The sequence below is a fragment of the Lynx canadensis genome, chromosome E3, assembly GCF_007474595.2.
Source record: "Lynx canadensis isolate LIC74 chromosome E3, mLynCan4.pri.v2, whole genome shotgun sequence".
In the NCBI taxonomy this organism is placed as follows: Eukaryota; Metazoa; Chordata; class Mammalia; order Carnivora; family Felidae; genus Lynx; species Lynx canadensis.
The window spans coordinates 8,928,872-9,073,050 of NC_044318.1; the positions used below are offsets into that span (position 1 = coordinate 8,928,872).

The 144,179-nt window shown below is 45.7% G+C and overlaps 2 protein-coding genes across 3 annotated transcripts; one reads left to right on the forward strand and one right to left on the reverse strand.

Moving 5' to 3' along the window:
• The first annotated feature begins 25,503 nt into the window (after positions 1 to 25,503).
• On the forward strand, positions 25,504 to 87,110 carry ATF7IP2 (activating transcription factor 7 interacting protein 2). The gene is made up of 12 exons (XM_030301378.1): positions 25,504 to 25,564; positions 38,293 to 38,358; positions 39,231 to 40,078; positions 41,327 to 41,451; positions 46,187 to 46,321; positions 46,922 to 47,020; positions 48,876 to 49,030; positions 65,217 to 65,290; positions 66,676 to 66,737; positions 67,417 to 67,486; positions 84,913 to 84,998; positions 85,603 to 87,110. Exons 3-12 carry the CDS (start codon positions 39,241 to 39,243, stop codon positions 86,014 to 86,016), a joined length of 2,058 nt encoding a protein of 685 aa, XP_030157238.1. The 5' UTR covers positions 25,504 to 25,564; positions 38,293 to 38,358; positions 39,231 to 39,240; the 3' UTR covers positions 86,017 to 87,110.
• A 20,113-nt stretch (positions 87,111 to 107,223) lies between these two features.
• On the reverse strand, positions 107,224 to 139,916 carry EMP2 (epithelial membrane protein 2). 2 transcript variants are annotated; one of them, XM_030301290.1, is made up of 5 exons: positions 139,822 to 139,916; positions 116,545 to 116,683; positions 114,125 to 114,215; positions 111,892 to 112,038; positions 107,224 to 110,188 (listed from the first exon to the last, which is right to left on the reverse strand). In XM_030301290.1, exons 2-5 carry the CDS (start codon positions 116,620 to 116,622, stop codon positions 110,001 to 110,003), a joined length of 504 nt encoding a protein of 167 aa, XP_030157150.1. In that variant the 5' UTR covers positions 116,623 to 116,683; positions 139,822 to 139,916; the 3' UTR covers positions 107,224 to 110,000. The 2 variants fall into 2 exon arrangements, with proteins under 2 accessions (XP_030157150.1, XP_030157151.1); XM_030301291.1 differs by lacking the exon at positions 139,822 to 139,916 and adding an exon at positions 130,933 to 130,979.
• Positions 139,917 to 144,179: the final 4,263 nt, after the last annotated feature.

Consider the following 144,179-nt stretch of genomic DNA (forward strand, 5'->3'; position numbering starts at 1 on the left):
TCTGTCCCAAAAATAAAAATAACGTTGAAAAAAAAAATTAAAAAAAATAAAATAAAATAAAAAATAAAAACAATTTTTTTAATGTTTATTTATTTTTGAGGGGGAGAGGCAGAGAGAAAGGGAGACACAGAATCTGAAGCGGGCTCCAGGCTCTGAGCTGTCAGCACAGCTGACAGGGCTTGAACCCACTAACCATGAGATCATGACCGAAGCTGAAGTCAGACACTTAACTGAGCCACCTAGGCGCCCCAGTGGGATTTATCATTGTAATGCCCGATGTTCCGAAACCTCCCACAAAAGACCACCAGAGCCCTAAGTCAAAGCCAAGCGGCAAGGGTCGTTTATTGCAGGTTCGAACCTGGACCTCCGCTCACTCGTTGCCGGTGACGCTAAGAGGCCCCAAGTGAGGTTTTTACAGCCTTTTTATAGACAGGTACAAACAAGTTATGGGGAAGTTAGGGATTCTTTGCGGTTACAGAGCGGTTATTGGTTGATATCTTAATTTAAACACTTAGCAGAATTTAATTGGTCCCCGCCTTTAGGTCAAACCACAACTGGGGTGTGGGTGTCTTAATGATTGGTCAAGAATACGCGGTTACGCCAAGCAGTTGTACAGAAGCGGAACAAGCTGGTTAAGCAAGCGGATTGAAGCTAAGTTTGTTTTTCACAGACCAGGATGACTAGGCAAACAGTTTGCCCAGGTCTCTCATTTCTCCCCTTTCTCAAGTACCTGAGGAACCAAGGGGAAGGGGAAAATATGTTAAGCAAGCAGGTTTACAGAAGCGAGAAATGCTGGTTAGTTCATGTACAGTCACTTATTCTATTACATACCAGACTACATTTAGGAAGTTTCACAACTTCCTCTATTACATAGCGGGTTACATTCAGGAAAGGTTTTGAAAGGCCTGAGAAAATTAAAACTTAAAAGCTTCAGTTACGGGAAACTGAAACCTAACCAAGCTTAACCAGCTTGTTCCGCTTCTGTACAATTGCTTGGCGCGCCCGTGTATTTCTGATCAATCATAGTTGCCTGGCACAACCGTATATTCTTGATCAACCATTGTTACTTGGCACATCCGTGTATTTCTGATCAATCATAGTTGCCTGGCACAACCGTATATTCTTGATCAACCATTGTTACTTGGCACATCCGTGTATTTCTGATCAATCATTATTGCTTGGCACATCCGTGTATTCCTGATTTTCCCATGACTTGTTTGTACCTGTTTATAAAAGGGGTGTAAAAACCTCTCTCAGGGCCTCTTGGCGTCACCGGCAATGGGGGCGCAGAGGTCCAGGTTCGAACCTGCAATAAATGACCCTTGCTGCTTAGCTTTGACTCTGGACTCTGGTGGTTCGTTTTTGGGGGTCTCTTAGACTCTGGGCGTTTCATTTGGTGCATTGGCCGGGAAGGCCCCCCCCCAAACCCACCAGACCCCAAGTCAACGGGTCATTTCTGAGACCGATCGGTAAGTAAGCCGGCTCTGTCTGTGTCTGTGTCTGTTGTCTGTTCGTTTCTGGCTCTCCCGCGCGGGATCTGTATCAGTGACTGACCTAGCCCTGGCGGACGCGCTATAGGGAAGTCAGTCGGGACCAGTAGGAGACGTCCTCTGGCTCCCATCTGGGGCACTATTCTGGCCCATCAGAACTCTTTGTTCGGGTTACGGACACCCGTTCTGTATCTGGTCTCTTCTCCAAGGCACTTTCTGTTTGCCGCTGCGCTTGCGATTTAACTTGTCTCTTCTCCCCTGCAGGTATATCCAACTCGCTTCCGGAACAGAAACTAACTTGGCCCATTTATTTTTTCCTATACAGGCTATGGGACAGAACCAGAGTACACCTCTCTCCCTTCTTCTAGCTAATTTCAAGGATGTCCAGGCTGGAAGAAGGGAGAGAGGCCATAACCTAAGCCTGGACATCCGCCGGTCAAGACTCATCACTTTCTGCCAGTCTGAGTGGCCCACTTTCGGGGTGGGCTGGCCTACTGAGGGCACTTTTTGTTTGCCTATAGCGGCCAAGGTCAGGGCCACCCAGACCAGGTTCCCTACATCCCCATCTGGCAAGATCTTGTTGAAAACCCTCCACCCTATCTTCCCCCTCCCCTTGCACCCCAGGCCCTGCCCGAAGCGGCCGCCCCACCTGTTGCCCGCTGGTTGCCCCTCAAGGGGAACCTGGGGGGGGGGGAGGTGGGAAGCAGCAGCTGTGCCAGAACCAGGGAGGCTACAGGCAGCAGCCGTGCCTAGCCCTATTAAAAAATGAAACCAACTGTGAAGGGCCAGCCGGCCAAACTCGCGGGCGCACCCAGTGTGAGCCAAGCTCTCGCCTCCCCCACTCCACTGTAGCCCTACCCCTGCGGGAAATAGGACCCCCCGATGAAACGGGCAATCCCCGACTCCAGTATTGGTCCATCCCCACCAGTGACCTATATAATTGAAAAACCCAAAATGCTCGGTTTTCTGATAACCCTAGAGATCTTATAGCCCTCCTAGAGAGCACAATGTTCACCCACCAGCCTACCTGGGATGACTGCCAACAGCTTTTGCGAATCCTGTTCACCACGGAAGAAAGGGAGAGAATTCAACTTGAAGCGTGGAAGCTGGTCCCGAGGAAGATGGTCGACCCACTGTTAACCCTAACCTCATTAATGCAGCGTTTCCCCTGACTCGGCCTGATTGGGACTACAACTCGGCAGAAGGTAGGGGACGACTGCTCATTTATCGCCAGACTCTAATGGCAGGTCTCCGGGCTGCAGCACGCAAGCCCACCAATTTGGCCAAGGTGTACTCGGTAATACAAGGTAAGACAGAGAGCCCTGCCAACTTTTTAGAAAGATTAATGGAAGCCTTTAGGCAGTACACTCCCATGGACCCTGAGGCCCCTGAAAATCTGTCTTTTGTAAACCAGGCTGCCCCTGACATCAAAAAGAAACTCCAAAAATTAGAGGATTTAGAAGGAAAACAGATCCAGGATTTACTCCGCATTGCTCAGCGGGTATATAATAATCGGGACGCTCCAGAGGATAAGCAGAAAACTCGCCCCCCTAGGCACCCCCTAGACAAAGACCAATGCGCCTACTGTAAAGAAAAAGGACATTGGATTCGTGACTGTCCCAAAAAGAAGCAACTGCGCTCGGGGTCAGAGCCATGGCAAACCAAAGCGGCCCCCATCCTATTTACCCAGAACTCAGGAATTCCTGGGGTCTGCGGGATTCTGCCGGTTGTGGATCCCAGGTTTTGCTGAAATGGCCAAACCCCTTTACGCAGTTTCTAAAAACCAACCATCATTTCAATGGTCTGCGGAAGCTGAGCAGGCATTCCAACAGATAAAGAGAGCTCTCCTATCGGCCCCGGCTCTGGGACTGCCCGATATCTCTAAACCTTTCCACTTATATGTGGATGAGCATAAAGGCATAGCCAAGACAGTGCTAACCCAGCATCTAGGTCCGTGGCCCAGACCAGTGGCCTATCTCTCAAAGAAAAAAAAAAAAAAAACTGGACCCTGTAGCCGCAGGATGGCCCCCTTGTCTCCGGATAATAGCGGCTACAGCCCTAATGGTTAAAGACGCCTATAAGCTGTCCCTGGGTCAAGAGTTACATGTCACCACACTCCACGCCATCGAAGGAGTACTCAAGCAGCCCCCCGATAGGTGGATGAGCAATGTCGGATGGTCCACTATCAGGGACTCCTGTTAAATCCCTTGGCGGACCACATACACCCCTCCCCGAACTCTAAACCCAGCCTCGCTGCTACCCGACCCTGACCTGGACTCCCCGCTCCCTGACGGTGCCGACATCCTAGCGCAGATCCATGGAACAAGGAAAGACCTACAGGACCGGCCATTACCTGATGCTGAGGTCACCTGGTTTACTGACGGAAGCAGCTTCGTCCATCAAGGACAGAGGTATGCGGTATGCGGGGGCAGCAGTGACATCTGAGACTGAAGTGATATGGGCAGAGGCTCTGCCCACAGGGACTTCTTCCCAAAGGGCAGAACTAATTGCATTGACCCAAGCATTAAGAATGGGGCGGGACCGCAAAGTGACTGTATATACAGACAGCCGGTATGCCTTTGCCACGGCCCATATACATGGGGCAATATACCGTGAGAGGGGACTATTCACTGCTAAAGGCAAAGACATCAAAAATAAAGATAAAATTCTGGCCCTATTGGCCGCTATTTGGGCCCCTAAAAAACTGGCTATAGTACATTGCCCGGGTCACCAAAAAAAAAAAATAAAATAAAATAACTGATCCAATCTCTCGAGGAAATAACCTCGCTGACCAGACTGCACGCCAGGTAGCACAAAACCCCATTCAAGTACTCCCTACGCAGCTACCAGACCCAGGGCCCCGAGATTTACCCCCACAGCCTGAATACTCAGAAGATGATCTTATCTGGATGCGCAAGTTCCCCATGACCCAAGTTACAGACGGATGGTGGAGGGACTCCAGAGACCGCCTTATCCTTCCCGAAAAATTGGGCCACGCAATCCTGACAAAAATACTCCAGAACGCGCACCCACACGCCACAGCCCAAGGCCACTGAAAAAGAGGAACCATACCAGGAGCCCACTGGGAAGTGGACTTCACCGAGGTAAAGCCCGGCAAATACGGCTATAAATACTTAGTGTTCATAGACACTTTTTCAGGATGGACTGAAGCCTTTCCAACCAAGAAGGAAACGGCGCAGATAGTAGCCAAAAAGATCCTAGAAAAAATCCTGCCCAGGTATGGTTTTCCAGTCATGATAGGGTCAGATAATGGACCTGCATTCGTCTCTAAGGTAAGTCAGGGATTGGCTTCCGTACTTGGGGCAGATTAGAAATTACATTGTGCCTACCGGCCCCAAAGCTCAGGACAAGTAGAAAGAATAAATAGAACATTAAAAGAGACCCTTATTAAATTGACTATGGAGACTGGCGCTAATTGGGTAGAGTTACTCCCCTACGCTCTGTACAGGGTTGGCAACTGCCCATACAAGTTGGGCCTTACACCCTATAAAATCATGTTTGGCAGACCCACACCTAATCTTAAGTCAAACCTCATTCAATTAGACCAAGATAACAGCCTCTTGTCTTCTCTCAGGGCTCTACAGCGGGTTCATGAGGCCGTGTGGCCTAAACTAAAAGAACTGTATGAGGCAGAACTCCCACCCACTCCTCATCAGTATCATCCAGGAGACTGGGTCCTCGTCAAGCGACACTGGCAAGAGAACCTTGAACCCAGGTGAAAAGGACCCCACCAAATCATCCTGACGACTCCCACCGCCATCAAGGTAGATAACCTCCCCACCTGGATCCACCACACCCACGTGAAGCCTGTCGACCCATTGTCTGACCTCATGGGACACACTGATAAAAATACTACTTGGACTGTAGACCGGAGTAAGAAAAAACCCCTCAAACTAACCTTGCGCCGTGCCTCCCCCAAACATGTTCAAGATAGCAACCCTTGTCCTACTAGCCCTCAACCTTAAACTCCTAGAGGGAGGACTAAATGCCCCCGTTGACAAACAGAAATTGTATGAAGCTCTGTATGGGAGGCCCTGTGATTGCAGAGGTGGCATAGTTAAAACCCTTACCCTGCCACATGGTAAAAGACTAATAGCTGCCTCTATAGGAAGGGGTGGTCACTATCAGTGAAGATACACTCAAACCCAAGACTGTGGGACCACAATTGCTCACTTAACCCAGACCTATGACATCACAGGACCCCAAAAACAGCAGTGGTTATGTGTTGACAAACCTAAGCCCCTGCCCCCCACAGCAGAATGCCCTTGCTCTACTTTCCAGGAGTCGATGCATAGCTCTTGTTATGACTCCTATCAGCAATGTATAGGGCCAGACAACTCCACTACCTACTTTACAGCTATCCTACAGAGTAACAGGGCAGCAAAAGCTAGTGATAATAATATGCAACTTCAAGCCAGCTGCCGTGGCTCAGTTGGAGTCTGCTGGAACCCCCATGCCCATTCCTAGTCTAGATTTTGTAGCTGGCAGATCTAAACGAGCTGTGGCTGTTATCCCCCTCCTGGCAGGCCTAGGGATTACAGGCGCATTGGCTGCCGGGACAGCAGGATTAGGAGTCTCTATACACTCCTATCTTCAACTTTCTCAGCAGCTAATTAACGATGTCGAAGCCTTGTCAGGGACAATCCAGGATCTGCAGGATCAGCTAGATTCCCTAGCAGAAGTGGTGTTACAAAATAGAAGAGGGTTAGATCTGCTAACCGCAGAACAAGGCAGCATCTGCTTAGCCCTACAAGAAAAATGTTGCTTTTATGCCAATAAATCAGGAATAGTTCGGACCAAAATTAAATAGCTCCAAGAGGATCTCGCACACCGAACAAAATAATAAACTTTATCAGGGACAGACTAAACACCATTCAGGTTATGGTCCTTAGGCCACAGTATCAGCTCCTCGACATGGAAAGCGAGCTTAATTAGGTAACACTGTAGGACCCAAGATTGGGTCCTCAGGTACTTGAGAAAGGGGGAATGAAAGGCCTGAGAAAATTAAAACTTAAAAGCTTCAGTTACAGGAAACTGAAACCTAACCAAGCTTAACCAGCTTGTTCCGCTTCTGTACAATTGCTTGGCGCGCCCGTGTATTTCTGATCAATCATAGTTGCCTGGCACAACCGTATATTCTTGATCAACCATTGTTACTTGGCACATCCGTGTATTTCTGATCAATCATAGTTGCCTGGCACAACCGTATATTCTTGATCAACCATTGTTACTTGGCACATCCGTGTATTTCTGATCAATCATTATTGCTTGGCACATCCGTGTATTCCTGATTTTCCCATGACTTGTTTGTACCTGTTTATAAAAGGGGTGTAAAAACCTCTCTCAGGGCCTCTTGGCGTCACCGGCAATGGGGGCGCAGAGGTCCAGGTTCGAACCTGCAATAAATGACCCTTGCTGCTTAGCTTTGACTCTGGACTCTGGTGGTTCGTTTTTGGGGGTCTCTTAGACTCTGGGCGTTTCAGTTTCACAATGCTCGTAGCAAACAGCAAGCAAAACGGACTTCTCAGCAATTGTATTTCTTATCAAAGATCCATAATAAGCAGAAGAGAGAACTTAGCTTTAAACTAAGGCAGGGCTGTCATTTGGATTTAAAGCTGCTCTTTTCATCATGTCCTTTAATAAACTGGTAAACATAAGTACAGCAGTTTCCCCTTATCTGGAGGATATATGTTCCAAGACCCCCAGTGAATGCCTGGGGACAGTACCAAACCCTAAATATACTATGCTCTTTTTTTTCTATATGTACACACTTCTGATAAAGTTTAATTTATATAGCAGGCACAGTAAGAGATTAACAATAACTAATAATAAAATAGGACAATTATACCAATAACAGTAATAAAAGTTATGTGCATATGGTCTCTCTCTCAAAGTATCTTAATGTACTATCGTGGCCTTTCTTCTTGGGATGATGTGAAATGATAAAATGCCTGAGTGATGTAAATGACTGTAGACACTGTGATGCAGCCTTAGGTGACTACTGACCATCTATCTGATGACCTGTCAGAAGAAGGATCATCTGCTTCCCTATTGTGGTTGACCACAGGTCACTGAAACTGCAGAAAGCGAAACCTTAGCTGAGGGAATCTCTGAAAGTGTTTCCCTGAATTCTGCGATCTGTTCTGGCAAATGTCAGATCCCATGGGAGAGGAGGTCATGGGAACCTCCAATTTGCAGCCAAACCACATGGAAGTTGTGGGCAATGTGGGAAACCTACCACTTGCAAATGGCATCTTAAGTCAGGGGTAGTGTCATTAAGGATTCTCGAGAATCCTTAACCTGCGAGATCTGATTCTAACTCTAGGTAGACAGTGTCAGAATTGAGTTGAATTATAGGAATGTGGTGTTGCCGAATTCTTTGGTGTGGGGGGCAAAACCCCACTATTTAGTGACCAGAATGTTATAAGGGAAGCATTCTTCACTAAAATAAAGGAGAAGGACACAGGAGGAAGGAACACTGGAAGGTTTTCAGATACATAGGGGCTACCACCTTTGATGATTACATATCAGAGATGGTTGCCAAGCCCTTAAGGAAGGTATTCCTGGATGTACACATGGTAGAGAAAAGTTAAATGGAATGTACAAGGGGCACCTGGGTGGCTCAGTCAGTTAAGAGTCCGACTCTTGGGGCGCCTGGGTGGCACAGTCGGTTAAGCGTCCGACTTCAGCCAGGTCACGATCTCGCGGTCCGTGAGTTCGAGCCCCGCATCGGGCTCTGGGCTGATGGCTCAGAGCCTGGAGCCTGCTTCCGATTCTGTGTCTCCCTCTCTCTCTGACCCTCCCCCGTTCATGCTCTGTCTCTCTCTGTCCCAAAAATAAATAAACGTTGAAAAAAAAAAAAAATTAAAAAAAAAAAAAAAAAAAAGAGTCCGACTCTTAGTTTTGGCTCAGGTCATGATCTCGTGGTTTAGGAGTTCGAACCCCCACATTGGGCTCTAGGCTGACAATGCAGAGCCTGCTTGGGATTCTGTCTCCCTCTCTCTGTTCCTCTCCTGCTTGCTCTCTCTCTCTCTCTCAAAAATAAACGTTAAAAAAAAACATTAAAGTAATAAGTAAATAAATAAATGGAATATACATAACACATTGGCAATGTGTTATAACGTGAAATCTTCTAGAACATGCCAGTAAAACACCTCTTGCAATTTCTTCTCTCCCACTTCCCTCAACCCAATGAACAAGTACATAGAATATAGTGTCCACAGAGGTGGTTTAACAATCCCATTTGCAAAGATAAAATTTCCCATCAATTTTTAAAAACTGTTTATTGTGGTAAAATATACACAACATAAAATTTATCACTTAAACGTTTTTAATTCTCCAGCCCAGTGGCATAAGGTGAATTCACCTTCTTGCGCAACCACCACCATCATCTGTCTCCAGAATTTTCTTCATCCCAAACTGAAAAGCTATACCCATTAAACGATAAGTCCAATAGCACACCCCTCACACCCGATAACTACCATTCTACCTTCTTTCTCTATGAATGTGACTATACCAAGTACCTCATATAAGTGGGGTTGTATAACATTCCCATCGATTTTTAAAATCTACTTATACAATGTTATTCTACTACTTCTAATTGTAGATCAAGCACTTCTAAACATCCAGAAAGACTAGGTATTTCAATAAAGACTTAATTATTCACTATATTTACAAAGTACTGTAAAATAAAACGTATACACATGGCAAGGATTATGATTGAGGTATCTTCTAAATACGACCACTTGGGCCTTGACCATTCCTTCCTGACTTCCTTCTCTCTACCACAACCCAGTGGGCAAGCACAAGCTTAGAGGTGGCTGGACAAATTCATATCCAAAAGTCATTTATAGAAGACAGGCTTTCCTATGCTTTTCAACACAAACTGTACAGAATGTGCTGATTTTACTAACTCTACTCTGTCATACATTGGTAACCTCTTTACCATCCAGAGACTAGATGGCACAAAATTAGGACTCACTTGTCTACTGTATGCACTATATACACAGCAAACAAGATGCCTATAACACACAAAAATGGTTTTGTCTGAAACTATCCAAATGCGGACACATTAGCATATTACCTTTTGAATTTCCTTCCCTCCCTCCTCCAAACTATGAAACAAGTACAGACAGTAGCATAGTACTCACAGCGCTGGTTTAGCAATTCACCTTCTAAAAGATATGTCCTAAGAATTTTAGCACAAAGATATGTACAGAGTGGTATTTCACGACTTCTACTTTAAGCATATCTCATTGGACGTTTCAAAACATCTGGATAGACTAGCCGTTCCAAATAAGGACTATGCCCACTAGCGAGACAGCAGTGCTGAGTAAAATGCACACATAGGACACCCTTTATACTCTGAAAGTACCTTTTACATATGAACTTCTGGCCTAGAACCCTTCCTTCTTCTCTCCCTCCCCACCGACCCAGTATATGGAATGCGCTAGATGGATGGTTTGCACAAGCACACCCTGAATACCCCTGTTAATCGCTATCTTGAGAATGTATGCATCCTGTGCTCCATCTATATTCCCATCAAACAGAATATGTAGAAGAACGTGTCATTCAGCATTCAAGGTCAGGGGCTCTGGGGGTGGCCAACCCAGACCATTTCCTTTATAAGAAAGAATGTCCAGATGGCAGGCCTTGATCTCCCTGGATCGCTGGCCACGCAAGGAGGGAAAAAGCTACTTATAACTTGCTGGCCATGTTATGCCCAGAATTCGTGATCCCCAAATACCGCCAGGGAGCCGAGTCCGATGTAAAAGCAAAAGAGCCTTTATTCGAGCTAGCTCGAGCTCAGTCCCCTACCTGCACCAACACAGCGGTGAGATACCGGGGAGAGAGGGCGAGTTTCAAAAGGACAAAGGTTTTATTGGGGCCTAGGGGCAGTTGGTGAGGAAATGGCTGTGGCCTCAGCCGATTGGCTGGGGAAGGGTCCGAGTCCAGTTAGGCAGGTGAGTGGGAGGTTACTCAAGGGGAGGAGGTGTGGTCAAGGTGAAGGACACAGAACAAGATGGAGTCGGCCGGCATAGGCCCGCCCTTTCAGCCAGTGGCTAGACTGTAAAAGCTTGCTGCGTGTAGATCCCAGTAAGGGGGATTTTGTTTTGTCCAGTCTGCCACTCCTGGATTCCCTGTACATAAGTTCCCCCAATAAATCTGCGTCTCCATTGATATCACCAGGTCATTTCTGAGGTCTAGCTGAGCCATCACCCACCCTTGGCTTAGAGTCCACTGGAGTGTGGCTCCAAGTGGGCTATGTTAGGATGTCCTTGGAACCACAAGAGAGGGGACGGCCATCTTGCCAGCGCAACCCAACAAAAAGTTGCCAGAACGAATTGGAGGTCAACCAATCACTGAGCGACAGCACGACCTGCCGTGAAAAAGGCCCACCCGGACCTAAACCCGGCACCGCTTCAGCTTAAAAACCCCACCCCACTACACCTGGGGGCGACTTCCCTGACTCCTCTCTCTCTCTCCCTGAGTCACAGGGAGAGCCTCTGACTCCTATCTTTACCCTGCCTTACACCTGACCCTAACAGGCTATACTGCTCAAATCCTCAGAAGACATTCTTTCCTAGGAATTTTAACACAAAGCATACAAAATGTATTAGTCTAACGCCTATACCATAAACTGCCAACCTCCTTAACATCCACAAAGATGAGATGCTATGAGCTAGGACTCGATTGTCCATTATATGCACTACATACACAGCAACGCAGAATGCAGAAGGTAACGTATAAACCAAAGGGATAGTAGTTAATCTTGCCTCTGTGTAAATACACTTAGGCCTTTGCTGCTCCTCTCTCCCCCACCAAACAAGTGCACAAACACAATGAGTACTCAAGGAAGTGATTTGGCTGTTCCAAAAGAAACAAGCTGTATTTCTTATTGTTAACCTTAACTAAAAAAGCCAGGCAGTTATTTTAACCGGCAAAATGGGTTTTTTAGGAACAGAAAAGTGTAAGGGTTAAATTGTAGTGTAGGGCTAACCTATAGCTTGAGAGATACCAGCTTTGTGTTGATACTGTAGCTTGAGAAATAACAGCTTTGTTTTGACACTGAAGGTTAAAGAGATAACACCTTGCTTTACTCTTGTAAATTACACTTCATACTCTTGTAAATTAGGCTTCACCAATTAAGGGAACAAAAGTTCAATGAAAAGTGGCATCAGAGGCAGGGTCAAGGAGATCAACTGGTTGCGACTTAACGGCAGAAAGTCTAAAATAATCACCCCCATCCGGGAACTGTTTCCACCTCATCTGGGAACTATTTCTTTGTTCTGTTCCCAGGTGATGATAAGACGATGTGGTCGGCTATAAAAACTCTGTACCTGGGCTGTTCAGGGCCGCACTCTGATCAAAAGTGTTCGTCCCGATTGGTAGGACTTGCCTCTCCTTGCAGTAAACTTTACTGTAACTGTCACTGGTGTCCATAGCATTCTGTTTCAGGAGTCGTGTGGATGCAACAAAAAGAATTGCAACCCAGGACATGCAAGCTATAGCAAAACTATAGACCAGTCTGACAAAAGAAAAAAGAAAAAAAAAGAGAAGAAAAAAGGAGACGAACATCATCCTATGGAGAAGAAAAGGGAATGGGGAGGAGTTGTCCATCAGAGAGAACAGAGTTCCAGGTGATGACGGGTTCTCACTGGCTGGCTGGCAGGGGTATATTTCTTGCAGGATATGCAATTACATCCGGGGCCTCTAACTGACGGTTCTTTCCTGTTGGCACTTCTTCCGCCAGGGTCTGTGATTGACAGTTCTTCCTGTAATTGACCCGGAGTGGCACTGAAGCCGGCATCCATCTTGTTAGTTCAGGTGAAGGAATGAACAGTAGCAGGGATACTGTCTAACCAAGGAACTTGGAGGCTTAGCAACAGCAGTGCTTGCTGAGGGTGCAAAGGAACACGCGAGAATGCAACCCCACTAGCTTATGTACATACAAGTAGTTAATCAGCACTACCCTAACAATACGATCATCACATGGACCTAATGACCAAACAAACAAAGGTATTTTTCAGATTCCAAGCCTCCTGAGATGGAACAAAGCTCCCCGTGACCAGAGGAAGCAGCACCAGGAGTTGCTAAGTAACATCTGTTAACAGGACTTTACAGACCAATCAACATGGGCCTCAGGACATCTCTGCCCCGAACTATGCCTTGTAAAAATCCTCACTTACTGGGGTACCTGGGTGGCTCAGTCGGTTAAGCGTCTGACTTCAGCTCAGGTCATGATCTCACGGTTTGTGAGTCCAAGCCCCGCATCAGGCTCTCTGCTGAAGGCTCGGAACCTGGAGCCGGCTTCGGATTCTGTGTTTCCCCCTCTGCCCCTCCCTCCCTCGCACTCTGTCTCTGTCACTCGAAAATAAACATTAAAAAATAGAAAATTAAAAAATCCTCACTTACTAACCATCAGGGAGTTCAGGACTTCAGACACTACATCCCCATCCTTCTGGGTGCCCCACATCGATAAGCAGTCTTTCTTCATGGCCAAAGCTCAGTGTTAAGTTTTTGTTTTTGCTTTTGTTTTGGCTCCCTGTGCAGCCGGTGGAGGAACCTCCTTTTGTTCAGTTACAGCATGTGCTCCCTTTCTTGCCTCCTGACACCCTTTTAGCGAGGCCTCACTTTATTTTCATATTATAAATCTGAACAAAAAAATTTACAAAGTGAATTTTTATGTGACTATGATAGGGAAAGAGAAGGTTAAAGAGGTGGCGAGGGAAAGGTTAGGACTTGAGGGCCCCCCCACCCCCCATGCAGAAGAAGGAAAACACATTTTAAAACAATGCTGGGAGCATGTGACCAGGAGAAAAACTCCCTCAGGCGTAAAGTGTTTCTCTTAAGAATGTAACAAACCACCTACTCCCCCCCCCCCCCAGGTTCCCCTCAGGAATTTGACAAACAGACTAAAGTAAACCACAAAACTTACGTTGTTGGAGGGACAGTATGATCATGGTCCTCACAGTCCGAGCCCTCACACCACGGAATCAAGCCCATCAGGAATAAACTAGTCAGCACCTACAGTTATCAGGCCAACGAAAAACAACCTGGAAAGGAACAAAGGGGAAAGAGAGGGGAGGGAACTCGATGTCCTATAAAATGAGTTCCTCACCTACAGTCGGGGCTATTCACTTTGCAATGCCCTCTCTCTGCAAAGAAACCTTTTATACTATTCTTGCTTTTATTTAAATTTTTTTTAATATATATTTATTTTTGAGAGACAGAGAGCAAGCCGGGGAGGGGTAGAGAGAGAGGGAGAGAGAAATCTCAAGTAGGCTCCACACTGTCAGAGCAGAACCCTACGTGGGGCTCCAACTCCCGAACCACGAGATCACGACCTGAGCCCAAACCAGGACTCGGGACGCTTAACCGACTAAGCCACCCAGGCGCCCTGCTAATCTTGCTTTTTAATAAAATTCTTGCTGCCTGCTTACTTCCCTCCGAGTCTACCTCTTCATTCTTTGAAGCCACAGGAGACCACGAATCCCAGGTACTGAGGTAAAAGAATCCTGCAACACTACCACTGTTTTTATATCGCACTTCTGAAAATCTAGACAGAAAATATTTCAAAGTATTTAGCAGTGTCAACCCTAGGTCAGTGAGCAATCAAATGCACTGTACTAGAGCAATAGCTTTAATGTGACAATGTTTCCTGAATACACCTGCTCTGACATAGAAGCTTCTTCTCTTCCTCCTTGTGACCTTATCGCTCCACGACCTCTAAGCCAGGGTGCCAACGTGCACCTGTGTCACACCTGATGCTGCTTCTAGAGGTGGTCCAACAAGGACCAGATGTAGCAGATAGTTTCTTTCAAAAGGCTGGGGGGGGGGGTAGACATGGAGGGGGGACCTTTTTTGTATTTCATGCTTGAGCCAGCAGACGCACCCAAGGGTGGTGGCCCTCCCTACCCGCCTGGGGCCACACCTTATTCTGCCACCTGAGGGCCACCAACGGTTCCAACCCTCATCACCCCACGCTCTGTTCGCTTCCCTACAGAGGCCTCTGTGCGCGCTGTCGGGAAGGGGGTGGGGAGCCGCTTCGTCTGACTGGGACCAAGCCATCAGCCCGGGCTCGTGGGCCTCATCCAGGCGGCCAAGCTCGAGGCCCAGACCAGCCCTCTCAAGACTCTGCCCTGCGCTTCTGCTGTCGCCATTACGCTTGTGACACCACGAGCTCCACTCAAACAAACGGCGGCCCCACGGTCCAACCGGAGCGTCACGGCCTGTGGGGCTGGGCCAGCTGGGACCCCGGCCCTGGGGTGAGGGTCGGCCGCCGCCTGAGGCCTGGGCCAGGAAGTGGGCCGTGGGCCGCCATGGAAGGCCCAGGTCCCCAGGGACAGGCTGCACGTCCCACCGCGCCGTGCGCCCCAAATCGGCACCTCGGTCGTTTCTTTCTTAACTGCAGCAGAGCAAACACGATCTGCTGAAGTTGGTACCACCAGACGACCTTGTGTTTCCACCCCACATTTTGGAGTTACTCTGAATCCGCAGGATCTGAGTCCGTGTACTGGGAAAGGAAAAGGAAGTGAAACTGGCATCCACGTGGACACTGCAGATGAAGGAATGGACACTAGAGGTCTCACCGTCCCAGGGTTGGGCTGGACCTGCCAAGGAACACGTAGCCCTAGGTTCACCAGATAGGAAGGCTCGCTCATTCAAAGCAACACGCAGGAATGCAAGCCTACTAGCTGCGGCAGGTACAAGTAGTTAATCGGCACTACCCTGAAGATATAATCACCAAATGTACCAGGTGAAATTTCTCCCCTAAAGAACAAAGACATTTTTCAGATTCCAAGTCTCTTGTGATGGAACAGACCTCCTTGTGACCAGACAAAGTGGCACCAGAAGTTATTAGCATCTGCTAACAGGACTTCGGAGCCTCCGGGAGCGTCCACCTTCTCAGGAGACCCCCGCCCCAAATTATGCCCTTAAAATCTCTCACCTGCAACCACGGAGATGTTTGGGACTTTTGAGCATTAGCCGCCACTCTCCTGGGTGGCACCGTACCAATATATAGCCTACCTTTCTTCACTGCAAAAGCTCAGTCGTCAATTTTTATTGGTTTACTGAGTGACGTGGGAAGGTACTCTCATTTGGTTCAGTTATAGGAACACTACTTTGCAATTGCTAGCTTTTTCTAGATGTTTGGGCTACTTTCATTTTTTTTTCTGTTACTTGCAAAACATCCCAACTGATAAAAGTGTATTCCTTCTTCCTGGAACAACTTCCTTTTTAGAACAACTTCCCATCATTTGGCACTTACTGTCAAAATCTGATGTATAGATAGCATTTAACTGAACTTTTTTTTCACTCCTAGGTCTCCAATTGCTAGAACTAAGAGGAAAAGACTAAAAAGGTATTTATTATAGTAGAAAAAAGGAGAGGGCATTATCCTATGTCCTCCAGTTAGTAATTGGTTAAATTACATCAACATAATAGAATACAGTGCACTTGTTAAGAAGAATGAGCTAGCTCTACACTGACATGGAAAGAGCTTCAAGAGATATATCTTGATTGATAAACAGAATGGTAAGATGAGCCCATTCATGCAATAACCAAAACTCTAAATTTGTATACGTTTATGCATAGAGTTGTGCGCATGTGCGTGTGTGTAAATGGGAAAATGGAAAGTCGCGTTCTGAAGGTTAGAGTAGGGGTGTGGGTAAATTCAGTTGTGAACAGGGGATTTCAATTTTTATTGTGTAGAATGCTATATGGCTTGCATTTCATAAGGATGACATATGGGGGCGCCTGGGTGGCTCAGCTGGTTGAGCATTGGACTTCAGCTCAGGTCATGATCTCATGGTGTGTGCCTTCGAGCCCTGCATGGGTCTCTGCTGACAGCTCAGAGTCTGGAGCCTGCTTCAGATTCTGTCTCCCTCTCTCTGCCCCTCCCCCACTCACACTCTGTGTCTCTCAAAAACATTAAAAAGAAAAAAACAAAAAAAAGGATGCCTACAGACAGTGGCTGGGTACTTTTTAAAAATCAAAATCATGGGGCACCTGGGTGGCTCAGTCAGTTAAGCGTCCGACTTCAGCTCAGGTCACGATCTCGCGGTTCGTGAGTTCGAGCCCCGCGTCGGGCTCTGGGCTGATGGCTCAGAGCCTGGAGCCTGCTTCCGATGCTGTGTCTCCCTCTCTCTCTGCCCCTCCCCCGTTCATGCTCTGTCTCTCTCTGTCTCAAAAATAAATAAACGTTAAAAAAAAATTAAAAAAAAAAGATTATAAAAAAAAATCAAAATCATTTAATGGACTTGTGGGGGTTTTAACATAGGCCTACAACTTCTAGAACATTCTTCCATGGATGAGGTAAAATTTCATTTCCCTCCTCATGAATATCAGATGTTCCAGGTTAACTTGTACTTTCCTATGTATACCTGGACTCAGCTATTTCTCCAAGCTCTGGTTTCTTGCAGTGAGAAATAATATGTAGAATGAACACTGGGAAAGTCTGTTGCCCTTATATTGGTCACAGTTCCTTGGCTTTTCTGTGAGGAAAGTTAGAAATACATTATTTCTTCTGTTTGCAAAAGAAAACAGATTACAAATTCACAGTGTACAAAACAGTTATTTGCATGAAGGTGCTTTCGTGATGTAGACGAACAGGCAGTTCCTTATTCTTTTTTCAATGATATTTTTAAAGTTTAGTTGCTAAGGACACACCATCAAATAATTTTTTCTTGTGGTAATGAATCTTCTATTTTAGTTGGAAAGACAGAAACAATTATCCTCTCTTTTTCTAATATAGTTACTTGTCTCTGAATCATTCAAATTAAATTGAGCTGTTGCATAACCAAAATTAGTATCTTTTTTTGGTCTAGCTAAATATTTTTAAAATAATATTTTTGAGACAGAAAAGTAAAAAGAACAAAAGTATTCTATAATCCTGGCACTCAGAGAATTACTATTAATATTTTTAATAAAAATTACGCATATACATGATAAGCAGTACTTGTCAGAGTATTAACTACTTACAGATTAGAAGACTCAACCCTGTTAAAATGTCAATTCTCCCATATTTGTCTACGTATTCAATCAAAATTAAAATCACTACAGTTTTTTTTTACATAATGTAATAAGTGGATTCTATAATTTTCATGGAAATGAGAAGGACCCAGAATAGGCAAACAATTTTGAAAAAGAAAAACAAAGCTGGAGGATTTATACCCTCAAATTCAAGGCCTATTATAAAGCCATAGTAATCAAAACCATGGGATGTTGGCACGAGGATAAATATATAAATCCACAGAAACACATAGGGAGTCCAGAATTATATCCATATATATATGGTCAATTGCTTTTTTTTTAAGTTTATTTATTTATTTTGAGAAAGACCACATGCAAGCAGGGGAGGGGCAGAGAGAGAGAGAACCCCAAGCAGGCTCCACGCTGTCAGCACAGAACCCAATGCAGGGCTCAGTCTCATGAACCACCAGATCACGACCTGACCCGAGATCAAGAGTCAGATGCTTAACTGACTTAACTGACTTTTTTTTTTTTATGTTTATTTTTGAGAGCACGAGAGAGCGTGAGTGGGGGAAGGGCAAAAAGAGAGAAGGGGACAGAGGATCTGAAGCAGGCTCCATGGTGGCAGCAAAGAGCCCGATGCAGGCCTCGAACTCACTGAACCACAAGATCATGACCAGAGCCAAAGTCAGAGGCTTAACCGACTGAGCCACCCAGCCGCTCCTGAATGTTTTTTGGTAAAGTTGCCAGAGTAATTCAAGGAGGGAAAGAAGTTTTTTCAATAAATGTTACTGAAACAAGAAAAAATAGTATGAACAAAAAAATGAACCTTGATCCTAACTTCACACCATCTACAAAAATTAACTGAAAACTGATCTAGATCTAAGTATAAAAGCTATAGCTATAAAATATCTAAAAGAAAACACAGGACTGAATCTTTGAAACCTTGATTGCCAGGTTCAGCAAACTATAGACGACATCCTAAATCTGACCCACTACCCATTTTTTGTAGGTAAAGTGTTTTTTCTTTAAATATGAAATTTATTGTCAAATTGGTTTCCATACAACACCCAGTGCTCATTCCAACAGATGCCCTCCTCAATACCCATCACCCACCCTCCCATTCCTCCCACCCCCCATCAACCCTCAGTTTGTTCTGTTTTTAAGAGTCTCTTATGTTTTGGCTCCCTCCCTCTCTAACCTGTTGTGTTTTTTTTTCTTCCCCTCCCCCATGGTCTTCTGTTAAGTTTCTCAGGATCCACATAAGAGTGAAAACATATGGTATCTGTCTTTCTCTGTATGACTTATTTCACTTAGCATCACACTCTCCAGTTCCATCCACATTGCTACAAAAGGCCGTATTTCATTCTTTCTCATTGCCACGTAGTATTCCATTGTGTATATAAACCACAATTTCTTTATCCATTCATCACTTGATGGACAGTAAAGTTTAACTGGGACACAACCATGCTCATTCAATTATGTACTGCCTATAGCTGCTTTCACACCACAATAGCTGACTTGAGCAGTTCTAACAGAGACCATATGGCCCACAAAGCCTAAAATATTTACTTTCTGGCCCTTAGAAAAAACTTCTGCAGACGCCTGAAGTCAAGCATATATTTATATGACCTATAGCAGTTCCACTCCCAGGTAGGAAAAAAAACCAAAAAACAAAAAGCCATACTTCCTGAATGACTTGTACACAAATGTTCAGAGCAACTGTATTTATAATAAACAAAACTAGAAACAACCCGAATGCCCATCAGCAGGTAAATGGATAAACAAAATGGAGTTCATCCATAAAATAAAATGTTATTCCCTATTAAAACAGAAAAAAAACCACACAGCAACATGGATGAATCTCAAAAACATTATGCTAAACAAAAAACATAAAAGAGGATATACTGTACAATTCCATTTGTATTAAATTATAGAAGAGGTGCAACTAATCTATTTTGATCAAAAGCAAATGAGGAGTTTCTTGGAACTGGGGTTCAGAGTTTGGGGATGACTGCAACGGGTACAAGGGAATTTGGGGGAAGGAGGTGATCTTGGCTGAGGTGGTGGTTACATTTCTCAGAACTCATTGTAACTTGAAATGTGTGTATTTTATGTAATTTTTTTTTAAATGTTGATTTACTTATTTTGAGAGAGAGAGAGGTCGGGGAGAGGCAGAGAGAGCAGGAGAGAGAGAAAATCCCAAGCTGGCTCTAGGCTCAGCATGGAGCCCAATGTGGGGCTTGATCTCAAGCCTGCAAGAACATGACCTGAGCTGAAATCAAGAGTCACATGCTCAACCAACGGAGCCACCCAGGCACCCTCTTAAAGTTGATTTTAAAAGTAAAAAAAAAAAAAAAAAAAAAAATGAATGAATCAAATTTGAACTCATACAATAGAAACAAATAGTAAAGCAAAGTCTCACTGAAGTACAACACTTGTAATAATCTATGCAGAAACGGACCTCAGGTCTAAAGCCTATTTCTGATATAAGCACCTCGGAGATTAACCTTTGATCCCTTCAAGTAAATGGTCAGGAATGTGCTGAGTTGGTTTGTGCTAGTGACCAACTGACAAGCATAAAATAACATAAGTGTTTGGAGTTGTTTGAAGATCAACGACTTAGGAGAAGCAAATGGTAAATAGGCAGATATATAAGTATGTCTTCCTTCTAGGGAGGGCCATAAGGAGAGGAGAAAAGAAAAGCCTTAAAGAATCCCCGTTCTAGTTGGGCCTGATCATCAACAGCCACACTACCACTGAGGAAGCCCAGGGAACCAACACTTGGTTACCTTTGCCTGTTTGCATAGTTATCACCCTGTAAATGTTTCCATAAACTTTGTCATCAAAGACACCTTACATTCTGTAGCACTATCTATGGACATCTTTTAATCACATGACTACCCTCAACTGTGATACCCATGTGTCCTGAATCCCAAAAACAAGACCTTTGACAATAATGGAATAATTTCAGAATTGGCAGGCTCAGTGCATCCTAAACATATATTTTGGTATATAGTGTTTTCATTTTTACTCAAAGCATATTCTGATTTCTCTTGTGATTTCTTCTTCAACCTATTGGTCGTTTAAGAACATGTTGGTTAAGTTCCACACGTGTTTTCTGGTTTTCCTTCTGTTTCTGATTTCTAGTTTTATTTCATTGTGTCCCGAGGAGATACGTTGTGTGATTTCAATCTTTTTAAACGTTCGTGAGTTTTGTATTGTGGCCTAACATCTGCTCTATCATGGAGAACTGTTCCATGTGCACTTGGGAATGTTTATTTTGCTGTTTTAGTACGGGATATCCTTCAGTGGTCTCTTAGATCTGGTTGGTTTATATTGTTGTTCAAGTCCTCTATTTCCTTACTGATATTCTTTCCATTGTTCTATTCACTGTTAAAAGTGGGGTATTAAACACTCCGAGGATTGTTGTAGAATTATCTATTTCTCCCTCAGTACTGGTCATTTTTGCTTCATGTATTTTTTCGCTCTGTTGTGAGGTGTGAATATGTTTATGACTATTGTATTTCTTGATACATTGACCTTTTATCAATATATAATGTCCTTCTATGTCTCTTGCAATAGTTTTGGACTATAAATCTATTTTGTCTGAAATTATTACAGCCACCTCACTTCTCTTTAGGTTACTGTTTGCATGCAATATCTATGTTTATCTATTTTCAACCTACTTGCCTTTAGATCTCAGCTGAGTTGTGTACAGAAGGCATATAGTGGGACCATGGTTCTTGATGTTGTTTTTTAATCTATTTTGTCAATCTAACACTACTTTTGAAGAAAGTTGAATACATTTACACTTAAAATAGTTACTGATAAGGAAAATCTTAATGCTCTCAATTTGCTCCTTTTTTTCTTGTTATTATTCAATTTTTCCATTACATCCTTCTTTGGTGTTTACATGACTTTTTTTTTTTTTTTATGGTGTACCATTTTTATTCCATTCTCATTTCTTTTGCTGTGAAAATTTTAAAAGTTCTTTTCTTACTGGTTACCCTTAGACTCTTCAACCTATTACAACCTATTTTGTATTTATACCACCTTAACTTCAATAGCATACAGAAACTTTGCTCTTACAATTAGACTCTTCAACCTATTACAACCTATTTTGTATTTATACCACCTTAACTTCAATAGCATACAGAAACTTTGCTCTTATACAGCTCCTTCCCTCCCCCTGTATGTATACACAAATTTCATTTTTACACATTGACTTTAAAGTCAACTGATTTGTAGCTGTCATTAAATTTACAAAATATATTCACAGCAACATCTAGAATAGTATTTGACCAAACAACTGGGCACAGAGCCTTGCCAAGTTGACATATAAAATATAACCATCATGATAATCATAGTAAAAATAACATATATTCAAGATAATAATAAATTGCTTAACTTCAGAGTTATTTTTCACAGTTGACAGTGCTGAGTGCTATATATAATCCTGACTTCTTATGTTGTAAAGTACTTTGTGGCTGCTAAAACTCCCCAATACATAAAGTAGTGACAATGTGTATGGGTTTTTTTTTTAAGATTTTTTAAAAGTAATCTCTACACCCAACATAGGACTTGAACCCACAGTCCTGAAATCAAAGAGTTGCAGTTTCTCAGGGTGGCTGCGTGGCTCAGTCAGTTGAGTGTCCAACTCTTGATTTCAGCTCAGGTCATGATCTCATGGTTTACGAGTTCAAGCCCAGAGTCAGGCTCCATGTTGACAGGGCTGAGCAGACTTGGGGTCTCTCTCTCTCCCTCTCCCCTCTCTAAATAAATTAATTAATTTAAAAAACGGTTGCAGCCTGTTCTATGATGGAACCAGCCAGACACCCCAGGGTGTACGTTTCTTTGTTTTTAATGTTTATTTTCATTTATTGTGAGACAGAGCAAGCCAGGGAGGGGCAGAGAGAGAAGGAGACAGAGAATCCCTAGGAGGCTCTGCGCTCAGCATGGAGCGCAACCCTGAGATCAATCTCACAACTATGAGATCATGACCTGAGCCAAAGTGAAGAGTCAGGCACTCAACCAACTGAACCACCCAGGTGCCCCCCAATGTTTTCAAGGTAGGAATGTGGATGAGAGGAAAAAGGCAGAATAAATTGGCTTTTTGGTAGTGCCCATTTGGTGACCACATAAAGAGCCCTTTGGAAAAAATAATAATAAACATTTATTGAGCACTCGCTGTGTGTTAAATGCTCTATTAAGCACTTTAAATGGATTTTTAATCCATGTAATTTAATCCATGCAATAATTCTAAAAGTTTACTTTCTTTTTCTTAGAGGTTACTTTTTTGGGGGGGGGGGGTAGAGAAAAAGAGGTTTCCTTTTTTTTTTTTTTTTTTTGTAAAGAGAAAGAGAGAGAATGCAAGTAGGGGAGAAGGGCAGAGGGAGAAAGAGAAAATCCCAAGCAAGTTCCATTCCATGCTCAGCACGGAGCCCAACATGGGGGTGGATCCCATGACACTGTGATCATGACCTAAACCAAAATCAAGAGTCAGATGCTCAACCAACTGAGCCACCCAGGCAACCCTAAGACATCATTTTGTACTATGTTTCTTGTATTACAGGTAATTTCATTTCACAGATGAGGAAACTGAGTCATGGAGCAGTCTACTGATTAGCGTACAATCATGAAAATAGAAAGCACTCCAGATGTTTCAAGCATAACGGTATTTGGTACAGAGAATAGGTACTTTAAAAGACTTTGGACAGGCTAGAGGAGTTACTGTCACGTTAGTTTTCATTTGTGTCACTGCTTCTGTGATCCAGAGCGTAGGGAAGTTGCTGCTGCTGGAAAAGTTCAGAAAAACCACTGTTGATTGTCCCAGCTGCCTTATGTCACTGCAGGGACTGGCTGTGAAGAGAGCCAAAGCCAAAGTGAAAAAACACAGAATGATAATTTGTGTTTCTTCTACTTTCCAAATCTCAGGATGTGCATCCACTGGGCAAAATGTAAATGAATCCAGAACGCTGGCCACAGGTTATCTAGGAAATGTAGCTCCCAGGATTCCAGCCCTGCCTTTGAGATTGCTGCGAGGGGTATGAGAATGCTAGTACTTATTTTCTGTTGTTGCCATAACCAATTACTACAAACTTAGGGGCTTAAAACAACACTCACTTATTGTGTCATAGTTTTAGAAGTCAGAAGTTCAGTGGGCTCACCAGTAGAGCATGCACCTCTTGAGGTCATGAATTCAAGCCCCATGTTGGGCATAGAGCTTACTTTAAAAAAAAAATGGGGGGCGCCTGGGTGGCTCAGTCAGTTAAACGTCCGGCTTCGGCTCAGGTCATGATCTCCCGGTCCGTGAGTTTGAGCCCTGCATCAGGCTCTGTGCTGACAGTTCAGAGCCTGGAGCCTGTTTCAGATTCTGTGGTCTCTCTCTCTGACTCTCCCCTGTTCAAGCTCTGTCTCTCTCTGTCTCAAAAATAAATAAACGTTAAAAAAAATTTTTTTTTAAATGGCACACGATATACTATTTCCCTAAGTGGACATGATATTTCTTTTGTTTTTTTTTTTTTTTTTGGTAAATGTTTTTAATGTTTTATTTATATCTGAAGGAGAGAGATACAGAGCATAAGTGGGGAGGGGAGAGAGAGGGAGACACAGAATCCCAAGAAGGCTCCAGGCTCTGAGCTGTCAGCCCAGAGCCAGAGATGCAAGATCACGATGGGAGCTGAAGTCGGACGCTCAACCCACTGAGCCACCCAGATGCCCCATGGACATGATATTTCTAAAGGCTACTTATTCGCTGTTGACTGAATTAGGTCCATATTCCTTATCTGGCTCCAATTCACTTGCCTCCTACACCCTCTCTTTCTCTCAGCAACCCTATGTACACCCTTCAATCATGTGAAAAATTGTTTTCCAAAACATGGGGCGCTTGGGTGCCTCAGTCAGTTGAGCGTCCAACTTTGGCTCAGGTCATGATCTCACCTTTTGTAAGTTAAGCCCCACATCAGGCTCTGTCGGGGTAGCCTCTCTGTCTCCCTCTCTCTGCCACTCCCCACCCCCATTCTCGATCTCTCTCAAAAAATTATTTTCCAAAACAAAACATAAAAACTTGTGCAAAGATCGGTGTTATTTTACATTTTTGCCAGTTTCCTTAATGTCTGACTTAAGACAGTTGGATTCTTGTATCTGTTTCTGCATTTAACCTGTTGCAACATAACACGACACTTTCCTAGAAGTTTCTGGAAAACCGAAACGTCTGAGACCAACAGAAATGTCAATACTATTTTTATAATAGAATAGACACCCACCCCCTGGACCAGATTTTTGGGAACCCACTGGATCAAAGTGTATCATTCCGTTCATGACCCAGGCTTCCAAAACTTCCGTCCTTGCCTCATTTTCCCCGTAGCCAGTAGCTACTACACGGCAAGCAGTTGTCCCCTCGGCGATGAGAGACGCGTCATAGAAAAACTGACGGTTACACTCCCTGAGCCGAGCACAAAGAGGACACTCAGAACTGACGAACACACAACAGTCACAAACAGAGCCATCATCTGCCTGGAGAAATCTAACGCAGCCCAGGGTGACAGGGTGCCGGGATAATTCAGGACACTCAAGAAAACACAAGTGGGCCATGTCCTCTCGCCTGGGTGGCAAAATTTAAGGAGTCCAAAAACTCCTAAATCCAAAGAAATGAAGCTTTAAAGGCAACATTTTGAAGATTCCAATCGGTGTTTATGAGGAGTTTCGCGAGTCACGTCTCTCGGAAAACTACCGCGTCGCGCGAATCACTCAGAACGACCGCCCGCTCGCACGCAGGGCGCCGCCACCGGACCGGCGAGCACCACGGCCCGACGCGAACCAGCGCTCCGGCCCAGAGGCACCCCGCCGCCGACTTCCACTTCCCTGCCACCGCCCCCTCTCGCCCCGCCCACTCCACCCGGGCGCCCCTGATTGGCCGGGCCACGGCACGCTCGCGCTGCCATTGGCCCGGAGTCCGGCGGGGGCGGGCGCGGGCAGACTTACCCCCGAGGTCCGCGCGGGAGAGTTATTGTGCGCGGCGGTTACTGTTCCTTGAGCTCCCGTTGAGGAAAGCGGCCGGTGGGGAGCGGCCGGAGGTACGTGGGGACCGGGCGGGAGCCCCGCGCGAGCGGCGGTTGGCCGGGTCGGCGGTTGCGCGGCGCCGCGCGCCTCTCTGAGGGTCGGCGCAGGAGCCCGAGGACGCCTCGCGAGCAGGGCGGCAACGGCGGCGGGGCCGGGCGAGAGGCCCCCGCGGAGTGGCCGGGGCTCCGACGGGGTCGGGAGGACGCCCGCAACGGGCGAGAGCACGCGTCCGCGGCGCTTCCCCGGCGGGCGGCGCGGGAGGCGACAGCGGTGTGCGCTTGGCGGCTGAGGCGCCCCGCGTGGGTGGGAGTGGCGGCCGCGGAGGGGCACCGCGTCGTCCGCGGGGTTTTATCCTTCCGAGTAAGTACGGGGTCGAGGCCCGGCCGGACTACTTTAGCGGCCGCGGGGGAAGGCGTTCCCCGGCGCTCGGCCTGGCGCCGGCGCGGCTCCCCAGGCGGCGGGGAGACTGCCGTCGAGACGTGGCGTTGGGAAGTGAGCCCGGGGCCGGAGGGAGCCCCTGCGAGCCCGGGGCCTGGCGCGCACACGTGTTTTGGACACCAGTTGAGCTTGGCGGCGCTAGGGATCCTGCAGCCGAGCCTTCGCGGAGATGGGTCTCCCTCCCACGCAGGCGCTCTGGCTTTTAGGAGCGCTTACAAATGTATACGTACATATTTTCGTATCAGAGACCGTTTTCTTCTTCGTGCCGCCGCCTGACCTGCTCTCTCTCCCCCATTTTGGCCAAGTCCAAGGATGTGCACGGTAGAGAGAGGAGGCGGTTAGTTTGCCTTGTCTCTCGGACCCCAGCCTGGCTGTACTTGGAAAACTTGACTTCGCCGACTTGTGCGCGTGACTGTTGAAGACGACGCTTCTGACGTTAGGAGCCGGCACCTGTTGTTGGCTCTGGGACAAGCTAGTCTGCGCTGCCCTGAAGACTTCTGTGTGGCCAAGATCTAGAAAGAGAAGCGGACCGAATAACTCCAACCCCGTGGAAGTAAAACGTTGGAAGAATTTGCGTCCTGTCCACGTACAGAGTCTGTTAACTCCAGGTTGGGATTTAATAAGGCTTTTCGTGACAATCCTGTCACGCGTTTATTTGTAGCCAGCAAACGGACCAGCAGCCTACTTACTTGCAAAACAAACGGTGAAGAACAGTCAAGGTCAAGATAATTTATGTCACAGGAGAGCTATTGAAAATGCAGAAATGCAGTCTCTGAATCAAGGATTGATGACGCTGAATTCATCTTTTGTGAAGTATGCCTTGGTCGTGTGTCCTTCACTTCGGTTTTCAGAGATGCTGAGTGTGACGCTAATCAAATTAATCTGCCTATCTCAGCTTTATCTGCAGATTTGCACAGACCCCACCCTGAGATTAACTTCTGCCTCAACAGAAATGCAGGAACAGTGTCTTATTGGAAATGATTGGTGTCTTTTAAGAACTGGTGTGTCTAGGTACATCTTGAATTTTCTGCTCTGTTTACCTTATTGACTTGTACATCACCTCAGCTTTCAGCCCACTGTATCTCCTTACTACTTAATATCTTGAATTCTGGTGTGAAAATTCTTGTGGATATCATGTAATTCTGTCATCGTGGGTGTGGGAAGATTTATTTCATTTCATGTAATCAGATTTTAAGTAATACATTGGATAGTTGTTAGTAATAAAAACAAACTTTATAACTTTAAATGTACAAGTGTTCTCATTGAGATATTAAATATAAAAAACTATTCTGTTTTATTCTGTCTTCTATTCTTACATCATTTAAATACTCTTTTCTCTGAGTTTTAATTAAACCTTGACCCATACCTTTATTTTTATTATTTTTTTTAATGTTTATTTTTGAGACAGAGACACAGCATGAGCAGGGAAGGGGCAGAGAGAGAGGGAGACACAGAATGTGAAGCAGGCTCCAGGCTCTGAGCTGTCAGCACAGAGCCTGACGCAGGGCTCGAACCCACGAACTGTGAGATCATGACCCGACCCAAAGTCGGACGCTCAACCGACTGAGCCACCCAGGTGCCCCAGCCCATACCTTTAAAATGCATTACCGTAGACTCCGGTAGCTTCTTGCCCTTCAGCTTTACCAGTCTGAGTGGGAAAGAAAAGATTGTAGTCCGGCGATATTTGGAGAGAACTAACTATGACTCTCTGGGTAGGGGAGATGATCAGATTAGTTTGAATTTTTGAATTCCTGATAAAATTTCTTGGGATACAGGGATGTTCATAGACTGATCTGGTAAATGTAGAGACTCTATATAGTGCTGCTGATAAGAAGTAGCTTATGAGCTCCCAATGGCAAAAATTGCTGAGGCCTGTTTGGGTACTTAAAGAAAGACTAACCCTGGTTGACTTTCTGGATTAATTTTTAGAAGTATACATTTAAGCAGTATTTTTTAAAGCTATATGAAAGCTACCTTCCTGAGGATATAAAAGTAAATAAGATACACCTCTGACCTCAAATCTCATAACTAAAAATATATGTAATGGCATCTTAAGAGAAGAAAGTTGTTATCTTGGGAGAAGGCTTTTTTAATTTTTTTTCTGACAGAGCAAGCCCGAGTGGGGGAGGGGCAGAGAGAGGGAGACAGAGAATCCCAAGCAGGCTCTGTGCTCTCAGTGCACAGCCTAACACAGGGCTTGAACTCCTGAACCATGAGATCATGACCTGAGAGGAAACCTAGAGTTTGATGCTTAACCGATTGAGCTACCCAGGTGCCCCAAGGGAAGGCAGTTTTGAAGATGTGATCTTTAAACATGACATTACAGGTGCCTGAGTGGCTCAGTAGGCTAAGCATTTAACTCTTGGTTTGGGCTCAGGGCATGATCTCATGCCTCATGAGTTCCAGCCCCACATGAGGCTCCATGCTGACAGCGATGATCTACTGGTTATATACAAAATACTTGTCTATAACAATGTATTGGGTTAGTTACAGATGTGATTTTAAGAAAAAAAAAGATGTGTAGGGTGTAGAAAACCGCTAAATCTCATTTGTGAATATATACGAATTGATAATTACTAGTTTGTAAGTCAGGAGATAACTAGTGTAAAGATATTTAAAAATACTGAAATAAAAACAGGTTGTTAAATTGATTAAAATTGATTGCCACCGGGCATTAAGGAGTGCTGACAAGCAACTACATTTCATTATGAGCACTTTATCACTGTTTGATTTTAGGGCATTACATTGATGAAAGTTTTTAAAATAAAAGTAAAATTCTGCTAGCACTTAGAAAGTGGCTGGTGCAGCTGGTCCATGGACCACACTTAGAGTAGTAATTAGTTCATGCTCATTATCAGATAATCACCTGTCACAAATTGGTCAAGTTTTGTCAATTTGTTGACCATTGTATAGCCCTGAAGATAACCCTGTCCCTTCATAATTCCTAATCTGATTTGTACTTGTGATACAAGATTTCCTTGAATCTTAAGATCCTAAGATTAAATTCTGGCTCTGAACTATGTTTCCTTGAACAAATTACATAACCTAGCTCAGGTTGGTTGGTTTCTAAGTTTTACTTTTAGTAAAGGGAAGGTAAATATTTGGTTCAGTGGACTTAAAAAAAAATACAATTGACATTTATTTACTGTTGATAATGTATTAAGATACTTTTGGCAGCAAGAAGCATTGCAAGAGATTTTGTAATGAAAACCAATCCATCACCAGGAATAGAGAAAATAAATCAGTATGTACTTAACAGCTTCAAACTATATAAAGAAAACAATGATTAAATCAAAAGAAGTGCACAAATCCAGTGTTTTTAATAGCTGGAAGGTTGTGAACAGTACAACTAAGAACATCTGAACTAGTTGGCATTTACATATAACAACATTGTACTCAACAGTGTTAGAATACACGTTCTGCTCAAGTATATATGGAGCTTTTGGAAAAATTGACGATGAAGCTAGCCTCGACAAATACCATTTGGATAGTCATTTTGGAAGATATTCTCTGACTCTGGTGCAATTAAGCTAACTTTCAACAAAAATATAAATAGGGAATCTGCAATTGCATGGAAATTAATGTTTCGAAATCATCCACAGATCCTAGAAGAAATTCTAATGACAATTGGAAATATTTTGAACCAAATGATAAAATTGAGAGTGGGTTTGTCAAAATGTATGGGACTCAACTGAAGCAGAACTAGAGAAAAATTTTATAGCTTTAGATGCAAAAAGTGAAGAGGGGAAAGCAGCTGAAAATGAAAGATCTGAGTTTTTATCTCAAGCTGGAAAAAGAGCAACAAATCAAGCCTGAAGAAAATGGAATTATGCCAACAGGAAATGAACACTACATACAATAGAGGGTCAACAAAGCCAAAATTTAGTGCTTTGTAAGTATTGATTCAATAGATAGATTTCCAGTAAAAATGATGAAGGGGGGGAAAAAACCCACATCACTAATATCAAGAATAAAAAGAGCTTCAGTGAAGCCTGACTAACTACAAGGGCAAGGAAGGAGCAGTGGCAGCAACAACAGCAGACAGAGGCCCAGTGCTAGACAGCCAAGGACCAGAATGACTTCATCCTGGACCACTGGACCACTGGGCCAGGCTTGCAGGAAAACCAACTTCTAGGGTCCATGGGTGCCAATATCCTCTGACTTCACTCACTGCCCTGACATCTGCCCAGGTGAGCTAAGAAGCTAGTGTGGGTGGTAAGACAGCTAGAGACTGAACATGGCCTGAGCCGCTACCCGCTCATCTTAAGAAAGGAAAAGTACCCGCTCATCTTAAGAAAGGAAAAGTACCCGCTCATCTTAAGAAAGGAAAAGAAAAAAAAAAAACTACAAATCTTACGGATGTTACAAATATAATTAGAGAAAATTATGAAGAACTTGATAAATTTGAAATTCTGTTGAAAGGAGAAAAACCACTAAAGTAACAAAAAGATGTAGAAAATATGAATGGTCCTGTGTCTCTTTTTAAAAATTCAATTATAATTGAAAACCTTTATTACTAAGTTAACTCCAAGCCCAGGTGGCATTATGGTAAATTATTTCTAACATTTAAGGAAGAAGTAATAACCATTTGCAAACACAAACTCTTCAGAAAATAGAAAAGACTTTCAATTTTCTTGATGTGAGACCTGTGAAACAAAATGTAAAATGTAGACATAAATCGAATTGTCAATATTAATGTCAGATATTAATGGATTAAACACTTAATGGATTAAACAGATTTTCAGACTGGAGGGAAAACCGCATCCAACTATATGCTGTCTACAGGTGACACTTTAGATTGAAAGCTACAAATCTGTTGAAAATGAAAGGATAGAAAAAGATCTATCATGCAAAGAGCCACCTTAAGAAAGAGTGGTTATACTGATTTCAGACAAAACAGATTTTAGAACAAAAGATGCTACTAGAAGAGAGATGTTTTATAAAAAAAAAAGGACCAGTCCGTCAGGAATTTATAACACTTATATACATACACCTAATAACAGTACCAAAATCTATGAAGCAGATATTGACAAGAATTGAAGGGAGAAATAGACAATTCAAAAAGAATGGTTGGAGACCAGTACTGCCCTTTCTTAATGTACAGAAAACTAGGCAGGAGACTGTAAGGTTTGAATAACGCTATGAACCAACTAGACCGAAGAGATGTCTTGCGAACACTCAACAAGATAACAGCAGAATACGTTCTTCTCATGTATGGAAAACATTCTCCAGTGTAGACACACTATGCCATAAAACAAACGTCAGCAAATTTAAGAGGATTGAAGTCAATGAAGTAGATTGATAACAGTGGAATAAAATTAGTATTTAATGCCAAGAAGAAACTTGAGCAATTCACAACTATGTGGAAATTAAACACCTCCTACTAAATAACCAGTGGGTAAAAGATAAACTCAAGGAAAAACAGAAAATACTTTGAAATGAATGAAAATGATATGCCAAAACTTTGGAGTGAAATTAAAGCAATCATTAGAAGAAAATTTTGTAGTGACGTATGTGTTGAAACATACCTCAAGTCAATAACCTAACTTTAATACAAAAACAAGAGCAAACTAAACCTAAGTCAGCAGAATGGAGGAAATAATGAGTGTGGTGGAAATTAAATAAAAAAATAGAGAAAATCAAGGAAACCAAAAGTTGTTTTTCCAAAAGATGAAAAAGATTGACAAACTTTTACCTAGACTGACCATGAAAGAGACTCAAATAATTGAAATCAGGAATGAAGGAGGGAGGCTTACTACTGACCTTCCAGAAGTTAAAAAAATAAATAAGAGAATAGAACAACTCACTTGTATACCAGTCAATTAAGTAGTTGAAACAGACAAATTGCTAGAGACGCAAATGAACAAACCTGACTCAGGAAGAAATAGAAAACCTGAACAGACCTATAACAAGTAAAGGGATTGAATTAGAAGGCAAAGAAGAGCCTGGTCACAAATGGTTTTATTGTTGAGTTCTACAAGACATTTAAAAATGCCGATTTTTAGGGGCGGCTGGGTGGCTCAGTCAGTTGGGCGTCCGACTTCGGCTCAGGTCCTGATCTCGCGGTCCGTGAGTTCGAGCCCTGTCTGTGCTGACAGCTCAGACCCTGGAGCCTGTTTCAGATTCTGTGTCTCCCTCTTTCTCTGACCTTCCCCCATTCATGCACTGTCTCTCTCTGTCTCAAAAATGAATAAACGTTAAAAAAAATTTTTTTTAAATACCAATTTTTAATAAATTCTTTTAAGAAATACAAGAGGAAGGAACACTTCCCTAATTCTGGGAGGCCAGTATTCCTCTGATAACAAAATCAGACAAAGACACCACAAGAAAACTACAGAACAATATCTCTTATGAATATAAATGCAAAAATCATCAACAAAACACTAAAAAATTCAATCCAGCAACACAGAAAAGATTATACACCATGACCAAGTGGGATTTATCCCAGGAATGCAAGGTTGGTTTCACATCCAAAAATACAATAATGTAATGTGTCAGTGGAATAGAGAACAAAGCCATATGATTATGTTAATAGATGATGAAACATTCTCTGACAAAATCCGATGCTCCTCTATGACAAAAACACTCAACAAAGACAGTTGGGAAATTCCTTATCCTGATAAAGGTTATCTGTGAAAAATACACAGCTAACATCATACAAAAATGGTTACAGAGTAAAGGTTATCCCCTGAGTCCAAATAAAATGAGGATGTCTGTTCTCACCACTTCTGTTCTACATTATACTGGAGTTTCTAGTTAGGATAGGCAAGAAAATGAAATAAAAGGCATCATGACTAGGAACGAAGAAATAAAACTACTGACATATGACAGGATCTTATTTGTGGAAAATTCTAAAGCCTCAAAAAAACTAGAGATAAAAACAAGGTCAACAATGTTGCAGGCAAGATCAATATACAATATTCTGTTGAATTTCCATGTACTTGCAACGAACAATACAGAAATGAAATTAAGAAAAATAGTTTCAATTAAATAGCATCAAAAAGAAGTACAAAGCTCTAAAAACTATGAAATGCTTTTGAAAGAAATTAAAGATCTAAAAATGGAAAGACTTCCATGTTCATGGATCAGAATGTTTGGTAGAATGAGGTAGCAATATTCCCTAAACTGATCTATAGGTTGAACACAACCCCTATCAAAATCCAGTAGGCTTCTTTGCAGAAATTGTTAATCTGGTCCTGAAATTCATATACACAGTCAAGGAACTCAGTCCAAACAATCCCCCTGTCCCCACCATGCCAAAACAAAGTTGAGGACTCACATCCTAAATTTAAAACTTAGCAGAAACCTACAGTAATTGAGACTCTGTGGTACTGGCATAAGGACAGACCTATATGTCAATGGGATAAAATTGAGAACCTTTAAATATGCCTTAACATTGAAATGAATTGGTTTTTGACAAGAGCGCCAAAACAATGGCCTTTTCAAATGGTGCTGGAACAAATGTCCACATGCAAAAGAATAAATGGACCCCCTTGATACTATATATAAATTAAAATGGATTTCAAGAAATAAAGCTATAAAATTTTTAAGCAACAGTAAATAGTCATGACCCTGGATTAAGCAGTGATTCCTTAGATATGACACCAAAAGCACAAGCAACAAATAAAAAACTAAAGTGGACATTATCAAAATTAAAAACTTGAGGTTTTCAAAGCATATCAAGAAATTGAAAAGACACCTACAGAGTGTGAGAAGTTTTCAAATCATATATGAAAAGATACTGAAATCTAGAATATACAAAGAGCTCTTATAAGTTAATAATAAGGCAAATAACCCAATTTTAAAGTGGAAAATGAGCTGAATAAACAAGATAAACGTGGCCAGTAAGCAGCATTAGCAACCATCAGGGAAATGAAAATGAGGTATCACATCACCCTAACCAAGATGTGTATACTAGGAAAGAGATCATAGTGAGTGTTGAGGAAGTGATCCTAAAACAAGATCTGTCATTCACTCCTGGTGTAAATGTAAATTTGTCTAGATGCTTTGGAAAACAGCCTTTCTCAGAAGGTTAAATATGGAGTGAGAGTATATCGCAGCAATTCTGATGGGTATATACCCAAGAGAAATGAAAACAAGTCCACGCAAAAACTGACACATGCGTGTTTATAGCAGTTTATTCATAATAGCCAAGTTTGGCTCTGAACCAGAATGTAAAGATCCAAAATTATTCTTGAAAGTATATATAACATTAAAGTAGGGTAAAATCCGGGATGTAAAATTCAAATACTTTTTAAATACTCTCTAGACCCAAAGTTGGGCTCAAACTTTAACCCAGAGATCAAGAGTCACATGCTCTTCCAACTGAGCCAGCCAGGCTCCCCTTGGATATTTGTTTTAATAATGTATATTCAAATAATGTTTCATTTTGTACTTCATTGGTTACTGAAACATTGGCTGAAATGCTTTGGGAAAACTTTTAAATATACTAAAATCCATGGAATTGGAAAGCATGTGTAGACCTTAAAAAAAGAACAAAAAATAAAAAGGACATTTTCATAGTGAAGCATAATATGGAGATCACAAATAACAGAAAGGAAAACGTAACAGCAAAAAGCTGTGAAAATCAGAGAGGCATAACACCAATATAAATTAAAGCTTTAATGGCATTTATATTACATGTAATTTGATTAAATTATATTGAAAGATTCATTAGACTAAAATCAGTAAGTTTTACAAGAGACATCTAAAATTGATGGGATGAACAACAGTATGTTCAGAAGGAATTGCATCATCAGATAAATAAAAGAGACATTATGTTTTTAAAGTTAAAAATTAACAGGATACTGTCCAACAATTAATTATACACCTGAGGGAAAAACGAATTTAGATTCCTTCCTTCCAGTACATTCTAAAATCAGTTCTAGATGGATTAAAGACTTAAATTAAAAAAGACAGGTCTTTAAAACTTGAGGTAATATAGATGACTTCTCTTTTCCATCCTTATGCTGCAGAACAGTACCATGATTCCAGTGATGTGTCAAATGTGGTTTATTTGACAGCAAAGGATCGAAGCACAGGATTCAAGGTTGAAGAGTGTCAGGAGCTCTGGTGATGGGAGGGATCCCCCAATTACAATTTTTTAAGTTTTAATCTATCAGAAATAAATTTCACTAAACCTCTCTACAACATGTAAACTGTAGTTTACCTTTTAGGTAGTTACCAGTACTTAAATTCCCTGAGCCCTTTACTGGCAGTGTTACTTATTTCTCCCTAAGCATACTGATACAGAAGTGATTTGTCTCTCTTTAGTGCCCTAAGTTTTATCAACGAGCAAGTTGCAGTTAATGACCCACTTTCTCATGTTTATAAACTATTTTTTTTTAAATTTTTTTAATGTTTTTATTTATTTTTGAGACAGAGACAGAGCATGAGCAGGGGAGGGGAAGAGAGAGAGGGAGACACAGAATCCGAAGCAGGCTCCAGGCTCTGAGCTGTCAGCACAGAGCCCGACACGGGGCTCGAGCTCACAGACTGTGAGATCATGACCTGAGCTGAAGTCGGACGCTCAACCGACTGAGCCACCCAGGCGCCCCATCGTGTTTATAAACTTTAAAAATAATTCTGAGCAAGTATTTCTATTATATACTCACTCAGGTCTGCATTTATATCATATACTTTTATAGTTAACGCAGCCATGCCACAGGTCCATGTCCCGAGATAACCTATTTGGAAGAAGGCTTCTGTACCTCCAGTGGGCCTTATTATTTCATACATTACCATGGGGGTGGGAAAGGATTTCTCAAGGGAGATTAAACTTTGGCCATAAAAGAAAAAAAAGAAAGAAATTTGTCAATATAAAAATTAGGAAGATCCAAGATACTTGTAACTCATTCAGCAAATGGTTGACAAAGGATTATTACTCATCTATTAAGTTTTCTTAATATGTAAATAAGAAAAGACAACCCAGGGCGCCTGAATGGCTCAGTCAGTTAAGCATCCCGACTCTTAGTTTCTGCTCAGGTAATTATTTCGGAGGAGTTTGAGCCCCAGTTTGGGCTCTGTGGGGACAGCATGGAGCCTGTTTGGAATCCTCTCTGCCCCTCCCCCACTCACGCTGTCCCTGTCTCAAAAAATATAAATAAGCTTTAGAAAAAACCCAGTCAAAAAAAAAAATTAAGATATAACCAGGAATTTTGCAGATAAAGAAAGCTGTATAGCCAATCAACATGAGAAGATGCTAGTAATTAGGGAAATGCAAATAAAGACAGTTGGGATATATATCTATATCCAGGTAGATTGATAAAAATTAAGTCTGGCAATACCAAAGGCTTGAGGGGATGTGGATAGTGGTAACTCTCATATATCGCCCATAGAGATGTAGATTGGTATACCTGCTTTGGAAAATAATTTGTCTATCTTGAAAAGTTGAACATTTGTATATCTTACCTGCTACCCAACAGATCCACTCAAAAAATTTATACAGATATGCCCCCTTGAAACAAGTATTTGTCAGAAAAAGAAAACTGGAAGTGACTCAGATATCTTCATAGAGAAGTAAATAAACAAGTTTTGTTATATTGACACAATCGGTCATTATAATGCCATTAAAATGTATGAATTATTGCTATATACAATTGTGTGGATGAGTCTGGGATATTCATGAAGGAACAAGTGTTAGAAAACTATAAGTTACTCTAAACAAAATTAAACTATACTGTTTACAATGACATTTACAATGAAACTAACTTACAAAGGGTAATAGAAGTATAAACTCAAAACTTAGGATATAGAATTATCTTAGAATGGGTACCAGGGAGGGGCGCCTGGGTGGCGCAGTCGGTTACGCGTCCGACTTCAGCCAGGTCACGATCTCGCGGTCCGTGAGTTCGAGCCCCGCGTCGGGCTCTGGGCTGATGGCTCAGAGCCTGGAGCTTGTTTCCGATTCTGTGTCTCCCTCTCTCTCTGCCCCTCCCCCGTTCATGCTCTGTCTCTCTCTGTCCCAAAAATAAATAAAAAACGTTGAAAAAAAAAATTTAAAAAAAAAAATAAATAAAAAAAAGAATGGGTACCAGGGAGGAGACATGGTATAGGGAAACTTAAGTAAATGAAAGTTACTGGTAGTACTTGATTGAATGAGTGGTGTGTGGTTCAAAGGTATTCAGTATTTTTTAAGTAATCCCTGCACCCAGAGTGGGGCTTAAACTCACAACCCTGAGATCAAGAGTCACATGCTCTTCTGACTGAGCCAGCCAGACACCCCAAAAATATTCAGTACTTTCAAATTGTTGTATTTCATAATTAATGGATATTACATGCCTTTTGGATGCATCATATGGAGGGGCATATTTCCCCCAAAGTTTTCTGGGCTTTTCACTATTTTTGGCCTTCTCTAAAGGCCATGAGAAAGGACCATGGCAGTGTATTCACATGGTTGGAAGTTTTTGTAAGATTTTAAAAAATAAGATGCTGTAATCATGTAAGACTACTGTCTCTCTTCATCTTCATTTCCCCTTACCTCTGTGTCACCTGGCAGTAGAACAGCTTCAGGCAGATTGTGATTAAGGATATCCTTAGCGTGGGTTTAATAGAATACATTTGTGGTTCATAGTCACTTTTGAGTGTAGGTAATTATTGCCTGTTGGCCTGATCGTGATGGGAATGTGGTCTTCAGTGCCTGGTACCTGAAATATGTGAGGAGTAAAGAAGCCACAAATTGAAATTTATGAAGCCAGAAGGTAGTCAGGAAGACTTCCCAGTTACCTCATGTTTAAAAATGTAAGTAGAGGATATAGCTCTCATGGTTTTCCAATCAAAAGAACTTCTCTCTTTGTTAAAAAAAATAAATAACAGCATGTTCAATTAAAACTTCACCATAGGGGCGACTGCATGGCTCAGTCGGTTAAGTGTCTGACTTCAGCTGAGGTCATGATCTCACAGTTCGTGGGTTCAAGCCCCATGTCGGACTCTATGCTGACAGCTCAGAGCCTGGAGCCTGCTTCAGATTCTGTGTTTCCCTCTCTCTGCCCATCCCCTGCTTGTGTTCTCTCTCTAAAGTAAATAAACATTAAAAAAAAAATTAACCATGCTGGAAGAAAGCCTTGGTTTGATCATTCTTTCTATGGGAAATTCTGCAAAAATTATGTTCACTAAGAGGCAGATATGCAGTCATAGAGGCAAAACAGGATCCTATATTGTATCAGGCCCTTGATTAATGAAAATATGCTATTTTTTCTGGATTTTGTGATGTTTATTTATACATGACAGGTTTTTTTTTTTTAATTTGAATTTGTTCTGATTTTTTTTTTCTTGCTATTAAATAACTATTCACCTCAACCTTCAGGTCTCACAAATCCTGGAACTGTTCGTGATCATATGAAATAGTGAATAAAAAGGATAAAAGCTTCAGGTAAGAATATAGTTACAAATGACAAAATTACTTAGGTAGTTTTGACTGTGTCGTTTGTGCCTTAAAAAGTCTTAGATTCTTTCAGTTTAATAAGTTCTCTATAGTTTGCTAGATAACTGGTCTACCATGCCTGTATATATTTATATATATCTATATTCTTTTGCTTTTATTACGCCTTTGATTGTCACTTGGCAGAGTTCTTTCCTTTAAGCCATTTACCTACCTGCAGTTTAGATCAGACTTGATATAGACACTGAGAAACACGAAGATATTTTTCTCTCTTATGGAGATTTTTCTTAAATTATGAGAAATTATTATTACAAAACCTAAATTGGCTTTCTTGTTTGAACTGGCATCACGTTGTGTATCTTTAGCATTTATTTTATACTCCTACTGGGAATTACTCCTGCAGTACCATTTATTTTGGAAATTTGAACATTAGGAAGGCTTTAAGAAGGTGCCATTATGTGGAGAAAATCCAAAATTCTTTGCAAAACATTGAGTTTTGTTTTTATGAAGAAATGTAGTTCAGTCTTTAGATTATGTAAAGTATGGCCTGTTTGGATTGTTGACACCAGACTTTAATGGTTACAGCAGTGAGGTAATACCACAAAAAGTGGCCGGATAAAATTATCAGACTTAGTATCAAGTAGAGGCTTACTGGCAATATGAAGTCTGGGTTTTACATAGTTTAGATTGATAGACTAAAATTAAAATTACTTGTACATTTTAATGACAGATGGAAATGGATGTAATTTTCAAGAAAATTACCTGACTCTTCAGAGATAGTCTGACCCTAATTTTAGTACTGCAAATAAATAAGCTTTTGTCTATTAGAGAGAAGTACTTAAATACGGTATTTTAAATTCTAGGATATAAAAGATGGTGAGTCCAGATAGAAGTAAGCGGAAGATACTAAAAGCCAAAAAAACAATGCCTGCAAGTTGCCGGAAGCAAGTAGAAATCCTGAATAAGTCAAAGAATGTCGAAGCACTGAAAACAGCAAGTGGGAATAATATGTCAAGTGGTAATCAGAATTCAAATACCAGTGTTGTAAGGAACATATATGGACAGTCTGAAAATGCTGCTTCCTTGCTGGACTCTAATAAAAATTCAGTATGCTCGGTGAAAAGTAAAGTTTTGTCTCAGAATGTAATGAAACCATTAGAAACTGTTGATTCAGAAACAAGATCAGAATACACTCAGGAACAAGTTGTGTGCCCTTCCCAAAAGCCAAGTAAAACAATAGAATCTTCTGGGAAACCCTTTACACAAGAGACAAAAGATTCACAAAACACTTCTAAAAATCATTTTGAATGTCAGACAGAGGTAACAAGGTCCTATTTTGAACAACGTGAAGAGGATTGTGATCTGAAATCCATTTGGTGTCCGTCCAGTTTATGCAGTGGTATGGTTCCAATACCAAAATCTACAGTAAACACCTTGGATGATAAGAGAATCGACAAGATCGTTTCCCATTTAGAAACGAACTCCATTTCCGAGTCACATGATAAAAGACAAAGTGACATTTTAAGTTCGGATTCCCATTTTGTGCCTTTTGATAAAATACCTAAGTTGGTGAATTCAGTCATCTCCAGTAACTGTCCTGCTGACATCTTGAAAAGTGAAGAATCCTGTAGAACCGGTCATTCCAGCGTTTCAAATTGTGACAATGCAGACTCAACGTGGCCATCAGCACTCAACACAGATAGTAATAACAGTAAGTGCATACTTAAGCATCTTTTGGAGAAATGAGTCATTTTCCTTTTGGGGGATATTTTTAGCCTCAGATGTAGAAACAGTAGACTACATATAGTCAAGAGAAAGAGTAAATAATGATAATAATTGTTTTAGAGTATCTTGTTTCTGAACCATTTAGGGTGAGGAGGGGGAAATAGTATTCTCCATACCCAATGGAAAATAAATTCTGGCAAAGAAGGAATCAGTGGCTTTTCCTTAAGAGTACAAAGAAATCAAAAGGTGGTTTAAGGCAGTTGTTTGGTTTATTTCATCTACATCTCTTTTTTTTTTTAATTTTTTTTAATGTTTATTTATTTTTGAGAGACAGCACGAGTGGGGTAGGGGCAGAGGGAGAAAGAGAGACACAGAATCCGAAGCAGGCTCCAGGCTCCGAGTTGTCAGCACAGAGCCCAACGTGGGGCTTGAACTCATGAACTGTGAGATCATGACCTGAGTCAAAGCTGGATGCTCATTTGACTGAGCCACCCAGGCACCCCTACATCTTTTCTTATTTTGAAGATTTATTTATTAGGTTAATAAGGCGGCTAGTTGAAAGAGTGTGTTTTTTTAATCATTGGTGAACTCATTTCTTTCCATAGAATTGACCTGGAAATCATATGCCAAGTATAAGCTGATAGGTAATAAGGGTATATACACATGAGCATATACATGTGTGTGCATAGAGTGACAGAGAAACGTCAAATAATTAACCAGTGATGTTCTAGAGCTACCAAATCAAATAGCAAAAGTAAATTTCGTTAGAAGTAGAATGTTTTTGTAGGTTAATGAAATATAAGAAAAAACCGATTTCGCAGGAGAAATTTTGTGTTCTTGTCTAGGCTTCATAGTGATGATTAAACAAGATGGATTTAAAATTAAAAATAATAATAGTATCACATATTAAAATAGGGCAGACTGCCTAAGTAACTTTATAAAAATACTGTAAGAGCACTTAAGTAACTAGAGGATTAAATGCTATAATTCAGTTTTTGTTGGTGTTAAATAGGCACTAAATAAGGTTGAAGGGAAAGTGCATCTGAGACCAGAACCCTACCTAAAAACCTAAGACGATCATTTTTTGGGGGGGGATTAGTTTGTCGGAAGTTTTTATACAATTACATTTGCTAAAAAATGCTGCCTTGGTCACATTTTGGTCACTAGATTAGAGAATTCCCGTTTCTTTCCTTAGAAGGAATGTTTTTACCTCTGATCTTTCCATTTCCCCAAGGCCATAATCAAAAGAAGAGGATGTTTTCAGAAAAAAAAGAACATGTTAAGCGCATGAAAACTTCAGAGCAAATTGATGAAAATATTTGTGTAGCTCTGGAAAAGCAAACAGCATTGCTGGAACAGGTAAAATATCAGGGCATATATGTTTGCTTCAGAAACTTCTGATTAATAAAAAATGGTAAAAGTTACTTGATCTCCACAATGATGTATAGTACAGGTGACTTTCACTTGGTGCAAAGGTGGTGTGTGAAAACGGAATCAACAGATGGAGGTATCAGGGAAAAGATCATTGTTTACTTTACCATCTCTAATGAATCGAACCTAGCCCTATGCAGAGCAACCTGGAGAATCACATGGAGGTAGAGTGCTGTAGTAGAAAGAGAATGGCCTTTTTAGTCCATTTATTACATTTAAATTTCCTTGAAAGACACTGCATGACCTTAAGCTTTGCTGGATCTCTTTTGTCCTGGTCATGGGGTTCTCTGATGTGCAGCGACAGCTGTTGGTATACCTTGTCACAACTGACCACTTCATAGACTCTCACAGCCCAGAAGTCTCCATCATAAAGTCCAGTTGCATTCACTTTTACTTGCCCTGATTTCCAGGTTTACACAGAAATGTTGCATTGTCTGACCATTTGCTGTATAGCATCATCAAGTGCACGTTTTGCTTTCATTTTTGCCCCATTTTATTTCATTGTACTACAGATTCCTACGTCTGATCAACTCTGAGTTTAAGTGTAATGAGCTTTAATTTTAATAAAAAAGGTCCTCATTACAGGACCTATTATAACAATCATATTTTACTGTTTTGCTACCACTGGAATTGTTCACCCAAAAGTCATTATATGGTAGATTAATGTCTGTCAACTATAATGGACCACAAAGCCCCAAGCCAAACTATCCTGCTGTTTCAGGAACAAAAGCACTACTGTTTTCTAAAAGAGACCATTACAGTTATATGGTTATGTATTATATGAATATATATTCACATAATAAATAAATGGAAACCTTATTGAAAGACTCATGCAGAACCAGCATGAAAGCCAATCAGCAGTTTTTCCCTTTTCTCCTAGTCTTTTCTTCCAGGAAGACCAAAGGAAACTCTAATATGTACATAACTCTATTATTTGCAGGAGGGGGGTAGCAAAATTATGGTAAGCATAGATCTAGCTTACGAAAAAGGTTGTGGATTCCAGCTGTGTCTTACTTCAGTGATTAGTAGCTGAATTTAGAAAGAAGTTCTTTTTTTTTTTTTTAATGGGTTTTTTTTGTTTTTGTTTTTTTTTATTTTTTATTTAAAAAAAAAATTTTTTTTCAACGTTTATTTATTTATTTGGGACAGAGAGAGACAGAGCATGAACGGGGAGGGGCAGAGAGAGAGGGAGACAACAGAATCAGAAACAGGCTCCAGGCTCGGAGCCATCAGCCCAGAGCCTGACGCGGGGCTCGAACTCACGGACCGCGAGATCGTGACCTGGCTGAAGTCGGACGCTTAACCGACTGCGCCACCCCGGCGCCCCATGTTTTTTTTTTTGAGAGAGAGTGTAGGAGGGGCAGAGAGAGAGGCAGACACAGAATCCGAAGCAGGCTCCAGACCCTAAGCTGTCAGCCCAGAGCCTGACACGGGGTTCGAACTCAAGAGGTGTGAGAACGTGACCTCAGCCGAAGTCGGACACTCAACTGACTGAGCCACCCAGGTGCCCTTAGAAATAAGTTCTGATAGGGACATATAAAGACAAAATTTAATCTTTGTATCATTTTGGTTTCACTGGCAGGGGAAGATTACAATTTTCATTCATTATTGTTATCTGTCTCACAAAATACTTGGTCTGAGTTGACACAGAAAATGGTCCTTCCAAGTGAGGTTTAAGGAATGCAGTCTATTTTGTTTTGTCAGCCCCCCCCCCCCGCCAAAAGTTTTCTTGCACATTCTTCAGAAATATCTTGGGTTTCAACTAATTACTATCTTTTTACCTATCTCTAAACAGCTAGCTTTCCACCCCTTGATATTTTAATTCCTGTTCAAACAGTTAACTCTCTAAACCATACCTATTTATTTTTCTTGTTTGATTCCCAGTAGAATAGGTCCTACCATTCTGGCATCGTTCTTCCCTGAGAGAGTCCCAGAGCTGTTGACTCTTCTCTCTTGAGATTCTGTAAGGATCTTGGCCTCACTGATTTCAATTAAATTATTGAAGTGGAGGGGTTTTTCTTCTAAAGTCCAAGTTATTCATCTACCCATAGATAAGTGGAGTTCCTCATCTTAGGAAGTTGGGGCAGATTGGAAATGCATAATTGCCAGTCTTTCTCCAAGCTCTAGGCTACTTTGACTGCCATCTGCAAATTGTACCTAGGATTTGCATCTGATACCATAATTTTGGACACATTACCATCAGCACAAGACATTTATGAGGTATTTGGTGGAGGTTATTACATCTTCCTTGTTCTTCAGGAACATCACCACTAAATGAGAACAAATGTCCGCTCTAACCAAGAGTAATCACCCGTAGGTGGGCAGTTAGTCCTTTTAAATAACCAAGTTTTAAGAGTAGGCCTCCATCTGAATCACCAGGAATACTTGCTTGGTTAAATTGTGGTTTTTACTGGGCTCACTAATAGTTGAAGACTGTCGTTTGAGGCTCCTTTTTTCTCACACTTACCTGAGAATTACTCGTGGTGCCTGTTAATTGTACAGCTTTCCAGGCCTTTTTCCAGGAAGTTCTGGTTGGTGAATTCAGGGTAGGGCCTAGGAATCTGTGATGTTAACAAATGTCCCATAATGGTTCTTCGTCACCAGGGAAGGTTCGCAAATACTGTGTGGCCTCCACTTGTTAGCAAAACGCTATTTCCATATTCAAAATATTTAGATAGTTTCTCCAAGATTCATCTCAGTATGAGCTTTACATATTGACCCCAGCCATTGAACTGGCAAGTATGCAGTAACCCACAAAAACCACACATGGGTAACAGGTAACACCCGACAGTAAAAAATAGTATGTTTTTCTGAGCACTTATTTATATAATATACTTATTTTGAGCACTTACTAGTTTAATCGAATACTTAAAAGTTTGAAAGTGAAAATGACAGTCGTGCCTAATATTGAGAAAACCACAAGAAATGTTAAGCATTACAGAAAAAATCAAGTAGATGATAATGTTGAAGAGTAAGAACAGTTGGAAATGTGAAGGAAAAACCTTAGGAATAATCAAATAAAATAGCTGAATATGAGAAATCATCCAGGTGATACCAGTATAAAAGAGTTAACATAGAAGCTTTGTGTTCTAATTTCAGACACCAAGAAACAAGAATTTATGGGGAAAAATACAAATATTACCAATAAATACCTTAAGTGTATCATGACAGGTTTTGTTATTAAGAGAGACTACTTGGGGCGCCTGGGTGGCGCAGTCGGTTAAGCGTCCGACTTCAGCCAGGTCACGATCTCGCGGTCTGTGAGTTCGAGCCCCGCGTCAGGCTCTGGGCGGATGGCTCGGAGCCTGGAGCATGTTTCCGATTCTGTGTCTCCCTCTCTCTCTGCCCCTCCCCCGTTCATGCTCTGTCTCTCTCTGTCCCAAAAATAAATAAACACGTTGAGAAAAAAAAAAAATTAGAAAAAAAAAAGAGAGACTACTTACTGTGTTAGGAACGTGGCTTACAGGAGGTTATAGGTTCAAAAAGGCACAGTGGATGTTTCTGAATATATGGCTCGACAGAGCTTTTCATAGCCGTGGGCATTGAGATTAATTATACTCCCTGAAAATAGGCCAGTCTGTTTTCTAAAAAACAGCCAGACAATGAAATGCATTAATGTTTCGTGTGATAGCTACTACAGACTGTTAGGATAGCATGTTTTATGCCAAACGGCGTTAGTCACTACCTAATTGTTCTGGCCTCTTTCAGTTTTAACAATAGGAAAGTCACCCCCTAAAAAAACCTATGTAAGTAAAGTGGATTATGTTGCATATTTATTTCCTTTATGCCAATTCACTATTTTCTATTTTATGGAGCTCTTTCACATATTAACCTTTCGTATTATAAAACTCCTATGAGGATCATTTGTTCAGCATTGTATTATCTACCCCTATGTGGACAAAGAAAATGAAGCCGAGAGATATTGTGACTTCCCAAAGGTCATGTAGCTTGTTAATGACTGGGCCAAGGCTCAGACTTCCATAATCTGCTTCAGATTTACTACGGACCAACCAGCCATGTTCATTGGGCTCTGGTTTTCAGATAGGTAGAGATCCTTTTTGTGGAATACAGGTTTCAGTTATGCTTATTAAAAAATATAAATGGGGGAGCGCCTGGGTGGCTCAGTCGGTTAAGCGTCCGACTTCGGCTCAGGTCACGATCTCACAGTTCATGGGTTCAAGCCCCGCGTCAGGCTCTGGGCTGACCGCTCGGAGCCTGGAGCCCGCTTGGGATTCTGTGTCTCCCTCTCTCTCGCCCCTCCCCTGCTCATGCTCTCTTGCTCTATCTCTCAAAAATGAATAAACGTTAAAAAAAATAAAAAATATATATATAAATGGGATATAGGCTTTTACCTTTCCTTTAATATATATTATGGAATTCAGCTGAAACTACAGGAAACTAAAATTAGCACTGGGAGACGACATTTAATTTTTTCTAACATCTCCATAGATGGTGTGTCTTGCTGAATTTGATATTCGAACTTCTATAAAACTTACGCATACAGTCATATACATAGAAACATAAAAATATGAAAAAAAAGGTATATTTTATTGGTTACAGTAAATCCAAAAAAGAGCAAAGATGTTTTGAAGGGGTAGAAAATAAAATTGTTTTTCAACTTGAAACATGGGGTGTTTGGGTTGTTTTTTTTTTTTAATTCTAGGTCAAACATTTGATTCGACAGGAGATCTATAGTGTAAATTACAAACTATTTGATAACAAACTGAAAGAACTGACCGAACGCATTGGGAGGACACAGTGCAGGAATAAACATGAAGCAGTAGCTGATGAACTCTTCGTAAGTTTCTAATTTCATCTGATTTAATTTGGAAGTGGAATGTAGTGATATTTTACCTGTTAGGAAACGGAAACAATAAAGCAGACCCAAGTCTGATCCTTGACCACAAGCATTATGTACTATACCAGAGGCGATAGAATCTATTAGCAATAGTGGCCCTTGTGAGATACTTTTAGAAATATTATTCTGTGCTATTCTGTTGTCAGTAATTCTGTGTCGATTGACCTAATACATAGGCAGTTTTGTTTTTTTTTTTTTAATTCAAAACATATTCTGTATTAGAGCTCCTACAGCCTGTTTCAAACTGTCTCGGGGGTTTTGTTTGGTTCTCCTTTTCTAAGGTTACTTGCTGATTGGTGTTTGTACCGACATTAGTGTTACTGTGGCTCAGTTAGAAGTTTGGGGTTTTTATCTTCCATTCTTAAATGGTATAGCAGCATCAAACATGATTTAAATCTTTGCTTATATAAGAATTTCTCATTTACTTGGGTGGCTACCTAAGTGTTAGAAGACTACTTTGGCAAATACATAGTTTTCCCTTCATCTCTATATATTATTTAGTACTCTGGTTTCATATTTGTTTTTCTCTTTCTCTTCTAGGCGAAAATATCCAAACTTCAAAGACGCATTAAAACAGTATTGCAAACTCAAAAGAATTGCTTGGAACCAAATGTATTAACCAATAACACGGCCTGTAAGGTTGGTATAAACATATAGGAGTTTTAATTACCTCACTGACCCACATTACAGGTAGTTGGATTTTAAGAAAGGAAATGTCGGCTTTAAAGACAATACATTTGTTTTTGGAATGTTCCTATGATGCTGTCTCTGCAGAAGATAGTCTGCAGAGTATCCTCCAAATGCCACTTATATTTCTTTCATCAAGTGAGTGGAGAGGTAAAAAATAAAGGAAAATAAAGTGAGTAGAGAGGTGATTTGTGATTACCTAGACTGCTCCCATCCCCACCATTTTATCATGATAAAGAATTTAAAACACACACTACAGCAAAGTTGAAAAAATTTAACAGTGAACACTTGTATACACGGCATCTAAATTCTACCTTTACTATTTTTATGTGTTGATTTTTGTCATATATCTGTCAATCCATTCATCTCCTAAGCCATCTTTATATTTGGTGCATTCTTAAATACTAACGTGTTTTGTAGCAGAATATATTTCCAAAATATTTCAGCAAGGGTATCATTGGAGTTTGGCATCTGTTTATATTTTTTATATAAAATTTGAATCTAATCTTCAATGTACGTTCACTGAGTTTTTTCCTTGTAGTGTCTTTATTTTCTTTGGTATCGTATTTATGGTAGCTAGCCTCAGTAAATGAATTGGGAAGCATTCCTACCCCTGTTCCCTGGAAGTTTGTGGTAAAATTTTTGTTACTGCCTTAAATGTTTGATAGAATCCATCTCTGAAGACTCTCTGGGCGAGAGCTTTTTTTATAGAGAGACTTTTTCTCAAAATGCAACTCTTTAATAGGTATGGGGCAATTCACATTTTTCTCTTTGATCTCGTGTCAGTTTTGTAAGTTACCTTCACAAGGAATGTGACCATTTTATCTAAGTTGTTGAATGTGTTGACAAATGATTGACAAAATTTTCTTGTCCTTTTTTTTTTTTTAAATATTTTTTTATGTTTATTTCTTTTTGAGAGAGAGAGAGATAGAGCATGAGCAGGGAAGGGGCAGAGAGAGAGGGAGACACAGAACCCGAAGCAGGCTCCAGGCCCTGAGCTGTCAGCACAGAGGCTGACATGGGGCTTGAACCCACAAAACAGTGAGATCATGCCCTGAGCCAAAATCAGGAGTCTGATGCTTAACCCACTGACCCACCCAGGGGCCCCAACTAACACAGATATTTTAAGTACTGCAAGTTCTCAGGGCACCTGGCTAGCTCAGTCGACTTAAGTGTCCAACTCCAGCTCAGGTCATGATCTCACGGCTTGTGAGTTTGAGCCCCACATCAAACTCTGTGCTGTCAGCAAGTTCTCTCTCTCTCTGTCCCTCTCTCTCCCCCACCCTCAAAATAAATAAACTTAAAAAAAAAATACTGTAAGTTCTCAACCAAAGCATGTACTAAGTACTTCAGCTTCCAAGTTTTAAACAAAACTCACCAACTGGAAGAACAAGTTGGAAATTTGATTTATTTCTGGTTTTCACTTATTATTAGAAGTATAATGAAAGTAAAAATTTGCTTATTAAAGTTTAATGTTTCTGAGTTCCTATAACATAGTCTGATAGGAATAAAATGTTGTATAAGTACTTAGGTATTTATTTTTCTTTTCCACGCAAGCTAACAAGTTCATTTGTTACTATCATTTTTATTTCCTAGAAGTATTTTTAAAATTCATTTTGGCAGAGAAACTGCAATCATTGTCATTAGCCATCAAAATACGTATAACTTAACGTATGTTTTGCCATATGTATTCGGGAATATCTTGAGAACATTTTCCAGGTGAAAGTTTACCTAGTAGTTGTGTGTGGAAGAATACAAGTGGTAACACTCCACTCCCTTTCAGTGCTTTCCCTCACCCAATTAACAGGTTACAAATTCAGAGACGAATTTGGATAAGAGCCCAGAGTCAGTCAGTAGTCCAGATAAAAGAAAGACTTCGGTGAACTCTGAATCTGCTAACCCTTCACAAAATGCGAGTGAAAAGATTAATTTATCAAGGAAACATGATGCTGTTTCTGAAAGGTAGGCGTTTCTATAAAAATGCATACTTAACTAAGTAGATGCTTGTTAACCTATGTTTCTCAAGCGTAAAACAGCTTAAATGTTCACATTCATTCTTGTCTGTTGTGAAGGAATGGAATTGGTTATCCAGGAATTGGTTACTAAATATGGGCACCTGAATGGCTCAGTCGGTAGAACATGTGACTTTTGATCGCTGGGTAGTGGGTTCAAGCTCCACATTGGGAGTAGGGTTTACTTAAAATGAAAAACAATACTAAGTCAAGTTTAGAATTGACTAGGGGATTGGGTTTTCCATTATGCTGTGTTCCAGCTTTGGTATGGGGACCAGAGTGGTCACTTGATCACTCCTGTGGTTTTTGTTCTACACACGGAAAAGTCAAGGTCCTGTGAAACAGTGGCTTACAAAAATTACAGAGAAGACTAAGGCTAGGAAAGTAAGAGTGGAGAAGAAGTGCCTGAAATTATTAGTTTCTTAGAGGTTGAAAGCAGTGTCATGGCAACTTCAAATTAGAGTGAACAGACTAACTTCCTTGTCTAAAAAAAACATCCAAAGGGAGCCTGGGTGGCTCAGTCAGTTAAGCATCCGACTTCAGCTCAGGTCATGATCTCACAGTTCATGAGTTCGAGCCCCGCATTGAGCTCTGTACTGACAGCTCAGAGCCTGGATCCTGCTTTGGATTCCGTGTCTCTCTCTCTCTCTCTGTCTCTCTCTCTCTCTCTCTCTGCCCTGTTCATGCTCTGTCTCTATCTCTCAAAAATGAATAAACTTAAAAAAAAAAAAAGCATCCAAGACCTGGAACCCCTGATCTAGTCTAAAAGATTTGGGGCTGGTAGGGAAGAAATCATTAGGTTTAACAAAGAAACACGATTACTGATTCCAGCCTAGATAGATGATGGGGGGAGGGGCATTTTAGTGAATTCTTTTCTTTGGTGGTTTTGAACAGTTTTGGAGCTTTATAATACTATTTATTTATTCTTAACATTAACTCCTTAAAATGTCCTCAGGTTTTACTTTTATACGTTAAATTATACTCCAGCTTTTAAAAAGAGAAAAATATATAACCAAAAATAAATAAAGGATGGCCATTATTTGAAGAACAACACCCTTTCTCCAGAGAACTGCACATACCCAAGGAGGCAGCAAAAGAAGGAGAAGCATCCCAAATCTACACCATTTGCAGTAGATTCTTGGTATTTGGGAATTTACATGCAGTTTTGACTCCTCGGAAGAAACCCTAACATTCCTAATATTCCTAATATTCATTTTAGTTTTGAGCCAGGAAGCTGCTATTAAGAAAGCATTTATTTGGTTTATGAAGGCAGGAGTCCCATTTCTTTTTTTTAACGTTTTTTTTTTTTTATTTATTTTTGAGACAGGGAGAGACAGAGCATGAACAGGGGAGGGTCAGAGAGAGGGAGACACAGAATATGAAACAGGCTCCAGGCTCTGAGCCCGTCGCGGGGCTCGAACTCACGGACCGCGAGATCATGACCTGAGCCGAAGTCGGCCGCTTAACCGACTGAGCCACCCAGGAGTCCCATTTCATCGAGTCTTTGTTGTTACCACTTCTTTTTTTCTTTTCAATTTTTTAAAAATTATTTTGAGAGAGAGAGTGTGAGCAGGGTAGGGGCAGAGAGAGAGAGAGCAAGAGAGAGGATCCTAAGCAGGCTGTGCACAGTCAGTGCACAGAGCCGCACACGGGGCTAGAACCCACGAAACTGCCAGATCATGACCTGAGCCGACATCGGCCGCTTAATCGACTGAGCCACCCAGGTGTCCCTGTTGTTACTACCTCTTAATGTGTGTGCTGAAACTCATCAAGTGACTAAAAAGAAAAATAAAATGCTAGTGATAGAAGTTGAAAAGTGAAGACCCCATGAAAATAGCATTTTGTAGACCAATATGGCAAATTTGTCCGTGGCTTTATCTGATAAGAACAGTCTACCTTATGCTCTGTCATGAAGAATCTGCCATTTATGGAACTTGTCCTAGGCAGCCATGCTAACAAGTGTGTATAACTTGACCTGGATGGATGGATTCAGTGGTGAGTTTTAAAAACACCGAAGAAAGAAACAACACCGGTGTTAAACTCTTCCAAAGAATAAAAAAAGAGGAAATACTTGAGTTCATTTTATGAGACTAGATACTACAATCTAGCACAATTCTGATACAAAGTCAATTTTAACATTTTACAGAAATGGAAACCTACAGTCCACTTTTACCCACAAAACAGACACAGATATCCTAAACAAGACACTAGTAAGCCGAGTCCAATAATCTATAAAAGTTGAGTTTGTCACAGCAATGCTGCCAGGTTGGTTCAACAATAAAAAAAATCAGCGAATGTAATTTGCCAGGACAAGAATCATTGTTAACTCACAATAGAGGTCGGATTTGACAAAATACCTGTTGATGATTAAAAACCAAGTTCCTGGCAAACTTGGAATAGGGAGGTAACATCCTTAATCTGATAAAGAATATCTACAAAAACCCTAAAACAGATCTGATGGTGAAATATTGGAAGTATTTCCTTTAAGATATAAAAAAGAAAGGTGCCTGCGGTCATCACTTTAACCTTCTACTGGATCTCTTGGCTAATGGAAGAAAAAGAAGTCAATATAGAGGGTTTAAAAAGAAGGAAGAGGGGCGCCTGGGTGGCGCAGTCGATTAAGCGTCCGACTTCAGCCAGGTCACGATCTCGCGGTCCGTGGGTTCGAGCCCCGCGTCAGGCTCTGGGCTGATGGCTCGGAGCCTGGAGCCTGTTTCCGATTCTGTGTCTCTCTCTCTCTCTCGGCCCCTCCCCCGTTCATGCTCTGTCTCTCTCTGTCCCAAAAATAAATAAAAAATAAAAATAAAAAAAAAAGAAGGAAGAAATATTATTGCTATCCTTGGATGATTAGGGTAGGATTATAATGTAGGAAATGCAACATAACTTACAGATAAATTATTAGGATTACTAAGAGGTTAGCAACATTGCCAATCTCAAATGCGTAAGAAATCAGTTATATTCCTGTATACCTGATACAAACAATTAGGGAATTATAAGATATTTTTTAAAGATACCACACCAATACAGTAGCACCAAATACAGCCATTAGCTAAGCTAGGAATACATTCAATAAGACATGTAATAACTGAAGAAAATGAACAAAACTTCCAGAGATTTTAAGAAAAATTCACTGGAGAAATGTACTATGTTTATGGGTTGCCCAATGCAGTATTTATAGAATGTTCTCACTTTTGTTCAAATTAATTTATGGAGTGCAATTCCAATCAGTTCCCCAGTGTGTAATTTTGTGGAACTTGACAAGATGATTTGATTTCTAAAATGTGTGCGTAAATGCAGTAGATTAAGAAACCCAAGATGTCCATCAACTAGAGAAACACAAAGGAAGGAGTTTGCCATCAGATGTCAGGACACTACTAAACTGCAATAATGAGGATAATGTGATACGAGTGATAGACAAATGGAGAATCCGGAAACCTATGTGTGTGTGGTCAGTGATGGAGAATGTATGGCCCATCATCTGGGACATGAGGGACTTAGTAAATAGTGCAGTTACTTTGCTACTCTTGTTGAGGGAAATATGAAAGAAACTGGATCCCTATATCAGGCTATACATAAAAATCATCCTCATGTGGATTAGGAACTAAATAACGAAAGGAGAATTATAAAGCTTTTAGAAGGTAATATAGAATGTCTCCATGAACTTCAGATAAGGAAAGATTTCTTAAGACACAAATACCTTTGCAATAAGTGAAAAAATTGATCACCTTAAATCTTTTTTTTTTTGGATTTACCACATTCAAATTGGAAACTTCTTCTCTCAAGGCACTATAATTGTAGTGAGAAGACAAGCCATCAAGGTGAAGAAGACATATGCAGCACATAGAACCTATTGAGGACTAGTACCCAGAGTATATATATAAAAGAGTTTCAGTGAGTAAAAGCCAGATAATACAAAAGGAAAATGGGCAAAAGACTTGCATGTGTTTTTCACAAAAGAGGAATTCCAAATGACCAATAAACATATGAAAAGGTGCTCATTTTCATTAATAATCAGGGAAATGCAAATTAAAGCCACAATGAGCTGTCATTTCATATCAGGTAAGGAAAAGTAAAACATTGAAAAATCCAACAACACCAGATGTATTGGAGAGGCTTTGAAATAAAGGGAACTGACTCTGTTTAAAATTTTGTTGTTAGAAGAGCAAATTGGTATAATGCTTTAGGAAAAATTTGGCATTATCTAGGAATATTGAAGATCTGACCATCATTTGATCACACATTCCTATCCTTTGAAACATGCCCTTTAAATGTGCAATAGGATATATGCAGAGGAACATTTATTAGCATTTTCCATAATAGTAAAAAACGAGAAAGAAAAAAAAGCCCATCTACATTTGAAGTGAATAAATTACAGTAAATCCGCACAGTGGAATTCTGTACGTTAGTGGAAATGGAGGAACTGCAGTCACGTGCAACTGAGTTACTCCCGTAAAAACATTGAATGGTTCGATTCTGTTCAAATGAATGTCAAAAATAGCCAGAAAAATAGAAGTACATTATGTAGGAATTCAAGGCTAGATGGTGAACTTAAAGAATAAAACAAAGAAATTAGCACTACAAATGCTATTTATGGAGGAGATTTGTAATACAGGATAGAGGCACATGGGTTTCTGAAATGCTGATCATATAAAATATATTTACCTGAGCGGTGGTTACATGGGTGCTAGCTTTTTAATTATTAAATTAAACATGTGTTTTAAACCCAATTTGAAAATAGTTGCCTATTTATTAGAAAATCTAGATTTATGTTTAATGTAATCTTACTGAAATACGTGGGTTCAGAACTACAGTCTTTCTTCTGTTCTCTTTCATTCCATCTATTTTATGCTCCTTCTCCCTTGTCTGTGTCTGTGTGTTGGTCGCTATGTTAGCCTTTAGAATCAATCTTGTTTTCCTCTTTTCCCATTACCTTGTTAATTACACATCTTCATTGTCCTTTTAGAAATTGCCCCAAAGATCAGATGTGGATCCTTGACTCTAGTAATCAGAATCTCATATGAATTGCTACCTCTGCCATTTTGTAGGCAGTGCTTGACCTTAGAACCCTGTAACTCCGTTTACTGCTCTCACTCCATCTTTTGTGTTTTCACACATTTTCATTTTACATTACAGTTGACACTCGAATAATGCGGCGTCGACCCCACACACAAAACTTCACACATAACTTTTGACTCCCCAAAAATGTTAACTACTAATAACCTACTGTTAACTGGAAGCCTTACTTAAAATAAACAATTAAACATTTTGTATGTACTATGTATTATATACTGTATTTTTACAGTACTGCCATCTAGAGAAAAAATATTAAAAATCATAAGAGAAAATACACTTGGGGTACTGTACGTTATTGATCGAAAAAATTTCCACCTGTAAGTGGACATGCACAGTTCAAACCCTTGTTGTTCAAAGTCCTCTGTATCTTAAATCTCACAAGATAGTATCACTATTGTTTCTTTTTAATGTTTTTATTTATTTTTGAGACAGAGAGAGGCAGAGCATGAGCAGGGGAGGGGCAGAGAGAGAGGGAGACACAGAATCTCGAGCAGGCTCCAGGCTCTGAGCTGTCAGCACAGAGCCCGACATGGGGCTCGAACTCATGGACTGTGAGATCATGCCCTGAGCGGAAGTCGGATGCTTCCCCGACTGAGCCACCCAGGTGCCTGGTATCACTGCTTTGTTACAGTCATTACTCACAGTTACCACATATTTACCACTCCTGTTGCTCTTCATTTCTTCCTGTGTTTCTGTCTTTCGATCTGCGGTAATTTTCCGTCTGCCTGAAGAACTTTGTTCTTTGTTATTTCTTTTTTTAGTTTTGCTCAAGATAAATTTTGTCAGGTTTTTTTGGTTTGGAAACAATGCCATTCTGTCTTTTTTTTTTTTTAAGTTTATTTATTTGAGAGAGAGAGAGAGAGAGAGAGAGACAGAGCGCAAGTGGGGGAGGAGCAGAGAGGGAGAAAGAGAGAGAATCCCAAGCAGACTCCACATAGCGCAGAGCCCGATGTGGGGCTCGAACTCATGAATTATGAGATCAAGACCTGAGAAGAAGTCAGATGCTTAACTGAGCAGAAATCAGATGCTTATCTGACTGAGCCACCTGGGTGCCCTCATTTTGTCTATATTTTTAAAGACTATTTTAACATAGGTATTGACTTGTAGGTAGTTATTTGCTTTCAGAACTTTCAAGATGTCTTTACCTCTGACTTCTATCATCTCTGTTGAAAAGTTAGCTTCAGTCTGATTGTTGTTTCTTCAAAGATCGTGTCTGTATTTCTGCTTTTAAGATATCCTACTTACCTTTGGTTTTCATTAGTGCACTACGATGCTAGTTGTGGGGGCTTGGGTTTAGTGTTTGTTTGGTTTTTAATTTATCTCGATTGGGACTCACCGTTTTCATGAATCTGGTTTTATGTCTTCCACTATCTTTGGAAAAATCTTGGCAATTGTCTCTTCAGATATTCCTTCGGCACCATTCCATCTCTTCTCCCCTCCGGTATTTCAATTACTTGCTTCTCTGTAGCTGCCATGTCTTCTGTTCTCCAGGCTTCAGTCTGGATATTTCCTATTGACCTATTTTCCAGTTTATTAATCCTCTCTTCAGCTGGAGCCTGCTTGGATTCCCTCTCTCCCTCTCTCTGTGCTCCTCTCCCACTTGTGCTCTCTCTCTCAAAAATAAATAAATAAACAAATAAACATTAAAAAAAAAAAAAACCAGCCATCACTGGTATCAGTCAGTAGAACAGTTTTATAAAAGTCACATGTCTTTGAATGGTCACGGGATTCCAATCTTCAGTGTGCAGATACACAGATTAGCTTCTCAGGGTAAGTATTAACAGTTTATATACACACACAAACAGACACACTTTTCTACATGCATATATATACACACACATTTATATAAATAATTTTTAAAAATTAAGTTAATTGACATAATGCCCACTGAAAACTACACAAGGTAAATGTATAGCCTGGCAAATGTATAGCTTAGAAAATAAAAACATTTTGTAACTATCTCTTGGGTCAAACCAGTGCCATCCATTCTGCCTCATGCCTCACTCCTAATCACCAATCCTGCTCCTACCAGAGCGGCCTAAGTAACACTATCTGAACTTTTAACCTAAGTTTTTGGTTGGTTTTCACCTTTATAGAAATGGAGTCAGACTCAGGGAACACTTTGGTGTCTTGCCTCTTTTGTCCAACATTATATGTTGTGAGGCTCATCCATGCTCCGCTGAGCAGCAATGATGTGTTCATTCTCTTTTCTGTATAATGTTCATCATATGAATATACCTCAGTTTACTTATTCGTGGGCACCTGGTTTGTTTGCAGATTGGGGAAATTATGAGTAGTGCTGTTATGAACATTCCTTTACATGTGTTTTGGTGAATGTACATACACACATTTCTGTTGCCTGGAAATGGAATTGGTAGGTCCTAGAGTATATATGTACTTTCAGGTTTAATAGATATTACCAAACTCTTTACCAGGGAAATCATACCAAAGCTGTATTTCCATTAGAAAGGATAATGAGGTGGTTGTTCTCCCATATCCTTGCCATCACTTGATATTCTCTTTTTTGCTCCGCCACATTGGTACGTTGATAACACCACGTATTGTTTTTGAATTTGTATTTCCTTCTAATAATGTAGTGAAGTACAATGTTATGGTTGTGAGCCATTCTAATACCTTTTATGAAGTTTCTCTAAGACTTTTGCATGTTTTCCCTTTGAGTTGCCTGTCTTAGGTTTTTTGCCAGATATGTTTACAATGAATACCTTTTTCTAGTCCCAGGTCCTTCCACTTTCTTAATAGTGTCTTTATATGAATTGACTTGTTAGTTTCAGTGTAGTCTTTTTTTTCCATAGTTTCTTTCCTGACGAATGTTCCATTTGGCTTTAACTATGTCTCTGTCTTTCCTCACTATTCTTAAAAGTATTAATTATAGTTTTTTTAATGTCCTTGTGTTAGAACTCCAGCATCCACGTCATGTGTGTAACTGTTGCTGTTGCTGTTCTGTCAGTTTCTGGTCATTTGATTCTGTTTTTCGGCACACTTGATAATTTCTGAAAAATTGGTGAGGCTCTGGAATGATATACTGTACACAAGGTTCATTCTGTCCTCTGGGAGAGTAGGGCCTGGTCACCTAAGCTCCTCAGAGAATTGTATAAATTTAGGCTTGTTGTGAATGTGGCAAGGTTCCTTCTACCTTTCGTTCACTCTGGCTCTTTTTTTTAATTTTTTTTAATTTTTATTTATTTATTTTTTTTTAATTTTTTTTTCAACATTTATTTATTTTTGGGACAGAGAGAGACAGAGTATGAACGGGGGAGGGGCAGAGAGAGAGGGAGACACAGAATCAGAAACAGGCTCTGAGCCATCAGCCCAGAGCCCGACGCGGGGCTCGAACTCACGGACTGCGAGATCATGACCTGGCTGAAGTCGGACGCTTAACCGACTGCACCACCCAGGCGCCCCATCGTTCACTCTGGCTCTTAAGACATAGCCCTCTGTTTTGTTTTGTTTTGTATGGAACAAACATATGTGAAACTTAAAAAAAACAAAACAAAACAAAAAACCTAGCCCTCCACGGATTCCTGGCTGAAAGCTTGGAGCATTCACTAGGTCCCTCCACTTTAGTGGGTCTCAAATTGCAATCTTTACCACCCCAGCCCAGTGAAAAAGCCAAAAATTCCACTCTTTTAAAATCTTCTGCTTGGTTTCTTAGACTCCTAAAATAGCACTGTACTGTATTTGGGTTGCCTAGGTGGCTCAGTTGGAGGAGCATGTGACTTACAGTTTTCAAGCCCCAACATGGGGACAGAGATTATCTAAATAAGTAAACTTAAAAAAAAATACTAGAAATACTTTACAAATGTTAAATGAAGAATTTTGAGATTGATAAAGAGATTTTGACTCTGGTGTAATGAACATCTGAAAAGAATTGCTTATGGTTAAGCAACAAAATAAATATAGTTATCAATCTTTCAACCATATGATCACTATCACTAGTAGAAAGAAATACATACAAAACAGTTTTGTCAGAGACCAAAAGTGGATAGAAGATTAAAATGTTCATGATCAAATTTCGATCTAAACATTTGTTTTTATTTACTGAACTTAGAAATGATGGCTATTAGACTCTCTTATTGATAAATTTGGGGGGAAATTATTGAATTAAATCTGCTTTAAAATGTGCATTTAAACCAGTTGATTTCACAAAACTAAAGGGAGCATGTAGGAAATGTTCACTTCTGTCCATGAAGTATTAATTACTACAGGAATTGTTCTTTGGTTGTCAACAAATAGAAAACCAAACTAAAAAAGAAAAAGAATTGTGTTCAGAAATGTTCGACAGGGATCATAAGACTGTGTTCCCTGGGGAAAGGGAAGACCCTGAAATGCACCCTACAGTGTTCAAGCTTACTGCCCAGAGGCATTTCGCAGGTTGAAAGACAGGGGCAGGAAGAGCCCAAACAGCCTACAGGTCTTGCTACATTTATTTATTTATTTTTACATGTTTATTGTCTATTTTGAGAGAGAGAGAGTGAGCAGGGGAGGGACAGAGGGGGAGAGAGAAAGCATCCCAAGCAGGTTCCACGCTGTCAGGACAGAGCCCAACATGGGGCTCACTTCACAGATTGTGAGATCGTGACCTGAGCTGAAACCAAGAACCCAATGTTTAACCTACTGAGCCACCCAGGTGCACCTGAGATCTTGCTACATTTAGATTAGAGACTTGGAAGTCTGAGTTGGCTAGAACTGTGAGGCAGAACAGTGATGAAAAGAAACTGTTTAAAGATAGAGGTCTGATGACTTGCAAAGGGACCCTCTTGAGTTATTGTTTGAATACAGATCTTTACGTGCAAAGGATGAAACTTCAAGAGGCTGGGAAAAGAACCATTGAAAAGAAGAAGACCAAACATTTCTTGGGTATTGTACAGGGTAGGAACATTTTGCTTTCCCTCTGGCTACGATGAAGAAACGTAAAGTATGAACACCAGGTAGAGTCTTTAGGTGGGCATGCTATAGTGGGGCTGGCTTCATCCTCAAAACTGCAGTGGACCTACTCCCAAAAAACTGAAAGGACACCAAGGATGAAACTAATCCTGAGTATTTAACTGCATGCCGGAATCAAGTCCAGCATTCTTTGAAAGAATGAAATGTCATCCATCACTCAACAGTGTAAAGTTTACAATGTCTGGCACCTTTACCAGGGATGCAAAGTAGCCAAAAATATAATTCATTGCAAGGAGAAAACTGAAATGATAGAAACAGACCTGGAAACAGTATGTTTGATGGACAACCACAACATGAAACAGCTGTTAACCTGTATAGCGTTCATGTCCTACGATAGAAAGGAAGATGGAGGATGTAAAAAACAACAACAAAAACACCCAAGTTGAACTTCTAGAGGTGAAAAACACAGTAACTGCAGAGTACACTGATTAGGATTAAGAACAGAAGAGATAATTACTCATTTAAAAAACAGTGGAATAGTACTAGAAACTGTTCAAACAAAAGCATGGGGAGGTAAAAGACTAAAAAAGAAAAAAATGAACACAGCATCAGAGACCTTTGGAACAGTATCAAGCAGTCATATGTGTGTGTGTGTGTGTGTGTGTGTGTGTGTGTGTATTATTTATTGTGTGAGAGAGAGGGTGTATGCAAGCGGGGAGAGGGGCAGAGAGAGGAGACAGAGAATCCCACGCAGGCTCCGCACCGTCAGCACAGAGCCCTATACAGGGCTCGATCCCAGGAACCTGAAAGATCATGACTTGAGCTGAAATCAAGAGTTGGACACTCAACCGAATGAGCCATCCAGGCGCCCCAGTGACAAGATCTTAAAGGCAGCCAGAGAGAAAAGACTCATTACATAGAAAGGAACAAACAAAATAAGATAAGGAGACTTCTTGCTGTGCACAATGCAAACTAGGAGGCATTTCTAAAGCATTGGAATGAGCACATCTCTAACGCATTGAAAGAAAAATGACCCATTAAAATTTTTACACTCCTGTGAAAATACCTTTCAGACACGTAGGGGGAAACAGACATTTTCCCACTAAAAAAAGGTGAATATAGGGGGGTGGAGAATATATCAGCAGACCTGCACTGCAAGAAATGTTAAAGGAAGTTCTGTAGGCAGAAGGAAAACAAAACCAGATGGAAATGTGAATCTATGCAAAGGTAAAGAGATGCAGAGTGCTGGATATTGTAAATATGTGGGTAACGTAAAGTATTTTTCTGTGTTTCCATATAGGGTATATATGCATATATATAGTATACTGTTCCTCTATATTACATGGTGTGTGTGTGTGTATGTATATGTGTGTATATATGTTACATAAGTCCTGTTTAATACAGTGTTTCTGCATACAGGCCACAGACAGTTGGAATTTCAAATTTAAAATCCATCCTATTTACAATAATGTTCTTTGACATATACATAGGGCTAAGATTACTAAAATATCTGTAAGACCTAATTTCAAAACTACAAAGTAGATATCAGGTTTGTGATCCAGCATGCAGGGAGTCACCACTCCTTTCTAACGACAAGTAAAAAGCTGAACAAATTGAAAAAATCAACAGCTCTTCTTAGAACCACTAGAGAAGAAGTAAGGTCACAGAGCAACGTCCCCCCCCCCCAATGGAGAGGACAATAGGCAGAAATATTCATCACGACATCCAGGAACTAGAGCAGAAGACTCCGTGGGAACCAGTCCCAGGGTAGGAAAACCTAAACTGTAATTGCTGGAGGCTCGGTGTAGACAAATCAAGAGTTAGCAACTCCAGGTGGGGCTTTGCCAGGGCCTTACGGTGAATACTGGAGAAAAATCCCCTCGTGCTTATGGAGGCGGATGGTGAAAGGAAGCTTCTAAAATACACCAGAGCACTCTGTTCTTGACAAGGCCTGTCCTAGAGAGAAACTGTTACCAGAAGTTAACCTACCTGGGGGAAAGGAAATGTCCAGTTCCTGCTCCCTCTGGCCTTCCATCTGGAGGAAGTAAATACCCAACTCCACCTGCTCCAGCCATCCTGTCCCGCCTAAAGGGTGTCGGGGACTGAGAAGCACTGGTGAAGTGAAGTCCACGCTCCAAGGGCACAGGCTTACTTAAAAGCTGAGAGCTAATCACAGGACCAGTAGAAGCTTCCCCTCCCTGCCCTGTCTTATTAATGCATTACCAACTTCCTTTTTATCATAGTTCCTTTCACCCAGTATATCATGTCCCCCTTTCAACAACAAAATATCACAAGACACACTAAAAGGCAAGAAACACGATTTGAAGAGACTTAAACAAGCATCAGAAGCAGAGTCAGAAATGTTCAAACTATCAGACTAGGAATTTTGAAAAATTACCACTTTGCTAAGGGCTTTAATGAAAAAAAGGTAGAAAAAAAATGCAAGAACAGGTAGATAATGTAAGCAGAGAACTGGAAATTTTATGAAAAAGAAGTGCTGGAGATCAAAACAGCAACAAGAATGCCTTTGATGGGCTTATTAGAATGGACATCCCTGAGGAAAGCTTCACCCAGCTTGAGAATGACAATAGAAGCTTGAAAACAGAAAAGCAAAGAGAAAAAGACAACAGAAATCTCCAAGGAGTTGGGACAACTACAAACGAAGGCACATAAGCATAATGGGAACACCAGAAGGATAGAAAAGGGGAGGAGGCTGATAGAAGGAGTAAAAGTAATATTTCAAGCAATCATGATGAAGAATTTCTCCCAAATTAATGTTAGATACCAAGTCACAGAACCAGCAATCTCAGAAAACACCAAGCAGGATAAATATTAAAAAAAAAAAAAAACACCTACATTTGGGCATACGATTTTTAAAATCCCGAAAATCAAAGATAAAATCTTGAAAAAAGCCAGAGGAAAAAAAACACCTTACCCATAGTTGAGCAAACATAAGAATTACCTCCAACTTCTCCTTAGAAATGATGTAAGCACAAAGAGGGTGGAGTGAAATGTTGAGAGAACAAAAAACCACCAACTTAAAATTCTGTACTCTGTGACATTCTCCTTCAGTATCAAAGGAGAAATACAGACTTTCTCAGACAAACAAAAGTTTAGTGTGCTTGTTGCCTGTAGACCTGCCTTGCAAGAAATGTTAAAAATTCTTTACAGAGAAGGAAAATAAATCAGAAAAGCAGATCTACAGAAAGAAAAGAAGATTGTCAGAGATGTAATAAGCAAAGGTAGAGCGCAAGCTTTTATTCATCTTATTAAGTGATTTGACAAGAGTTTGTTGGAAACAATGGCAACAGTGTATTTATGTATGTGTGTGTTTGTTTAAATGAAATGAATGATAGCAATGATACAAGGCAAAGGCAGGAGAGATTAGGAATATTTTGTTGTTGGGAGGTACTTGCCCTACTTGTGAAGCAGCATAGTGTTATTTGCCAGTAGTCTTGGATTCGTTGTAAACGTATAGACTCTAAGGGAACCATCTAAAAAAGAAGTATAACTGATAGGCTATGAAAGGAAGGAAAATAGAATCATATAAAATGTAATTTTATTCGTCACTGCCAAAACTTGGAAGCAACCAAGGTGTCCTTCATTATATAAATAAACCGATACATTCAAGACAATGGAATATTACACGATACTCAAGAAGAAATGAGCTCTCCAACTATGAAAAGATCCAGAAAAAACTTAAATGCATATTGCTAAATGAAAGGAGTCAATTTGAGAAGGCTGTATATACTGTGATGCTAACTACATGACATTCTAGAAGAGACAAAACTATGGAGACACTAAAAGGATCAAATACCACCAGGGAGTTAGTGAGGAGAAAAGAATAGGTGAAGCACAGGGACTTTTAGTGTAGGGCAGTGAAACTTCTGTCTATGGTTCTATAATGGTGGATATATATCATTTTACATTTGTCAAAACTCATGGAATATTCACCACGAAGAGTGAAACCAATTGTAGAGTGTGGACTTTGACAATGATAATGATGTGTCAATATAGGTTCATCATCTGTAACAAGCATACCACCGTGATATAGGATTTTGATGGGGAAGTTGTGGGCGGGAGATTGGTTAGGGACAATAAGTACATGGGAACTCTCTGGACCTTCCACTTAATTTTGCTATAAACCTAAAGCTGCTCTTAAAAAACTCATCTGTTAGTTTTTAAAAGTACAAGAAATTGCTGAAATTAAAGGAGACCTAAATATAGGGTGAGATACGTCATGTTTACAAATCAGAAAATTCATTATTAATGTCACTTCACCCAAATTGTTCTGTACGTTTAGTGGAGTCTCAATCAAAATCCTGGTGGCCTTTTTTTTTTTTATAGATAGTAACAAGCTGATTGAAAACTTACATAAAGTGCAAAAGATCTATAAGATGAAAGCAGTGTTAGAAGAACAAAGTTGAAAGACATGCACTACCTAAGTTTAAGACTTTTATAAAGTTGGGGCACTTAGGTGGCACAGTCGGTTAAGTGTCCGACTTCGACTCAGGTCATGATATCAAGGTCTGTGAGTTTGAGTCTTGCATCGGGCACTGTGCTCAAAGCTCAGAGCCTGGAGCCTGCTTCAGATTCTGTGTCTCCCTCTCTCTCTGCCCCTCCCCCACTCACACTCTGTCTCTCTCCCTCTCTCAAAAATAAACAAGCATTAAAAAAAAAGACTTTTATAAAGTTATAGTCATTAAGACAGCACTTATGTGGTGGTGTTTAGGATAGACCTACAAATCAGTGGACAGGTTAGAGAATATACATATGATCCAGTGGTTTTCAACAAAAAATCCCAAGGTAATTTGTGGGAAAAAAGATAGTCTTTTCAACAACTGTTGCAGGAATAACCAGAGGGGAAAAGTGAACCTCCCCTCTTAGCTTACACCATATACAAAAATAATTTGAAATGGATCGTAGACCTAAATACAAAAGCTCAAATTTAAAACATCTATAAGTAAGTGGTGTAGGGGCGCCTGGGTGGCTCAGTCAGTTAAGCATCTGACTTTGGCTCTGGTGAGGATCTCACGGTTTGTGAGTTTGAGCCCCACATTGGGCTCTATGCTGACAGCTTGGAGCCTGGAGCCTGCTTTGGATTCTGTGTCTCCCTCTCTTTGCCCCTCCCCTGCTCACACTCTGGCTCTCTCAAATAAACATTAATTTTTTTTTTTTTTTATTTAGAAAGTGGTGTAACTCTGTGCATAGAAAATTCATCTAACAATTTTATGGGCTTAATGAAATTTTTGTCAAGATTTTCTTAAAGATTCTGATTTTAAATATCAAACTCACGAAAGTAGTAGGGGCACCTAGGTGGCTCAGTCGGTTGAGTGTCTGACTCTTGATCTCAGCTCAGGTCTTGATCTCAGGGGTTGTGAGTTTAAGGCCTGTGGGAACCCATGCCCAGGGTGGAGCCTACTTTAAAAAAAAGAAAAGACGGAATTATGTTTAGGCCTCTCTTATTTCAGGGCACCTGGATGGCTCAGTGGGTTAAGCATCCAACTCTTGATTTCAGCTCGTGGTTCATGAGATTGAGCTCTTTGCTGACAGCCCAGAGCCTGCTTGGGATTCTCTCTCCCTCGCTCTCTCCTCCTCCCCCATTCATTCTCTCTCTCTCTCTCTCTCTCTCTCTCTCTCTCTCTCTCTCTTCCTTCCTCTCTCTCAAATAAATAAACTTTAACAAATAATATAAACTCATGAAAGGAGTCTGGGTCAAATGGGAGCTGAAGACAATCTTCTGACTCAGGATATTCTGTAACCGCAATCAGCATCATTTACCAACTTTGTTTAGTTTAGTAAATGTATGGTAACTATTTCTACTATAGTGATACAATGTAGAATCATGGCAGAACTAATTTGTTATAGCTTTGTTTGTTATAGTCCTGTATCTGGAAGAGTCTAAGTGTCTTAATGGGTTTCTTTCAGTTATACTTTTAATTTTCATGAAGGCAAGTATACATGTTAGAGTGACTTGTATGTGTTGAACACTTACGTATATTGTATACTTACCATCTCTCTCCCTCTGCCCCCAATTGTTAGATTAAAACGTGTCAGTTATGAAATGTTAAGTCAGAATTCTAACCACTGATTGCATGTTTCAGCCTAATGATGCATGTTTAGTTTATTTTTGTTTTTAATTTTCTTTATCATTTTAGTAACAATGATGATGTTATGTTGATTTCTGTGGAAAGTCCTAATTTGACAGCTCCAATTACATCAAATCCAACAGGTATCTGAAGTTGATTAAAATATCATCTATCAAATTAGAAAACCTCAAATCAGTTTTTTTTCTAATAGAGAATTGAATATTATCTTTCAATAAATAAATATTTTAATTCTGGTTCCAAAAGTGTTTTAATTTATGTCTGTGGTTAATAATACCTGAATAAGTAAACGATTCCTTGATATAACTGAGGTTTCTTTTTAAACTCGTGTTTATCAATTTATGGCCTTTTGTTTGTTTATTGTGTTTAATGGCTTTTTGAGTTTTAAAACTACTTACCCTTTCGTATACATTATTTTTCCATGTTTGCTCTGGCCTGTGTTGGGGGGACAGATTTGTTTTTTGTTTGTCTTTTTGTTTTGTCTTTTAAGTTACCTTACAGTCCACTTAAGATTTAAAGTCTGGCTGTTGTTTTGCATCTTTGATGTTTTAACTTTTAGTTTCTGTGAGAATACTTTGTTGTTCTTGAGAGTTTCTGTCTTATTTCACTTACGTAAAAATCTTTAACCTAAGATTTCTAAAGTTCGTCTCTTTTAAAATGGCTTTCTTGTTGGCCTAGAAGTTCTCATTCAAAATTATCCATTTCCTTTTCACGTTTTACTGTTTTAGAGTATTTGCATCTTGATTTCAGAAAGCTTTGCCTCCACTTATGTATCTCCTGAATTGCCCCCAGGGTTTGGACTGTTAAGATTGTGAATCAGATAGTTACAAGGGATATTAAGCATTGATCTGAGATTTTCTTTTTTTTTTTAATTTTTTTTTCAACGTTTTTTTTTTTTTTTTTTTTTATTTTTGGGACAGAGAGAGACAGAGCATGAACAGGGGAGGGGCAGAGAGAGAGGGAGACACAGCATCGGAAACAGGCTCCAGGCTCCGAGCCATCAGCCCAGAGCCCGACGCGGGGCTCGAACTCACGGACCGCGAGATCGTGACCTGGCTGAAGTCGGACGCTTAACCGACTGCGCCACCCAGGCGCCCCTGATCTGAGATTTTCTACTGGTTCTGGATAGAATGCTCTTCAGCCCTCTCCAGTAGTCTAGTTTAGAAATACTGTGAATAAAAAACGTGCACCTTTCCAAGTCTTTCCTCAAATGCTGTATTAATTTACAGATGGATTTTCAAAAAAGAGTCACTAATACAGTTGTAAGGTCACAGGAGAACAAAATCTTTTGAACGAAAATTAGATTTTTTGTTTGTTTGCACTGTTCCTTGGTCTTTGGAATAGGTATGTCCATTGAATTACTTTTTGTGGCTATGTACCCATACTTGGTAAATGGTTAATTAGGATCCTCATTATTGTGTTTTAGCATTTGTATATATTACAAAGTTCATAAATATTTAATTGCTTAATAAACTTGTCAAATGTTGGTATTTTAATAATTGTCTTTCAGATACTGGAAAACCTACATCAGGAAATTCTAACAGTCCACCAAATGCTGAAGCAGAAGTTCAGGTAGGTAATAAATATTGTTTCTGAGTGCTGTTTATTTGAATATGTTAGTTCTGTGAACTTGAGTGTTGCTACATGTTGGATGACTTAGTTTTGTTATTCATTCTTCGGGAGATTCATTCTCTGTGAAATTAATGTCTGACTAGTTGGCATACCCATGGTCCAGTCTAGCTTAAACATTAAAAAGCAAACAGGGCACTCGAGTGGCTCAGTCGATTACACATTCAACTTTGGCTCAGGTTGTGATCTCACAGTTCATGAGTTCAAGCCCTGCATTGGGATCAGGCTCTCTGCTGTCAGCACAAAGCCCACATCAGATCCTCTGTCTCCTTCTGTCTCTGCCCCTCCTATTCTCATGCACCCAGGCACAGGCACTCTTCTCTGTCAAAAATAAACATTAAGAGAGAGAAAAAATTTAAAAAAATAAAAGCAAACACTTAATGATAAACATATTTCAAAACCATACTTACTTACCAAATTAACTCAGACTCTGCTTAGTCACATTGTGAAAAACCACGTAGTATTTCCTGAGCTTCTCTCTCATAGTAGAATTAAATTAAACCTTAAGGACTTACAGGATGTTCTATCTTCTAAATGGTAATTTAAAATTTGTGATTTATTTTTTAAAAAATATGTTCTGTTATGGAGGCAAAATCTTGTTTCTTTAACAACAACTTTTCAGGCCACAGAGAAAAAGAACTTTGATTCTGTGATCGATCTGACAAAAGAAGCCCAATCAAACTGCAACGCAGGTAAACGAGTTGTCTTTCCTTCTTAAGTACGATGGAAGCTAACAGTTCAGAAAGCATTTGACACATTTATAAAGTTTGTTTCAGTGTGTTAGTATATGTGTGTGTGTAGTTCTGGGCAGTTTTATCATGTAGAGAGTCATGTGATGGTCACCACAATCCAATCACACAACCATCTGTGGGTGTTCTGTGATGATATGCGTGTATCTTTTTGAGATTGGCTTCTTTTCCTTACTCAACATAATTCCCTCAGAGGGTCACCAGAGTTGTGTATCAGTAGTATTCCCTTTTGCTGCTGAGTAATATTCTGTGGTATAGATGTATAAAATAGTTTGTATTCACTCACTGAAAGACATTGGGTTGTTTGGGGCTATTATGAATCTCTTCTCTGGTACACACCTTTTTTCTTTAACTATAACAATAGCACTGTGAGAGGAAGCTAGGGCATAACATGAAAGGGAAGAGGAACAGCGCCCTCTTTCTCAGATTTAAAGAGAAAGAAGTAAAATATAGTCATCTGGGACTAGTAATGAGTTATAGAGTTTCAGCCCTTAATAACTGCACTTGAATGTTTTTGGAACTCTTGATAAACTCTTGAAATATTACTTATTAGCATTAGTAAAATTGTGTAATATTTAAAAATGGAGATTAGCATAGGAAATATATAGTCTAACTCCTTCTCCCCTTTCAACTGTGGACCCAAACAAAGGTTGGAACCATTGAAATCTCCAGGTACCTCATGATAGAATTAAGAAACCCTTCAATTTCCAGTTTAGTGATGAAAATTAGAAATACAGATCTGAAAATGAATTGGAATCTATAATAATCAGTTGGTTGTTAATTCAGATTACAAATTGTTTCTAAACTACATGGTACAGTGCTGTAGACTCTAAGTCTAAAGTTCTCTCTTGACCAGCAAGAGAGCGGACACAGGATTAAAAGCGAGAGATGGCTAATATCCGGGAAAAGACAAGAGCCCCGATTAAGGGTCCTTGCTCCGTTTTTATTAGGATCAGAAGGCTTACAAACATGGTAATGGATGTGCACAAAGAGGCAATGAAACTGTGAACAGTAACTCATGGACGTGAGGGAAAGGGGGTCTTGAAGGGGTTTAGGGGTTTGGGTTAATAACAAAACAAAATCCTGACACCAGGCAGATGGGTAGATGGTTGTTAAGGGCAGACAGGGGGTCCCGTGTCTGTTTATCTTGGCTAGCCTAGAGGATAAGACAGATAGAGCACATAACCTCAGGGTTAACAAGACACCTTTCTTTTGTTAATCAGCTCCCCTCTGGGCAGCTTCACCCACAGCACAGAGGTCTGTAGCCCTATTTACCTGTTTACCTAATTTGGTCCTTCCTTCCTGTGAAAGCAGCTTTCTGCTATAGTACTAAATTGGGCAGCCCTTTTGCCCTGAATACCTTATCTTGCTTACCTCATATACCTTTGTATTGGGGGCCTTTGCCCCCTCCTCTATTCTGGGGACCTTTGCCCCCCTTCTCTATCCTTATTCACCTAATCTTGTTTACCCATACTTGGGTGTGAGCATCCTATGGCTTTGTAATTCTTTCTGCCTTGTTAACTCATCAGTGCAGGCTCAGGGAGTCCCTCAGCTTATTCCCCAAAGTACAGGATTTGAGACACAATAAAATAAAAAGTAGGAACACAGATTTGTCACTGCTTGAGAAGATAAATCAGACCTGTAACTTGGGGGGCTTTAGTCTGAAATCTAGCAGTTGGACAGAGAGATCATGTTAATTCATGCTGCTGACCCATGATAAAATGAGTCTGTTTATCTTATAGAATATCCAGTTCTCAATAAAAGTTCGTTTCTCAGGTCAAACCTGAACTGTCTCCTGTATTCCCAGTCTTGATGAATGGTATCACCAGCTCACTCCATTTTCCAAGCTAGACAGTTTTCCTAGACAAAAGGAAACACTTTTGACGCTTAGATCTGCCTCGATCCACGGTCTCGTCACTTTTCAAGCCCATCAGTTCTGTCTCCTGAAAAGCCAACCGGTCTGCTCCATGTATTTTCTTATTTCAGAATTCCATCACCTTTAGCCTGGTCTTCTGTCATAACCTAGTAACTAATGTTTCTGCCCTAAACTTAGTGCTTCTGGTGACTCTTGCAAGCTGTCACTGAAATACTGCTTCCTGTGTACACACCTGTGTACGATAAAATCAAAACTCCTTAGCACGACAGAAGCCTCAATGACGTAGACCCTGCAAACCTTTCAAGCTTATGCTCTATAAATCCCTTAGCTGTGCCTTAATCGCCTCTCAACAGGTAGCGCTGCTTCTCTCCTCACCACCTCCACGTGTGCGGTTCCCTTTGTTGGGACGCCTCTCCCCTCTGGGCCTCCCTAGGCTTGTGTGATGTCCCCACTCTTCATCCTTTCATATTCAGTTTAGACACTTTGGCTACACTGTTCCTTCCAGGTTCTCCTTACCATTGGTATTTAGCGCACGCTCATATTCTAGCTTGATTACACAGTCCTGTAATCATTTCTTTACATATGTCTTCCGGAAAGCACTGGAACTTCTTTTCTACAGCATCCGTGTCTTTATTAATCTGTAAGTTCCCATCCTTTTAGCACAATGTTTATCACATAGTTTACTTTCCCACCAAAATGTTCAATTAGTGCGGCAGATTTTCCACTAAAGAGATTTAAAAGAAATATAATTTTGCACACTGTGAATGGGAGTGTGAATCTTTCTGGACGACATTTTTATCAATATCAAAAACTTAACAAATATGGAAGCCTTTTGACCCCCAAATTCTTTGAAAATGTTCATCACAGTGCTATTTGTGATAAAACTTTGGAAATCCTTAAATTCCTAGAAATATAGGATTGATTGCACACATTTATATGGTACAGCAGTATTCAGCCCTTAAAAATAATGCTGTAGGGGCGCCTGGGTGGCGCAGTCGGTTAAGCGTCCGACTTCAGCCAGGTCACGATCTCGCGGTCCGTGAGTTCGAGCCCCGCATCAGGCTCTGGGCTGATGGCTCAGAGCCTGGAGCCTGTTTCCGATTCTGTGTCTCCCTCTCTCTCTGCCCCTCCCCCGTTCATGCTCTGTCTCTCTGTGTCCCAAAAAAAAAAAAAAAAAAAAAATGCTGTAGAAGAAGTACATGTGTTGATGAAAACGTGTTAGTAATATAACAAGAGAAAAAAGTTATAAATGTATGTATAGAGAGTAGTGATGTGAGTAAATGATCCCAGACTTCCCTTTTCTGCCATAAACAAACTAAACTAAACAAGATGTAATTTTTAAAAACCTTTTCAGATATTGCAGGATAGGAACTACAACCCCTGAGAGAAGGCAATGAATGAGATGAGCAGTACAGATTGTCCCAACTCCCTTCCTAGACTGTGGTACACGGTAGGAGCTCCCAAGCAGAGAATGTCTGTCTTGCTGAGGTGAGGAGACAGAGATTGGCCTCCAGAGAGGCTAAGGCAGCTGGAGAGAAGGGGAAGACTATAGTATCAGAATCAGGAAGCCACTCAGAGAAAGAGCCCCAGGAGGTTAGCATAGAATCCTCTTGAGTCCTTACTGAAGTATTAAGCCACACATGGGTAGAGTGAAACTCAGTACATCTGGGCAAAGAATGACCAAAGAGCTTTATGCTCACAGGTAGGAAATGTTTCCATTTTGACCAGCTATAGTGGCAGAGTCTTCTGAATATCTGGGTGTAAACTCACCTTAGAGCAAAGGCAACTGTAGCCTTACCCTAATAAAATCTAAAAACAAACTTCGAAAGGATCAAGCTGAACTACATGTTACTTGATGGCTTACCACACAAAGCTCACTGTGTTCTGTTTAAAATGAGAGAGAATGGAATTCGACATACAGCCATTTACATTTTATAATATCCATTATCCAATTTAAAAGTCACTAGAGATACAAAGATTAAAAAAAAAAAAAGTGGAGGGGCGCCTGGGTGGCTCAGCCGGTTAAGCGTCCGACTTCAGCTCAGGTCACGATCTCGCGGTCCGCGAGTTTGAGCCCCCGCGTCGGGCTCTGGGCTGATGGCTCAGAGCCTGGAGCCTGCTTCCAATTCTGTGTCTTCCTCTCTCTCTGCCCCTCCCCCGCTCATGCTCCGTCTCTCTCTCAAAAATGAATAAATGTTAAAAAAATTTTTTTTTAAAATGGAATCCATAACCAAGAGAAAAATCAATCTATTTGAAACAAACTTAGAAATGACAGAGATGACAAAATTAACAGACAGGGACTTTGAAAGATGTGATATAAATATGCTCAAACTGGGGCACCTGGCTCTTGATCTGGAGTTTGAGCTCCAAATTGGGGTAGAGATTACATAAAAAATTTAAATTGAAAAAAGAAAAAAGAAATATGCTCAAAGATAAAAAGTACACAGGAACATAATAAGAGAAAGAAAATATATAAAATAGAACCAAATTAGAAAACAAAATTCAGTGACTGGAAAAAAACAGCATATTAAACACAGAAGAAGGAAAACAAATTGGTAAATTGGAAGAAATAGTACCTGACCAGATAGCTTAGAAAGAAACTATCGAAATTAAAGGAAGATTAAAAAGAGAAAAGAATAAAGCCTAGGGAAAAAAGGAGTAAGAGTTTTTTAATGAGCTGTGGGATAGTACCAAGTGGACCTACATACATGTATGGTCAGAAGTTTTCTAAATTTAATGAAAAGCACAAACCCACATAATTAAGAACTTCAGTAAATTCCAAGGAGGATAAATACAAAGAAAACCATATCAAGGTACCTCATAATCAATTCCTGAAAACCAGGGATAAAGAGAAAAAAAATCTTAAAAGCAATCAGAAAAAAAACAAAAATTGTTTTTAAGAAAAAGAAAAAGTATCATAAAATATAGAGAGAAGAACGAAGAATTCAGTTTTCTCATTTGGAACTGTGCAAACCAAAAGACAGTCAAATGACATCATTAAAAGGCCGGGGGGAAAAATCCTTACCAAGTATATCTTTCAAAAGTGAAAGCAAACTTGAGACTTTTTTAGATAGGAACGTGTGGGTGGTTCAGTCAGTTAAGGATTCGACTCTTGGTTTCAGCTCAGGTTCATGCATTCTCATCGTTCGTGAATTCGAGCCTCACATTGGGCTCTGTGCTACTGGTGGAGACGAGCCTGCTTCAGACTCCCTCTCGCTCTGCTTCTCCCCCCTCCCACACACATGCTCTTTCTCTCTCAAAATAAATATATAAAAAGACTTTTTAAGATAAAATTTGTTGCCAGTAAACCTTCATTATTAAAAATAAAGGAAGTTCTGGGAGGGGTAGAGGTCCCTAAACTTGCATCCTCTCTTGAACACAGCTAGATAAATACCAAATCATTCTGAATACCCAGGAAATCGATCCGAGGCCTGACCGAGGAAAACTGCACAACTGAAAGTAGAAAAACAGCCATATTGTGGAAGGGGAGCTGCAGAGACTTGATTTAGGGGAGAAAAGAGCTGTGGGTGCTGCGAACGGAAGGGAGCCCTGATCACAGAGAAGGGAGCAACAGAGAGAGAGAGAGAACACCTGCAGCGGATTGCACAAGAAGAAAATCTTCCTCGAAACCATCAACTGGGAAAAGAAGAAAGGCTGACTGCTGCAAGTTATTACAAGCAGTGGAGCACAAAGTCTCAAGTTTTAGAGGTCTACGCCATCGCTGTGGCCGTGCCTGGTGGGCTTAGCAGGTGGGGAAGGAGGGTGGAGACCCGGGAGCAGGCACGTGGTCTGAGGATGCCTTGGGTGGCACAGGAAGAAACAGTTCCCCTGCTTGGAGTACGTGTGGGAGTGGTGGCATGGCCTCTCCGGGGACAAAACTGGTGGCGCCAGCATGCTGCCCTGTTCGCTAGCGTAGGAGCAGACACCAGCTGGGGGCAGCAAACCTTGGTGCCAGCCTTGTTCTGCAGTTTACAGTGAACTCCGAACCGCCGTGCAGTTCTGCGACTGCTCTTCTGGGACAGACTAGCAAAAGGCAAAAGCAAGGCAAGACCCTCCCCCAGAGGATCAGCGGGGGTCTGCGTCTTGGAGTTTGGAGTTTTGAAAGCCAGGCACGTGCCCGACATAGAACACAGCAGTACCGTGCTGCCTGGCAGGTGGACAACTCAGACACAGGCAGGGTGAAGGCAGGGATTTGGCAGCAGTGGGGCACACAAGAAAGGTGATGATTCACACTTCTCTGAGGGCATCCTGAAGGGTGGTGGGCACAAACTCCTAGCTCCTAGGAGGAGAGAGCAAGGCAGTGCCATCCCCACCCCCTCACCCTCTACCCCTCAGTCCGCCCACCTCTACCCACCAGCACGGACCGACTTCAATGAGCAAAACAATGCCATCCAGTGGAGGCTAGAGCCGCTTACACCAAGCACCCCCCCCTCCCCCCGCAGATGCGCCTCCATTAGGGCAAGTTCACCTGAGAATCAGCATAGCAGGCTCCGCCTCCGGGAGGCCAGCACAGACCCCCCCCCCCCCACCTCATGCACAAAGTCACTGATCTTAGACTGCTGCAAAGCTTTGGCTCTAGGGGAAACTGGACCTAGCTTCCTTTTTTTGTTTTGTTTTTTGGATCTAACTTATTTTAACAAGCAGACCAAAGCACACCCAGGATTTTACCTTCATTTTTTTTAAATTTATTTTTAAATATTGCTTGCTTTCTTTCTTTCTTTCTTTCTTTCTTTCTTTCTTTCTTTATGGATCTACTTCTTTTAACAAGCACACCAAAACACACTTAGGATCTAGCTTTTTTTTTTTTTTAAACCCCCGTAATAGCCATTATTCTCAAGAGTAGGAATACAACAGACTTTCCTAACAATCACACACACAAACAGACCAGTGACCCAGACAAAATGACAAGACGGAGGAATTCAGTAATCACAAGGATACTAGCTGGACTTGAGAAAAGCATAGAAGACACTTAGAGAATCCATTACTAGTCAAAGGCCAAAATAAAAAATGCTGTAATTGAGATGCAAACCCAATTGGATGCAGTGACACTGAGGACGGATGAAGCAGAGGAACAAATGAGTGATATAGAAGATAAAATTATGAAAAATAATGAAGCGGAAAAAAAGAGGGAAAAAATGTATTGGATCATAATTGTACATTTAGAGAACTCAGCAACTCCTTAAGTGTGTAAACTTTCGTATCATAGGAGTCCCAGAAGAAGAAGAGAAAGAAAAAGGAGGAGAGGGTTTATTTAAGCAGATTATAGCTGAAAACTTCCCTAATAAGGAAACAGACTTCAAAATCCAAGAAGCACAGAGAACTGCCATTAAATTCAGCAAAAGCTGGCCATCATCAAGGCATATCGTAGTCAAATTCACAAAATACGTAGACAAGGAAAGAATCCTGAAAGTAGCAAGGGGGAAAATGTCCTTAACCTATAAGAGAAAATAAATCAGGTTCACATCAGATCTGTCCACAGAAACTTGGCAGGTCAGAAAGGAGTGGAATGATTTGTTCAACATGCTGAACGGGGAAAATGTGCAGTCAGGCTGCATATCCACCAAGGCTATCATTCAGAATAGAAGGAGAGAGAGTTTCCCGTGCAAGTAAAAACTAAAGGAGTTCATGACCACTAAAACAGCCCTGCAAGAAATATTAAAGGGGCAGACTCTGAGTGGGGAAGGGAAAAAAGACCAAAAGGAACAGAGAACATCACCAGAAACACCAACTTTACAGATAACACAATGGCGCTAAATTCCTATGTTTTCAGTACCACTCTGAATGTAAATTGACTAAATGCTCCAATCAAAAGACACAGAGTATCAGAATGCATAAATAAAACAAGTCTCGTATATGCTGCCTACAAGAGACTCATTTTATTTATTTTTTTAATATGAAATTTATTGTTTAATTGGTTTCCGTACAACACCCAGTGCTAATCCCAACAGGTGACTTCCTCGATGCCCATCACCCACCCTCCCCTCCCCTCCCTCTCAGCCCCCATCAACCCTCAGTTTATTCTCCGTTTTTAAGAGTCTCTTATGGTTTGGATGTCTCCCTAACTTTTTTTTTCCTTCCCCTTCCCCATGGTCTTCTGTGAAGTTTCTCAGGATCCACATAAGAGTGAAAACATATGGTATCTGTCTTTCTCTGTATGACTTATTTCACTTAGCATAACACTCTCCATTTCCATCCTCGTTGTGACAAAAGGCCATATTTCATTCTTTCTCATTGCCAAGTAGTATTCCATTGTGTATATAAACCACAGTTTCGGGGCGCCTGGGTGGCGCAGTCGGTTAAGCGTCCGACTTCAGCCAGGTCACGATCTCGCGGTCCGTGAGTTCGAGCCCCGCGTCAGGCTCCGGGCTGATGGCTCGGAGCCTGGAGCCTGTTTCCGATTCTGTGTCTCCCTCTCTCTGCCCCTCCCCCGTTCATGCTCTGTCTCTCTCTGTCCCAAAAATAAATAAACATTGAAAAAAAAAAAATTTTAAACCACAGTTTCTTTATCCACTCATCAGTTGATGGACATTTAGGCCCTTTCCATAATTTGGCTATAGTTGAAAGTGCTGCTATAAACATTGGGATACAAATGCCCCTATGCATCAGCACTCCTGTATCCCTTGGGTAAATTCCTAGCAGTGCTATTGCTGGTCATAGGGTAGACCTATTTTTAATTTTTTGAGGAACCTCCACACTGTGGACTGGCGTGAGGTGGTATCTCAGTGTGGTTTTGATTTGTATTTCCCTGATGAGGAGTGACGTCAAGCATCTTTTCATGTGCCTGTTGGCCATCTGGATGTCTTCTTTGGAAAAGTGTCTGTTCATGTCTTCTGCCCATTTCCTCACTGGATTATTTGTTTTTCGGGTGTGGAGTTTGGTGAGTTCTTTATGGATTTTGGATACTAGCCCTTTGTCTGATATGTCATTTGCAGATATTTTTTCCCATTCTGTTGGTTGCCTTTTAGTTTTGTTGATTGTTTCCTTTGCAGTGCAGAAGCTTTGTATCTTCATGAGGTCCCAATAGTTCATTTTTGGTTTTAATTCCCTTGCCTTTGGAGATGTGTCAAGTAAGAAATTGCTGCAGCTGAGGTCACAGAGGTTTTTTCCTCCTTTCTCCTCTAGGGTTTTGATGGTTTCCTGAAGAGACTCATTTTAGACCTAAACACATGTGCAGACTGAAAGTAAAGGAATGGAGAACCATCTATCATGGCTAATGGGTGCCAAAATAAAGCCAGAGTAGGCATACTTATATCAGAATTACTAAATTTTAAACCAAAGACTTAAGAAAAGATGAAGAAGGGCATTATATCATAATTAAGGGGTCTGTCCATCAAGGCGATCTAACAGTTGTGGGCCATCTGGGTGGCTTAGTCATTTGACCATCCGACTCAATTTCAGCTCTGATCATAATCCCAGGCTCCACGTTAGGTTCTTTGTTGAGCATGAAGCCTGCTTAAGATTCTCCCTCCCTCCCTTTCTCTCTCTCTCTCTCTCTCTCTCTCCCTCCCTCCCTCCCTCCCTCCCTTCCTCCCCTGCCCCTCTCCCCCATTCACACGTGTGTGGTCGCTCTAAAATAAATAATAAACTTGGGGCGCCTGGGTGGCGCAGTCGGTTAAGCGTCCAACTTCGGCCAGGTCACGATCTCGCGGTCCGGGAGTTCGAGCCCCGCGTCAGGCTCTGGGCTGATGGCTCAGAGCCTGGAGCTTGTTTCCGATTCTGTGTCTCCCTCTCTCTCTCTGCCCCTCCCCCATTCATGCTCTGTCTCTCTTTGTCCCAAAAATAAATAAACGTTGAAAAAAAAATTAAAAAAAAAATAAATAAAATAAATAATAAACTAAATGAAAAATAATAATAAATACAATAAATTAAAAACAAAATCTAACAACTGTAAATATTTATGCCCCCAAGTGGAAGCCCCCAAATATACAAATCCATTAATAACAAACATAAAGAAACTCACAGATAATAACACAGTAATAGTATGGGATTTCAACAACCCACTTTCACAGCAATGGACAAATCATCTAAACAGAAAATCAAAGAAACAGTGGCTTTGATTGGCACATTAGGCCAGATGGACTTAACAGATTTATTCAGAACATTTCATCCTAAAGTGGCAGAATACACATACTTTTCAAGTGCATATAGAATATTCTCCAGAATAGATCACAAATCAGCCCTCAACAAGCACAAAGAGACTGAGATCATGCATGCATATTTTCAGACCACAGTGCTATGAAACTTGAAGTCAGCCACAACAAAAAATTTGAAAAGACCACAATACATGGAGATTAAAGAATATCCTACTAAAGAATAAATGGGTTGGGGCACCTGGGTGGCTCAGTTGGTTAAGCATCCAACTCTTGATTTCAGTTCAGGTCATGATCTCATGGTTTGTGAGTTCGAGGCCCTCTATTAGCACAGAGCCTGCTTGGGACTCTCCCTCTTTCTCTGTCCCTCTCCCACTTGTGCTTGAAAATTAAAGCGCAACAGTGCAAAACTTTTGGGATGCAGCAAAGGCTCTGCTAAGAGGGAAGAATATTGCAATACAGGCTTACCTCAAGAAGCAAGAAAAGTCAAATATGCCACCTAACCTTAAGGAGCTAGAAAAGGAACAGCAAATAAAGTGAGCAGGAGAAGGAGAAAACAAGGATTAGAGCAGAAATAAATGATATAGAAACAAACAAACAGATCAGTGAAACTAAGCTGGCTCTTTGAAAGAATAAAATTGATAAACTCCTAGCCAAACTTATCAAAAAGAAAAGAGAAAAGATCCAAATAAATAAAATTACAAATGAAAGAGATCACCGCAAATACAGAAATACAAAAAAAATTTAAGAAAATATTATGAAAAATTGCCAAAAAGAACAGGGCAATGTGTAAGAAATTGACAAATTCCTAGAAACATACACACTACCAAAACTGAAACAGGAAGAAATAGAAAGTTTAAGCAGGCCCATAGCCAGCAAAGAAATTGGATCTGTAATTAAAAATCTCCCAACAAACAAAAGTTCAGGGACAGATGGCTTCCCAGGGGAATTCTAACAGACATTTAAAGAAGAGTTATTAATATAATATCCCAAGACCAGACAAAGACCCCACCTAAAAGGAGAATTACAGGCCAATATCCCTGATGAACATGGACCCAGAAATTCTCAACAAGATGCTAGCAGATTGAATCCAACAGTACATTAAAAGAATTATTCACCACAACAAAGTGGGATTTGTTCCTAGGTTGCAGGGGTGGTTCAATGTTCACAAACCAATCAGTGTGATAATACCACATTAATAAAAGGATAAGAACCATATGACTGTCTCAATAAATGCAGAAAAAGCATTTGACAAAATACAGCATCCATTCTTAATAAAAACCCTCGACAAAGTAGGTATAGATGGAACATACCTCAACATCATAAAAGCCATATGCAAAAGATTCACAGCCAATATCCTCAGTGGGGAAAAATAAGGTTTTTCCTCTGCAGTCAGGAACAAGACAGGGATATCCACTCTCACCATTATCATTTAACATAGTACTGGAAGTCTTAGCTTCAGACAACAAAAAGAAATAAAAGGCATCCAAATCAGCAAGGAAGAAGTCAGAGTTCTGCTATCTGCAGACATGATATTTACTGTGGAAAACCTGAAAGACTCCAACAGAAAAATTGCTAGAACTAATACATGTATTCAGCAAAGTTGAAGGATATAAAATCGATGTACTTCTGTACATCTCTGTCCTTCTGTTGCATCTCTATACACCAGTAATGAAGCAGCAGAAAAAGAAATCAAGGAATCGACCCATTTACAGTTGCACCAAAACCAGTAAGATACCTAGGAATAAACCTAACCAAAGAGGTAAAAGGTCTATACTCTGAAAACCAAAGAGCACTTACAAAATAAACTTAGGAGGACACAATGAAATGGGGGGAAAAATCCATGCTCATGGACTGGAAGGACCAACATTGTTAAAATATCTACATGATCTAAAGCAATCTACACATTTAATGTAATCCCTATCAAAATACCACCAGCATTCTTCACAGAGATAGAACAAACAATCCTAAAATTTGTATGGAACCACAAAAGACCCTGAACAGCCAAAGCAATCTTGAATAATAAAGGCAAAGGTAGAGACATCACGATTCCAGACTTCAAGCTATATTACAAAGCTGTAGTCATCAAGACAATATGGTGCTGGCACAAACAGAGACACATAGATCAGTGGAACATTTCAATGGAGAATTGAAAACTCAGAAATGGACCCACAACTATATGGTTAACTAATCTTTACCAAAGCAGGAAAGAATAGCCAATGGGAAAAAAACCATCTCTTCAACAAATGGTGTTGGGAAAATTGGACCACTTTCTTATACCATACACAAAAATAAATTCAAAATGGATGAACGACCTAAATGTGAGACAGGAAAGCATCAAAATCCTAGAGGAAAACACAGGTAGCAACCTCTGTGATGTCTGCCATAGCAACTTCTTACTAGACACATCGCCAGAGGCGAGGAAAACAAAAGTAAAAATAAACTATTGGGACTTCATCAAGATAAAAGGCTACTGCACAGCAAAGGAGACAATCAACAAAACTAAAAGGCAGCCTAAGGAATGGGAGAAGATATTTGCAAATGACATATCTGATACAGAGTTAGTATCCAAAATCTATAAAGAACTTACCAAATTCAACACCCCAAAAATAACCCAGTTAAGAAATGGGCAGAAGACATGAATAGACAGTTTTCCAAAGAAGACATCCAGATGGCTAACAGACACCTGCAAAGATGCTCAACATCACTCATCATCAGAGAAACACAAATCAAAACCACATTGAGAAACTACCTCACACCTGTCAGAATGGCTAACATTTAACAACACAGGAAACAACAGATGTTGGTGAAGATATGGAGAAAGGGGAACCCTCTTAACACTGTTGGTGGGAATGCAAATTGGTGCAGCCATTCTGGAAAACAGTATGGAGGTTCCTCAACAATTTTAAAATGGACCCATACAATCCAATTGCACTACTAAGTATTTATCCAAAAGATATAAAAATACAGGTTCTAAGGGGTGCATGCACCCTGATGTTTATTAGCAGCATTGTCAACAATAGCCAAACTATGGAAAGAGCCGAAGTGTCCCATCAATTGAAGAATGGATTAAAGGTGTTTGTGTATGTATGTGTACGATAATACACATACATACACACACCCACACACAATGGATTATTACTCAGCCAGCAGAAAGAATTAAATCTTATAATTGGTAACAGCAGGGAAGGAGCTAGAGTATATTATGCTAAGTGAAATAAGTCAGTCAGGGAAAGTCAAATACCATATGATTTCACTCATGTGGAATTTAGGAAAGAAAACTGATGAATGTATGGGAAGGGAAAAGAGAGAGAGGGAAGCAAACCATAAGAGACTCTTAATGATTGAGAACAAACTAAGGGTTGATGGGGGGGGGGGGGGGGGGGGGGATGGGCATGAAGGAGGGTATTTGTAATGACGAGCACTGGGTGTTACGTGTAAACGATGAATCACTAAATTCTACCCCTAAAGCCAGTATTACACTATGTTAAGCAACTAGAATTTAAATAAAAATTTGCAGAAAAAAAAAATAAAGGAAGTTCTTCAAGCAAAATGAAAATGATAGCAGATGGAAAGTGTTGTATGTGAAAGAATGTAATACCATGTTTAGAGTTTATAATATATGTAGAAGTTAATATATGACAATAGTGGTGCATAAGACAGGAATGGATGTATGCTTTTGTGAGGGTCTTAACGTTTTATTAGTATGTTACTTGAAAACAGACTAAGTTATTGAAGATACATATGGTAATGCCTAGAGCAATAATTTTTTTAAGTGCAAGTATAGCTAATAGGCCATAGTGAGGATAAAATGGAATTTTTATTTATTTATTTTTTTTAAATTTTTTTTTTCAACGTTTATTCATTTTTGGGACAGAGAGAGACAGAGCATGAACGGGGGAGGGGCAGAGAGAGAAGGAGACACAGAATCGGAAACAGGCTCCAGGCTCTGAGCCATCAGCCCAGAGCCTGACACGGGGCTCGAACTCACAGACCGCGAGATCGTGACCTGGCTGAAGTCGGACGCTTAACCGACTGCGCCACCCAGGCGCCCCTGGAATTTTTAAATAATCTAAGAGAAGCCACAAAAAATGCAAAGAGCAAACGAAACTAATGGAGAACAGAAGGCAAGATGGTAGACTTAACCCAGCCATACTGATAATTAGAATAAGTGTTAGTGGTCTAAACACTACATTCACAAGCAGACCTTGTTGGACTGGATAAGAAAACAAGATCCAACTATAAGATAATTATATGATGCCCTTCAGATACAAATACACGGAGAGGTTAAAAGGATGGAGGGAGACAGCAATGCAAAAGCATACAGACGCTAGTCATGAGAAAGCTGGGGTGATGGTATTACCATCAAATGGACTTGAGAACAAGGAATATTACCAGGGGTAAAGAAGGACGGTCTCTAATGATAAAGCAGTCATTTCAACAGGAAGACCTGGGAAACCTACATGTGTATGTACTTAATCACAGCATTTCAGAATTCCTGATGCAAAAACTTATAGGACTGAGATGACAAATAGAAAAATAAGCCATTAGAATTAGAGGTTCCATCACTCCATTCTCAGCAATTGACAGGGTATGTAGAAACCTGAGCAACACTACCAACCCAGCTTAAGCTAAGTGACATTTGTAGAACGCTCAACTCAACCATGGCAGAATATACCTTCTCTTTAAGTGCATATGAAACATGCGATAGGATAGATTGTGTTCTGGACCATAAAACTAGTCCCAGTATATTTAAAAGGACTGTAGTCCTACAGGGTATGTTCTTTGACACGGCAGAATTAAATTCATGATCAGTAACAGGGATCGCTGGAAAATCCCTAGGTATTTGCAGACCAAACTCATTTCTAAAAAATAACCCAGGAGTCAAAGCAGTCAGAAGGGAAATTTGAAAATGTTTTCAACTGAATGAAAATTGGAACAGCAAAGTCTGAGGGAAGCAGATAGAGCAGTGCTTGGAGGGAAGTTACTAGCATTAAATGTTTATATTAGAAAAAATGGAAAGTCTAAAATGAGCAATCTGATAAGCTTCTCCCTTAAGATGCTTGGGAGAAAAAGAGCCAATTAAACGCCAACAAACGGATGACACTTCACTGTAGAAGCTGTGGGGATGGTAGACTGGCACGAGAGAACATCCTCGACATCGTTACTCACCAGGCCAATGCAGACTGGAATGAGATGCCACAACATGGCTACAAAGGAGAACAACTGAAAATACACAGAGTGTGGGCACGGATGTGGAACAGCCTAGAATTCCCAGGCCGTAGCGGGAGGGATGTACAATGGTAAAACCACTTTCGAAGTGATTTGGTGGTTCAGTATGTCAACTGCACCCCTACCATGTGACCGCGTTATTCTAATCTTAGGTATTGATTGACCCAAGAGAAATGAAAACCCACATCCACAAAGACTTGACACGTATGTTTGTGGCCACTTTATGCATGTAGCCCCAAACTAGAAACAGTGCAAATGTCCATCAGTGGATAAATGGAGAAACAGGTTGCAGCATATCTATAATACAGCTAAATGCTACTCAACAGTAAATATGAACAAAATGTTGGGGTGTCTGGCTGGCTCCGTCGGTGATGCACATGGCTCTTGATCACAGGGTTGTGAGTTCAAACCCCACTTAGGGAGCTTATTTAAAAAAAAATAGGGGCACCTGGGTGGCTCAGTTGGTTCAGCCTCCGACTTCGGCTCAGGTCATGATCTCACAGTTCGTGGGTTTGAGCCCCGCCATCAGGCTCTGTGCTGACCCGCTTGCTCAGAGCCTGGACCCTGCTTCGGATTCTATGTCTCCATCTCTCTCTGCCCCTCCCTGGCTCATGCTTTGTCTCACTCTGTTTCTCAAAAATAAATAAATGTAAAAAAAAATTTTTTTTAAATAAGCAAAATATTATTATATACAACTACATGGATACAACTTCAGAACATTGTCCTGGGCCAACTAAAACCTTCTGTCTCTCCCTTAGGCTCACATTTCCCCTTTTCTTCCCTTCACCAGCTCTCTTCTGTTCTCCTTTTTCTCCCTTTTCCCTCCCCTCTCCCTTACCACAGTCCACAATTTATGGTTGACCCTGGGTAATGTGGGGGATAGGGACACCAGCCTCCACACAGCTGAACATCTGTGGGGTGACTCACTCAGTTAAGCGTCTAACTTTGGCTCAGGTCATGACCTCATGGTTTGTGAGTTCGAGCCCCACATTAGGCTCTCTGCTGTCGGCACGGAACCTGCTTCGGATCCTCTGTATCCCCCTCTCTCTGCCTCTCTCTCTCTCTCTCTCTCAAAATAAATAAACATTAAACATTTTTATCAAAAAACAAAAGAAAAGAAAAGAAAATCTGCCTAGGGGCACCCAGGTGGCTCAGTCAGTTGTACATCCAACTCTTGATTTTGGCTCAGGTCATAATCTCACAGTTTGAGAGTTCAAAGGCCCGCATCAGGCTCTGCGCTGGCAGTGTGGAGCCTGCTTGAGATTCTCTGTCTCCCACTCTCTGCCCCTCCCCCATTCACACTTGCTCTCTTGCTCTCTCAAAATAACTAAAAATAAATAAATAAAGAAAGAAAATCTGCATATGACTGTTGGCTCCCCAGAATGTAACTACTAACAACCCACTGTTGACTGGAAACCTTACTGATAACAAACAGTCAACACCTGTTTGTGTGTTCTATGTCGTATATACTGTTTTCTTACAATACAGTAAGCTAGAGAAAAAATAGCTTGACAATTACAAGGGAGAGAAAATATTTGTACAGGACTGTACTACATTTAATGAAAAACAGCGACGTCTAGGTGGACCGAGCCTGTGTTGTTCAAGGGTCAGTGGCATACCCGATGCCCTCTAGGCTGAAGCAGCCTCCGCAGCAGAGTCCTATAACCTCCAGGCTGCCTGATACTTCATTTGAATTCCTAGGACTTGTGTGTGTCACAAATTTATACAGTATTGCAGATGGCTCTGTTTGCAAATATCCTGTTGGCCTGAGAGAGCCCAAGCCACCTCTAAGAGCCCTGAGCCAGGAGCACTCTCCTGTGTGTAGTTTTTCCTACTTCCAGCTTACATAGTGACTTCAGTGTTTAAGGGGAGAATTCTTGTCCCATTTGAAGGAAAGTTCGCTGTATGTAGCACCTTTGGGTCTTGAATTTTTATCAAAAGTTTGTCATCTTATTTCACAGTTTTGTAACTTTAGTTCACATTTAATTGTTATTAAATAATATGAATAATATGTCATCTTCTGTTGTCTCAAGGTTCCTAATACTTGGAGTATATGTTTTAACAGTATAATTGTGATACAGAAAGTTAAGGTAGACGTAACTAGCTTTGCTTAAAGGCTATGGAATTGATTGTTGCAGATAAGTTTTACTTCTTATACCTTGTGTTCACAGAAAGTTCAGTATCTACCCTGGAGTCACCCACAAAAGCGGTTTCAACCTCCAAAGAGACAACCCCAGTGGCACAAAATGCAGCCCAGGTACTGATGCTCTATAAGGGATGCTCCTTCCAGATTGAGGGGAAGTACCCATTTACCTAGGCAGACACATTTGGGTCCCCTTGCAGCTTGTGCTTTTGAAACTGTGCTGTTGTACATCTCCTTATGTATGCAGTCAAAATGATGGAGTCTTCCAGAAGCTATAAAAGTTAAAGCAAATACGAAAGTGTGTGTGTGTGTGTGTGTGTGTGTGTGTGTGTGTGTGTATACAAAAGATTTTTAAGAGCAGTCGCCATTGTTGATGACGGTGGAGAGAAATGGGTGTTCGTGTGCACACCATTCACGTAAACTAGCACAGCGTTTGGGAACACAAGTTGGAAATGAGCTGGAATATTGATCCAGAACGTCTGGGACCTCACCGTTCCGGACTAGTGATACTGCAGAGTGTGCAAATCATAATGCCAAAAGCAGCTTATGCTTAAAAAGACCGGCCCTAGCCCCACATAGTCTTGAAGCATCCTTTTGTCCTGAGGATTTGGAGAAACGGACAGAAAACTGGGAAGTAGATTTAGAACTGCAGTCGCGCGCGTGTAAATTACCAGAGCCCGCCGAGCCAGCTCGCTAAACTTTCTAAATGTGTTTTTAGGCTCCTGAGTCCTTTGAGCACCTGCCGCCTCTCCCAGAACCACCACCACTGCTGCCCGAGCTCGTAGACAAAACCCGAGACACGCTTCCCCCGCAGAAGCCTGAGCTCAAAGTGAAGCGGGTGCTGAGACCCAGGGGCATCGCGCTGACTTGGAACATCGCTAAAATCAACCCCAAGTGTGCCCCTGTGGAAAGCTATCACCTCTTTCTCTGCCATGACAACCCTAGTAATAAGTTTATTTGGAAGAAAATCGGAGAAATTAAAGCTTTACCACTCCCAATGGCCTGTACTCTATCTCAATTTTTAGCTTCCAACAAATACTATTTTACCGTCCAGTCAAAAGACATTTTTGGACGATATGGACCATTTTGTGATGTAAAGTGTATCCCTGGGTTTTCTGAAAATCTCACCTAAAAGTCTTTGGTGATTATTTATTGTATCGCGCTGTTTTGTTTTTTCATTTTTGAGTTGTTGGTTTACAGTGTTCCTCTAACACTATTTGCCAGGGGCCAGTTCAGATTGTGAACCCTTTGAACAGGGACAGGCCTCGTCCTTATGTTGTAAGTGACGTCTCGTTTCATGAATTTCTGATTTGCGTTCAGTAAGTACTCCCAGAAGATATGTTCTAAAACGTACGCTTCCCTGGACTCAGGTCACTTCGGCTGTGCTGTGTACATAACCTCTGGGACTATGGAGGCGCTGCTGTTCTACCTCCAAAGCCCTAGGATGCGAGCAGCCACTTCTTGCGGCTTTGGAAATCAGCGTTCGGTGCCCTGCTTTTGTGGTCAGTGTAGGTACAAGAAAAATCAGCTCTCTGCTGAGGAAGGGTCATCCCTGGGGTGCTCACCAAGATTTTACGAAAGTAAATGTCTTCTCCTTCTGTTCAAATCCTAAGGGCTAGTCATTTGCCCTCTCCCTGTGTTTTTCTTTTTGGCCCTGTCAGTCATCTGGGGAAAGAGCCTGGAGGTTTTCCCTAAATTTGTTTGTATATTTCGATATCTATAATAAAATTAGTTACACGTTGTGTGCTGTGTATACAAAACACAGAGTATCTCTGATAACAGCAGTATCCAACCCTCTATTTCAGCTCCAGAAAATGGAGTTGTCTGCCTGAGGTTCAAAGCTTTCCTTTGCTGACTCCTCAGTGCTACTCTCTGTTCATTTGCTGGCTGCCGTCATACTCGGAGAGAGGACGTAACCCTAGGGGGCCCCAAGAGATGCAGCCCGTGAACTCCTCTGAGGGGCACTCAAGTGAGGCGGCAGCCAGCACAAGCTCCCCAGGAAACCGTGAGCACACTGCATACGTGTACTTCAGGGCCCAGTGGGGTGGTGAGAAAAGGAACACCAACTCTTAGCGTAAAGAATCGTCTGTTCGAGAGGTGTCCTTTCCTGGTTTGTAGTGAAAGCCCAGTCCTCTGAGCTGTGAGATTTCAAAAATTGAACGAGGAATGGTTTTCCTTGGCATTTTGTGAATATCTTCACATCTCCAGTCATAAATAAAGCTATTATTTTACGGTCTCCTGTGTCTTTATCTCCTAAGACATTTCTACTGGAAGAGCCCGATTCTGGCCTTTATGTGTTGTAATAGCTTGTGCTATGTCCTGCACCTGTGACAACTACTACATTAAAAAGAGGTCATACGCTGTCCAGGGCCTGGCATTTGAGGAAGTGTTTTTAGAGGGTCTTGCATGCACTGTTGTGTCTTTGGCTGCTCTATCTCGCTACTCGTGGTGGGGAGTTGGACCTTCCACCTCATGTGCTTTGATTCATTTGCTGAAATAACCCTGGGAAAAAGGAGAAGCGGGGGCCCCGGGGAGAAGGGAAGAAACCCTATCCCAAACGAAGAAATGACAGGGGTGGAAAAAAAGACCAGGCAGAGAATCAAAGAAACCATAGGCTTAATCCAGAAAGAGGAAAATAAGAAGGAGACACAGAAAAGGTGTAAAAAGAATAGGGTAAAAATGCCTGATTAAATGACCAGAGGAGAGGAAAGAAATACATATTTTATATATAATAAGACATCAAAAATCAAATCAGAAGCTCTGAGGCTGATTCCAAGGGGAAGAAAGAAGAGAGTAGAAAGGTAAGGGAAAAGAGAAGGAAAGGAAAGAAAAAAAAAAACAGACTAACATAAAAAACCACAAGACAGTTATCTGTTGGTGCCTGGGACCCGTGACTGTGCCGTGTCTGGTTCGGTCAGTGTCAATCTCACCCCGGTAGATAAGCAGTTACCATGTACGGAGGGGCAGAGTTTGGTGTAAGTGGGGGCCCACATCCCCTGGGGGCCTCTGTCCTTGTCCCTGAAGCCCCACCCCTGGGTGAAAGGAAAATGACACCCCAATCTCCTCCCTGAACTGGGTATCTCAAAGCACGCTGTTCAGGCCATCCTCACCGAGCCACCCAGGTGGGTGGCTTGTCCTGTTCCACAGTCCCCCATGCCTCCCAGGTACTCCACTAGGATTCAAAACACGGTATCTTCAAGGATCCCATTGTGTGCAGGTGTGGTTCTGGAATAGCACCGCTCCACCCAGCCACAAAGGGCCTCTGGCTGACACCTGCAGGGGCTTCTGTCCTTGGTGGGGGGCAATACGCTCTCTTCCCACAGCACTCCAGGGAGGAGACTGCTTTCTTCCAGTGCACCCCCAAGATCACTGGCTCCCCTCCTTCCCAGGACACAGACACACTGCTGGCTCCAGTCCCAGACAAAGTCATACACCCCTGAAAACTCTGACCTAAACTCCTAAGGCTGTTTGCAAAGTAGAAACAGGCTCTCTTCATATTTTGAATTCCCTGGCCAGTGGTCGGGAGAGGGTTTTCTCTTATCCGAATATAATCCCACACTTCCACAGCCTCTCTTTCTCTTCCTTCTGTCTCTCCACCGAAGGGGATCCCGCCACCCTGTGTCTACACTGCCCATTTCATCTCCCCCAATTCACAAACATACACCTCTGTCCCGCCACGTGTCTCTGTACACCTGTGATTTTTCTGTCCCTCTGCAGACTGGATTCCTGGTATTCCAAGTGTTCTGACCTCAATACCGCTGTGTTTGAGGGATGAGGGAAATTTGGGTCCCCCTACTTCTCCGCCATCTTGACTCCTCCTGGAAAAGCCAGATTCTGAACTGAATTTGATGAGCTGAGCTTCCCTCTGTGAGGTCCCGTTTCAGGCTCAGAGCAATGGAGCGGGGTGGGGAGGCATCCCTCAGCACAGGACGAGGGCTCCACTTAGGGGAGGACTGCACCCTTCAGCTGACGCGGAGTAGACATTCATGTGCTAAGCCAAGCTCCGAGTTGACACCACGGACAAGATTGTGGTGGGCATTCACCGAAGTGAAACACATCCCCAGCCAGCAAATCTTCTGGAATGTTGGTGAGTACACAAGCTTAAGCAAGAGTTTCACAATAACAGGATGAGGGAGGAAGGCCGATAGCAAGCATCTTAGAGTTGGTGGCTCAAAAAGCATTAATGGCTTTTGCCTTTTGGCAAGTGCAGGGGCGATATTCTCAACTGTTACCCTATCGGTGACACCAGAAGAGAGCCAGCCGAAGGAGATCACATGTGAAATGCCCCGATTCTAGGCAGAAAGGGGGAAAGCAAAGAGGTCTTCCCATGTCTCCCACTTCTCAGCAGCCTTCAGCTCACCATGATCCTTACGCCAGAACGGCTTATTTTTTGAGGGGTGGCCTATTTGGGTTTCCTCCAAGGTGGATAAAAAATCAAGTTGCATCTCTCCCCTGACAAAAATCTCATGAGGCCAAAAGGTAGGAACTGACTGAATTGGATTTTACGGATTTTTTTTTTAAGTCCAATTTTACTCCACCCTCTGGATGTATGGTAATGGGTAATATGTATAAGTGTCAGTCGATCTCTGAGTGTTTGTCACTTCACCTTCCTTAAAGGTTACAGGAAGTTGAACAAATTAAGGCTGATACCAATGGACACACCTATAGATACTGTTACCAATCACAGGGGCAAGGACACATCTGGAAGTTCTTTTTCTTTCTCTGATGGAGGGAAAATAATGTCTGATGTGTGAAGATAATAGTTCTGCACCCAAGATTTATTTATTGATTCCCCTGGATTTGGGGGCACATAGTGCATGCAGTTGGTAAAGTTTGATGGAATGGATTTAAGCCACGGTAACACAAGAGGCAGGTAATACTTGATTTTTGCAATAGAGTGTTAACTCTTTGCATTCAAGGAAATACTCCATTTTGGGGAGTACCTAATGGTAAGAGAATTCTGGAATGTCCAAAGTGCCTTGAAGAAAGGGGACATAGCACAGGGGGTGAAAACCCATGTGATGGGCATTACTGGGGGTCATAGGGTATGTTCAGGACTACCTGCAAATTAACCTGATCACTGCCACGGCTTGAGCTAGCTCCCTTTGGGCGAATTATGCATCTCACTCCATGAAAAGGAAATCTTCCCAGGGACCTGGGTGGCTCAGTCAGTCTTGATTTCGGCTCAGATCGTGATCTCACAGTTTGTGGGATCGAGGCCCACATCAGGCTCTGCGATGACGTGAGGAGTCTGCTTGAGATTCTCTCTCTCTCCTCTCTCTCCGCTCCTCCCCCCTTCGCACACATACTCTCTTTCAAAAAAGATCAACTTTATATATATAACAAAGAAGAAGAAAAAGAGATTGTCCCATAAGCTGGAGTCACCCATCTCTTGCTCACAGATTGGGACCCACAAGTGGCAAGCAGAGACACTTGGGTAGTTCAGCAGTAGGGTTTGGGATCTTGTTTCAGTCCACATGGGCTCTGTATAAAACCAATTTGGTAGAGTTATGAGCAGGAGTTATTCCTCTGAGCAAACTAGAGGCCAAGCTTGGGTAGGCTGGGCTATAGCCCAAGACAAAGGAGAAATTCTTAGCAGTTTTGGCAAGAGGTTTATGACACAGTAAAGGTTTGGGACACAAAGCTCAGCCAACCCCAAACTGTTTTCACTGATTCGTTAAATTTCCCCAGTGAAATATTCATGTATTCATTCACCAAGGCATTATCGAACATCTGCCAGGTGCCAGACCTCAGGCCCGGGGCTGACATGGAGAACAAGAGTAGATACTGCCCCTGCCCTTTCGGAAGTGGCCTAAGGACATTAACGAGTAAGAAATGAACACGCAAGATTTCCCTAGAGCGCTGGCAATGTGATCCATGAGGAACATGAGCAGGGAGATACAGTGGAGCATGGCGGGGAGACAGGCCGGTCCTGGAGACCGTCTGCTGGGAAGGCTTGTGCCAGTCGAGGGGTTTAACTCAGGAAAGTTCTCTGGAGGTAGAGGATTGCGTGCAAGAGGGAAATCCCATGGGCCAACGAAATGCAGTGCGTGATTCTTAGTGGATCGTGGATTTAGAAAAGCAGCTCTAAAGGACATCATTTGGACAACCAGCAAAGTCCCAACTATATAGACTGTGCAGACAACAGTGCTGTGTCTGCGTTAAATGATGGACATTTAATCCCATGCCTTGATGTCTGCAACTCACAAATGGTTCATAAAATAATCACACACACACACACACACACCACACAACACACACACACACACAGCAAATAACGACCACAGAGTGTTAGTAGTTGGTGAATCTAAGTGGAAAGTGTATGGGCGTCATGTCATTCTTAGATTTCTGTAGGCTGAAGCTTTTCAAAATAAAAAGTTGGGGGACAAAACAGTAGCTTGCGGATTCTTTCAGGCCACGGAGAGTCTGGAAATCCTGATTTGGCCGTGCTCGCCTGGTTAAGAGCGCAGGGAAGCACATGTGTAAGAGGCAGGTGGTTTAGGATGACCTGTGCTTCTGCAGGGGCCAGGCCCTGGACAGCAGACCCGCATGCTGCCTGGTCTCCCGCAGTGTGGCCTTGCCCCAACCCCACCTAGTGGACCCGTCTGTCTCTCCACCGCCTTGACTCTGGGCAGGTCGATGACAGCTTTGACCGATGGAACACAGTGGGAGCGATGCTGAGCCAGCTCTCAGAGCTGGCTCTGGTTCCTCCCCCTTGGAAACCAGCCACCGTCTAAAAAAGTGCATCTACCCTGAGACCACCATGCTGCATGAAGACCCTGGAGGACAAGATGTCACAGGGTGGCAGCAACCAGGGAGGACCAAGGTGGCAGACCCATGGGTGAGGAGGGCCTCTTTGAAGCAGATCCTGGGTTTCAATCGCCTCAGTGGAAGCCATGTGGGCCAAACAGCCTAGCTGAGCCCCATTCAAATTCCTGACCCACAAAACTAAGCAAAACTCAAGTTACTCTAAGCCTCTAAGTGTGAGGCTTATGAGGCAGCAACAGCACCCAGGACACTGTTAGAGACTGGTAGCCTGTGTTAAGAAGTTGGGTCGTGCAATAGCACTGCTAGGAATTTACCTGAGGGATACAGGAGTACTGATGCATAGGGGCCCTTGTACCCCAATGTTTATAGCAGCACTCTCAACAATAGCCAAATTGTGGAAAGAGCCTAAATGTCCATCAACTGATGAATGGAAAAACAAATTGTGGTTTATATACACAATGGAATACTACGTGGCAATGAGAAAGAACGAAATATGGCCCTTTGTAGCAACATGGATGGAACTGGAGAGTGTGATGACAAGTGAAATAAGCCATACAGAGAAAGACAGATACCATATGTTTTCACTCTTATGTGGATCCTGAGAAACTTAACAGAAACCCATGGGGGAAGGGAAGGAAAAAAAAAAAGAGGTTAGAGTGGGAGAGAGCCAAAGCATAAGAGACTCTTAAAAACTGAGAACAAACTGAGGGTTGATGGGGGGTGGGAGGGAGGGGAAGGTGGGTGATGGGTATTGAGGAGGGCACCTTTTGGGGTGAGCACTGGGTGTTGTATGGAAACCAATTTGACAATAAATTTCATATATTGAAAAAAGAAAAAAAAGAAGTTGGGTCATTATTGTAAATAATGCTGCTATAAACAGGGCACATATATCCCTTTGAATTAGTGTTTTTGTATTTGGGGGTAAATACCCAGCAGCACGATTACTGGATCGTAGAGTAGTTCTATTTTTAACTTGTAACTTAACATACTATAGCAGCCTTATTTACAAGAGCCAAACCATGGAAACAGCCCAAGTGGCCATCGAGTGATGAATGGATAAAGAAGATGTGAAATATATATATAATGGAATATTGCTCAGCCATAAAAAGGAATGAAACCTTGCCTTTTGCAATGACATGGATGGAGCTAGAAAGTATAAGGCTAAGTGAAATCAGTCAGAGAAAGACAAATACCATATGATTTCACTCAGGTGCAGTTGAAGAAACAAAACAAATGAGCAAAGGGGGGAAAAAGAGAGACAAACCAAGAAACAGACTCTTTGTTATTGAGGGCAAACATGGTTACCAAAGGGGAAAGAGCTGGGACTTGGATGAAACAGGGGTTGAGAATTAAGGCATACACCTGTCGTGATGAACACTGAGTGTGATGCATGGAAGTGAATCACTTTTCTGTACACCTGAAACTAACATAGCACTGAATGTTAACTCTACTGGAATTAAAATGAAAGCTTAGAAAAGAGAAAGAGGTTGGGTTGTTGTCTTGGGAGTTATGGAGAGCCAGTGAAGATTTCAATCAAGATGTTAACACGATCGATCAGAAGAGGTTGCAATCACTCTGGTTGCCACGTAGAAAATAAGCTGGAGACTGGGGTGAGGGTGGTGGGTAGACCAGGGAACGAGGGTGACTAATTACAAATCTATTGCAATGGTCAGAACAAGATGACAGCAGCCGGGCTGGGAAGTGATGTGGACAGAAGCCGTGGAAGTGATGTCCGGGGGTAGGGGAATCAAGAATGAATACTTTCCAGGGAATCTTCAATGAATATACCAGGCAGACCCCAGCGTCCAGTTACTCTGCCCCAAGGCTACTAAGAAGCACAGAATAAATGTGCACACCCTTCTTCCTCCAGGAAAACTAACATGGCAGAGGAAAATGTAGAGTGGCCATAAAACGAATCATTGGAATCATTTCTCTTCTTTGGGGAATATCTGATTTTAAAAAAGAACAACTTTTATCAGACCAAACCAAACCAAATTTTTTTGGTTAATACTTGAGAATTTAATTGAATATAGAGATGTATATATCCCAGGTCAATGGCCAGATGTTGAGGGCAGTGGAATTTCGCGTTTCGCCTCCTACATTTAATGCCACAAATTTCATCTCTGAGGCTTGATTACAATGTGGGGAAATGGCCACCAGGTGGCACTATGCCTCTTCTCCGCCTTTCTGAAACTGAAATGAAACCTTTTTTGTCCTTTGCGCGTTGAAACCAACTGTCACAATGCTACTAAATAATATATTTGAAATACGGTGTCAGTGTGGCAAGTGTTTTAGCTATTACCTAGATACAACACGGTCCATTTCTCCCAGGCCTCCACATTGATTCTGAAGGGGTTCAGAATAAGTCTCCCCAAAATGTGGACTATTGACACGTGGACTGTTTTGAGCGGAAGGCATTCAAGACCCAGCAGACTCAAGAAAAACTTTTACCTCTTCCTTAAACTACCTGAAAGAATTTAGATAGGAGGCCTGGCCCAGAAAGAGAGCTACTACCAAGAGGTCACTTGTTAATCTGAATGACATATCTGTATGGCAAGAAGAACGTCTCATTACCGAACACCTGCTCTGCTGCTGTGAGTTGAGTCACCCTCCCCCCCTGTGGAGCCCCAGGCCCCTGTCTCATTCCTCAGCTCAAGATGAAACGTTAGCCTCCATTTCCCGGCTTGCCCGTGGGCCTCGTGGTCCCTGTGGCACTCTGCTGTGTACTAATTAAATCTGTGTTTCTCTTGTTAATCCGTCCTAGGTTAATTTGATTATTAGATGGGTCACAAAAAGCCAAGAAGGGCAGAGAAAAAAAAAAAAACGTTTCTTTTCTAACACTTCTCCGTCGATTCAGATTCTGACCTTGATTCACACAATGTAACCGGAATGACCACAGACGCCCGCTGGCTTTCCTAACGAGTCAAAAGCCCTTCCCCGACGGCGTTCCCCATTCCAGAATTCCGCCTGCACTTAGAAACCACAGCCCTGGCGGGTGGATTTTATCACCCTTCCTCCTCTCTTCCTTTTTCCACCCTTTCGTCAAATTGGAGTCGAGTGAGGTAGATCAAAATCCATTACTTGCAGCTGCAAACCTAACCCAAGTAGAAGACTGGTCTCCATGAGCCACTTTCTCTGTGTTGTCTGCCAGAAAAACCTCAGGCTCTCCTGGTGGACTCCATCGAATGTGGCAGAGGAATTGAAAGGCATTGACGCCCGTGATCATCCCTGCCTCCACTCCTTTCCTTTTCGCACGGAAAGCCAAAGCTTTCCGGAATACTGCAGCGGCATGTAGACGTAGGTAAGGAGAGACCTTCCGAGGAGGCAAGCCGACCAGAACTTCAGGAGCAGGGGGATTTAGGAGAGGCACCTAAGATGACCCACGCAATCGTGGTGTAGATTAGGGAAGGCCCAGAGACAAGGCAAAGATAAGAAGCACCTGCTAGATGGAATAAACGCCAGGGTTGGGGATCCTCGAGGAGCCCAGGAGGGTCTAAGAAAGAAACGTGGATTGCGCTGGCTTGGGTCACGCGCCGCAAAACGCCCGCTTGACCTGCCCATCAGGTTGCCCACAGGGAGGGGGAGATGGCTCTCCAAGAGGAATTTGGGGTGTTGTTACCAACGCAAAGGGGGACTGAATATCAGCCAGTCAAAAAAAAAAAGCAATAAATATCCGCATGGATAGGTATTTGAAACATGAGTGGACCATGGGTAGGAGGTGAGATTTCCTTTCTTTTTCTTTTAAATTTTTTTTTTTCAACGTTTATTTATTTTTGGGACAGAGAGAGACAGAGCATGAACGGGGGAGGGGCGAGAGAGAGGGAGACACAGAATCGGAAACAGGCTCCAGGCTCTGAGCCATCAGCCCAGAGCCTGACGCGGGGCTCGAACTCATGGACCGCGAGATCGTGACCTGAGCTGAAGTCGGACGCTTAACCGACTGCGCCACCCAGGCGCCCCTCCTTTCTTTTTTCTATTTATCAGTTTGGCGGGACTACAGTGAAGTCAGGTCACTGCATTTCCAAACCGCCTTGGAGGTCCACTCGGCGTTTCATGACGCTCAACGAGACAGCAGACAACCAGCAGAGAGGAAAGGAAGTTCGGGCGGGCAGCGCCATCACGCCTCCGAATTCGGGCCTGTCGGGGTTGGCGGACAAAGGCTAAACCCCCTGTGAGACATTCCCAGTTGCCATCCACCCACCTCTCCGGATCTGGATCCCGTAGAGCCTGTCAAAGCGGCAGGTTCCCAGGCCCCGCCCCTGGAGGGACGGACTCCCACAGTCCTGGGGCGTGGCCACGAAATCCGCAGGTCCGCCTGCTCCCCAGGGACCCCAAGGCCCTGGGTCTGTGGACGCTTCAACGAAACCCTTTTCTCCCCACCGCCAGCTATGCAGACCTTTCCACGTACGATGAGAGAAAATCGGCCAACCTCGAAACCAGGGGAGCCTCTGGCACCGTCTGGCCCGTCGTTTTGCCACGTTTGCCCGTCTTGCCCACGGGCCTCTCTCTGCCTCCGTTGCCAGAAAACAGCGAGCGAGGCGGAGGCTGAGAGGGAAGGCTGAGTCATCACCCTTTCACAGGTAGTCTGGTTACTGTGTCAACTCACCGCGGGGTGGGGGAGGCAGGAGCCGGCAGGCCACACCTTGCTCCAGCGGGCACTCCGAGGTCTGCGGTTCACGCTGAAGGTCCAGAGCCCTGCTTGGAATTCCAGAAGCCTACTGCTCCCATTACCCCCTTAAAGGCCTCCCGCCACCTGCCGCTCCACAGGCTGGCTCCAGCTTTCCTGCTCTCCCCCCCCGGCACCTCTCCTCCCAGAAGGTCCGTCTCCACCGTCAAGCTCAGCCACCCCTCCTCCAGGAAGCCCCTCCTGATTCAGTCCTGCTGTTTCTGGGCTCTGCTCACTCTGGAGCCTTCCGTACTTCCTCGAACAACCCATCGCCTACCACTGTTTTTTGTTTTTTGTTTTTTTTTTTATTGTAACGTAAGACACCCTAACAGGAGATCTACCTTCTTAAAGTTTTGAGGGTATGCCTCATTTGCCACAAGCACTATGGCGTACAGGAGATCTCTAGAACTTTTGCAAGCTGCACGGCCGAACCTCCGTACCCACTGAACCCCAGCCCCCCAGCCCCCTTCCCCCAGCCACTGGCAGCCGTCATTGGTACTTTCTGTTCCTATGAGTGTGACTCCTTGAGGCGCCTCAAGGGATGATCAACAGGGTGGTAACCAACTAGATGCCCATCGACAAGTGAATGGATAGGGACAACATTGGTATCTACACCCAGGGATATTATTCAGGCATAAAGAAGAAGGAAATCCGTCACATGCTACATCATGGATGAACCTGGAGGACGGTGTGCTAAGTGAAATAGGCCCAGTCACAGAAGGTCAAATACCGCACGGGCCTGACTGTTGCTTGATTGCACCTGACTATGACGCAGACCAGAGACAGGTTTCTCAGCCCCGGGCTACATGTTAGAATCACCTGGAGAATTTAACAACTTCCACACTCGGGCCTGCTCCCCGGGCCAATAAATGACCGCCTGTGCGGGATCCGGGCTTCAGAAGCTTCCCAAGTGGTGCTGGCATGTGGCGAGAACCCAGGATTTGGAGTAGGAAAATCTAATTTCTAGCCTGGGATCTACCACTTTACTTGACAGGTGGCCTTGGCCCAGTGACTCGACAATAATAATTAGAGATTAATAGCCCTCTCTGAGCACCGTCCGTATGTTTCCCTGCACGTGCTGCAACAGCCAGTTTCGTTTTCCAGGAAGCAGAGGCCCAGAGAAATCAAGCAGTTTGCCAGGGGTCACCCAGCAAGGAGAATGCTGGGACCAGAGGCTCGGCAGGGTCATTAGCCCCCACGAGGCATGTCTCGTTGGTCCCAGTGAGATATTTCGTTGTGATCCGGGAATCACAGCTTATTCTGAAAAGGTCTGGGCTGGGGGTCTTTCGGGATCCTTTTTTCTGGACCAAAGTCCACCCATCCCAGTCTGCCATAGGATGACAGAGGATGACAAACAGGAAAAGCGGGCTTCCGGAAAAAGCAAACCTAAGCTTAGCTAAGAGGATAGAGGCATGGTGGGCCGCCTGTTAACCCTCCTCTCCCCTTCCCTCCCGGATGAGGCAGCAGCACGTCCAACTTCTTCTGGCCCCCCAAAACTCTGTTACTTAAGGTAAACCCTGTGCCAGGTCGAGCCACACACACCTCTCCTTCCTCGCATGCATGCGAGGCCCCGGGGAAACGGCACCGTCGCCCTTCCACAAACACAAAGAAGCAGTCGCTTCCCGGCTCCTCCTGTCCTCTGTTTATTCCAGCTGATGACACATATTGAGCCAACGTACGGCTTAAACTCTGGGACCGGGAATGTCCTGTGCTGTTCTCCCGTGTGTTCCGACACGTGCCAAGGGCCACAGCCGGTCCTCTGTCGTCGGCTCTGCCTTGTTCTCTTGCAGTGATGCGAGCTGCGCGGGGCCCAGCACCCTCACGGCAAATTTCCAGCAGGCCCTTGCAGCCTTCCGGGGGCACCAGTTACCCTATTTCCCGGTGTATGAAACTCTATTGGCGGTGGTTCCCAACTGAGGGCAATTTTGGCAACGTCTGGAGACCTTTTACCTTGACGCAATTTGGTGTGTGTGGAGGGGGCAGGGGGGAGTGTCTCCTGGCATCCAATGGATGGATTAGACAGGGCTGCTGTTACATACCTGACACACAGAGGACAGCCCCCACGACAGAGAATTATCTGGTCCCAAATGTCCATCGCACCAACGCTGAGCAACTTTGGTCTATACCACGGAGCTCTTGCGAGGACAAATTTTGAAAGAAAACATTCGCAAGGACTTCTCGTGATAGAATTATTAAAATGACTTCGAAGCGGGCTGGCACTGAAAATATACTCCTTTTCTCAACGTGAGAAGAGTCATTCTATAGTGACACCCGGTTGTAACCTGCAGATCTGTGTCCGTGGGCATATTCTAAGTACCCAGCATCACGTGGCTAAAAAGGAATAAATGGAGCTAATGAAAGAGGACCATAGCAATGTTCTGGCGGTAGAGATTTCACTGTAGAGTAATGAGGAACAACTCACATTAGCCCTTATCAGCTGTGTTGGATTTGGCTAAAGTGGATAATGAAAGACCCTATCTGCTAAGGGTGCTTTATTGCTATGGTTGTATTGCCACACGCCGCCACTAGGGGTGGTATGTCACCAGCTCTTTCACTTTCCGGCCGCTTGGCCTGCCAGTCCATAAAGCAATACATTGGAAGCAGGACACTTGTTTCGATACATACTGTTTTGGAGGAGGCATACAGGCTGGCATACATGTCCCAGTGTTCATCTCCAAATGCCAAAATTAAAACTCATCTGACTCCGGTACATAGGTCTGATCCTTAAAATGATGACATGCAAACTTGAAAAAACCTGGGAGTCCTAAAATTCAGATCCTGGCACAGGTCCTTAGAGATTTAACAGTCTAGAGTCTGCATTTTCACGAGCATTTCCCGAATGGTGTGTGCTCTAAAAGGTTCAGTTGCTACACACACACACACACACACACACACAACCCGTTCTCTACTTATGCCCCTAAATGAAGTCGGCACTACAGATGACACGAATGGCCTCAATACTTTGCTCCCTCCTGCCTTCACCTTCTCACACCCCGTCCTCTGTAAAGTGACAGTGTGGTCCTCCCAATTGAAGGAGGGAGTTGTTTCCTCTCCCTGGAACCTGGGTAAGACTTGTAACCGCGTGGCTAACAAAAGGCAGCAGAAGTGGTATCCCATTCCGAGCCCAAGAGAACGTATGTTTCCAATTGTCTCCTCCATCTGTGCCATCACCATGAGTCTATACCCGAGTCATTTCGAAACGGGGATGAGAGACACCTGTTGAACAAGGTTCTGCTTGTCATACAGCAGTAGCGAAGTCATCCGCTCCCATCTTGCAAGCGTCCACCGTCCATCAAAGGAGGTGGTTTTTTAAAAATGTTTATCTATTTTTGAGAGAGAGAGAGAGAGAGAGAGAGAGAGAGAGAGAGAGAGAGAGAGAGAGAGTGAGCGGGGGAGGGGCAGAGAGAGAGGGAGACAGAATCCGAAGCAGGATCCGGGCTCTGAGCTGTCAGCACAGAGTCCCCAAACTGCAAGATCTCGATCTGAGCCCAAGTCAGACGCTTAAAACCGACGGAGCCACCCAGCGCCCCAAAGGAGGTGGCCTTGGGGAGAGGAGAGACCAAAGGAAATGGCTTTGGCTCCTTGCTATACTTCCCTGTTCTTCTCGTTGCTTCCCCACCGATAAAAGTCAGTGCACGGTGTTTGCCTCCTCTGCCTGATGGGCTGCAATGGAATCAAACGAAATGACACAGTTCCCGTGACCGTGCTCCGTAAACCGGAGTTCTGGGTGTCTCCGCAAGCGCTCAGGGTCCCCCGCTCGGTGCCAAGCCCGGTACGTGCGCCATCTCACGGGACCCCACAACCCAGCCGGCTCTGCTGCTCGGCCCCGTCTGCCCTCAGCTCTCCTAGCGCGGGTCTCAGCTTCAACGGTCAGGCCTCACCTACCCCGAGTTGCTGTCTTCGTGCCACACGGCTTCCTTCACAGATTGTATCCCAATGTGTAATTTGTATCTGTCTCGCGTGTCTGTTTCTCCCCACTACAACGTCAACTCCTTTCAGTCTGGTACGTCCTGTGTCTCCGTGCCCAGCCCAGTGTGTGGTACACAGTAGGTGCTCAACGCATGTTGGCCGGGTGGGGGACCAGGGGGACCAAGCATTACTCCCATTTTGCAGAACAGGACACGAGGTTCACAGGGTCTAAGCTGCTTGCCGAAGCCTCTTAGCAACTAACTGCCGAGTCGGATTGGAACCCGGGCCTGTCTGGTTCTGAGGCCCGTGTGTTTTACGTGACCCGGCCTTGCCTCCCAGGGAGGGTCCAGTTGGCCGCAGAAGTCCTGGGCCATGACCTTGGGGTGGGAGCAAGAAATGCAGTGATCAGAAAAGGCGAGGGGCGCCTGGGTGGCGCAGTCGGTTAAGCGTCCGACTTCAGCCAGGTCACGATCTCGCGGTCCGTGAGTTCGAGCCCCGCGTCGGGCTCTGGGCTGATGGCTCAGAGCCTGGAGCCTGTTTCCGATTCAGTGTCTCCCTCTCTCTCTGCCCCTCCCCCGTTCATGCTCTGTCTCTCTCTGTCCCAAAAATAAATAAAAACGTTGAAAAAAAAAAATTAAAAAAAAAAAAAAAAAAAAAAAGGCGAACCAAAGCCCCTACCCTGCGGGAGAGGAGTTAGGAACCTCAGCTCCTTAAAGCCCGACATGCTCTGTAATTAGCACACTGCAGACACCTGGCAGAGATGCGGCTCCTGCCGGCCACCTGTGCGGGATTGCGCAACGCCTTCCTGGGTCACTGCGGTGCCAGGAGCTCGAGCGGGGATTGTGGTCAGAGGGGAGTTGAGAGTATGGGGCATGGCAGGCTTCCTCGGAGGCTGGAAGCTTCCGATCACACACCCAGGCGTGGCTAAACAAAAACACACGTTTCTAATCTCCTGTTGGATTGGGATGTCTGATGCGGCCAGCCTGAAAGAGGAAACCCGGCTCAGAAAGAGCAGACTCAGGAAATCCGATAGGATCGGAGCGTACGTGTGAATTCCCTTGCACCAGCAAAGATTTTAGTGTATGCTTTTTTATACTGTCATGACGAGGCAAACACCCCAGTGGTACCCAACTCATTTAGGTGGTACCTAGAATCACATCACATAGGAGGAAGTTCCTGTCTCCTCCGTTCTGTTAGCTTTCTGATTATGTCAAGCAGCTACGGTCCTGATAATTTTTAACACCTATACGTCGGTTACTAGCCTCCTTTATTCCTTAGGAAACAGCAGTGTTCAGGCTCAAAACCTCTGCCAGATAACGGTCTGCACTACACATAACAGCATTCTTGTTTTTAATTTAATCATATCTATGTCACTTAGGACAGCCGGGGGTGATTTTCAACTTACCTTAGAGTTTCCTTTTGAATAAATGTATTCACATAAAAACTAGTTGCTTTAAAGAAAAACGTTCAGCAAGTAACAGTCCAGGCCGTATATGCCTATGAGCGAGGAGCATGTGGCCGAGGAGAGACGGGTGAATAAAGTTTGGGAAGCACGAACTTAGCTGTGGATAAATAGGGAACTGGACCCTGATAGGATATAGCAGGCATTTGCTCTTGGGTTTTGACTGCCCAGCCTTTGAACTTCCTTCCTTTGTTGGGGAATTTCCTTCCTTCTGAGTTTTGGTGGCTTGCGGACCTTACCTCCCACTACAGATACTGAAAATGCCTGTTGTTTCCCAGCTGCCCTTGCGGCGAGGGTGTGGTCACCTGACACAGTCTTCGCCCATCGATCAGACGCAACCGTGCCAGGCTCTGAATCCAAAGGAGTAGGATAGCACAGATAGATGCTCTCCGGTGGAGCCCGCGGGCTTCCTAAGGTCAAGTTCTCGGTGCAAAGGCACCAGCTTGTGGTGACAGCGGTGGTTTCCTTACCAGACGGTTCTATGGAAGAATCGGAGGCAATCACGGGATGTGACTGCATACATCCAAGCCTGTGCTTCACCGGTGTGCTTTCACCGAGCTCCCGTTCTGTTTAAATCAGCCAGAGTCCCCGTTGCTTACAGCTAAGAACCCTGACTGGGATTAAATTTGGGCACTACAAGTAACACTGTAAATGTGCAACTGGCCAGTGGAGGGGGCAGGGCAGAGGGCAGTGAGGCCCCCGCAATTCCAGGCTGGGAGCGGTGGCCCGTGCACGGTGATCGCAAAACATCTGCTTTATACCAGGTTTTGGCAAGCTTCTCCGTAAAGGGCCAGATAGCAAACCGTTTCAGGCTTAGCGGTCAGTATGGTCTCTTTGGGCAACCATCATCCCGCCTGTTAAAGCAGCACGAACAATGTGTAAGTCCAGTGGGCGTGGCTGTGTGCCAGCGTTTCCCTGTTGCAAAATCAGGCGGTGGACTGGGCTGGGCCAGGACCAAAACGTTTAAAACCCTGTTTTACACCAACCATGTACCTGTGGATGCTGTCGGACCAGCAAGGGTTGTCGAAACCTATCAGGCTGTTACAATGTTCAGCTTCCTAGAGCCTTCGAGAAGCTCCTTCAAGAAAAAGTCAATCGAGGGCCACCTGCGTGGCTCAGTCGGTTAAGCGATCATGATCAGATCATGATCAGATCAGATCATGATCTCAGAGTTTCTGGGTTCGGGCCCCACATCGGGCTCTCTCTGCTGGCAGCACAGAGCCCGCTTGAGATTCGGACTCCCTTCTCTCTGCCTCTCTCCTTCCCACCACTATTTCTCAAAATAAATGTAAAACATAACAAAAGGGAAGAAAAAGAAAAGCCTTGAGCCAGAGATGGTTCACCCCGATGGCAAGAGTGGAAAGAAACACGGCTTTCCTGAGATTCTTTCTGTCTGAAGCCTGCGATCCAAACTGACTGGGAAACCAGTTAATTCAGAGATGTGCAGTGACGGACGACTCGAAGTCTAACCCGGTAAGCGGCACACTGTGCCTGCAAAGGGGCAGACAGTAAATCGTTTCCGTGTTCCAGGCCACACAGGTCTTGCTGCATATACTTCTTGACATGTTTTTTTTACAACGCTCCAAAAACGACAAAGCATTCTCAGCTCTTGGGCCACAAAAAAAGCAGGCCTTTGGCCAGCAAGCCAGTGGTCTGTTAAGGCCCTGCTCGAAACTACGGATCAGTGGCGTGGAGGCGGAAAGCCAAGCGCAATGGAGGAGATGACGAGAAAAGATACCCCAGATCCTAGCTTTTTCCACCAGACAAAGAGACAACCAGGGACATAGCTTGGATTATGAAAGCTTGAAGTTACTGCCTCAAGAGACGAGGGATGGGACCAGGAGACAGGACTTCTCAGGCTCAGAATGAAGGCCCACTTCGTGAAAGATCGTCAGGCAGAACCACCCAGCTCCAGGATTCCTGTCAAAATTTGTGATGATAAAAGCTTGTTGTGTAGAAACAAGCCAAGAGCCAGGGAAGATGTCTGGCTGGCTTGGCCTTGCACAGCCAAAGGAACCCCATCTGTGATTGTCCCCCCGCCCGAGGCTCTTCTGAGACACCAGGCCTCATGCCCGTGGGAAGGAGGTAGGGGCCCTCCTCCCCACTGCCCATCTTGGATACAGCCTTGGATACAGCTTGTGCCACTGAGTGGAATCAAAGGCCACGGGTTGACCAACCACTGATGTCGCTCCCCCTCAGGGAAGTTCTCGGTATTCGCAACGGACCGTGACCCTTAGGTCACTGGGCATCAACTCTTTTCTACTGATCCATTTTCCAAAGGGCATCTCTTATTACAGAACAGGTCTTCCCCCATTACGTATTGGGTACGTTGGGCGCATATGACTTAGCCTTTAGTCACAGGAGCCACGTGCGGACCTGATAAAGAGGATGATAAACGTCACCAAGGGGCGCCTGGGTGGCTCAGTTGGTTAAAGCATCTGACTCGGGCTCAGCTCATGACCTCGTGGCTCGTCAGTTTGAGCCCTGCGTCGGGTGAGGCATGAGACCGGCTTTGGTAAACACCGGCTTTCGGGTGAGCCCCGCTTCTCTCTCTCATCCCTCTCTCTGCCCCTCGCTCATTTGCACCCTCTCTCTCTCAAATAAATAAAGTCACCAACAACCCTGGAGCTGGAAGTACTAACTGGTTTGGGCTTCAGGTGCGTGTACCTCTTGGGAAGGGGTTAGTACATCCCATGAATCTTAGAAGTCTTTTGAAGTTGTGCATGGACGTTGGGCAGCGAAAGGATAGACCGGACAGACACTTCCTTGCCTCTTCCTTTCTCTTTCTGAGAGTGTGGTTCATAAGTATATCCCTCACTGAAGGAATGTGATCCCCAGCTAAGAGGTCAATACTAAGCGTGGTAATTTAATCCCCCCGCTGGTGTTTAGGTGAAGCATGAAAAGTGGAATCCTCGGGCCAGTGACATCGGGAGGAGTTTGCCAAAGGGTTCCGGGAAAACTCCTCTTGTTCCTCAAAAGAGACGCGGAGGAAGTTCCCTTCTTGTCTGATCAGACCAGAGGATGGCATATATTTCTATAACGGGCCAGACAGTACTAGAGCCAGGCACGTTCTGCAACAACTCTCCCACTGTAGTGTGGCCGTCACTGTAGCGTGAAGGCAGCTGGCACCATAACTGAACAAACGGGCATGGCTGGCTTCCAATAAAACCTTACTTGTGGACACTGAAATGCGAATCGCATGTAATTTTCACGTACCGTCAAGTATTCCTCTTTGCAGTTAAAATAATTGTTTTTTAATGTGTACTTATTTTTGAGAGAGAGACAGAGCATGAGCAGGGGAGGGGCAGAGAGAGAGGGAGAAACAGAATCCGAAGCAGGCTCCGGCTCTGAGCTGTCAGCACAGAGCCCGATGCAGGGCTTGAACCCACGAACTGTGAGATCATGATCTGAGCTGAAGTCGGACGCTCAACCGACTGAGCCACCCAGGCACCACCCCCCCCCCTTCTTTTAATTGGGACTAAGTCTACACCAGGGCAGGGACTAAGTTTATCATAATGTACCTGGCAACCAGCACAATGCTGATGCCATAATACATACACAAATACTTGGTGAAAAAATATTTACAATATCCTCGTGATGAATTGAGTCCTTTGTCATAAATATTAATGCACCCAAGATCGGAGCACCTAAATAAATAAAGCAATGTTAACAGGTCCCAAGGGAAGAACAGACAGCAATACAGTAATAGTAGATTTCAGTGCCCCACCTTTGGGAATGGATGATCATCCAGGCAGAAAATCAATAAGGAAACATTGGATTTGAACTACACTTTACGCCAAATGGGCCAGATAGACATCTCCAAACATTCCCTCCAACAGCAGCAGAATACACATTCTTCTGAAGCACACATGAGCATTCTCCAGGATAATCGTGGGAGCCACAGAAAATTTGGTGAATGAACGAATGACAAGCTTTCTTCCAAATGGAAGAAATACGTAAAACCGAGTTCTCTGGGGTGACCACCAGCTACCTGCCACCGGACCAAAAACCAAACGAACCAACAAACAAAAAACCCTAGACGCACAAAGAATACAGATAGAAACCCCTGGAGGTTGTAGTTTGCAACGCCTGTGTCGAGACAAGGGGATGTAGAATTCCCCAGATAGATTGTTACTACTACTTTTGGCATTCCTTAGGTAAAAATTCAAGATCCTCTCTCTTCATCTATCATCTATCTCTTTATCTGCCTGTCAATCTATCCATCTATCATCTACCCATCTGTGTTTTGATCTACCCATGTATCTCCCTACCTACCCATCTACTTATCTACCAAGGTATCTATACTTCTCTCTTTCTTTCTGGCTGAACTTCATTCTTTAGCAGAGTATGCTGAAAAGATCTTCCATCATAATCCAGCCCTTGAACTTTTTTTTAATGTTTATTTTGAGAGAGAGAGAGACAGAACACAAATCGGGGAGGGGCAGAAAGAGAGGGAGAGTCACAGAATCCGAAGCAGGCTCCAGGCTCTGAGCTGTCGGCACAGAGCCCGACGCGGGGCTCAAACTCACAAACCATGAGATCATGACCTCAGCCAAAGTCCGACGCTTAACTGACTGAGCCACCCAGGCGCCCCTTGACCAAACCCTTTAAAGCAGAAGCATTTATTAAGCAAACTGGAGAACAGGACTGGCTACATAATTTTTAGGGACCGTTGCAAACAGAAATAGTGGGGCTGTTTGCTCAAATATCATTACGAATTTTAAGATGGCATTAGCGAGCGGATCGCTAACCAAGTGTGGGGCCTTCCAGCACGGGGTCCCAGAAGAAGCATGTTATTCTTCTGGGAAACAGATTCCATTGCAGGCAAAGGGGGGGTGGTGGAAATTGTCCTGTGGCGAACTGTCAGATATCAATGGCTCGCTGTAAACACTGCCCAGGATTATCTTGCTGGGAAATGAAATGGCGCCCCCGCCACTCAAAATGGCACCCTTCTCCGGTAGATGGTTGGCACGGTTGGGAACATTCGAGTCTGTTGTTCTGGGCAGTTTGCTTCCAAACTTTATTTGTCATGTACAGTTTCAGATTATATAAAATATAGGAAATAGACTACTTTAAAGACACATTAAGTAGAAAGGATCTAACTACCTTAAAGTCCCATTTTGTCCCCAAGCCAAGATTCAAATTCAGCCCCTAAGCCTTTCTGTAACACTGCCCCCAAAACCACTGTCCCTCAATACACAGAACTGTCTAACCTACTGTATAGTAAGTAGCTTTTCAACTATTAGCAAGTCAATCTCTCGTCCAGGCAGACTTTAAAGGAAGCCACAACTCCTATCTTCCAGTTACTGTGCTGAGTGCGTCTACGTATAGGCTCGGGGGCAGGTCTTCCTTAGCGGCAAGTACAGACCATCCTAGGATTTGAGCTCTGTTGAAGAACGAATGCACCCAGGCACACAACTACAGCAGAGAGTATGTGGGGGGCGGCGTCGGTGGGGGGAGGCCCCAACTTTCCTGCATTCATCGACGAACACATACATCCACTCCGACCAACAAATCAATCCTCCAAACTCATCTGAACAGAGACCCAAAGGAATTTTAATGCAAATAACAAAACAAGTTAATCTGTCTCCATCCATAGCCCCTCCACGAAAGAATTACAGTACTTTATAAAAATGTCCTAAAATGCGCAAACTACACTCCCTTCAAATGCAGTTGTTACGAGTCATGTGTTTGGTCCTAGTCGTTGCTTCCTGGATGTCTCAGCTAAGTTTCTCCATTGGGGTTGTCCTTGAATAACTGACCCTAAGCGCCGAGTGAGGGCTGGTTCTGTCTAGGGCGAGGAAGGTTGGGCATTTTCTTCCTCCTGCTACCACCTTACTTTCCCGATGCACGTCACACATCACACCACGCGGGGGAGAAAGCACCTCTCGTGTTTCACAAAACCAGAGCATCACAGATGGATGTGGACACCAAACGTGCTCCACAGGAGGGGTGACCAGCCAGGAAAATCCACGGGGGTCGTTTCAGACACTCACGTACCCCTCAAATTTGGGGAGGGAAATTCACACCCTGCCTGGGGAGCAGGCTTTCCAGATTTGGGGCTCTAAGACTTTTGTTTGTTTCCACTGTGGCTGCTAGAACATTCTAGAAAAGCCCCCTGGGTAGAAAGCCCCGGGGCACGCAGACCCACCTTCCTCCTTGAGGCTCATGTAGCATCTTGCAAACCCGGGAGGTATGGCCCACACTCTTACAACGGGTTTTCCATGGAAGCAAGAGGTGACAGTTTTTCCCCGTGTCTGTCCCTTGTCGCTGTGCTGGTGGCCTCTCCACGAGGAGGGAGTTCCTACCTCAAATGAATTTGCTCGCCCTGTGTTTTGAGAGCCCCACACAGTGCCCGGCACATAGTAAGCATTTAATGCGCTGTTGAAAATGAACGAAGAAACGAGCGAGTGGGTGGAGAGAAAAGCCCATCCTGCACTGGCGTCCGCGGTGGCCCTAAGACCATGCCTGGGCACCTTCCAGCTCCACGGGAACCAGGCTATGACAAGTCATCGCTCCACTTAGCAGAAGGTCAAAGTGCCAGCACGGAGACGCGGCAGATGGGTCCCACGCGGGGCCCCAGGCACATGTCCCCGGCGGCATGCCCAAAATCCAAGAGGGTACAGACCGTGAGGGGCGAAGAACTTCTTACAGGAGGCACTTCCTGGGGTCACCTGCCACACACTGTGCTTTCACCCCAAGGACAAACTCCCCACGGCCCTTCTGCAGGAGAGCCTCGGAAGCCCCTGGCGGGCTCGTCCCCCGGACCCTACCAAAGCACGTTCCCCAGGCGGCACCGTGCACACCGATGTCCAGGAGCCACGGCAATCCGGAAGCCTGTCACGGCTGCCTTTGCAGGCGGGACCCTGGGACCCTCCACAAAAGTGTCCTTGGGGTGTAATGAGACAAAGGCACTCTGTGTGGCAGACCAGAGTGATATTTCTGCCGGTCTAAGTGCCTCCAGGAGCATTTGAAAATAGGCAAGCATACAGCAGGCTCCCCCCTACCCAAGGGCCTCTCTCTCTTGAACCTGGGTTGTGTTCTCTGCGGCCTTCGTCATAGTTCGTGATTAGTTTTCCTAAGTAGTTTTTAATCTGCCTTTTCCAGTGGACGCTGAGCCCCTGAGAAGACTGTCCCCACTCGGCGGGCCCTGGGCCTGACATGTACCAAGCATTCCATGATTTATGCTGCTGAATGAATGAACGGCGGGTGGGCCCGCTGAGGCTCTGGAAATGGGGGTTAGCGGAGGCCGGCCGGCCTCGGAAGGCAGGACAGACTTTCCTACTTACAGGAGGAAGAAGGCAGCACCTTTAGGCCATCGGGCTGTCTGGACACTGGCTTGGGCACAGTTGGGACGATGACCCACATGTGAGCTGCTGTGGAAGAGACAAGAGCTAACAGAGGCCGGTGGCGGCCAGCACCTCACCACAAGATCTTTACGTCTCGTGACGAGGCAGCTGTGCTCACCCGGCCCTGGGGCTGTGGTCCTCGGCTTCAACGCGAGGAGCCTGTTAGGAATGCAGGTTGCCAGGCCCCGTCCCTGAAGACACTGATTCTGTAGGTCCAGGGAGGGGCCCCGGCAGTCTGCACCTTACTAGGTTGCGGGGGTCACACGCTGAGATTCTCCGCCTTAGGGTAAGCCTCAGCCCGACCCCCCTTAAAGTTCACCTTCCCTAAGGCAACCACCTGACATCGTCAGCAAACGTGGGTGGAACTTTCTGGACCCAGCCCCTCACAGGACCATTGGGCTCTGGTCTGGATACAGACAGAACAGCAGGGGATACACATCTGTTTCTCGCATAGAACTTGGCTAAACATCTGAGGAGACTCGATCCCTCACCCGGACCCCCCCTCACCACACCTCCAACACCAGCACAGACAGAATGGGGAGGGGAGGCCGAGGGGAGGGGGGTGCTCGGCGAGGCTCCAGCCTGGGGGGGAGGACGTCCCCCGAGACCTGGCGTTCTTGGTCTCTCGTCACATCACACCACAGCACATCGCCACGGTCTAGAAACATCCCACTGAACATGTTTGGATTTGAGCATGGCTGGATTTTTGGCTTTGTCGTCTCGCGACTTTTGGACGGGCAGGAGTTCTGGGTTCCAGCCTTCATTGTCTATTCTCTCTCTGATCTCAAGAATGCAAAAACTCTTCTCTCTCTCTCTCTCTCTTTTTTTTTTTTTTTTGGCTTTTAAAGGAAACGATATGTTTGCTAGAAAAACCACACGCACACACACAATTGATTATATACAAAACGGTTATCTGAATGTGGATTCTGTACTGCAGTAAACGCCACGTAGCTCTGGGTGTCCTATTTGCGCTTCCTCAATATCAGGTACATGAGGCCGCTGATGAAGGTGAAAGCAAAGGCCACCCACGCCAGGATGAAGGAGTAGCCATATCTGCCGTCCGCGGTCAGCGAATACAGTTGCGCGTTGTTCTTGTGGATGTCTTCACGCCGGTCGGTATAAATGGAAGCTGCTATCATAACGCACAGGCCTGTCCAAAGAAAGCAAATAAACAGATCACGGACCACTGACACGGCGTGCACCAGCCCCCCGCGGGGACCGCGGCCTGGAGAAGAAGACGCACGTAAGCTTCGATGACTGGGGAGTAGTTACTTTTGGTCTTTGGAAAGATCACAGCTAATGTTTTGCAGCAGAATATTGCCGCCTACCCCGTGAACGCTTGACTTCGCACTTGTTGCTAGCCGGACCCGATTTTGTTCGGGCGGCCGTCGGCACGGCCCGGAGGGTGAGTCAGAACCGGTGTAAGCCGGGCGTCAGCCAGACAGCGAAGAGTTTAGGGTTCGTATGCCACTTACGATCTCTGTCGCAACTACTCAGCTTGGCCGCTGGAGTGTGGATGCAGCCACACTGTGCAAGTGAGTGGCCGGGGGCTATGTTCCAGTAGAATGTTATTTAAAAAAATTTTTTTAACGTTTATTTATTTTTGAGACAGGGAGAGACAGAGCATGAACGGGGAGGGTCAGAGAGAGGGAGACACAGAATCCGAAACAGGCTCCACGCTGTCAGCACAGAGCCCGACGCGGGGCTCGAACTCACGGACCGCGAGGATTGTGACCTGAGCCGAAGTCGGCCGCTCAAACCGACTGAGCCACCCAGGCGCCCTAGAATGTTATTTATAAAAACAGGCAGCGAGGGGCGCCTGGGTGGCTCAGTCGGCTGGGCGGCCGACTGTGGCTCAGGTCATGATCTCCCTGCTCGTGAGTTCCAGCCCCGCGTCGGGCTCTGTGCTGACAGCTCAGAGCCTGGAGTCTGTTTCAGATTCTGGGTCTCCCTCTCTCTCTGCCTCTCCCCCCGCTCACACACTCTCTCTTTCTCTCTCAAAATAAATGAGCATTTAAAAAAGATTAAAAAGAAAAAAAACAGGCAGTGAGCCAGATTTGGCCCGTGGACCACCGTTTGCCAACCATCTCCCCCTCCCCCTCCCCCACCCAGCAGTCCTGTTCCTGTTTACTTGCTATACTTTATGGATCCATATGTGCCCCAGTTCTGGCCGCAGAAAAAGCCTTCAGTGAAAAATAGTACTCCCTGCAAAGAGACAGATAGGGAGGAGAATGCGTCTTCTGTTGCTGTACTTTCCCCTGTTACTGCTTTAGATACTGTGAGGTTAGGATGAATGTCTGGAGCTACAGCAGCCTTTTGGGGGCCATGAGGAAGTCATCGCTGACACTCTGAAAATGAAAAGCATCAAAGAACCGAGTGGAAGCTCTTGATGCTGCTGAGCTGCCAGGCCAACAATGGCTCCTTCCACCTTCAAGCTCTTTGTCATATAAAAAAAGTAAAGGTCTTTGTGGCTGAAGCCCTTGTTTTATTGGATTTCTCTCTACTTGAAGCCAAAAGCCATCCTGACCGAATCACCAGCACACACAGACATTAGGGCATCTTCCTGGGGGAACCTTTGCCTCTCCCTCAGTATCAAGACAGCACGTTCTAGATGCCAACTCCTACTTATCTACAGATCCCAGCTCAGACTTCTGCCCTGGGGACGCCTGCCCTGACCCTCCAACTAAATCCCAGACTCTCACGTATAGAAGGTTCCGCCGCAGCGTGGCGGCCCGGCTTCTCCTTTCTGAGACATCACCTGCCGCCGCTCCTGGCTCCTGGTCGTGGTGCAGCCGGGAGGGGCAGCTCCCGGGAGGGGAGCGCTTATTCCAGGAAGCCAGTCACTCTACTTACATGACATGAGCTGGATGATGGAGGTTAACACGAACCTCTCTCCCTGCTTGAGGCGAAAGAGCTGGGCACGAAGATCATGGAAGGCGATGCAGCAGAGAATGGTGGACAGGATCATGGTGGCCTGGACCGCCTGCACCGTGGAATAATCTGCGGGGAGAGGGCGAGAGAGCGTGACCGAGGACCGCAGACCCCCGGGGCCACAGTGACAGTGACAGCTCCCGAGTGAGGACGACAAGAGTAAACGGACATTTGCACACTACGAGCACAAGGGCGGCCAGGTGTCCTCCCAGCATCCCCTCCCCCTCAGTGTCCATCTGTGCACTGGACCACATGATCCCCGACGTCCTTATCTGGAAAACGGAGCAAGAACCACCTGTTGTTGTTTTTCCTCTTGGTCCGGGTATTGCCCCGAAATGCACGCCTCGTGGCTGGGGAATTTGTTTTTTAAGTACAAACCCTCAGGTTCCAACCTGGCAGGTTCTGGTTCGAGAGGTCAGGATGCACGGGCCAGGATTACAGGCCTCCAGAGGGATTCTTGGGGACGTGGGGCTCCCGGGCCAAGGGACCTTCAGAAAGTGCTCTGAGAACTGACTACTGAATACCCCCTAACTATAAGGGAATCAGCCTTACGACCGCTACTTAGGAGAAGAGAAAGGGAGGGTTCTCGGATCAGCCTTGGAGAGCCAGGCTCGGCAAGAAGGAAGTCCCAGCAGAGAGAAGAGCTGGGCTTGGATAGAGGGCATCGCACGGAAGGACACAGCGGAAGCTGCACACTGCCAGTGTAGACAAGGGGTCAAGGGCACGGGCTGGAGCCACCTGCGTGGTTCCCAGCTTCCCCCCCCACCCCCCGCCTTCAGGCAGGGCAAGCAGAAGGAATCCATCCATGTAGGATTTTAGGGGGCGCTGCAAGCAGGGAGTCCCGCCTAAGGGCCGAACGTCATCACCAGGATGCAGCTAACACGGTGTGAGGGGACCGGTGTGGCCAAAGTTGCACGGGAAAACCTACGACAAACCTTCTTCTTTTTCCCCAATTTTGCCTGGAACTGACTGGAGGAAAGCATAATTTGTAGTACTTTTTTTTTTTTTTTAGTTTATTCCTTCGAGAGAAAGAACAAGTCAGGGAAGGGCAGAGAGAGAAGGAGACAGAGGAACCCAAGCAGGCTCCATGCCGCCGGCAAGAGCCCGTGGCCGGGCTTGAACCCATAAACTGTGAGATCAGGGCCTGAGCTGAAGTCAGATGCTTAACTGACGGAGCCACCCGGGCGCCCCAATCTGGAAGTATCTAATGAAATGCTTAGAGCAGTGGCTCACGGTCCCTCTTGGCTTACATCAGGAGTGCCATCCAAAGAGCACCCAGGCCCTCACCCATTCCTCGCGGTGAGGAAAGAAGCCCGCCCCCCGCGCACGAATACACACTGTACAACTCCATTTGTATCAGTCCCAACAGGCAGAGGGAACTCTAGTGACACAAGTCAGAAAGTGGTGCCCTCGGGACGGGGCTGGCGGGAACGAGTGGAAAGGGGCCCAAGGGAACTTTCTAGGGTGATGGGAAAGTTCTCTCTCTTGCAGGGCGTATATAGCATTGGGAAAACTCTTTGAACTGAGCCCTTAAGAAGTATGCAGTTTCTGATTTGTAAATTACAGCTCCATGAAGCATAAAAATCCAGGGGGCACCTGGGTGGCTCAGTTGGTTGAGCGTCTGACTTCAGCTCAGGTCACGATCTCACGGTTCGGGGTGAACCAGGGATGGTGCCAATTTGGGGCTGCCGTGGGCTGACTATGCCCTCCTCCAAACTCCTCTATTGAAATCCTAACCCCCGAAGGGATGGCGTTCGGACGTGGGACCATCTAGGAGGGAATCGGGCCGTGAGGGCGGAGCCCTCGTGAGCAGGATGCCTCCTGAAGACACCCGGCAGCTTGCTGGGCTCTGGGCTCTCGGCTCTCCGCCTTGTGAGGACAGGGAGAAGGTGGCTGTGCCCAAAACCGGGAAAAGTGGCCTGACACCTCGCGAGAAACAGAAGCTCTGATGGGCAGGAACCGGGGCGGCGGAGGGGAGGCGGCTTAGCTGGTTTCTGCACACCCCCTCCTGTTTCCGGCCTGCACGGAGCACTGGGCCAGCCCCTTCCAAGTTACCCCGAGAGCGCAGGAGGGGGTATGAAAGCAGCAAACAGGGGAGCCCTCCGCCTGAGCGTTCCTTTCTCGCACGGTGTTTCTGTATCGGCTTCGCACTCACCCTTATAGCTGGCATCGATTTCTGTACAATTTGTGTTGTTGACGCACACTCTCCAGACGTCTGCAAAAAACTCTTCTCCTACCCACCAGGCCTGGAACACAAAGCAGAAACACAGGGAGGGCGGTTGGTTAATCACGAAAGCATTGACTTCTACCCAGGTGCAAGCACAGCGGGAAATAAATATTCGGGACGGACCAGCGCTTCTCAGTCTGCAGGGTGCATGGTGGGGCCCCTGGGAATCGGGTTAAAATGCAGATTCTGGGGGCGCCTGAGTGGCTCAGTGGGTTGAGTGTCCGACTTCGGCTCAGGTCATGATCTCACAGTTCGTGGGTTCCAGCCCGTCGGGCTCCGTGCTGACAGCTCAGAGCCTGGAACCTGCTTCGGATTTTGGGTCTCCTCTCTCTGTGTCCCTCCTGTGCTCATGCTCTTTCTCTCGAAAAAAATAAGGTAAGGTTTAAAAAAATTAGAAAACTGCAGATTCTGATTTGAGAGTTCTGGGGTGGGGCTGGGATCTGCACGTCCGACAGGCTCCCAAGTGAGGTCGGTGCTCTTAGGCTGCTTTTCAGCAGCGAATGAGGCTCATGTGGCAATAACAAGAGCTCATAGTGGCAAATCCACACGAACTGCAGGGGCGACGTCAGGGGGCAGCCAGAAAGGCTGAAATCCAGGGGCAAAGGCTGTTGTGGAGGAGACGAGCAGGCCAAATTCTGCTTTCGGCCAAAATGCTCTCTTCCTGTCTGTGCTTCTACAGCTCCCCGCCCCCAGTGGGCCCTTCTTCTGTCTTCTATCCATCCAAAGACTGGAATCCCCCCCTCTCCTATCTTGTCCAGTCATCAAACATTCACCGAGCTCCCATGTGCCAGCTACATGCCAAGAGTAATTCCTAACTCATAATGAACACCGTGACTTACCAACAGGCCAAAAAAAGCCTGTCCGTGTCTCCTGGTAAGTGCCAGGGCACTACAAATACCCACGGTGCCCCAAAGGACTAGCTGGTGCTGTGGCTGAGGGCTCTTCTGCCCCTCAGGTCTGTCCATCCCTCTCATGACGTCTGCGACCCTTTCGGGATCTCAAAGGGGAAGTTGCAAAGCACAGAGAAAGGGGATTCTAAAAGAACACTCGCTACCATTTAGGTCACAGAGGCCCAAACCATTTAAGCCACAGCATCACTGTGATCTCTGACCTGGCCCGCAGAGCAACTCCTCGAGACCCTTCTGGAACCCAGACTGATCACTGCAATCACCTCCCTGCCAGGATCCAGGGTCAGGAAGGGCTCCAATCCCGGTCCCGCCACTGACTGCAGGTGAGCTGAGCACAGGTGTCCAACTGCCCGGAGGTCCAGCTCCCTCATCATAAACCGTGTCAGAAGAGGACCCGTCTCGTAGGCTTGAGGTGAGGACCAATGGGTGGGTGCATGTATAAGGGCCTAGCGCAGGGACCTGGCCAGGGTGAGCGCTAAGGGGCAGGCCGGTGTGATATCTAGGTTCCTATGTGAGATCAATCAACAGGAGGTCCTCGATGTCGGCAGCATTGGTGGCCACGCGGAAGGCGCACCGTGGCTTGCTGAGCTGTGGTTTCTGACTCTAAATGCTTCTGAGTTTGAAACGATCAGGATTGAAGCCAGGCCCGTGGGGCTAAGTGCGGGCCAGGAGGACCTCTGGTACCAAGCTTCATTTCCTGCTAGGAGACCTATTAGTCTTTATCGATGGTGGTTTCTCAATGCATCCCTGCTATACGGCCGCAGGCTGGATATGAAAGTAAGAGTTCAATGTTTCCGGGAGCACGGGCAGCAGGAAAGTTCCAAGCGTGAGCTCTGCCAGGGAAGGCATAACTGGGGGGTCTAGCAACAGGGTTCCTGACTTGTAAGGTGTTAAAGGCAGGAGGGCAGAAATCACCTGGGATGGGTCACCTGGGGGATCTAGGGCAGTGGGCCTCCACTGAGGGTGGTTTTTGCCCGCCTGGGGACATTTGGCAATGTCCGAGGACGTTTTTGGTTGTCACAAAATAGCATCTAGTGGGTGGAGACCAAAGATACTGCTAAGTACCATACATGACACAGGACGGCCCACACAGCAAAGAATGGTCCGGCCCCGGAATGGCACAGTGTGGAGGTTAAGAAATTACCCGAGGAGGGATGAATTCAAGTGAATTCAAGGAAAGAGCTTCCTACACCCAAGGCATCACACCAGGCATGTGGGGGGATCAGGACAAGAAGATCCAGGTGCCTGTGCACCCAGACCTAACCATGAGATGCTCTGAACCTCCACACTTGGCCGAGTCCGAGCCTGAGCTGAGAGGGGCATGTCCCACGGGGGAGGACAATCCCAGTATCCTAATCGCCTTGGGCAAGTTCTCAATCCTGCTTCTACAAACTGTAGGATCCGGGGGCTCTGGGACGGTCGGAAAGAAAGGGAACTTACATTGTCAATGGTGGCGATGAACAGCAACGCTGCAGAGGTGATGTGGAAGACGATGATGAAAGCCAGGAGCACCAACATTTTCACAGGGCACGGTGGGGCGAGGGGTTGCGTTTAAAGTCCAGAGAAACAGAGAGAGATGCTAAAGGGGGCGAGAGAGAGAGAGAAATACACGTGTCAATGGCAGAGCAAAATTAAGCAAAAAATAGGCAGTTTTTAGTGGGGGTTTTAGCAAATCAAAAACAGCTCTTCTCAGGTGCCTGGCTGGCTCACTAGGTTAAGTGTCTGCCTTCGGCTCAGGTCGTGATCTCGCGTTTTGTGAGTTGAGCCCTGCGTCGGGCTCTGTGCTGACAGCTCAGAGCCCAGAGGCCTGCTTCGGATTCTGTGTCTCCCTCTCTCTCCGCCCCTCCCCTGCCTGTGCTCTCTCTCTCTCTCTCAAAAAATATAATAAACATTAAAAAGTAAAAAAAAAAAAAAACAAAAACAACCAGCTCTTCTCTCATCTTTCCTTCCCTGTATAGACTTAAGTCTGCATGAGGAGCTGCTCCGTGTTGCATCCAAATGCCAAATATCCCTTGTGGAGGAAGTCGGGTGAGGACCGATTAAAATCGCTAATTCAGAAAAGCGCACACCTCTTCAAAGCAGCACACTATGGGCGCGGGGCAGGAACGAGCGGCTCTATGTGTGCCAAATGCTGTTCCTGATCCCCCCACCCACCAGGCAATGGTGGCAATGCCCTGGGAGGCTCATAGCTCCCAGGAAGCTGGAGGTCTGAGTATCATGATCACAGCAATGGTGCTTAACAGAGCCAAAGTGATCCCAACGCGAACATATTTCCTAACGATCTGACCATTTATAAAATTAATCCCCAAACCACCCTCCTCTTAACACCCATCCCTACGTGAACGACATCTAACCACAAATGGAAACATGGTGGATGGTAGACAGCTGCGACGGATTCATTTTCCTCTGGGCCAGACAGGACTACATTTCCCAGCCTCCTTTGCAGTTAGGTTGGAGCCTTGTGACTAACTCTGGCCAATGGGCTGTAAGCAACCCTGGCGCGCATTTCCGGGCTGAAGAGGAGGTGTGCGTCCTCCCACATCCCTCCCCCATGAAGTGGCCCGGATGGTGCAGCCACCACTCGTTGAAGCCTCACGCTTTGGACAGATACTGTGATTGACGAAGAAGCCTTTGGATGTTAAACCACTGAGATCTCAGGCTAAACTTTTACTCTGGCTGGACAGTCTGAATACTCCACCATAGGAAGCGACAGCAAAGTGAAATTGGAACTCTTGCCGAAGAGCTAGGGTTGTAGCAAGTGGATCAAAGTGATACTGGAGAGCTGCTCAAAAGCACCAAAGGCATTCGTACCCGGGGGCTTGTCTTTTCTGACCATGCTCTCTCACTCACGGGACTCATCATTCCCTCATGGGGGCAGAGGCTCGTGGGCTCACACGGGGGGACTCCCCAAGACCTAGGACTCCCTAACAATGAGCCAGGAGCCGCCGGCTCCAGAGTTCGGCCTGCGCGGTCCAGCGGCGATTCTGCGCATCATCGCTCGGGAAGAATCCGCGAACCAGCTCAGAAATTCTTCCAATTCTGTTAAAAGGACAAATACTCCTTTGTTTACGCCTGCATCATTTTTAGCCGCCATCGTAGGCTGCCTCCAAACAGATGTGTTTCTGACCCTTACCAAAAAGCCAACCTAATCAGGCAGGGCCATAAATGCCAGGGGATAATGGACTTAATATATTATCCAGTTCAGATGACACAAAAGCATATGGACACATAACTAAAACTTTCCAGAAGAGGGGAGAAAGGCTCTAACTCTGGTTTCTCCGAAGTGTGGAATTCAAATGCTATAGGGCATGGTTTGGGTTGATACGTTGACTGATAGGCATTAATAACACTGAGCCACGAAGTAAGAAAGTCCCCACTCCAATCCTTCTGAGTCCACCAAGGAAAAAGAGCCAGTTTGGTGTTAGCCTGTCTCAACACTTGCCATTTTTTTTTACAAAAAGAATAAGCAGAACTTTGGGTAGGTCACAGAGTGCAGCCAGAATTTAGGAATTTAAAAGGTTCTTTTCATAAGTAACACTACTTACAGTAGTAATATGGAATACCCTTTTAAAACAAATTTGAAGTTTTTAAAAAGAAGTTTGAGAGACAGGGAGAGAGAGAGAGAGAGAGAAGCAGAGAGGGAGCGAGGAGAGAACCTCAAGCAGGCTCCGCACCATCAGCATGGAGCCTGAGGCAGGGTTTTATCCCATGGGCTGTGAGATGGTGACCTGAGCCCATCCCCAGAGTCAGAAGCTTAACTGACTGAGCCACCCAGGCGCCCCAAAACAAATCTGAAGTTTCAAAAGTGATCATTTCAGAAAAATATTATGTAAATAAAAGGACGGGAGGTCTTCAGTGTTAGCAAAAAGCCTGAGGGTGGTTCTAGAACGCCTAATGTCTGGAAGGCACTGCTTTAACATTGGGAGTGAGTTCGGTTGGAATTCCAGACATTATGAAGGAGCTCCCGCAGAGAAGACGCTAAGTTTTTTACAAAATGTCTTGAGTCCAGTGTAAGACAAAGATCTAGGGGCAAAACAAGGGTGGCTACAGATTGGTTTGAACTGTTAGGTGTCCAGGAAAATTAGGGAATAGAGAAGTAAATGCAACCTACTTAGTGCTCCCCCACGATGACGCCTGGATCTCCCATAAAAGCAAAATGGGACAAAAAGAACTTGTGGACCTGACACACGGCAAGTGACCTCACCACAGGCTTTGGAAGAAACCATTCATAAGTAGGAGAGATCCCAGGAACCTTTAAAGAAGGGCCCTTCACTCCTGCACCTTTACGTCAAGGGTCCCTTTACCACTATCTCTGAGGCCAGGCTCCTACTTCCTCTCCTTCAGGGAACCCCTCTTCCCATTTTCCTCTGTGTCCTTCCAGAAATAGTTATGTGGGAACACTTATTCCACACTTTTCCGGTTTCCGTGTGGAGGGAGTTGCACGTGGGTGACACTTCCGGCCTCCTGCTCCGCCCCTCACCCGCTCCTCCGCTCCTGATTGGAGGGGGCATCCAGCGCCCACCTTCCGGATTGGTGGAGCTAGGGCGCGCTGCGCGGTGCTTTGCTCTTCCGCACACCCTCCTCCCTACCCAGGGGAGCGGGTAGTGTCTGCTCCCCTCGAGCCCCACTTTCCCTTCACCGAAGGGGGGAGCGGGTGTGGAGTCGGGAGCCATTCTCCAGCCTAGTTTCCCCACCACTAATCATTCTCTTTGGGCGCACAGGATTCCACCTCGTCGTTGGCATGGCCGCCTGGTGTTGGGCTGTGTGGCTGCAGCCAGTCTGCTCAACTGGTTCCTTGCTGATGGCCATTCAGGTCCTTTCCGGACGTCCTGCTATTTCACGCCGGACTGCCCAGAGATATCCTTACACTTATTTCCCTTTCTTTTTAATATTTTATTTTTAAGCGATCTCTATACCCGGTGTGGGGCTCACACAACCCTGAGATGCAGGGGTGCAGTCTCCACCAACTGAGCCAGCCGGGCGCCCCCTTAGGCTGCTCTCCGCGGAGTCCTAGAAGTGGGGGTGCTGCGTCAAAGGGTACGTGCAGGTAGTGGATTTTACTGTTAATTTTTTTTTGCTCAGTTGACCATACTGGACACTTAGTGCTGTGCCATACTCCATCTTCAAAGTTGACCTACTGGACCCACAGCTGTGCAGAGTCCCGTGTGGGCGCAGAAGCCTCGATGCCACGTCTTTGACTTATTACCACCCTTAGTTCCCCGGGGAGTGTAATTCTGGCCAGCACAGACCAGCCTCTGGCATCCCCTGGGCCCTCCCTTCCCAGCGGTGCTCTCCTCGTGACACACACCCATCTTTCACCCCAGCACGGGGTCTCCGTGCACCCTCTCTGGAGATACTGAAGGACAGACAAACCCCCCCGGGGCTGGGGGCTGCATGAAGGCCAGCCCACCAAACCCAAGGTGGCACTGAATTTATCCTTGCCATTCAAAGAGATTTATTTTCCCTCCAAAAAATGCCCTACTGAATGCCGATGCCTCTTGCTTTCCCTATTCTTGCGGCCTTCAGTGCTCTAGCGGGCTGGCCTGGTCTCATTTTTCTGGAGGAGAGTTCCCTGGAGGACACCCTCCTTTCCACCCTCAGCTGGCTCTCCCTCGCATTGTCTAGGTCTCAATTCCCACAGCCCATCCTCAGAGAAGCTCCCAGATCACCCGATGAGCACCTATGCCCCCTCTGGTACTGTCTATCCTGTCCTCCCATTCATTTTCTTCCGAGGACTTTCACGGCCTCAGCGTACCTCATTTTGTTCACTTGTTTATTATCTATCTATCTATCTATTATCTATCTGTTCATGGCTGTGCCCAGTGCACGGAAAGCTATCTGCTATCGTTTGTAGTTCTAAAAATGTGTAACTGTGAATGTTCTCAGAAAACTCAAAGCCCTGATTGCCCAGAGTCAGGAACTGAGACCAGGAACGGAGGCCATGGCTTGCTCCGATCCCACAGGGAAGCAGGAGCAAGGTCAGGTCTGGAGGGTGTCCTGGCCCCCACTCCAGGTGCCCTTGTGAGCTCAGTGGGAGACCCCTCGGAGGACGGGGGACAGGTTTCCATGTCCACAAACATTTTCCAGTAGCCTCTGCCACGTGCCAGCATGGCTTTCACCAGGCAGGAGGGCAGGCCACGGCGTACTTCCTTTTGGCGGATTCTCCAGCCACTGATCGGGACGCTCCGAAAGGTGGGAGGCTGTACGGGTGAGCTTTTCAAGTCCCAGTCTAGAAATCAAAGTCTTAGCACTTGCAGAACTTCTCAAAAAATATGTTTTGATCTATATAATACAGGTGATGACAAGGAGGAAAAAAAACACAAAAGATAATAGGATCAAAGGCGTGTGATGAAAAACCACAGCCTCTGCCCTGCCCTGCTCCCGGTCTCCGGAAGCAATCACTTTTAACCCCTTCAGCTGTGTTTTTCCCCAGGGTTCCATGTTTCCATATGCACTTCTATTTCCTGATTCACCTACTGTATTTGTTTTTTTGGGATTTTTTAAAGATTTTAGTTTTTAAGTAATCTCTGCACCCAACCTGGGGGCTTGAACTCACCGGCCCCGAGATAAGAGTCTCGGGCTCCACGGACGGAGTCAAGCCAGGAGCCTCCCCGCCTGATTGATCTACTGTAAACATCGGCTTCCTGCCCAGGGGAGAGTCTCTTTACCACCGTCGCCCCCCACCTGCCCACTCTCTCTGTCTCCATACAGTCTTGCCATACGCCAATCATCGACCTTGACCTTTTGACCACGTAGCTGTTGTCAACTACAGAGACAAACAGTGTGCTTTGATTGCATTTTTTTTCCCCTTGAAGAACCCTTCTTTTCCTTGGCGTTACTAGTTGCCTCTTCCACCCCTCGGGGGGCTCTGTCTGTTGTCTTTAGTTCTCGCCAATGTTTACCATTCCGAGTCTTCTGTTGCAGAACACTGTTACAGTTACGAGCCCGTGGTGAGACGTCCCTCGTGGGGTATTCGACCCAGCCAGGCCCTCTCTCCCAGCCCCGGCCTCCTCTGCCCTCTGCCAGCTGCTGTTGCCACATGACAAGAAAGACGGCCATTCTTCAGGGAGGACTAGCGAACTTGCCCCTGACCGCGACAGCGCACAGGAATGCACGCGTGCCCCCAAGACAGGGAGGAGGTCCAGCAGGTCCCCGGGGAGAGGGTGCGCCGAGGGGTCACCCACGTGATTCTTCATGATTAAAGGTCGAGCTGCAGTTTACACGGCGTGTCTCGTGTCGGACCTTCATGTCAGCCCTGTGAAGCCGGCAGGGCAAGGTATCATTATCCCCACTTTACAGATGAAAGACTGAGGCTCACAAAGGCTGCCTGTGATTTGCCAAAGTTGGGCAGAGCTGGGACTCCAACCCCCTATTTTCCACCTTGGGCTCCAGGACATTTTCTGCTGCCCTCCTCCCCGTTCACGTGGTTAGGGCCTAATGGAAATCACACGGCAGCCTAGTTAACATCAGGTGACAGGGCTCAGGAAGCGTCAAGCCATCCCTGCATCCTTGACCTTTGGTGGGACTTCCTTCAATATTTGCAGCAGGCGGGAGGGATCTGGGGAGGCAGCATGTCTCTGCACAGGCCCATTAGCTACGGCTGGGATAGGACGGGGCTTATGAGAGAGGGTCTGATTAAGAAATACGTTCTAGGGGCACCTGGGTGGCTCAGTCAGTTCAGCGTCTGACTCTTGATTTCAGCTCAGGTCACAAACCCAAGGTCATGGGATCGAGCCCCACCTTGGGCTCAGCACTGACAGTGTGGAGCCTGCTTGGGATTCTCTCTCCCTGTCTCTCTGCTCCTCCCCTGTGTGCTTGCCCTCTCTCTCTCAAAATAAATAAATAAAACTTAAAAAAAAAAAACAGAAATACACTTTAGGGGCGCCTGGATGGCTCAGTTGGTTAAGCATCCGACTTCGGCTCAGGTCATGATCTCGCCATTCCTCAGTTCCAGCCCTGTGTGGGGCTCTGTGGCGACAGCTTGGAGCCTGGAGCCTGCTTTGGATTCTAGGTGTCCGTCTCTCTCTGCCCCTTCCCCACTCATGCTCTGTCTCTCTCTCTCCCAAAAATAAACATAAAAAAAAAAAAAAGTGTTTCTGGCATTTTTGATCCTATTGGCTCACTCACTGGCCCCACTGAATCGAACGCTGTCTTTATTGATCTACTTGGAGGCTGGTCTGGATTTTGGATAAGGCTTCTTGTTGATCACTAAAAACACTCACCCAGACACTACACGGACTCAGTCCTGTTTTCAAAATGTATCCCAACGCACCCCCTTTCCACCCAGAAACTCAGGTGGGTCCCACAGACACTCTACAGCCTTGATTTTGGTGCACAGTAGGAACCACGCGAAAGTATCTCCAGACTGACGGCCTAAATGCTCTCCGTGCTATAAAATACCCACCAAAATAATCACATAAAATAACAGACAACCCAAGGTATTAGAACTGCAGAGTCAAAAGAATTATTTGCAAGAGAAAGAATCAGTAACCGGGGTAGGAAGAGCAGCAAATGGCTTTCGGGGGCGCCAGCATCCTCCGGGCGTCAGAACCAGAGCCAGTGTGGGGGAGGGGGCGGGCTATGGAGATTCCGGGCACACGAAGGAGGATTGGCGGCTCAGGGAGTTTTAAGTTCTGATGGCCGACGGGATGAGGGACGGCGCTCCCAGAAATGCCCAGCCAGACCTCAGACAACAAACAGGACACACCGAGGACTGGTAGCTCCTCACTGGAGCTTTTGCCTTGGTCGGATGTTTGCTTGAAGTGTGTGTGTGTGTGTGTGTGTGTGTTCACGCACTGCACGTCTAGCCCTGGGTGGGGACAAAGTCCTGCTGGTGACTCACCGGCCCTCCCTCTGCCAGAAGCACCATTTGGCTTGCCGCTGATGCTGGGACATCACCATAAGGCCTTACAGGTGAAAAGAAGGTTAAGGTCCCTCCTCTCCTCCCCTTCCTAGAGAGACACCCCCACCCCCCACCCCCGCGGCCCCTAAAAGGAAGCGGCTTTGGCATGTGCTCCCTTACGTGCTGAGGAGCAAGAGAGAGAGCCTGCCAGCTTCCCGCGGGGACAGGGCGCGCTGCTGAGACGACCACTCAGCCCACCCCCGGAGTCCTTCCTACAATTTAAACCAAGGCCCGTTCTCAGCCTGAGTTGGCGCCGTTCCAGGAACTGTGAGCAGGAGGTCAGCCCTGAGGTGTGGAGCTTTTCAAAACAGACCTGGGCTGCTTGGCGTCTCGGAGGTCCGGGGCGGGGGGGGGGGGGGGGGGGGGGGGGGGGGGGGGAAGGGGGGGGTTCCCTCGGCCCCGAAGCGCTCCAACCACAGACGGACTGGACGGGCACCAGGACGCTATGGGCACTGAAACCCCGGGGGACGCTGTGCCGTCAAGGGGCTCCGAGGCCCGCGCCGGAGCTGGCGGGCAGGCTGGCTGGAGACCAGGCCCCTCCCCAGCACCCGCGGCATCGGAGGGGACGGTGGGCTTTGGCTCCGTTTGCAGGAAGGCAGAGGTCAGCTCGGCCTCCCGCCCTGGTATCTGGACACCAGCCACACTGGAACACCAGGCGTCCGAGATGCCCTGACGCTGGCAGAAGCCCCTTTGCCCTGGGCGGCCCCGGCTTCGCTCTCACCGCTGGCTGGGGCTTCCGGGCACGGAGCCAGCACTGGGCTTGGGCAGACACAGGCCACACACGGGAACGGGGATTCGGCGGTGCTCCAGGGCGGAAGCCGCCGAGGACGATCCTGCCTGCGCAGGCCTGAGTCTATCAGTCCGGACGTCAACAATGGTGGCAGGCGACATTCGGTGGCTACCGTTGTGCTAGGCACCTGTTCTGGGCTCTCACTCATTCGTCACAAAACACCATGACGTAGGTGCTACAATTAGCCTCCTTTTAGAGGCGAAGGAAAGGCTCAGAGAAGTGAAGCGACGTCCCCAGGGTCACACAGCCAGTAAAGGCTGGGTCTGGGACTGAAACCCAGCAACCCAGCACTAGAGAAACTACAACGTTGCCCACCCTAAATCTGAATTTCCTTTTCCTTTTGTCAGGGAGGTGACAGCCCCGTCACACGGATGGGCAAGGGCTAGGATCCCCTTTGCTGGCTAGAAGTCAAAATGAGAGGATTTGTTCATACCATCAAATTAGCAGGTGGCAGAAGCAGGCTCAGAGTCTAGCCTACTGCTCACTGCTTTTATTTACTTGTTTTTTAAAATAATCGTTTTAATCTTTATTTATTTTCCAGAGAGAGAGCAAAAGAAGGGGAAGGGGCAGAGAGATAGGGAGACACAGAATCTGAAACAGGCTCCAGGCTCTGAGCTCTCAGGACAGAGCCCGACACGGGACTCGAACTCCAACACTTAACTGACTGAGCCACCCAGGCGTCCCCTGCTCCTGAGGTAAATGAGCATTTACTGAGCGCCCCCATAAACCGGGGCCCTGGTGATACACAAATGAGTAAGGCAGGAAGTGAGGAGACTGTTTGGTTTTTTTTTTTTTACTTTTTTTTTAATGTTTATTTTGAGAAAGAGAGACAGAGACAGAGCATGAGCAGGGGAGGGGCAGAGAGAGGGAGACACAGAATCCGAAGCAGGCTCCAGGCTCCGAGCTGTCAGCACAGAGCCCGATGCAGGGCTCGAACTTGCGAACCGCGAGATCATGACCTGAGTCCAAGTCGGACGCCTTAAGGGACTGAGCCACCCAGGCACCCCTTAAGGAGGAAAGTACCAAGATCTGCCTCTGGAAGTCAGAGGGTGGGTTAGAAGCAGGCCAAGGGCTGACACCTTTGGGGTAGATCCTGGTGGGGAACAAGGGTCTGGGACCGAGGCAGCAACAGGCCAGTGAGCACCAGATGAGGCTGGAGGCACCGGCGAGAACTTCTCAGAAGCAGAGTCACCAGGCCTGGCACCGGCTGAGGGGTTGGGGGCCCCCAGCTTGAAAATGCTGATGCGTGCGGGTCAGAGCGGGAGGAGCACGTTTGTAGGGCGAGGGCAACGGCCCAGCACGTTCAGCCAAGTCTGGGAATGATGTGAACACGTGGCCGGGGGGTGGGAATACGGGTGGGACCTTCACTCAGGAGAGAACAGGAGCACCTAGCAGAACCCGCCGGGTGTGGCGGGTGGGCACAAGTGGAGAAAGCACTGGGCCAGGAGAGGGGCGGAGGAGGAGGGGGTGGTGAGCACCAGGGTGGGGAGAAAACCAAGAGCGGATGGTGGGACCCAGAAACAGGCTGAGAGAGGAGAACCTTAGAAAAGAAGGCGTCCGGGTGCCTGGGTGGCTCAGTCAGTTAAGCGTCTGACTGCAGCTCAGGTCATGACCTCGCGGTTCATGGGTTCGATCCCCGCGTCGGGCTCTGTGCTGATGGCTCAGAGCCTGGAGCCTGCTTCGGATTCTCTGTCTCCCTCTCTCTCTGCCCCTTCCCTGCTCACGTTCTTGCTCTCTCTCAAAAATAAAATAGACGTTAAAAAAAAGACAGGCAAACTTGCTGAGGACAATCTTAGTGACGTACATTACAGCCCTTCTTTATCTTTCTCCCACGGCACCTGCCGCGGCCTGATGCCACAATGCACCTGTTTACCTGGGTGTTCTCGCTCTCCTCCGTGACGGCGTCAGGGACCCTCTGTGTGGTGCAGAGGGCCCTCCCAGCACTTAGAACAGTGCCTGCTTTGTCGATGGTGCTCAGTAAATAGGTACGGAGGGAATGACTGAACGAGACAGAGTTCAAGGAGCTGAACAGCTAAGAAAAAGAAACGGACCTAGACTTTTCTTTTCAGGTTTGCTAACAGAAGGAAGAAGAAATATTTATCAAGGGCCTAGAGCCCCTTCCCAAAGATAAAACTCCGGGCCTAGATGGCTTCCCTCGTGAATTCTGCCAAACACTCAAGAAAGGATAACACCAACCAAATGAAACCAAAGAAGAGGGAACCTGCCCCCCCCACCTCCGACACCCCCCCCCCACACACACACACACACTCATCCTTGGAGGCCTGAATTACCCCGATTCCAAACCAGGCAAGACATCACAAGAATATAAAAAGGCAGACCAACATCCCTCATGTTCAGAAGCACACACGATTTTTAACAAAATCTTTGCAACTCGTCTCCTCCCTTTAAGAGGTGGAATCTATTCCCCACCCACTGAACCCTGGCTGCCCCCTGTGATTTCTTCTATCAAGAAAAGGCAGCGGAAGGGACGCAGTGCCAGTGCGGAGCGGGGGCCTCCCGAGACCTCACGCACTTCCTCTCTCTCTCTCTGCTCAGCTACCACATGAACAAGCTGGAGGGCAGGAGACTGCACGGGGCAGAGATCAGCCTTTCCAGCAAAGACCACGCTCAACCAGCCAGCCCCCAGCTGACCCACCAGCTGACCACAGACCCAAGAGAGCGCCCAGCCCAGCCGAGCCCAGCCCACGCCACCCACCTGCAGAATCACGAACTAAACCCGGTACAACCTTGGATTGTGAGGCATGTGTTCGGCGAGTGTTCCGCAAGACAAGCAAACGTTTCTAATAAATTTCAACTTGATAAACGAGCCAACGTTCCCGAAATACGCCTTGGTACGCGAGCGCTTTGGACGACAAGCACGTTTCCGCAACGATCTGCGCTCGTGAAGCGAGGTTTCCCCGTGAACAGTTTCCGTTTTATGCCACTACGTTTCAGAGTGGTTTGTTACACAGCAGAAGCTAACTGCTACAGTGGAAACACTGCTTTATCAGATTCGGTCCTCAAGGGGCAGAGACAATGTCTCGCTCATCATATCCCCAGAGCTCAAGGTTGCGCGGCAATTATTTGCTGAACGTTGGCTGGCTCGGGCAGCTTTCGCAGAAGACCTAGTAACTGTCATCCTGCCCATGACTGCTGCCTGAGCCCCTCAATTAAAGATCTCACCGCCGGCTGCTGGCATCCAAGGAGCTCCTTGGCATTATGCCACCCAGCAGACCCACACCCCAGCCCAGAGAGGGCTGCTGGTGCCCCTGCAGGCATGAAGCATGTCAGCGTGGCAGGGAGGTGGAACCGGATTAGGCAGCCGGGGCCGAAGCCGGCATCAGATTCGGGGCGTCACCCCATCCTCACAGCCATTAGGCTGGGGACGTTTTTGCCTTCACAGAACACTCTGTACTAGTGACTTTCAAGAAATCCCCGGGAGATCGGAGGCATTCACGTTAACAGCCCGTCACCTTTCCTAAGTGACAAGAGCTGGCATTTCTGTATACGCATTGTGCCGCCAAGTCAGGGACCAGGAATCACTTCCTACAACGTAGCCTGGCCGAGGAGCCCCCAGACCAGGAAAGCCGGGCCCGCACCTCCAAGGGAGTTAACACGGGGAGGTGGACGGAGGGGAGAAGACGAACAGGAGGTAACGGGGGGAAAATATGCAAGAAAACAGCGCCAGACTGACTGGACTGGAGCCTAGCAGTGTAACCCCTCTGTGCCTCAGTTTCCCCACTGGTAAAACGGGGATGACGATGGCACACCTACCTTCTAGGACTTCTAGGAGATACTACAGCACGAGTGCTTAGAGCAGCGGCTGGGACGCAAGCCAGCAACCACGACCATTATCATGGTCAAGGAGCTTCTCAGAACCACCGCCCCCAGGCCAGCCCTTCCCACAGAGCCCGGGTGCTCTCGTCCTGTCCACTGCCACCACTCTCCGGTGGGACCCTCCACATGGAAATCAACCACTCGCACGGTCTCCTGGGGGGGAAAGAAGTCAAAAATGGCAATGGGCAGCTCAGGGAACGTGGAGCATGAGGGGCTGTTTCGGGCACCGGCCCCACTATGCTTACGTCACTTTCCCCTGGGTACCACCTTCGGAATTTCAGGTGGGTCCCGTCATTCCCTTGGTACTAGTGAGTTCCTCACTTTCTAAGCTTACATCTTTACAAAAAAAATTGTTTTAATGTGTATTTATTTCTGAGACAACGCGAGAGACAGAGTGCAGGTAGCGGAGGGCAGAGGGAGACACAGAATCTGAAGCGGGCTCCAGGCTCCGAGCTGTCAGCCCAGAGCCCGATGCGGGGCTCGAACCCACGAACTGTGAGATCGTGACCTGAGCCGAAGTCGGCCGCTCCGCCGACTGAGCCACTCAGGCGCCTCTAAACTTACATCTTTATAAAAGGAAGCCTTGTACCAGGACTCAAATGGAAAGTCGGCGTTGCCTGCCATTAACCAAGGGTGTTGGGAAAAAGAAATACAATGGAAACAAAACAACGTTACTAGATGCCAGCTAGAAACCGGGGCCGCTGAAAGCCAGGTCCCAAGCCAACTTGCTGTCTCCTTGCTGAAACAGGATGTCACAAGTGTTTGGGAAGTTTGAAGGCATATTGGCACAAAACTGAGACTTTCTCCTTGGAAGGCTGGAAGGGAATGATTTAAAAGGGATTCTGTTTTATATAATGCTATGTGCCTTGCCTCCCCTAAAGCAGCTGTGATCCTTAGCTGTGTCAACTTGGTTGAGCCACCGTATTTCTGTGAGGGTGTTTTGGGGTGTGATTAACATTTACATTGGTGGGCTTCGAGAAGAGCAGATTATCCTCTCTAATGCGGGTGGGCCTCATCCAATCAGGCGAAGGCATGACTGGAACAAGGCTGACCTTCTCCAAGCAAGAAGAAATTCAGCCAGTAGACGGCCTTCGGACTTGAACTACAGCATCTCCTCTCCCTGGGTCTCCAGCCTGCCAGCCCACCCTGCAGACTTTGGACCCACCAGCCTCCATAACTATGTAAGCCAATTCCTTAAAATAAATCTCTCTCTATATATACACATCCTGTTGGTTCTGCTTCTTGGAGAACTCTAACCCAGCATCTCTCCATTGGGGTTCCCAGCCCATACAGATTCGCTAACTTGAGAGTTGGCAAGTCACGCCCCTTAACTGGGCGGGGGGGGGGGGGATGGGGACAAACGACAGGAAGAGATTCCCTCTGTGAAACACTCAAGACCAGTGATTATCGGGCCCTACATTCCAGAACAAGGTTTTCCCAACTTCCATTGCCATCACCTTCTCGAGTGCCACTCTGGGAATCGACTTCATCCTGGTCTTTAAATAAACCCACTCGCTAATAGAAATACACGTATTTTTAAAAGAAATCTTCTGGCTCCCTGGCAGTGGAAAATCAGCATCACTTGCTACAAATAGAGATTGATTGTGAAAACAAACGCCCCCCCACCCCCGCCAAAGTCCCCGAGTTCTGGCTGTTGTCTGTCCGAGGGCTACACCGAAGACACGCACCGTCTGAAGAAGGAAAGGGAAGTTGGAAAGGCATGAAACGTGTCAGCGCCAACTAAGATTTTTCCCTCGATGGAATCAGGATTGTTGAAAGAGGATCAAAAAGGGAACCACCTCTCACAGAGTGATTTCGCGCCATTTAACGTGTCCAGCGCCTTCGAAAGTCACTGCAGCGTCGTGCAGAAAACAGCACCTTGCACTGATTCCAACTCTACCCTCGGCAGGTGCCCACACAGCATGCACACCCCTCTTCCTTCCAGACCCCCCCACCGCCCACTCACTTGGGTCAGCGGGTCCCAGAACCTTTGGTGGGTCCTCCCTCAGACCCAGAGGCCCCAGCCCCCAGGAACCTGCTCGAGACCCGTAGGGACCTCATGAGCAGAGGCCTCCAAGGAGCCAGAAACAAGGACAGGACTGGGGGTTGGATTAAAACCTGGGGAAGCAGAGAACCTGGAGCCTTCGAACCCTGCTGGTGGGAACATAAGAAGGTACAGCCACTTTGGAAAACAGGCTGGCGGCTCTTCGAGTAATTAAACACGGTTACCATCCGAGCCAGCAACTCCACGCCGGGGGATACACCCAACAGACACGGGAACACGGGTCCAAGTAGGTACCTGAATGTCCACCGCAGTGTTACTCACCACGGCCAAGAGGTGGAGGCAGCCCCTGTGTCCAGCAACTCGTGAACAGATGAACACAAGCGGTGACACCCATATGACGGAATATTATTCGGCCCTGAAAAGGGAGAAAGCACTAACACGTGCCGCAACAGGGAAGAACCACGAAGACGTGCTGTGAGGGAAAAGAAGCCAGACGCAAAAGGCCACGCGACGCACGATCCCATTTGCACGGACTGTCCAGAACAGGCCAGTGTGCAGACATGGCTGAGCTCGCTGGGGGCCAGTAACCCACCACCCCTGACGGCACGGGGCCACTCCAGAGCCCTGTGCAGGCCCTGAGGCGGAAGGGAGGGTGAGTGGAGACTGGAAGCATCTCCAAGAAGAGGGCCTCCAGACGATCAGCGTCCTCCTTCCGCTTGGGAAGGCCCACCCAGCCTCTGGGTGCAGGGAGAGGAATATTCCGAGGCTCATCAGCTCTAGCCTGGAAAACCGTTGGGAGAGCCCCAGGGCCCCACCTGGGAGACGGCGGTGGGACCTCAGCCAGGCTCGTGGACACAGCTGGGCAGGTGCCCCGGGGTGTGGTCCATAGACCCAGGGGACAGGACCACGACTTCCCGGCTGTCTCCAGAGGGGTGAGGGGGTCCTCAAAATTGCCCAGAAAAGGGGGAGCTTGTGTTAGCAGCCAACACTCGCGGCATCTGGGGGCGGGCGGGGGATGGGGTGGGCATATCACGGAGTGAAGGGAAACAGTGACAGAGACAACACTATTATCATTTCTGCCCTGTCTCTGTATCCCCCCCGGGGCCACACGTGATCCATAACCATCTTTAAAACACATGAGCTTGAGTCGATTCGTTTTTAAGCGTGTATCACTCCATCAAAGGAAAAGCCGTGTCCCAGGCCAAGCGATGGACATTTTAGTAACGCAAATTTTAAATAAATATGAGCACATCACAGTTTCTAACGTTTGCCCGTATGCTATAGAAACTGCCTCCTAACGCCCGTGGGTGTGCAGACCGCACTCTGGGCGTGGCGGCAATGAAGCCTCTTTCGGGCTCTGCCCTAGAAGAATGTGACCCCGTGTCACTCTGACACAAATGGACGCTGACCGTGCCATCCGGGGCCTGATGCGGCTCTAGGCAGAGCCCGCCACGGGAGGGACAGGGAACGGCTAGCTGTCCCGGCCCCAGTTATCTCTCCCACCCCACCCCCAAGTCTCTCCCCTCCCTTCTCACCCCCTGCAGCCTCCGGCTGGCTCCTCACCCACCCCTGGGATCCTCCTCTGGGGCGGGCTGGGAAGCATGGAGCCCCAAGACTCCAGGGTGACTCCCTCTCTCAGCACTTCACAGGACAGAGGGTCCCCGAGCACCTGCTACCGCACGCTGAGCTGGGTGCTGGATGCCGGAGGCACCCCCGTGACCTCACCAGATGGGTCCCCGCATCCACCAGCCCTGGCCTTCGGCAAAGACCAGCAAAAAGAATGGATAGCTTTAGACTCCAGGTTCCCGGCCAAAGCGGGATTCCCAGAATGCCATTCCACACACACCTGAAACAGAATCAAGACGGCCTGGGGGAGGGGCGGGTCCGTCCTCCGTGAGACAGGCTGGGGGGGGGCAGCAAGCTCACGGCCGGGTGGGGGGGGGGCCCAGGCCTGCCCAGATGGCCGGCTTCGGAGGAAGGATGCCAGCCTCCGGGACACCCACCAAAACATGTGCTAACAAAGGAACCTTCCCGGCTCGACGGGCCGGGATTATTCCAAGAGGAGGACGCCGATGTCTGTTTTCACAAAGACGGACATGGCGGGATACATCAAATGCAGCAGGGTCTGTGGGGTCCACAAGACCCGGATTCAAATCCAAAACACAGCCACTGGGTGGTTTTAAGCAAAAATGTTAAGACTCCACTTTTCCATCTACTAACGGGGATTATAACAGTCCCTACCCTCACGGGGCGGTTGTTTGGTGTTTTTAATATTTATTACTGTTTACTTTACTGTTTATTTATTTATTTACTGTTTACTCATTTTTGAGAGAGAGAGAGAGAGAGAGAGAGAGAGAGAGAGCGAGCGCGCGTGTGTATAAGCGGGGGAGGGGCAGAAGAGAGAGGGGGATAGAGGATCCGAAGCGGGTTCTGTGCTGACAGCAGGGAGCCCAATGCGGGACTCAAAGTCACGGACCGAGAGATCATGACCCGAGCCGAAGTCAGATGCTCAAATGACCGAGCCACCCAGGTGCCCCTAAGATTCTGTTTTTAATTTTTTTTTTTTTTTCAACGTTTATTTATTTTTGGGACAGAGAGAGACAGAGCCTGAATGGGGGAGGGGCAGAGAGAGAGGGAGACACAGAATCGGAAACAGGCTCCAGGCTCTGAGCTGTCAGCACAGAGCCTGATGCGGGGCTCGAACTCACGGACCGCGAGATCGTGACCTGGCTGAAGTCGGACGCTTAACCGACTGCGCCACCCAGGCGCCCCCCTAAGATTCTGTTTTTAAGCAATCTCTACACCCAACGTGGGACGCGAACCCACAGCCCTGAGATCAAGAGTTGCAGGCTCCACCGAGGGAGCCAGCCAGGCATCCTGGGTTGGTGTTCATTTTAATTTTTTTTTTTTTAATGTTTATTTATTTTTGGGACAGAGAGAGACAGAGCATGAACGGGGGAAGGGCAGAGAGAGAGAGGGAGACACAGAATCGGAAGCAGGCTCCAGGCTCTGAGCCATCAGCCCAGAGCCCGACGTGGGGCTCGAACTCACGAACCGTGAGATAGTGACCTGAGCCGAAGTCGGACGCTCAACCAACTGAGCCACCCAGGCGCCCCTGAGCCACCCAGGCGCCCCGGTGTTCATTTTAAATCAGATAAAGGATACAAAGCCCGTGGCCCAGGAAACTGCTCTGCACCTTACAAATGCTAGAACAACAGCAATGGTAATTATTATTATTGCCACGGACAACGGCGCCAGAATGCAAGCCATTTTCTACTCCCCTCAGATAACCAACCTAAAACACGGCTCCAGCCGCGGCTTCTTACGTGTCTCTGAATTCTCTTCAAAGCTCCCATTCCCCAAGGCCTCCTGGATACCCTTCGGGGGTTCTCATAATGGCCCTACTGGGGCCACTATATTCACTGTCGCCCCATTCTGTTAACAGCACCCAGACAGGAAACCCCTTACACCCACGAGGCGTCCATGTGGGATGTTCCGAAGGGAACGCTCCCCAGGGGCTGGATGGCCCCCCATTACCCTGGCCCCGGGGTTACCGGAACTTACGGAACTTCAGGTACAGAGGAAGCGCGTGAATACATGCTCTCTGGTACAGACGAGGCTGGGGTTCCTGTGTCCATTCCTTCCATTCCTGTTCCTTTCCCTCCCCTCTCTCCAGAGGCAGCCACCAGACCTATTTTGATGTGTCCTTCCAGACACTCTTCCTTATGTCCACACGATACATACGAGGCCACAGGAAACGCCGCTAGTCCTTGTTGGTTTTCATACAAAAAGAGTATTTCCCCACCGATCGCTTTGCTATAACAATGCCTTACGGATCTTTCTCCACAGGGACACACAGATGAATCTCGTTCCTTTTAACCTCTGTAAACTGTCCTGTTAACGACCGATGGATATTTAGGTTGCTTCTAGGTTACTTCCTCTTTTCCCCCCTCTCTCTCCTCTCTCTCTCTCTCTCTCTGCCTTTTCCACTGAAACAAGGCTGTGTGAACATCATCATGCCCGCCTCCCTAGCCAGGTTCTTGGGGATCTGGAGGAAAGCCCCTCCACCCGGCCCCTCTCTCCCCGTCCCGCTCCGTGCCCCCTGCTGCCCTCCCTGAACGGCAGGCGACCTGCACACTGCTCCTCGAGTGGGATCCCGCCAGCATTGTCCGCCGTCCTTCTCTGCTCCCGCCCGCACACCCAGGACCATCGCTGCTTGGGGAAATCCTAGGGACTCTGCTGAGCCCATCTCCGGTCCCACGAGGCTTAAGGAAACCCTTTGCCCACCACAACCACTGGCTTCCGCGAAACCACATCTCTCTCTCCGTCCCGGTCCCGGCACAAGCATCCTTGGACCAGGCTGCAGCCTCCTTGGAAGACAGCGAAATCCCTCTCTGCCTGTAGCAGCTCTCTGCACAGAGTTGCTAAATCGTACCCAGCAAGATGAAAGGGGGCCAGCCAGCCGCTCCCTCGCCCTTCCCTCGGTTCAAGCAAGCCACTCCTATCTACACCGACACACAACTCCTCCCATCCTCAGAGCAACGTCCGAGGTCATCCGGGCAGCACAAGGACCCTCATTAAAGGGAGAGACTCCCTGGGAAGCTGAGTGGCTGCGAGGTCTGAGGCCAAACACACGGATCCTTCTGCGGAAGCGAAGCTGGGGCGGAGAGCTCACAGATACTCCAGGATCGGTGGCGTCGTCCGAAGTGTGAACTGCGTACCCATCCCGGTCGCGGTGATGCCAATTCCCAAACGGCAGTCACTCCAGGGCTAAGCTTTCTGCTCTGGATCAGCCGGCCCTTCGATTATTTTTTAAAAAACGTGTTAAAGTTGAAAGCATCAACCGTAGTTTCACTCTACCAAACGGTATATCTGTGAACCGGTCTGGGTGCCGTTGATGTGAAACCCCAACTGACAAAAAGACATGATTACTCTTTCTTGGTTCACGTTCAGCTTGCAGAACTTCAAAAAGTATCTCGCGTGCCACGACACACTGTGAGAAGCATTCATGAGAACTAGACGAACGAGACGACTTTGAGTCGTATTTATTGACGGCGTGTGCCAGCTAAATCTGTGATCAGAAGTGTCAGAACCAGAAACGTTCCAAGTGACTTCTCTACGGGGAAGCGATCTGCAGTGAGGGAGTGAGGGACTTAACTTCTCCGTCCCCACATCCCACACGGTGATAGGGAGTTTACACCCTTTACACCCGTATTCCTCAAGATAATCTCCATGCCAAATGTCGCCCCCGGCGACCCCTCCTCCAGCTCACCACCTAGGAATGCTAGGAAGCTTCTAGAAGCTGAGGTCATCCAACCTGTCCACAGAGGGCAGGAATTGGGGCAATCTCTACGCCCTCACTTCCCTTTTAGATCAAAAGCAGCTCCACTTCCCAAGGACAGTGGGGGCCGTAGGAATTCAGTTATTCACGTTAACAACTTACTCATTAGGCACAACAGATACCTCTTGAACAAAACCAACAGTGTCTTAACACGGGAAGGAGGGAGGGACTCATATAGCTGGTTCTCCTCCAGCCCCCCCCTCCTCCCTACATCCTGCCCCAGGATGGGCGAACATCCCCCAGAGCCCAACGGCTGGGCCCGAGAGTGACCCACGGCCCAGCGGGAAGTGACGTACTGCCTGGGCATAGTGTCTTGTCTACCTTTCTCCCATCAGTACATGAGCACGGAAAACTCAGCATCCCAGGTGGATGGCACATGCCGTAAGGGACCCTGATCCTGGGGACCTGGCCTGGAACCCCCATGACGGCTCCGATGCCACTGAGCTCCTGGGCAGTGCACCCTTAGACCCAGATCTGCTCCTGATTCTGCTGACAACCTGCCGGGTGACCTGGGGCAAGTCAGGGTGTCCCTAGTTGTCAAACTGGGATTTTCTAAGGTTCTCACGCCCTTGAAATTTCCCTATCTTAGCCCCTGGCTGCCCTGAATGCAGACAGCTCTCGCCCCTCCCAGGCCCTTGCCCAAGGCTCAGCTGCCTGGAAGAACCCAAGTGACTGGAACAGAGCTACGCTAGCTCTGCGTCACAGGCACCACCACCAGCCCCCACCCTGGGTATCCGGTTACTAGCCCAGCACTCTCGCTGGGTAGCAGTTCTGCCTCTGATATTTTTAGCCCCCCCCCCCCCCCTCCTTGGCCTGTCCCTAACGAGAGCCAGATGCATCTGGGGAGGATTCCACTCTGCACTCTGGGTAACTCCTGCAGGGCCTTGGGTAACTCCATCATGCCTGGGGCGAGAAAGGGGAGCCTCTGCTTCCCCCCACCCCCACCCCAACCCCTATTCTTCCCCAGACAAGCTGAAGCCAAGTCCAAGAGTCAGGCCTCCGGTCCATCTAAGGTGCCAGGTGCCTCCTTTCCCCACTCCAGCTGCCACTACCAAGTGCCTGCTCTCCTAAGCCGACGTCCAGGGCTGATTCTGTCTCCTAGAAGCCCGGCACCAACCTTCACCTGCCTCTTCTCCAAGGACTCTGCTTCAGTGCCTGGGACCCCACCCTACCTTTGGGGCATGGCAGCCGCCACCCCTGCTCTGTGTCAGAGCCCCACTTGTCCACAGAGCTGGGCAGTGGCCACATGTTACAAAACACAGACACACACACACACACACACACACACACACACACACACACACATCTGCCCCCCCAGGGAGGGTGGTTGGATTCTTCCTCCCAAACGACTCATCAACCAGCCAGCAATCCAATGGCCGTCCCATCTGGCCTTGCAAAAGCACTTCTATATTTTTGTCTCGACAGACTTCCCCTCCTGGTCACGTCTGACCGAGTCTACTGCGACAGAGAGCTGGCCTCTGCTGTGCCCCCATCAAACAGGAAGGCCGCAGAGGGGCAGGACAGTCCCCAGGGGATGAAAACTTGGCCAGTTGAGTCAACCTATGAATCACTTGTGGCTGTAAAATGGAGAGTCTGAACGCACACGCACGTGGTTTCGGCTCCTGCCTGGAATGTACGTGCGAGGCTGAGAAAGGAAATCTAGGTGAAACGTTTGCTTCCATCGCAGGAAGACAGCGCCTTGTGAAGCCAGGGAGGGGTGACTGAATGGACGTGCCCTGTATTTACAGTTAGATGCCACGGAGCCCCGTTTGCCAGACAGGGTGTCACTTTGCTGGGTGGGCGGTGTAGCCGCAGCCCCCGAGCCTCCCCACCAGGCTGGCCACCTCCGTGGCTTCCACCCCAGACACCAGTCCCCAGATTTCAGGTGAGTCTCAGTTTCCCCACTTGAGGGACACAGCAGGCTCCAGGCTACGTGGCCCGCTCTCCAACTCCCACTCCTCAATTCCTGGCGGGGGCGGGTCCCAAATCCCTCAGTGGGAAAACAGGTTAGGCATCTTCCTGCCACCCCCATGCCCCTCCCTCGGCTCTGGGCCTGGCATCTGCCAAGGCCCCCCTGGGCATCTGGGCCCTGTTTTTCCCAGAAGGGTCTCCCCACCCCCCCACCTCCCCGCCCCATTCCAGGAAACCCACCGGGGCATTTCCAGGTGGATAAGGGGAGGGCTTGGGGAGAGGGAGGTTCAAAGTCTGACTCTGGGCACTCACTAGCTCAGTGCTCTTGAGAAATTGACTTAACGTCTCCCACCTGGCTCTCCCCACCTGCCACCTGGGAGCAGGGATGGACGCAGCTGTGTGAAGCTTCCAGAAGGGGAGAGCGTGGGCGCACTGAATGCTGCACAGGTGTTCCGCAAACACTCCATTAGCTTCAGTTCCCATCCCGGTCCCTCCCGCAGTCCTAGGGGGACCCGGGCTCCTGTCTCTTCCTCAGCCTCACTTCTACTTCCTTGTACCGAGGCCAAATTCTGAGAGAGGTGGCTTGCAATGGTCAGCAGCCTCTGAGACTCCACTAATTCAGACGGAAGTACAGAGGTGGCTGGAGACTTTTTTTTTTTTTTTTAATGGTGATAAAAATACATACAATCGACCATTTAAGCACTTGTAACTGTAGAATTCAGTGACATTAAATACACCCCAAATGTCATGCAATCATCACCACTGTCTATACCCCAAATGTTTTCACCCTCCCCAACATAAAACTTACCCATTAAGCGATAACCCCCCACCTCACCCCAGTCCCTGGCAACCTGTACTTTCTGTTTCTGCCCTATGAATCTGCCCCTTCTAGGTGCCTTTCGGCAGTGGGATCATACAAGATTGGGGCTGTCAGGCTTGCCTCTCCATTACAGACACCGCTAAACTACAAGATCACCCCTGAGCCAATCCCACTCCACACCCACCCACCCACACACACACACACACACACACACGTCGTCTTTGGAGTCTGGAAGGAGGCAGGGTGACTTTCCCCAAACCTGATACCGGGCTGTCCGCCTTGTTCCAAAAATAAGGGGTGGCTTCTGCGGCCTGGAAGGAGGGCTTTGTTCTGCGGGGTATCCCTCATGTCCAGATACCCTCAACCGGCTTCCATTTATGATGTCCCCATGTGAGCCCCAAATCAGGGCCTCCTTGCGGTGTGTTTAGGACCCTGGATTTGGAGAGTGTATAGTCCCTCTATACTCGAGCTCCAGCCTCCCCTTTCTCTGGAACCCATGGGTGGGGCCCCCAAAGACCCCCACCCCAACCAGAATGAGAAGGGAGAAGCGGCTTCCCAGCGGTGCCTCCAGGCTCCTCCAAGGAAGTTGCTCCTCGTCGCTGGGGGGCGCAACGGAGCCGCCGCCGAGGGGGTACCCACTGACCCGGCCTGGGCGCAGCCCGGCCCGCCGCTCGGTAAGATGGGGGACGGCGCGCCGAGGCGCCCGGGACCTTCCCGCGACAAACTGCTGCGCCGGACTCCGAGAGCCCCGGGAGTGCAGTCGGCGGGGGCGAGGGGAGCCGCCCTGACTCCTCCCCGAACTTTTCCCGCCCGCCTCGGCGCAAAAGGCGCAGGAAGCGGTCCGGGGGTGGGGAGGTGGAATTCGGGGTGCGGGGCGAACTCGGCGCACGGGGAAGGTCCGCGCCCTGGTCCCCTGGCGGAGGACCGGGGCGGGGGGGGGGTTCGGTACGGATGGGCCTCGGCCCCTCCCTGCCCCCCCACCAACGGCGGGACTCCCTCGGTCCCGTGCGCGCAGGGGCGCGCGGCCGGCTCCCAGGGCGCACGCTGCCCGGAGGCCCCCAGACGTGGCCCTGCGCCCCGCGCGCGCTTCCCGGGCGCGAGCCCCACTCACCGGGCGCAGGCGGCTGGACCGACGGACGGGCTGGGGCGCGAGGCGAGGCCGCCGGGCTGTTTTGAAGCTCTGGGCTGGGACTGCGCGCCCTCCCTCCTCCCTCGCGGTGGCGCGGAGCCTCCTCCCCGCGTCCCCTCCTTCCCGGATCCCGCCTCCCGGGGCGTGATGTCAGGGGCCCGGAGAGCGGAGTGGGAGGGCCGGCGGCAGGCGGGTGGGGGGACGCCGGAGGGAAAGGCTGCGGCCGGGGGAGCGCCCCCGGCCCCCGGCCGCCCCCGGCCCCCGGCCGCCCCCGGGCGCAACTCGGGCCAAGTTTGGGGCGGAGTCTGCCGCGCAGTTCGGGGAAAGAGGGAGAATCGCGCCGCTACGGGCAGCCAGGAGTCCCTCCGCCGCGCTCGCCCGGACGGGTTTCCACTCCCTCGCCTCTCCGGTCCCTCTGCCCCCCTTTTCTCCTCCAACCTTCCCGTAAGGGTTCAGAAAGAGAGATCTGGAATCCGACTTCCTGCTGGAGAACCCCTTCTCAGGCCCACTTCTCACCTTTGTGATCCTGTCCTTCCTACACCTTTCCTGCCTCGGTTTCCTCTTCTGGAAAGGGGAGTCACAATGGGACCTGTAGGGTTGTTGGAAGACCTGAAAGTGGTGATACACGCGGGCCCAGCGCCTGGCACATAGTTAGTGCTCAGTGAATATGAACGGTTGTTATTTTTATTCTCCGACCTTGGTGGGAGGGGGCAGGGCAACCGGGAACCAAGTCTTAGGATTCCCGCCGAGCCCCCCGCCCCCACTTGCTGCTTCCCCCCAACTGCACACACACCCTTGCACAAATCACCACCCACATCCTTTGAACCCACAGCCCTGGAATTTATGATCCCTAGAAGTGACAGCAGAAGACAAGGAACAGCCAGCCTCTCTTTCCAGACTCAGTTTTCCCATCTGGAAACTGAGAGGACTAATGTGTTCTGGAGGTTCTTGGGGAGTTGGAGGAGGCCAGAGGTACCCAAGCCCCATGTGTGGAGTGGGGGGAGCATTTAGTATATTGAAAAATCGAAGAAGTTCCAAAACAGGGCCACAACATAACAGTATATTTTAAGCTTTTAATTTAACAGGTTCATATTATTTGCATGCACCCCAAAATACAAGGCAGTAGACCGCGTTACGGAAAAGAGAATTAGAAACACTTTTAGGAAATACCAATCTATTCACTGGCTGATGGGGCCAGAATGCCATGTTTAAACTGACTGATGCCAGTTTTTTTCAATCCTGCTGGGGAGCTCTGCAAGGGGAGAGCCTCCCTGAATGGAAATTAGAGATCCTTAGGGGATCTGAGAGCCCCTCTGAAGGGCCACGCCCACCCCCAAGGTCCTGAGGTTCCCCAGTTGCTCCGGTGCCTGACCGGTCATCTCTCTTTGAATTTTGGAATTTAATGCTGCTCAAGACCGCTATCCGCTAAGCAGAAGGTTTTCTGTAGGGCTAGAGAGGAGGCAGAAAGGCGTTCATTTGAACTGAGGCCCTGCCTTAAAGGGAAGGAGAGTGGGGTCTGGCTGCAGCTGAGGAGGGCCAGGTGGGGCCCAGCCACCAGCAGGGACATTGGCATTTGCTGTCCCATGGCCACTTGGAGGACACAGGAAACCCAGGAGGCTCTCCCAGAATGGACAGTCCAGGTGGGTTTCTGCTCCAACATTCCCTTCAATGTAACCCCACGGCCCTGCAAAAGAAGTTGCCCTCGTTTTCTCCATAAAGAGACTGAGGGTCAGATCAGCTACCTAAGTAACTTGCTCAAAGGCCTCAAGTGACACATGGAACGTGGATTTGAAATCAGACCGACTGCAGCAAAACCACTCTCCTGTTCCTACCACGTCACTATTTACCAAATGCTAACCATGGCCAAGCTGTCACTGCATGCCCCCTGAACTAGTATTCACTTATTTTTTTCCTTTAAATCAACTCTGTTTATTTAACGATATTTATTCTAAAAGGAAGCCCTATAGCATCACAGTAAACAGGAAACAGTGCCATTCAGCAAACATAGATTAGAACCTTATAAACACTACCCAACCCCCCACCCCCACCCCAGTGTCAGTATATTCTAGCCAGATCCTGTTGCCTGAAAGAACCACGAACCTGAAGTTGGGGATCTATCAGCCACCCTGGGAGGTATTAGGGACACGTTAGCACAGAAGGAGACTCTCCTTCTTGTCATCAGAACCACTGCAAGATCACCAGGAAAGAGAAACTCCTTCTCACTGTGTGATTCAAACGCACTCTCACTCTAGGCAGTGCCTCCTCCCGAATCACCTAAATCACCTCCGGTGTGCCTGCTGGTGGGGCGTGCCTCACCCCGGGAAGCACCTGGCCAGACACCAAAGAGCCTTTCCAGGACCCAGAGAAAGGAGGGGATCCACTGTTCCTCTCTGTTGTTCCCAAACCCCGCTCCAGAGCCCCACCTACCCGCCCATTCACCTGCTGCCTATGCCTCCTAGTTTGGTTTCCTTAAATACAGTCCTATCTCTCTGCTAAAACTGGAGGCAGAAACCTACCTTTACCCACCCGTATTCACACACCTGGTGTTTCCATAATAAGCTGGAAACCTCAACATGGTGTGGGGGGAAAATAAGAATGTGTTCGATTGAGTTCTGGGTCCCAAATCTTCACCTGCTATAGAGCAGTGTGCATCCACACTCCAGCCTTGTGGCCAGAAGAGGGTACATCCCTCCCCCCGCCCCCGCCCCTCCGTTGACCTTGAGGCAGCCCACTGGCAGGCTTTGGTCAATGAGATATTAGCAGGCAGGGCACACGCAAAGGCTGGGAATGCGCTTGGCCAGTAAGGCTTACCCTCGTGTGCTTTTGCCACTTCCGTAAGCAGAAGAGACCTCCAGTAGCCCACGGTTTCCAGAAAAATTAAAGACGTGGGGAGCAGAGCTACCCTAAGTGACCTACAGAACTCCCATCTGGGACACAGAGCTGTTCCAGCCAAGCTGCAGACGCGTGAATGAGAAATGCATGTCTGCTGTCGCACCTATGAGGCATCCTGGCTGATTGCTTCACGGCAGGAACAGGTTGACAAAAGGCCAGGGTGGGGGTCAGGGGTGAGGAGCACAGGGTACTGAGAACTCTGGCCCCTCTTGTGTGGCCTTGCTGGCTTGAACATTTTAAGGTTCTGCCCGTTGCTCATAACCTGCTTCTGTTGACTCTTTTCTGTTCTTAGAAGGAATGACAAGCGGTGTCCATGCCCCGGGGCGAATGTGATCCCCAACCTTCAGGCAGTAGCAGAACTTGGGAGTTGTAGCAGGATAGGTAACGGAGACTAGGCGGGCTTTGGTCAAGAAGGGCGGAGACCCTAAAAGAAAATATCTAAATCCATAAAGTCCGGATGGGAACGGACGAGATGGGAAGGTGATTCGGCCAGTGAACCCCCCTTTTGGTTGGTGGGTCAGTTGAATCTTGACAGGTGTCGCAGAGGCTTTTCTCACTTCCAATCAACAGCCATGTCCTTTGCAAGCAAACTGGTGGACAGGCTGCTAGGGTGCCACCCCTTCTCCATGTGACCCTACCTCCTGGGGCTTCACTCTTGTGTGATCCCCTCCCCTTGAGAGTGGGCTGGACGCATGACTGGGTTTCCATGAACAGAATAAGGCAAGAATGATGGATGTCACTTCTGTGATTAGGTTACAAGCACTGTGACTTTTGTCCGGCCAGCAGACTGTCTATGGCCTCTAGGTTAGCATGCTTTTTTTTTTTTTTTTTTTCCATAAAGTAACCGCCATGTTAGAGAGATCCACAGGAAAAAACCAAAACAAAACAAAAAACAAAACAGAACAACAACAACAACAACAACAAGGGAAACTCTGGCCAACAGCCAGCCAGGAACTGAGGCCTTCGGTTCACCAGCCCTTGAGGACCAGAGTAATGCCAAAAACCATGTGTGTTTAGAAGCAGATCCTTCCCCGGGTGAACCTCCAGATGAGACCCCGGATCTGGCCACCATCTTGACTTGTGGGAAGTCCTGGGGCAAAGGACTCAGTTAAGCCTTGTCCAGATCCCTGATCCGTGGAAACTCTAAGTGAATGTAGGTGTGCTAATTGTGGGGGTACTTGGTTATGCAGGGATAGATAACGAACACACTAAGAATCAGCATCCGCTGACTCGGATTTGGAGGGGTGGGTTCTAGCTGCAGTCTTTGTATCAGTCAGGATAGGCTGGGTGACGCCATGGTAACAAATGATCCCACAATCTCTGGGGCCGGCAACACAGGTAGTTGCTGTATCTTGCTCGTATTATACGTCCGTTACGGGTTGACTGTGACCACGTGTTCGTATCATCTTTGCTTCACGATGCAGGCTGATGGAGCAGCCTCGATGTGG

Excerpts from the sequence above, each read along its gene's own strand:
- ATF7IP2 (XM_030301378.1), top strand. The coding sequence starts at position 39,241 with ATGGTGAGTCCAGATAGAAGTAAGCGGAAGATACTAAAAGCCAAAAAA. Across the intron at positions 65,291-66,675 it reads AATTACATCAAATCCAACAG|ATACTGGAAAACCTACATCA; the intron begins GTATCTGAAGTT and ends ATTGTCTTTCAG. Across the intron at positions 67,487-84,912 it reads CCAATCAAACTGCAACGCAG|AAAGTTCAGTATCTACCCTG; the intron begins GTAAACGAGTTG and ends TTGTGTTCACAG.
- EMP2 (XM_030301290.1), bottom strand. The coding sequence starts at position 116,622 with ATGTTGGTGCTCCTGGCTTTCATCATCGTCTTCCACATCACCTCTGCA. Across the intron at positions 114,216-116,544 it reads TCATCGCCACCATTGACAAT|GCCTGGTGGGTAGGAGAAGA; the intron begins GTAAGTTCCCTT and ends TTTGTGTTCCAG. Across the intron at positions 110,189-111,891 it reads CATCATCCAGCTCATGTCAT|GCCTGTGCGTTATGATAGCA; the intron begins GTAAGTAGAGTG and ends TTCTTTGGACAG.